Source organism: Urocitellus parryii, chromosome 10 (genome assembly GCF_045843805.1).
Source record: "Urocitellus parryii isolate mUroPar1 chromosome 10, mUroPar1.hap1, whole genome shotgun sequence".
NCBI classification, from domain to species: domain Eukaryota; kingdom Metazoa; phylum Chordata; class Mammalia; order Rodentia; family Sciuridae; genus Urocitellus; species Urocitellus parryii.
In genome coordinates, this window is record NC_135540.1 from 143,455,029 (window position 1) to 143,579,632 (window position 124,604).

General features: G+C 49.5%; 2 protein-coding genes across 4 annotated transcripts; one reads left to right on the forward strand and one right to left on the reverse strand.

Annotated features, from left to right (window-relative positions):
* The first annotated feature begins 11,121 nt into the window (after positions 1–11,121).
* Nelfa (negative elongation factor complex member A) lies at positions 11,122–29,225 on the forward strand. Its single transcript, XM_026380390.2, has 11 exons — positions 11,122–11,532; positions 21,544–21,715; positions 23,103–23,264; positions 24,411–24,500; positions 25,800–25,930; positions 26,013–26,082; positions 26,226–26,314; positions 26,982–27,093; positions 27,797–28,071; positions 28,194–28,293; positions 28,389–29,225. The coding sequence occupies exons 1-11, from the start codon at positions 11,323–11,325 to the stop codon at positions 28,571–28,573; spliced, it is 1,596 nt and encodes a 531-aa protein (XP_026236175.1). The 5' UTR covers positions 11,122–11,322; the 3' UTR covers positions 28,574–29,225.
* A 375-nt stretch (positions 29,226–29,600) lies between these two features.
* Positions 29,601–115,708, reverse strand: Nsd2 (nuclear receptor binding SET domain protein 2). Of its 3 annotated transcripts, XM_026380373.2 has the most exons (22): positions 115,621–115,662; positions 81,987–82,544; positions 79,477–79,639; positions 74,131–74,297; positions 73,205–73,687; positions 67,435–67,579; positions 63,656–63,774; positions 61,006–61,087; positions 59,617–59,741; positions 50,766–50,897; positions 50,087–50,210; positions 49,087–49,287; positions 48,300–48,479; positions 47,974–48,130; positions 47,633–47,838; positions 46,066–46,169; positions 44,667–44,936; positions 43,507–43,623; positions 35,512–35,653; positions 35,171–35,277; positions 33,949–34,153; positions 29,601–32,789 (listed from the first exon to the last, which is right to left on the reverse strand). In XM_026380373.2, the coding sequence occupies exons 1-22, from the start codon at positions 115,633–115,635 to the stop codon at positions 32,518–32,520; spliced, it is 4,074 nt and encodes a 1,357-aa protein (XP_026236158.1). In that variant the 5' UTR covers positions 115,636–115,662; the 3' UTR covers positions 29,601–32,517. The 3 variants fall into 3 exon arrangements, with proteins under 3 accessions (XP_026236158.1, XP_026236159.1, XP_077659721.1); XM_026380374.2 differs by lacking the exons at positions 29,601–32,789; positions 33,949–34,153; positions 35,171–35,277; ... (8 more) ...; positions 50,087–50,210; positions 50,766–50,897 and adding an exon at positions 52,632–57,546 and having other exon boundaries at positions 81,987–82,612; positions 115,621–115,708; XM_077803595.1 differs by lacking the exons at positions 29,601–32,789; positions 33,949–34,153; positions 35,171–35,277; ... (8 more) ...; positions 50,087–50,210; positions 50,766–50,897 and having other exon boundaries at positions 59,608–59,741; positions 81,987–82,612; positions 115,621–115,708.
* Positions 115,709–124,604: the final 8,896 nt, after the last annotated feature.

A 124,604-nucleotide genomic window follows, 5' to 3' on the forward strand; every position in this document is an offset into this window, starting at 1 on the left:
AAATAGATAAAGCAATCATGAAATTCATATGGAAAAATAAAAGACCCAGAATAGCAAAAGCAATTCTAAGCAGGAAGTGTGAATCAGGCGGTATAGCGATACCAGATTTCAAACTATATTACAGAGCAATAGTGACCAAAACAGCATGGTACTGGTACCAAAACAGGCGGGTGGACCAATGGTATAGAATAGAGGACACAGAGACTAATCCACAAAGTTACAACTATCTTATATTTGATAAAGTGGCTAAAAGCATGCAATGGAGGAAGGATAGCATCTTCAACAAATGGTGTTGGGAAAACTGGAAATCCATATGCAACAAAATGAAACTGAATCCCTATCTCTCGCCATGCACAAAAGTTAACTCAAAATGGATCAAGGAGCTTGATATCAAATCAGAGACTCTTTGCCTGATAGAAGAAAAAGTTGGCTCTGATCTACATATTGTGGGGTCAGGCTCCAAATTCCTTAATAGGACACCCATAGCACAAGAGTTAATAACTAGAATCAACAAATGGGACTTACTCAAACTAAAAAGTTTTTTCTCAGCAAGAGAAACAATAAGAGAGGTAAATAGGGAGCCTACATCCTGGGGAAAATTTTTTACTCCTCACACTTCAGATAGAGCCCTAATATCCAGAGTATACAAAGAACTCAAAAAATTAGACAATAAGATAGCAAATAACCCAATCAACAAATGGGCCAAGGACCTGAACAGACACTTCTCAGAGGAGGACATACAATCAATCAACAAGTACATGAAAAAATGCTCACCATCTCTAGCAGTCAGAGAAATGCAAATCAAAACCACCCTAAGATACCATCTCACTCCAGTAAGATTGGCAGCCACTATGAAGTCAAACAACAACAAGTGCTGGCGAGGATGTGGAGAAAAGGGTACTCTTGTACATTGCTGGTGGGACTGCAAATTGGTGCGGCCAATTTGGAAAGCAGTTTGGAGATTCCTGGGAAAGCTGGGAATGGAACCACCATTTGACCCTGCTATTGCCCTTCTCGGACTATTCCCTGAAGACCTTAAAAGAGCATGCTACAGGGATGCTGCCACATCGATGTTCATAGCAGCACAATTCACAATAGCTAGACTGTGGAACCAACCCAGATGCCCTTCAATAGATGAATGGATAAAAAAAATGTGGCATCTATACACAATGGAGTACTATGCAGCAATAAAAAATGACAAAATCATAGAATTTGCAGGGAAATGGATGGCACTAGAGCAGATTATGCTTAGTGAAGCTAGTCAATCCCTAAAAAACAAATACCAAATGTCTTCTTTGATATAATGAGAGCAACTATGAACAGAGCAGGGAGGAAGACCAGGAAGAAAAGATTAACATTAAACAGAGACATGAGATGGGAGGGAAAGGGAGAGAAAAGGGAAATTGCATGGAAATGAAGGAAGACCCTCATTGCTATACAATATTACATATAAGAGGTTGTGAGGGGAATGGGAAAATTAACAAGGAGAGAAATGAATTACAATAGATGGGGTAGAGAGAGAAGAAGGGAGGGGGGATAGTAGGGGATAGGAAAAGTAGCAGAATACAACAATTACTAATTGGGCATTATGTAAAAATGTGGATGTGTAACCGACGTGATTCTGCAATCTGCATTTGGGGTAAAATTGGGAGTTCATAACCCACTTCAATCTAATGTATGAAATATGATATGTCATGAGCTTTGTAATGTTGTGAACAACCAATAAAAAAAATAATAAAAAAAAAGAAAAAAAATTTCGATTAACTACAAAAAATGTAAACTTCCTTTAGATGATTCTTACTACTGGCACTTTTTGCTTTGAGTAGAATTAATTTTTATCTTCTATCATACCTTGATGGCATAACTGGGGGAGGCATCTTTAAATTGATCATAACATTATATAATTCTGACATTTTTTCCTGGCTTTCTAATGAGATCAATGTTCTGAATAATGCCAGTTTTCACCATTGTTTGTTTCTTATCCCACTTAATAGTTTTTTTTTTTTCATTTAAATTTTCATGATGTTAAGGAAATTTTTGGATAGAAAGGATTTTATATCTATCAAGCGCTGCTCCTGGTATCATCACAAACTATCATGTATCACTAAGATTTACAGTTTCATCTCCTAGTAATTTAAAGAGATTATATCGTCTCACAATAAATAAATTTTTTGCCTCTTTTTTTTTTTTCCTACGGGAACCAAGCTGAGGAAAACTGAGATCAAATCAAGTAAGAATACATTCAGGTGTTGGCTTCAATTTTATTTTATTAGAAAATATCAGTGATTATTTAATCATACTAGAAAATGTATCAAGACAAGTAATGTGATTTACCCTGTTTCTAGTCTTGTCCCTGAATTAACTTGAGAACAGGATTTCTTAAATCAGGACCATAGAGGGAAGAGATGGCCATGCCCATGTCACCCATAGATTTTGGTCAAGTTATAAACATCCTCTCTCTTTTCTTTCTCTCTCTCCCTCCCTCTCTCTCTCCTTCTCTCTTTTTCCCTCCCTCCCTCCCTGCTTTCCTTCCTCCCTCCTTTTCACTCGATATCAGCTTTTAATAAAAATAATTGAATCTTTTTCAGCATCACAATTAGGCAGATGGAAAAAGGAAAACCCCCTCTCACTACTTCCTACAGGTCCTTTTGAGACCTTTTTATAATATTCTGCCACTAAAGATGCAGCTGGAGGGAGATTGAAAGCTGGGAGGAGGGGAAATGTAACTTTCTTCCTATGTTCCAAGAAACAGCAACAGCTCTAGACTCCAATCACAAGCTTCTGCTCTCACTCTTTGCACCAGTTGCATGAAATTTCCTCTTGATTAAGAGTCCAGCAAGAGCCCTCTGACATTCAGAGTCTTGCAGCACTGTTTTCTTCTATTACCAGTCCTAGTGGTATTAGCTGTTTCTTGTAGCCATTCAACTCTGCATTAACTCTAGTTTTGCTCTTAGTCTTTCAACACTGCAGTAATTAATTTCTAGTATTAAATAATTTTTCTTGAAACAACAACTATAATTTTCAGTTTTCCCTACTGAAAAGCCTCTGGGGGATATTAAACAAGGTGCTGGCATTATTGTACCTGTGTTCCAGATTTATTATACTGGTTGCATTGTAGATAACAGATTGGAAGAAGGAGCAGCACAGATACTGTGCATTTAACAGTCATTAGCAGTTTGAAGGCTCTTTTAATAGATCAGAAGAGAGACTGTCTAAATGATCATGACAGTAATGAAAAGAGATAGATACAAGATACAGAATGATGAACCAATATGGATAATTAGAAAGAGGAATAAAAGATGTCACAGGATAAAAAAAAAATAACTGTGCTATTTTATCTCCTGGTGAAATTACTGATATACCCCTTGGAGAACTGGTTATAATTTTTTTTTCACCTTCATAATCGGGATCAATTACTCCAGGACTTATCGTAAGTCCTTTTAGAGTAGAAGAACTGAGTCCTAATAATAAGCCTACTGTTCCTTGGGGAAGAGGTCCTTTTACCTCTGTGGGAATGATTTGAACTCCATCTCTGGAGTTAGTACTGCTCTGGTGGAGGTGCAGATGTCCAACCCTGCGCTCCCTCTGGTTTGTCTAATGAGGGATCTAATGGATAATGTGTCCTGGGCACTACCCTGATGGTGTTGCTGGGTTCCTCCAATGCCCCGTATATTTGTGGTCGTGGGCCCCGGAGCATTGGCCCCCCTGTCCGTTTTTTGGCAATAGAGCCCAATGTTTTTCTCCATGATATTGTGGGTAAACACCTGGTCCTTGTCCGTTTTTTGATAACGGAGTACCCTCTATAGTGGTTTGAGAATGGCATTCTTTAGCCCAATGTTTCCCTCTATGGCATTGTGGGCAAATACCCGGTATTCTACCCCTTTGATACCTAGTTTTGTTAAACCCTCCTCCTATGGGGCAACTCTTTTTAAAATGTCCTGTTTGTTCACAATTGTAGCATGTTTTTGGCCTGGCACCTAAAGCCTGTTGTACTGCAGCTGCCAAGACTTGCCCTTGTTCATTAATGTCTCTGCATAATTTAATATATGTGTTTAAATATACATGTCTCCATGGTCTAATGGCCTCCCTGCACCATCTGTTTGCTTGTTCATAGGCTAGTTGTTTTATTAATGGCATCGCTTGTTCTACATCCCCAAAGATTCTGGTAGCTGTTTGTATAAGCCTATCTACAAATTCAGCGTAAGGTTTATTAGCTCCTTGTATTACCTTAGATAATTAACCTTGTAAATCTCCATGCCCCTGTAAAGTTTTCCATGCCCTAACCACAGCTGAAGCGATTTGTGAGTATATGGCAGGATCATATCTAATTTGTGCAGCTGACCCTCATAAGGTCCCTCTCCTAACAACATATCTAGATTTCTCTGAGGATAACCAGCTGCTGCATTTCGCCTAGCCGTCTCCGTGCAAAATTCCTGATTGGCAATCTTCCATAACAGATATTGTCCTCCATTTAGCACAGCTTTGCACATACTAGCCCAATCTGCTGGCGTCATGTTCAAGTTGGTATTGGATTCGACCATACTTAAAGGTATACTTATATTTGACCATACTTAAAGGGTGCTTGAGGACCATAGGTTGTTACAGCCTCTTTTAGCTGTTTCACTGTTTTGAAATCTAAAGCATGGTGAATTCGCTGCCCTCCTGCCTCCTCAAATACAGGGCATGCTAATCTTTGAGGTCCTGTCTCAGGATCCCATCTATCAACTACGGGGGTTGAGGGCCACTCAGCACATGTTGTCTCCGTATACATAGGTGGAGCTGTTGGTTGGACACCCACGCCCTCCAGTGATAGAAAGGTGTTAGTAGCAATCTTTCGTTGTAACCTCTTCCCTGATAGCCCTTCCTTCTCAAAACTTTCTCCCCTTGTCTGAGTAACTAGGGAGACTTCCTCTTTTAAGATGTCTTCTCCTAGACTAAGCAAACAAGATTGTACCAATATCCATAATGGTAATGTGCCAACTGGCAGAGTTCCTGGGCTTTCCTTTTCTATCTTTTTAAAATCTTCACCATGATGGTTCCATTGTGATATATTTAACAACCCTCCTTAAGAAACCATGGTCTAGGGGCTGGGGATGTGGCTCAAGTGGTAGCGCGCTCGCCTGGCATGCGTGCGGCCTGGGTTTGATTCTCAGCACCACATACAAACAAAGATGTAGTGTCCGCCAAGAACTGAAAAATAAATAAATTCTCTCTCTCTCTCTCTCTAAAAAAAAATTTGGTCTACATTTTTGTATCTTATCAACGAATGCCCTAACTGTTCTTGGTTTTACTGGGGTGCCTCCTTCCACTAGCAATTTACTTAAAACTCTTTCGGTTTGTTTTTTACTAATCTCTGATACCATATTTCTGCTACAAAGATAACGCAACCCATCAAGATAACACAAAACAAAACCAAAACAAAACGGAACAAAAATTCCTTGTAACAGTTTTTCTATTTTCTTGACATGTGCGTCTGTGGTCTATCTCTATCTCTTCCTCAGGGCCGAACAACTTTTCTAGCATCCTGTTTATTTCTAAGGGCAGGCAGCCTGAAACAGAAACGTAACAAATCAAAATAAGAATACACTGTCTCTTAAAATGGTCACCCACCCTCTCGCCCTGCCCCCAGGGGCGAGGAGTTCCCCATATGAGCCACCAAATGCCGCAGTCTGGCTGGGCACAAAACCAGGAGGTCATGAGCCACTTGTAGTTTCAAACAGGAACTACTTTATTGCCTGAACCCAATAGGAACTCTCCAGAACTCCACAGAAACTCCGTGAGAACTCAAAAGTAGTGGGCACCCGAGGTAGCAGGAGCCACCTTATTACCAGACAGCAGAGGTTTACATACACAACTGAATACACAGCTTGTTTCAATTTAGCATCATCCAGTTACAGCAATCAGTCATTATCTTAATAATTATACACAGCTTAACTTAATTACCATCATCCCATTGGCTCGCTGGCGTCACCTCCCAACCACTCCTTCTGGCAAAATGCCAGGCGCCATCCCGACTTGGCTGTGACTCTCAACACCTATTTCTCAGCTACATGGAAGGCTGGTGCAGGAGGAGCACAAGTTTGAGATCAGCCTGGACAATGTACTGAGTTGCTGTCTCCAAATAAAAATACAAAGACTAAGGATGTAGCTCAGCAGTAGAGCACTCATGGTTTTCAATCTCCAGTATAAAACCCAAAGAAATGGGGGTGGGGGAGGGTAGAGGTAGCCAGAGGCAGGCAGGCAGGCAGGGATTAGGGTGAGGTCAGGAGACACTTGCCTTGGGGCATAAAAGTAGAGAACATTTTTTAAAAACTCAAACATGAAGATTTACCTGGGCACAGTGGCCCATGCAGGTGAGTGGAGCGATTCAGGAGATTGAGGCAGCAGCACCACAGGTTTGAAGCCAGTCTTGGCAGCTTAAGCAAGACCCAGTTTTAAAGTTTTTTTTTTTTTTTTTGAGGGAGAATTTTTTTAATATTTATTTTTTAGTTTTTGGTGGACATAACATCTTTTATTTGTATGTGGTGCTGATGATCGAACCCAGCGCCACGCACATGCTAGGCAAACACGATACCGCTTGAGCCACATCACCAGCCCCAGTTTTAAAATTTTTTAAAAATGTTTTAAAGGATTGGGAATATAACTCAGTGAGGTACCCCTAAGTAGAATCCCCAGTACCAAGAAGAAAAAAAGGGTTAAAGTAATAAAAAGGGACAAAACTATATAAAAAAAATGATACTAATGATCACAGGGAAAGAGAGACTACACAATGTACCACTCACCAGGTGGAGGTGTCCACTACCTACCACTCACCGGATAGAGGTGTCCACCCTGCTACCACTCACCAGGTAGAGGTATCCACCCCCTACCACTCACCGGGTATAGGTATCCACCTTTTATACGAAGACGTGAGTACCCACCACCATTACTGACATGGCTCCCTGGCCACCAAGCCCTGCAGCCAGCCCACTGTCCCTGCTGAGAAGGGGTAGGGAAGCAGTGAAGTGGCAGAGTGGTAGCTATGTGGGCAGCAAGCACAGGCTGCCATGAGGAGTCCGTCATGCCAGGGCTGGGGATATAGCTTTTATCCCTAGTATCACTGGATGAACTTCAGGACAAGCCTCTAGGTCTCTCACTGATGTGAAGGTATAGAACTGACTTTTCAAGAGTGGACATGACCATATGCAGCCAGTGTCCACTCAAAGATGTGACAAACTCCAAATCCTGTGCATAGAACATAACTCCCCCAAAGAATCCAGCACTGCACCAACTTTCCCCACTTCCTGTCAATTTCTTCACTAAGCATCCAACAGGAAGGCCCCTGGCCTCCTTACCAGTCAATTAAGCCTTAAAGCTAAAACATTGAACAAAAAAGCTTTTTGGCTTTTCTTTGGTCCTTAGCTGTGGTACATGACCTGTGAAGCCACCTGAGTTTCTTTTACTCAGTACTGAGCCATGGAGAACTTGGGTCTCCCCTTGGGAATGATCCCGGAATTCCCGTGTGCAGACTGCCCAAGGCGTGAGATCTGTGCCCTGCTCTACCAATGGGACAGCTCTGTAGCTCTGGAATTGGGAGTAACCCACTGGGTTTGGACAGCCCACCTCCTGCCTTATTTGGTGAAGAACATTCTGTTCCCTAAAAGTGGCTCACTTGGTCTATATCCAGTGTAGAAGCTGGACCCCTAAGGTCATAGAGCCATCCTGCCCTCACTTTTCAAAATTACTCTTGTGCAGTGTGGTTTCTTCACCACCCTCTTTTTTTAGCTTTATTTCACAGCCAGTTCATTCCACGCAGAACTCCCACTCCCACTCTACCGCCCACATGGGACGTGGGCAAGACTTAGCTTAAAAAATAAAGCTGCCCAAAGGAGCTTTTCTTTTTGCAGAAGCCTGGTGCCACTCACTGTCCTGGCTTTTGCACACCTGAAGCCTCAAGAACACATTCACAGGTGATTTCGTTCTTCGCAGGAAACTACAGGATCTACCAAAAAAGAGCCTGTGACAGGGCTCTGATGATTCACCTGGGTCTGCAAATGTCTGATGGGTGGCTAAAGGCAGGCCTAAAGACCTTGTTCCAGGAGGGGTGGCTACACCTGTAAGCCCTGCTACTCAGGTAGCTGAGGTAGCAGGATAGCAGATTCAAGGCCAGCCTGGGCAACATAATGAGACCCTGCCTCAAAATAAAATCTTAAAAAGGCTGATGAGGATGTGGCTAGGTGATAGCATGCCCCTGGATTTGATCCCTTGCAGCGAATCATACACTCATACACACACACACACACACACGGCTTGGCCTCTCTACCTTCATTTTGCCTCCATCCCATTTCCTCTGAGCTACCTGGGATTCCAGGAACCAGGTATGACAAACATCTGATGAGTTAAGACTGCCTCCAGGCAAAAGCAACTTTCTAATCTTAGACAAGACCCCACCACCACCACCAATCCTGAGACACACTGAACTCACCTGATCAAGATGACCAGCAACTTGCAAGTCCCTGTCTCAAAAAATAAAAAGGGCTGGAAATGCAGCTCACAGGCAGAGCACCCTGGGTTTGGTCCTCAGTACTGCTAAACCCAACCCAACCCAACCAAACCATCAGGGCTAAGGACACAGGTCCCTGTCTCCTAAATGTAGCTGTTCTGATGAAAGCTCCTTTGTGTGCATCACCACTGCCTTTTCTGCTTGGTTTGGGGTGAGCACCCAGACCAGATCTGTGGGATCCTTGGTCAGGCCTCTGGCCCAAACTCTTTGTAAGACTACTAGAACATGTGAGGCTAGTAAGGGTGCAGGGTGCAAAATCCTACATACAAACATCCACCATGTTTCCGTAAACTAGCAACAGATACTCAGAAGCTAGAATTTTAAAACACCCTTTGCAATCTAAGTGAAATCCTTAGAAACAAAAGATGTGCAAGACTGATCCAATAGAAAATACAAAATGGTACTGATAGATTTTAAAGGAACCAAAATAAACATATATACCACATTCACAAGACTCACGTCAATTCTCCCTACATTCCCGCTGATCCACAGATTCAACACAATCCCAGCCAAAATGCCAGAAGAGCTTTTGTTGTGTTTGGTAGACAATTCTAAGTTTATATGGAAATGCAGAGGACCTAAAATACCAAAACAACAAATTTGGAGAACTACCACTGCCTGATTTCAAGACTTAGTCTGAAGTTTTCATAATCAAGACAGTGTGGGGGCATTGGGATTGTGGCTCAGGGGTAGAGCGCTTGCCTAGCCTGTGCAAGGCACTTGGTTAAATCCTCAGCACCACATAAAAATAAATAAAATAAAAGTATTTTTAAAAAAAGACAATGTGATATTGGCATAAAGCTAGATGAATATAACAAGAGAGAAACCTCCAGAAATGAACTCACACGTGCATGGACAATAGATGGCTAAGGTTCAAGAGCAGTTCAGTGGAGATAGTCTTCTCAACAAATGGTATTGGAACAATTGGACATTCACGTATTTTGTTTTTAAGATCGATGACTTTTTTTTTTTAAGAGAGAGAATTTTTTAATATTTATTTTTTAGTTCTCGGCAGACACAACATCTTTGTTGGTATGTGGTGCTGAGGATCGAACCCGGGCCGCACGCATGCCAGGCAAGCATGCTACGGCTTGAGCCACATCCCCAGCCCCAAGATGGATGACTTTTTAATTGTATAATCTGATGGGTATAATGGGCATCTTCTTTCTCTCTTTACAGTGCTGTGGACTGAACCCAGGGACTTGTGTATGTTAGGCAAGTGCTCCACCACTGAGCCACCTCCCAACCCAACATCTTGTTTTAATTCAGATTCTTCGGATTCCTGAATCCAGCATCTGGCATGCTTCTGTGCACTGCCTCATCTTTTCCCCTTTTCTCTGCTGGATCTCCTGCCTTTTTCTCGTTGGTTTACAGGCATTCCTTTTGTGCTGAGGATCGAACCCAGTGCCTCACACATTTTCTTTCTTTTATCTAACAATTAACAAAAATAGCACTCCAGCCTTGGCTTTGTAGCATTTGCACGATTTCCAAGGTGTAAGTTCTTCCACATTGCCAAGTTCCAACTTCCAATTGGACATCACCGACAATGGAGCAGCGTAGAGATGCGCAGTCGCATCTATCTGTATGTCCACCTCCACTTACCAAAGACAGAGAGGCCACAAAGATGGGGATAGAATCTGTCAGGTGGGCAGCGGGGACTCAGGAACAAAGGAAGAAACGTCAAGCAGGCGCCCACGGAAACGCCTGTCAATCAGCAGGATCTCCTGGCCAATCCTGGAGTTCAGCCAGTTCCCAGTGGGACAAGGGACCCTAAAAATCCCTTTTCCTGTCCCAAGCCCTCCCTTCCTGCCGAAGGCCCCATAAAATCCCAGCCCTGTGGAGGCCCTACGGTTTCTCTCAGACCCTTATCCTGTCAACTCTGACGGTCTGACCGCGGTCCGCCCGGAGTGGGTCTCCATAAAGCCTCCTTCAGCGGCCTTTTTAGAACCTGCCTCTTTTGGTCGCCGCCCGTTGCCTGACCTCACAAAATAAAGTAAATACTTAAAAGAAAGAAAGAAAAAAAAAAACCCCACGAGCCCGGGCCTCAGGTAGCTCGGGCAGGGCGTGGGGCGGGGACCAACACTTCCCAAGGCCCAGGGCGGCCCTGCCGGCCGCGGGCTGGGAGCCACGCCACTCCCCAGAGCCGACGGAGCGAGACAGTCCGGCCGTTTACAAGGCGCAGGGGCCCAGTCCAGGGGCGCCACTCCGGGCTGCACCCCAGCCCCTTCTATTTTCATTTCAAGACAGGGCCTCGCTAAGCTGCTGAGGCTGGCCTCCAACCTGCCATCCTCCGGCCTCGGCTTCCCAAATCGCTGGGCTGACAGGACCACGGCGGCCTGGGAAGTCTGCGCTCGGCGACAGGCTCGCAGGGTTCCTGAACACCCGACGCGAGCCCGCGGGGCGGCTGGGCGGACACTCCGAAAGACACCAGAAGCTGCTCAGCCGGCCAGCGCAACCTCCCCCGGCGGACGCCAGGCAGAACGCGAGACACCGGCCGGCGCCGTCAGTCACGCGGCGCGACGGCCTCTCAGCAGAACGTCATCTTCCGGGGCCGCCACGATGCGATACGGAAGCCGACGAGCCTCGCCGCGTCGTCCCATCACTCTGACTCTCGGGCTTCGCCCCGAAGCCGCCCGAAGGCGCGGCCACCACCAGCTGCGCTCGCTTGCCCGCCCGAGGCCCCGCCCCGCGCCCGTGGGCGCCGCCATGTTGGGGGTCCTCGCCGGGGGCGCGTAGGCGTCCTCATAAGATGCCGGCCCGGGCGCGCGGCGGCCCCCAAGATGGCGTCCATGCGGGAGAGCGACACGGGCCTGTGGCTGCACAACAAGCTGGGCGCTACGGACGAGCTGTGGGCGCCGCCCAGCATCGCGTCCCTGCTCACGGCCGCCGTCATCGACAACATCCGCCTCTGCTTCCACCGCCTCTCGTCGGCCGTGAAGCTCAAGTTGCTGCTCGGCACACTGCACCTCCCGCGCCGCACGGTGGACGAGGTGAGGCGGCCGGCCGCGCTCGCCCGGCCCGCGCCGCTCCTGCCCGCCCTCTCGCCCCCGGGGGCCGCCGCCTGCTCCCCGTCGTCTTCCTCGACCCTCCCTCCGCCAGCTCCCCCGTCCCCCCGCACCCCGTCCTCCCCCATACCCCGTCCAACAGATGGACCGCATCCTTCCCCGCACTCCGTCCTCCCGCTGGACCCCGTCCTCCCCCGCACGCCGTCCTCCCGCGCTGGACCCCGTCCTCCCCCCCCAGACCCTCCCGCCTGCGCCTCGGCCGCCAGCGTCTTCGTCGGTGGCGGTGGGCGTCGCCGCTGCGGTCGGGGTCGTGGAGGCGACCCCTGGCGGAGGTGCCGGGCCGCTGCGGGCTGCTGGGCGCCGCGCCGTCGCCGGCCGGGCGTGGGCGTGCGGGTTTGCCTGGCGGCTGTCCCCAGCGCTTCATTGCGTCGCAAAATACTGAAGCGCCAAGGTGGTCTGAACTCTCCAGGCCGCTGTGATGTCGCCTGTGCGCCGTCGTAGGTCCTAAGTGGCCCCTCGTGAGCTGTGGGCACGCGAGCCCGGCTGTGGCTGTGGGTTAGGGTCGGCCGCCGGGCCCCGCCCTCCTCAGAGCTCCTCCTCCCGCGGCCGGTGGCTGCCTACGCCCCTTTCCACACGGGAGGTTCCCTCGTGCCTAGTGGGAACCTAGTGTCGCGGTATCAGGGGGCTCACTTGGCGTGTGTCCTGGTGGCACGCTGGCGGATTCGTGCGTAGTGCACCTTCCCAAGACCCGGCATGCTCCCCCTGCCACCTCAGGGAGGCACTGAGGCCCTGCTATGCTCTCGTGCTCTTGTGAGTGGTGCAGTCGCCAACATCAACCCTGGTCGGGGGACTCCTCACAGTACAGTGCTCAGGAGCAGGCGTGGGGGTGTTAGGGTTATGCCAGGTTGTTTTTAGAGTGATCGTATCAAATAGTGCTCCTCTCCAAAGCCTGTCCCTTGTGTTGGCATGAGCATATTACTAGGTGGTTTAATTTGTATCTGCGTTATCACTGATTTGGTTAAACGTTTTTTCATGAGTTTATTTGCTGTTTGCTTTTCTTTTTGTGAATGTTCAAAACAATTTCCTGGTTGTCTTTCTTCATTGCTTTGTAGCAGGTGGAGGGTTTAAGAAATGCTGAGTGCCATCCTGACGCAGCGGCATAGGATCCAGCATCTCCCAGCTGCGGCTCCACTTGCTTGCATCTGTGGTTGGGCAGAAGCTCTTGCGTTCACCCACTCTGGGTGCTGGTCTGGCCCTTTTGGGAAGGGCCCCCCCACCGAGGCCAGGGCCCAGCCCTTTCCCTTGGCAGAGCTGTGTGGCTGTGCCCTTTTTCTGGAGCCTTCGTTTTGCCCAGAGTTGTCAGCTGGTGAAGCTGGGTGTGGTTTTTCCATTTCCACAAAGGTGTCCAGATGAGTGTCCAGTACTACTGATTGCAATGACTGTCCTTTTCTGTGCGCTCACAGTCACTCTGCTGTGGGTCTTTTCCCGCCTCTGCTCATGAGCATTTGTGTATTGCTGTGCTTGTTCTAAGTCAGTTCCTAGTCTGGGCAGCTAACCAACAGGGCCGACTCTCCTACTTTGTTCCTCAGGTATGTCTTTGACTTCTCCCAGGCTTTGCACTTCATTATGTGCTGCAGCTCATGGATCTACTAATAACAATTTCACTTTCTGTTACTGGTATATACAACTGTAGATATCAGCTTTTAGATAATGAGTTTGAATCACATACATGTTGGAAGTATCATTAATTACAATACTTTAGAATCTTAATTTTTCTGTGAGCTTAAAATGGATATCTTTTCTTCTCTGGTCACCAGAAATCTTTTGTACATTCTTATTTCCGATCACACAATAAGAACTTTGAATGTTTTGACAATAAGATTTTTGTTTCCCGTTTTCTCATGGACATGCCCTTTATCTGGTCAAGGAAATTCTTTTTTTGTTGTTCATCAATTTATTTTGCAGGGCTAGAGCCTGTAAAAACTCAGGGCCTCACACATGCTAGGTGAGTGCACTAAAAATGAGGCATATCCCCAGCCCAAGGAGATTTTTTATATTCCTAGGGAGTTTTTAAAAAATTCTTTTAATTATGAATGAGATGTTTGTTTTGTTTTTCCTTTTCCTGATAAGGAGTCTTGCTCCATTGCCCAATGGATTAGTAAACTTTTTTTTTTTTTTAATTTCTTTAGTTTTAGGTGGACACAGTATCTGTATTTGACGTTTATGTGGTGCTAAGAACCGAACCCAGGGCCTCACTTGAGCCACCTCCCAGCCCCACAGTAAACTTTTTCATTGTTGTGACTAAAGACCTGACAAGAACAACATAGAGGAGGAAACATCTGTTGGGGTTCATGGTTTCAGAGATTCAGTCCAGACTCCATTGTTCTGGACCTGAGGTGAGGCAGAACCTCATGGCTCAGAACTTCAAAGGATGTGGAGAGGAGAGCCACTCAGGACATGGCACCCTGAAGCAGCAAGAGAGCTCTGCTCACCAGAGACTAGATGTAAGCCCCAAGAGCACACTCCCAGGGACCTACCTCCTGCAGCCACACCCCACCTCCATGGCTTTCCCAGAGGGTGTGGGGATAGGTTCCCATGGGAGGGATGGGCTGGCTGCAAAATAAAAACCATGAAAGTAGAACCACCAAATAGACATGAAAGACCAGAAATGTATTTTTCAGAGCAAGGGCAGTAACGGGTTAGGCTGACTGGAGTGGTAGGCTTCTAGCAAAGATGGAGCCTGCTTGCTTTATTTATAGCGGACAGATCCCAGGGGATGGGTAGGTACTAGGTTTCAGTGTGGGCCCCCTCAGGATATGGGTGGGGTGAGCAGCCAGTTGGGCTCTTCCTAGGCCACGCCCATCTCCAGGGCTGTGCTAGACTGGAGCAGTGAGCTAGGTAGGATGCAGTGTGAACCAGGGGTTCTCAGCCCACCGAAGAGTTCCTGATGCCAGGCTTTCCTGCCTGATGGCACCAGCATCACTCAGTCCACGATTCACAATGGCTCCCCACACCCACCTGCCTGTAGTCACACCCAATCTATTCAAGTGGAGACACTGAGTGGGCTAAAGCTTTTGCATCTATTCATTTCACCTTTAAACTTCCTTGCGTTGTCTCACCCTTGAGCTTTGGAGGACACCTCAAATGTAAACCATGTCATCCAGGCTGGTCTTCAGTTCCTGCATCCAGGTGATCTTTCTGCCTCAGCCTCCTGACTCCTGGGACCCAGTCATGCACAACCACACCCAGCTTGAATGAGGTTTTTGGTTTTGTTTTTGTTTTGAGGAGGGCACTTAGCCCCCAGCACTTTATTTTGTATATTATTTAGAGACAGGGTCTCACTGAGTTGCTTAGTGCCTCGCTAAGTTGCTGAGGCTGGCTTTGAACTTGTTAGCCTCCTGCCTTGGCCTCCCAAGCCACTGGGATTAACAGGCATGTGCCACCACACCCCGCTTTGAGCTTTTTGTTGTTGTTGTTTTAACCACTTTATTGAGATACAGTTCACATCCCATGCAGTTCACCACTGAAGATGTTGAGGGAGTGATTTTTAGTGATTCGGAGAGATAGTCATCCTAACCAACATTTCCATTATCCCTCGTCCCAAATAATTCTGTCCTCGGTGCAGTTCCCCACAGTCTTTTTCCCCCCAGTCCTAAACTAGAGCTGCGTGTTCTGTACATTTCACATAAATGGAATCACACAGCACATAGCCCTACTTTTGGTTTTGTGGTACAGGGGATGGAACCCAGGTGCACTACCATGCTCCTGCCTCAGCCTCCCATCTTTCGGTTTTACTCGGGTTTCTGTCAGTTGCCCAGGCTGACCTGGAACGTGCATCCTCCTGGCTCGGCCTCCGGTTGCTGGGAAGGCAGCAGCTCGTGGTCTTTACTCGACTCCTTTCTGTGAACAGAGTGCCTTCTAGGTTGGTACCCATTATGGCAGGTGTTGGTGCTGTGCTCCTCTAATACTGAGTGGACCGCGCATCTGTCCACTGCGCAGCAGATGGGCTTGGGGGCTGTTCCCACTGGCAGCTATTGTGGGTGGTGCTGCTGTGAGCGCACCTGGTAGGGTTTTGTCTCCTTAGTCTGTGCCTGGGAGTGGGGCTGCACTTCTGTGGTGAGTCTCGGGTTTTAGGGAATCGCCACACTGCCCTTCATAGTAGCACCACCACATTAACAGATTTCATTGTAAACCAAAGCTGTATTCCTGACCCCTAAGCTGGTTACTTTCTGTTACTGGGTTACATTGTCCTGCTAACAGGTGTAGGAATTTTGTATCTACGCTCATGGGTAGAATCCACCTGTAGTGTAACTTGCCAGACGGTCTTTGTCAGATTTTTGTGTTGTAGGAATGAATGCTCCTGCCTGTATAAAATGATTTTAATGCATCCTCTATTTTCCTCTTTTTCAAAAGTATTTATTTATTTATTTATTTTAGTTGTAGTTGTCAGAACCTTTTTTTTTTTAATGTTTTGCTGAGGATTGAACCCAGGGCTTCTCATGTACTAGGCAAGCGTTGTACTACTGAGCCACAACCCCAGCCCCACCCCCCCCTTTTTTTTTTTTTTTGGATTGAGGATTGAACCCCACAGCCACATCCCCAGCTCTTTTATATACTTTATTTAGAGACAGGGCCTCACTAAGTTACTGAGGCTGGCTTTGAACTTGAAATCCTCCTGCTTCAGCCTCCTAAGCCACTGGGATCACAGGCGTGTGCCACTGCACCCAGCTGCATCTATGAAGTTTTGATACATGATAATTCCTTCACTGACCCCTGTGTAAATTAGAAATGTTTCTCAATTTCCGTACATTGAAGAGCAACAGATTTTTGTTATGTTTTTATTAGTGATTTCTAGCTATAGTGAACTCTTGTCAGAAAATAGTCCAAATTATTTCATTTGCCTGAAATGAGATTTGCTTAGTGACAGAATATATGGTTAGTTTTTGTAAATGTTTGTGGGTGAGCTTTAGAAGCATGTTTATTCTCTTAGTTTTAAAATCCTTCACTGGGGCTGGGGATGTGGCTCAAGCAGTGGCACGCTCGCCTGGCATGCGTGTGGCCCAGGTTCAATCCTCAGCACCACATACAAACAAAGATGTGTCCACCGAAAACTAAAAAATGAATATTGAAAAAAAAAATCCTTTGCTGAATATACATATGTTCATTAGATCAAACTTGCTTAATTGTGCTCTACTCTGTTCTGAATATTTTTTTTTTAAATTCAGAGACGATCTGTTCATCTCCCCATTATGATGATTATGAATTTGTTTGTTCCTCCTTATCAGCTACTGCTTTATGAATTTGGGGGCTATGTTATTAGGTGCATGCAAGTTTAGAGTTAAACGTTTGAGTTGCTTGGTGAAGTGAACCATGGTCTGTGTGCAGAGATCTGTTGTGTCTAGCATTAGGACAGGCATGTCAGCTTTCTTTGTATGTATGTATGTATGCACATAGACTTCTTTTTTGGATTTCGCCAATGTTTAAGAAATGGGGGGGCTGGGGATGTGGCTCAAGCTGTAGCGCTCTTGTCTGGCATGCGTGCGGCCCGGGTTCGATCCTCAGCACCACATGCAAACAACGATGTTGTGTTCGCCGATAACTAAAAAATAAATATTAAAAATTCTCTCTCTCTAAAAAACTCTCTCTTTAAAAAAAAATTTAAAAAAAAAAGAAATGGGGGACTGGGATTGTGGCTCAGTGAGAGCACTTGTCTACATGTATGAGGCACTAGGTTTGATCCTCAGCACCACATATAAATAAATAAAAAATAAAGGTACATCAACAACTAAAATATATTCCTTTTTTTTGAGTTTTAACATTTATTTATTTTTTTTTTTTTTAGTATTTGGCGGACACAACATCTTTGTTGGTATGTGGTGCTGAGGATCGAACCCGGGCCGCACGCATGCCAGGCGAGCGCGCTACCGCTTGAGCCACACATTCCCAGCCCCTAAAATATATTCTTAAAAAATGATAATGAAGACCTCATTTACTTTGATTGTGAGAGAACTAGCCATTCTGAACAATATATTTTTCTGAAAACCATTTTTTTTTTTTTGGTATTAAAAAAATCTTTCTGAATTATCCTCGTTCCATTGTCTAGCCTATCCTCCTTTTCTCGTCCTATAAGGGTTTGGTACCTTAGGAATATCACCCTGAAAATGAATCCTTTCTGCAAGGGACCATAGGTCTAGCTGATGAGTGACTTGGCTGGATGTGTTCCCCAGTGTGTCAGGGTTCTTCTGAGAAGCAGAGGCAGCAGGGTGTTGGTGCACACCAGGGACTTGAGCCAGGCAGAGCTCGTGTTCTGGCCCAGGTCTGAAGGCTGGGAAAGTCCACCTTGTACAGTCCAGTAGAAGGGCACATCCTCTTACGTAGCTTTTTTCTTATTCTGTTTTCCCCCCTGTTTTTGAGATGGAATTTCTCTTGGTCACCTAGTCTAGTTTTGAATTCCTGAAGTGAGGCAATCTTCCTGCCACAGCCTCCCAAGTAACTGGGACTGCAGGTGTCTACCACTTTACCTGGCACCCCCCCTCACTTTTTATTCAGGTCTTCGGCTGATTGGATGAGGTTTGTCCACATTCAGGATGGCAATCCACTTTGCTGTGTACTGTTCCAAATGTTAATCTCATCCAGAAACATTCTCACGTACACACCCAAGATAATGTTTGACCTGAATATCTGGCTGGCACATGAGTGTAATTCTAGTGATATGGGAGGCTAAGCCAGGAGTATCACACACTGGAGGCCAGCCTCAGCATCTTAGTGAATCCCTGACTCAAAATAAAAAGTATTGGGGGTGTAGCTCAGTGGTAAAGTGTCCCTATATTTGCTCCTCAGTACTACAGAAGAAAAAATATATACACAGGATCTACTATAACCTGTTTCTGAGTGAAATCTTGGAACCAGTTCACTTATTTTGTGATGTATCTGTGGGGTTTTTTGTTTCATTTTGTTCTGCTTTTTTTTTCTTTTTTAAAGAAATACTGTAATAGAACTTTTACTTTTTTTAACATCTATTTTTTAGTTAGAGGAGGACACAATATCTTTATTTTATTTTTTATGTGACGCTGGGGATCGAACCCGGTGCCTCACGCATGGTAGGCAAATACTGTGCCACTGAGCTGTTCCCCAACCCTAGTCTTAAAAGCTAGTGAGCAGCCACTTTCAGCCAGTAGAGGGAGCTCTTTCAGCAAGGGGCACAGCAGCAACATGGGGCCCCTTGTTGTGTGCTGGGGTGGAACTGCTCTTGCCAAGGGAGGTGGGGGGGTTCCTGCAGGTGACCAGGCACTGCCTGGATGAAGTTCAGGCTGTGTTTGAAAGGGCTTTGAGGAAATAGGTGCTGCTACCGGATGAGACCAGCAGTCCCTCCAACCCTCAGCGTGGCCCCAGAGCTGGTTTGGAAGGAGCACTGGTGACCGCAGGGGTGTTCAGTATGTAGAATGGCCTGCCCAGCTCACCAGAGTCTGTGGCAGGTGCAGCTGTTCCTGCAGTTGCACAGGAGCTAGTGTGTCTGCAGCGTGCACAGGCAGCAGCGTCCCTGGAAGCACACGCCGGTTGGCACTCATCCACTGAGAAGCTGGTCAGCAAGGCTGTGGTATTGCCTCTTCTTAGAGGGTCCAGTGAGGCCTCTCTGAACAGCACACTACCAAATGGGTCTCCCTTCCTGGAACCGTCTGTGGCCCACTTCAATTCTCATGTCACTGTGCTGAGTCGTGTGTGCCAAGTCCAGGAGGCTTCATTGCTGGGTGGCCCTCTGCTGGCTGCGCCTCTGCTCGTGTCTCCAGTGGACACTGGGGTGAGGGTGGTCTGCTCCTGTGGTGGGCAAGCACCTCTCTGGGAGGACTGCCAGGCGCTCTGCTGAGCAGGGTGCTCCCCTCCTTCCCTGCTGTGTCACTGAGCTGTGCCCTTGGCCCTGTGACTTGTCCTTCCCATGTGTTCTTTTCCTTCCATCCCCTGGAGCTCTGTTGGTAGGTGGTCTCTGGTGTGTCAGTCTACCCTTCCACCCTTTTCTGTGCTGTTAGTCTGGGTGTCTGTTTTTCTCTGTGTCCTGAATTCAGGGTCCCCAGCCACAAATTTGGTGTGAACTTTCCTTACGGTGTGTGTGCACATGCCTGCACATCACCCATGGAGCGTTCCAGCAGCACACCACAGTGCCTTCCTGGCAAGGGCCAGAAATCCTCCTATTCATGACGCGGTCCACCCCTCATCACTAGTCCTGAAGCCCCTGGTGTAGAGTGCACGTGCTTAGGAAGCGCACAGATGTGGTTAAGCACAGGGAGAGCGTGGCTGAGGCAGGGTGTGTTGATGGGGGTGTTCATTCTGAAGGTGGCTGTGTTAGTGTCACTGCCAGACAAGGCACTTGTCCCTTGGTAGCTGGGACAGGACACAAGCCCCTGCAGAGAGCATAGGCAGGGGCTCCAATCCCTTCTGTGAAGTGGAGCAGTACTTGCATCTAGGATTGCCCTCCTCCTGTGTGTGCCAAGTCTCTAGGAGACTTTGAGCACATCACAGGATGCGGTGGCTCCCTGACCTTGCTGATTAGGGAGTAACGGCAAGAAGAAAGTCCATATATGTGTAGTACAAACTTTTATTCTTAAGAATGTTTCCATCTGTGGTCGGCTGAATCCGTGGATGTGGAGCCTGAGGGGAAAGAGAGCCAACTCTGCTGCAGACTCACAGGCTATCAACAGACATAGATTTCTCTTACTTCCAGAGGCTGGGAGTCCAAGCTCCGGGTCCCTGCTTGCAGGTGGCTCGGTCTGATGGCACCCTCACCTTGTGGGAAGTGGGAGAGAGACCCCGGCAGATGAGCCAGAGCCCCCCTTCTGACCTGCCTCCCCACAGAGGCCCCATTTCCAGGTTCCCTCAGCAGTGGATTTGCAGTTGTCCATGGGTCGTGTCTTCCACATCCTACCCCAAGGCGGGGTGTTGGGGTGGAGCCCTCATTGATTTCCCTTTGGAAATAGACTAAGGGAATGTTCACCCCTCACCACATGAGGGCACAGTGGGAAGGGACCACCGAACCAGGAAGTGATCCTTGGCAGATCCTAAGTCATCTGGTGCCTGGGCGTGGGACTCTGGCTCCAGAATGGGGAGGACACTGCTGTTCTCAGGCCATCTTGTAAGGCAGACTTTACCAGGGGTGTGGAGGGTGTGGAATTCAGTCTGGAGTAGTGGCCTTTTGGTTTTAATCTCCTTTTTTCTGGACCCCTCCCCCATTTTAGAAAACATTGTCCAGTTTTCTCTCTTGGTAGATGTTGGCTTCCTGAGGCTGCTGTAAAAATGTGGCTCAGGACCACAGCAGTTCAGCAGTGGGTGGCCGGCCACATTGCCGCAGGCCACAGACCGTCCTCTCTCTCCTGGCAGCTGTGGAGGTTTTGGGCCTACATGTGCACCAGCCATTTGAGCCATGTGGCCATCTTTCCCTGTGTCTGCGTGTCCACTCCCTCCCTGTACATCTGTCTCTGTGTCCATGTTCTTGGACTGGGTGAGTTGGGTGGCACTGTGGTCGGGGATAGCAGGTGCAAGCCGGTTGTTCAGGCCAGGTCCTCCTTGTGCCTAAGGAGTGGTCTGGCTGTCTACCCACCTCAGCACCTGTTGCTGGCCTGGGTTCAGCTCTCGGTACCTGAGATGCTCTGTGCAGACTTCCTAAGTGGCAGTGGAGGTGGCCCTAAGAGGGGAGACAGGCCCAGGGAATTGGTGCTGCCAGGAGCTGTCAGGGAGGCTGTGGGGAGGCGCTGCAGGCTGGGCCACTGCCACCTATAAAAGCTGTGGCCGTGCAGGGAAGAGGGGTGGCCCTGGGTTGGGGTAGGGGACTAGAGCAAGGGAGCCCCAGGAGGACGTATGGGCCGTGAGGTGATTGCTATCTAGGTGGGCTACCCTGTGCTCACCCAGAGGCCACAGTGGAGTGTGGAGTGGGCGGGGTGCAGACACCTCCCTGTGCGCAGCGTGCTGGGCTCAGCCGGTTGGGCTTCTCTCTTCTCTCCTCTGCAGATGAAGGAAGCCTTGATGGAGATCATCCAGCTCGCCACCTTGGACTCCGACCCCTGGGTCCTCATGGTTGCTGACATTCTGAAGTCCTTTCCTGACACAGGATCCCTTAACCTTGACCTTGAGGAGCAGAACCCGAATGTTCAAGATATTTTAGGAGAACTTAGAGAAAAGGGTATGAAGTGTGGCCTTGTGTTCTGTTGGGAAGAGAGAAATGTTTTCTGGAAGAAACTGGATTGTTAGGCAGTTGTGTGCTACGTGTTTCCAGAATACTACCTGCATGTGCCTCATGCCCACGTGCTGCTGCCTGGCCTTGTGCCAGTTCCTCTGGCAGCTGACCACAGCCTGTAGGTCTCTGCACTGGGTTTTGGCTGTTTAAAAGTGTGCTTTTTTACAAATGTGCCAACCATTCTGTTGTTAGAATGTGAACTGAAAACTATTTGGAAAGTCTTTGCAGAAGCCAGATGCAGAGGTGCATGCCTGTGATCCCAGTGACTTGGGAGCTAAGGCTAAAGGGTTCCAAATTCCAGGCCAGCCTGGACAACGTAGAGAGACCCTGTCTCAGAATAAAACATAAGAAGGTTTGGGGAGTGTAGCTCAGTGATAGATTGTCCTTGGGTTCAATCCCCAGTACCAAAAGGAGAAAGGCAGAGTGTTTGCAGATGGTTATAAGTAACGTGGGTGAAGGGGGCATCTGTCCCTTCAGAATTCTTCCTCCTCTGAAAAATGGGAACTGGCAGCCCTGAGAAGCAGACTGTGCTGGCAGGCAGCACTGCGGCTGGGGACACAGGTGGCCTGTTATGCTGCCCAGGCCAGCTGTGCAGGGGCCACTTGTGCAGCCAGCTGTGCTGGTGCTTCTGGCACCTCAGGTGTCTACTGGACTTGTAATTGCACACACACCACACAGATCCTGTGAGCGCACGAGCCGCTCAGGTGCACATGCGTCCTGAGGGGGTGTGCTCAGCGGGTGGAGGGAGCTGTCCTCCTGTGAGCTGGAAGAGCCTAGGGCAGCCAATTCTAGGAGCTGACCATGTTTTTCTCAGGGTGGTTATGTAACCAATGGGGGCAGCAGGTACTCCTGTCCCCCTACCATGAAGAGTTTTTTCCTGGAGTTTGGACCCCTCAGTGACCACGTAGACTCGGGCAATGAGTGTGGGCAGTTTTGTAAGTCTGGGATTCAGCAGTGTCCAAGAGGCCACTGACCTGGGGCTCCTGGAGAGTCTGGAGAAGCTACACAGCTACTCCTCTTACTGCATAGCATGTGTGGCCAGAATCCAAGGTCAAGGGGTACAGCCCCTCTAGGTGTGGCTGTGTGACCAGGGGCCCCCAGGTTTGCAGCAGAGCAGCCAGCATTCCCTTTCCTCTCTCTCACGGGGTCTGTTTCTAAAGCGTTACCCTGAGGTTCTGCCTTGGGTGGGGGGCCTGGCCCACTTTGACGACCTTAGTTCACTACCCAGGAGTTGGATCCAGGGGAAGCCAGTCTCCTGGGGGGATTGAAAGCAGAGCAGAGGCTGCCATAGTGCCCTGGGAAAGGGCCTCTAACCGGGTGGGGCTCTCCACAGTGGGCGAGTGCGAGGCATCTGCCATGCTGCCGCTGGAGTGCCAGTACCTGAACAAGAACGCCCTGACCACGCTCGCCGGGCCCCTCACCCCACCTGTGAAGCATTTCCAGTTAAAGCGGAAGCCCAAGAGTGCCACGCTGCGGGCGGAGCTGCTGCAGAAGTGTGAGTGCTGCCATGGGCCCTGCCACCATATGCGGGCCCTGGCTTTCAGGCCCTGCTGCCTGCGAGGGCCCGGCTGTCTATTCAGAGACTTCTGAAAGCACCGGTCAGAAACTTGAGGATTTTCAGGTCATGGTGTCTGATCTGTGATGGGTGCCCAGGCCTCCCGCACGTAGCAGTGCAGGTGGGCTGCCTGTCCCTCAGCTTTCGGTGCTCCCGGTTTCCCTTGAAGATGCCTGCTGTCTCACCTTGTAGGAGTTGTGTGGAAGGTGCTTGCTGGGTCCAGTGAGGAGTGATTGCACCAGTTAAGTAGCAAAGCATGGGTTTCACGCCAGGCATGGGCCCCGTGTGGTAGTCCACACACCTGGGAGACTGAGGCAGAAGGCCCCCTGAACAACATAGCCTGATGCTGTCTCAGAAAAAGAGCAGAACAACCTGGAAAACCAAACCACAGCCAGTGTTGGGCACACACCTACATCAGCGCTCGGAAGCCTGGGGTAGGAGGAGCGCAGGTCCAAGGCCAGCCTCAGCAACTTAGGCCCTAAGCAACTTAGACCCTGTCTCAAAATACAGATTTAAGAAAGGACTGAGGATTAGGAGCACCCCTGCATTCAATTCCCAGTACAAAAAACAACCACGACCACAGATCCCAGTGAGGCCTCATGCTGAGGGGTCATTAGTGACAGACCTAAATGCTGTGTTCTCCCACTGCCTCCTGCTGTGACTCTTGCTTGGAGGAGGCAGCATCCCAGGGCCAGCCCAGTTCTGGGGGCTTGCAGAGTCTCTGGCCAGTGGGCAACTCTTAGAGGTCTGCTTGTCCCTCAGGTTTTACCTCCAGGAGTCAGTGGCAGAACTTGGCTCTGGCCAGGGGCAGCCGAGGCACTCTGCCTGTCACCCTGCAGCATTATTAGCTGAGCCAGGGAAGTCCCTGTTCTTTGTCCTGTTAGGCACTGAGGAGAGTCCAGGGGAGTGTGCTCTGGGGGCCCTCCTGGCCTGTGGGCACTCACCTGGGAGTTCTAGGCAGAAGGCCTGGCTGTGGTATTTGCACTGGGCTTCGGCCTTCTCACGGCTCGTGTTTTCTGAGGTGTGCTTTTGGTGGGCAAGAGGCCCTGTCGTTGTGAGGACTGATGGGTGACCTTCTCTGCATAGCCACCGAGACAGCACAGCAGCTGAAGAGGAGTGCGGGGGTGCCGTTCCATGCCAAGGGCCGGGGGCTCCTCCGCAAGATGGACACCACAAGTAAGCCAGACGCCCGCCCATCTGCTCTTGCCAGATGTGATGACCTTCCTTTTGGGGCAAGTCACTGAGACATTGGCCCTGCAGAAGCACATGACAGGACAGGAGAAGGCAGACTCCCTCGTTCCTGAGATGCTCTGGGGTGGTGTCCAGTGCAGTGTTGCTGCTGGCCAGCACTGTAGTGGCACGACAGGGCCGCAGACTGCGGGATGGGTGTGCTCAATAGCATGGGGCAGCCCTGCTGCGCTGGAGCCCTGCGTCTGTGCCCAGGCTGATCTGTGTGCCCACTCACACAGATTGGTGTGGATGTGACCAGAAGGAGTACTGGTGACAGGAACCCAGGGTTGCCCCTGGAGCTCCAGGGGCTGGCACACCTCCAGCGGAGACCGCGGGGCCGAAGGGCAGGAGGGCTGCTGTGCACTGGGGAGCTGCAGGGAGGGGCCTCGGCTGCCCTCGGGATCTTGTCCCACCACGTGTCCATGATCACAGGATCCTTGGTGACGGCTGGCCTCCCTCGCTGCAGGGGCGGCCCCTTCCTACAGAAGTGTGGCCCTGGCCTGGCCTGGCCCTCTCATGGCTGCGGCTCCACCCTGCTGAGCAGATCCCATCTTCTAGTCTCCTTAGCAAAGCCCCCCAGAGCAGGGCTGTACCTGTTTTGCCGGGGTGGGAGAGCGTGGTTGTCCATCAGTCATTTCCACCCTTGACCCAGTGTTCTGACCGCACAACTCAGTGGGCACTTCTCAGCCCCAAGCCCGGAATAAGCCCTGGTGGGCACCCTAAACAGGAAAGGTGGACAGCTGCCAGGGCTCAGCAGTGCAGAGCCTGGTCAGGTGTGGGAGGACTCGGTTCTCGTGGACTGTGGCCCTGTTCACTAAAGGGCACAAGAAGGAAGCGGAGGCCAGCATTCCACCTCGAAGACAGGAGGGTTGGTGACCTGGCAGAGGTCGAGGCGTTGCTGTTTTTCTGGGGTAGCTTAATGTCCCCAGGCAGCCCTTGCTTTGCAGACCTGGGGTCCCAACTGACCTGGCCAGCTGTCCTCTCCCCTCATTCCAGCCCTTCTGGGCTCACAGCAGGAGCACATGACAGGACACTGGGCCAGTGGGGTCTGAGCTAAACACCTGCTCCCCACAGCAATACTGGCAGGAACAGCCTCAGCAGAACACACGGAGAGTGGCAGGGACGAGGTCGTCCCCAGGTCCTCCCCGAGGTCCTCCCAAGGCAGCTCTTCTCTTGTGGGCAGAGGATGCCGGGGCTCCTGTGGACATCCCTGCTGGCCACTGACAGACACGGTCTTCTCCCCAGCCCCACTCAAAGGCATCCCGAAACAGGCACCCTTCAGAAGCCCCACCACGCCCAGTGTCTTCAGCCCTGCCGGAAACCGGACCCCCATCCCACCTTCCAGGACCCCACTACGGAAAGAGAGGGGTGTGAAGGTAGGCCTGCTCCCACTCCCCAGCGCCCCAGGCAGCCCCTCCCACAGGCTGTGGGCGAGCCTGGGGCTGTTTGTCTTGGCAGCTCCTTGACATTTCTGAGCTGGACATGGTCGGTGCTGGCCGAGAGGCGAAGAGGAGAAGGAAGACCCTGGGTGTGTATGGGCTTCCCCCGGGGCTGGGAGGGAGGCCCAGACCTGCCCTCAGCTCTCCCTGTCCCTTCCGGCACCAGTGCTCCTGCCCCTCTGAGCCAGCTGAGGCCTCAGAGCACCTCACAGCACCTCTGGCTTCTCCACAGACACAGAGGTGGTAGAAAAGCCGGCCAAGGAGGAGACAGTGGTGGAGAACGCCACCCCTGACTACGCAGCCGGCCTGGTGTCCACACAGGTAGGGCTCTGCTGCCCCACCCAGACACAGCCCGCAGGGCGCTCTCGTTCTGAAGGTTGGAAAAAGTGACCGAGCGTGTGTGTATATGTGTATGTGCGCGCACACACGAGGGGTGGCCTGGGCTAGGACCCTAATCTAGCCATCAGCTCAAGTTTGGAATGAGCACCTGCCACATACTCCTGGAGACACTGCTGCCTGGGGACGTCCTCACTGCTGTGCCTCAGTAAGGGTCCTGCCAGGGGTGAGTGGGGCATATCACCCTGAGTCTGGAGTAGTGTGGCCTAAGAGGTACAAGGTGGGGGAGGCTGGTGTGTGGTCATCCTTGGGAAGAGGGCCTTTTCCTGCTGTCCAGGCTGTCTGTGGGTCAGCTGAGCCTGGCACATTTCCCTACAGTGCCCACGCACTGCAGGCAGTTGTTGCTCCTCTCCAGAGATGGTGGTTCGTGGCCTCCCAAGTGGGAGCTGCTCGGCCCCTCCTCTGCCGAGGGGGTTCCAGGAACCAGGGAGGGTGGCGGGGCTGAGGTTTGGGCCAGCCTGGAGCAGCTCTGCCCTGAGGCTTGTGACACCTGTTAAGCGGGTCGGGTGATGTACAGTGCAGGTCCAGGCCAAGCCAGAGAGGGCTGCTCTGAAACCCAGGCCTGTGCTGAGGGACCCTCACTGTCTTCCAGAAACTTGGGTCTCTGAACAGCGAGCCTGCACTGCCCTCCACAAGTTACCTGCCCTCCACACCCAGTGTGGTCCCAGCCTCCTCCTACGTCCCCAGCTCCGAGGCTCCCCCAGGTGAGTGACTGCAGTGTGCTGCTCCTGGGGCTGTAAGGGCTCCTCCTGCCACCTGGAGCCAGCGTTCCACCTGGAAGGTGGCCTTGCCCACGTGGTGCTGCAGGGGCCCACAGTGCTGTTTCTTGATTATCAGGACATCCGTTCTGTCGTCCTTTAGCTTCTGCTGGCTGGGGGTGGGGGAGCCCTTCCTTGCCAAGAAATAAACCCCCTGCAGACAGGTAGCCACTGTCTGCTGTCCCCTGTCCCCTGGCTGTGCTCCAGGGGCAGGAGGGGCTGAGGGCCCGGGGACAGACCCTTAGCCCCCAAGTTTCTGGAGATCTGTGGGAAGCTGGAGATGGACCATTCACCTGATTCAGGCTTTGGTTGTGCTGCGATGCAGAAAGGCCTCAGGCCTGGCAGCCTGTGTCTTGTTGCCAGCACCTCATGACCCCAGGCCACTTGTGAGGATTTGAAAGTGCTTGGGACTGCAGGTTCTGCCCCTTTTGGTGGGGCATGCAGGGTTTATGCCAGGGAGGGCTGTTTGTCCTGCAGGAGAAGGACAGAGCAGGTGGGTTTGGGGTGCCAGCTGGTCAGGGCCTGAGAAATGGAGGGTGGGGTCTGGGGCAGGTGGCTTGGAGAATGGGGGCTGGGCACAGGTCCGGTGCGGAGGGGGAGGTGGGGGGCCTAGTCCCAGCCTCCCTCACCAGGTCCTACTTTACCCTAGCACCATCTTCCCGGGAAACCAGCCTGCAGGCCAGCCGGCCACCTGAGGAGCCCAGCACCCCGAACCCCACACTGCCGGCACAGTTTAAGCAGAGGGCACCCATGTACAACAGCAACCTGAGCCCTGCTGCACCTACACCTGCAGCACCCACATCACCCCTGACGCCCACCACACCCCCAGCTGTTGCCCCAGCCGCTCAGACGCCCCCAGTGGCAATGGTGGTCCCCCAGACCCAGCCCCCTGCCCAGCAACAGCCTAAGAAGTTGTCCCTCACGGTAGGTGGGTCCTGGCAGGACCTGTGGGCTGCCAGGTAGTTGGTATGGTCTTGCCCATCTGCACCTGGGGTGGGAGATGACCCAGGGAGGCCTGGGCACCCAAATCCTCCTCTTGCCCACAGAGAGAGCAGATGTTTGCTGCCCAGGAAATGTTCAAGACAGCCAACAAGGTCACACGGCCCGAGAAAGCCCTCATCCTGGGCTTCATGGCTGGTTCCAGAGGTGTGTATGGGGCTGGGCCTGGGTGGTGCCCTGACTGGGGTGGGGATGGGCTCCTTAGCCCCAGGCCCCTGCCCAGCAGCCCCTGCCCTCCACAGAGAACCCGTGCCAGGAGCAAGGGGACGTGATCCAGATCAAGCTGAGCGAGCACACAGAGGACCTGCCCAAGGCTGATGGCCAGGGCAGCACCACCATGCTGGTGGACACTGTGTTCGAGATGAACTACGCCACAGGCCAGTGGACACGCTTCAAGAAGTACAAGCCCATGACCAACGTATCCTGAGGATCACCTGCCTCTGCTGCTGGCCCTGGCTACGTAGGGCTCTGAGGGACAAGGGCTTGGCAGAGCAGCCAGGGGTTGATGCTGGCAGGCTGAGGCCCTGCCTGTGCCTGGCTGCCCACAGTGTTGTGGAGCCCCCAGCTTACTCAAGTTTTAGGTCTTTTCTCCGGTGTTTGGGGCTTATTTTTTATATTTTAATATGGGTTACTTTTTTTGTGTGATTTAAGATACTTTTCTGGATCCAATATTACAGTTTTGAATGTTCTAGTTAACCAAAAACGTTATAACATCCCAATTTTAGTGCCTGTTAGACTTTTACCTTTTTTATTTTTTCTTATATTCTAATAACTGAGTGTGAGAGCTTTTCCCTGCTAGTGCACCCTGTTCCGCAAGGTTGAGGGACCAAAGGTGGTACCTGGCAATGCTGCAGGGTGGCGGCACTGCCCGGGCAATGCCAGAGGAGGCAGTGGGCCTCGCCTCCTGTCAGCATCTGCCCGGGAGTTTTGTATGTCTTTTGTATAGCTGTGGATACTTAACAAGTCTTGGGGTCCCTATTTTCATTGTAAGACTTTGAGTGATTAAAGTCCAGCTTTTCTAAAGGAGGCCCACAGAGCTCTGTTTCAGGCCTGATCTCCCTGCTCCGGGGACCTGCTCCTCCAGGCAGGAAGGTGGGTGTCAGCATGAGGGTCACACCAATGGCAAGGGCTGTGGTCACAGGCCCTACTGGGAAAGCAGAGGGCCCTGGGACTGCCCAGCTGCAGGGCCGGCCGGGAGAGGAACAGACTGCCTCAGACCTTTTCACCTTGACTGGGACTTGGGACCAAATTATTTTTGAAAGAAGGAAACTTTTTTTTCCTCCCCCAAAATCATAATCCCCTCTCCAACGTCCGGTGTTCCCTATTTCCCAGGGTTCCACCGCCAGGCAGAGGGGGAGGTAGGAGCCTCCCTGGGCGGGACTGGGAACCCAGAGCAGCGGGAGATGGAAAGTCAACACAGTCCCACAGCAAATAAGTGAGGAGAGGGCCTTTGAAATTTTTTTAATACAAAAATACTCATACACAATTTTCCAAACACAACTTTCCACTTTAAATGCTATTTTTCCCCAACTGGCAATTCTCAAATCTATATTTCAGTATATTCCCCCCAAAATTTCAAGTTTTAAAGTCTAACTATCAAACCTGGTGATAGCACCCAGTGTTCCTAGAAGGAACCTGCACCTGCGTGAAGCTCAGACACCGACAGGCACACTTCACTGAGGGTTGGTTCATTCTGACGCGGCATCTCAGGGCTCGACAGGCCACAGTGGCACCATGACGCCAACAGACAGTGCTCTTACTCCACCAAGTCACCAGCTACACCTCTCACAGATGAAAATACTTGCAACTGACAACTGTTTGTGTACTTTAATTAAGACGACACGTTTCTTGAATCCTTGAAAATAAGGTGGTTCTAAAATACGGGCACTGTACACATCATGGCTCAGGTGTCATGATAAAACATCTCAGAGGCCTCAAGAGCACCAACCTGTGTGCGCCCCGGGACCCACGGAGGCCCGGGAGGCATCACGGGGAAAAGGAGGGCTGTCCCCAAGGATGGACAGCTGGATCCTCACTACTTTTTCATGCAAGACACACTTCCCCACAAGTGACCACACAATGGTGGGGCACCCTTGTCCTCACAGGCCAGTGCTGGCATGGGCAGGCACCAGGTTTGCACATGTGAGCTGCCTATGCATGGGGGTGTGCACAGGGCAGGTCGAGGCTGACTCCTGATGCCAAGAATACTGGGGCATCTGGCTGATTTCCATGTTGTACTTCACATTAACAAGAAAGAACTGAAGCTGATGTCTGGGAAGCCATCAAATCCTCAAAAGCAAATCCTCCCCCAGACTCAGAACGAACTCGGGCAGGTTGGAGCACCAGTCATGGCTACATGCCTGGCCACTATCCCAAGGCCCTGTTTTACTCAGATTTATGAACTGATCTAATAGAGATTCTCAAAGTTAGTGTTATTTGCTCATTGTTTTTGAAAAGGGGAATCATTTAACATTTTTGTAGCATTTCCTTTAGGAAGCTTGAGTTTAATTTGGAGATATCAAAGTGACTTAAAAATCATAAAACTTTACTGCCAATATAAAAATAAGTTAATCTGTTCCCCAAAGTGCATTGCAAAACCACTTCTCATGTTCGCTCAGCTGGTAGGAAGGTATCTTTTGGACAAGTGACAACACTGGTGGGCACCCATCTGAGGAGCCTCGGGCCTTGTGCTCCAAAGGCTGGGGCCATGTGCATATGGGGATGCTACCTGGCCTGTCACCGAATAGCCTTCCAAATTCAAGGCATAAGGAGCAGAAAATCTGTGAACCAAATCCAGCATTTTCTGAGGACAGTTTGAGTGGAGTTAGGCCCTAAGTGGAACCCCCAAGGCCTGTCTGGCGGACCTGCTCATGTGGGAGCCACGGCCCACTGTAGAGCTGCTTGTTCTTTTGGTCCTTCATAAGGTTACTTTTGGGGACCATGATTAGAGAAAAGCAAAGGGATGGCTGCCAGTCAGCAAACTTCCTCCCACTGGGTGGTGCTGGGCCAACAGGCCCATACACCTGGTGCCCGAGTGCAGCCATAGCCCTGGAGAGCAGCCAGTCCTGGGTCCAACAGGGCAGTAGGACAGCTGCAGGCAAGACCTCTACAGAAAGCAGTACCTGCCACCCGTGCACGCCCCCTCCTGCAGGATGCCTGCAGGTTCCCCCTTTCTCATGGTGCTCCATGCTCCCCAGGACAAACAAGAGGCACCCCCAGGAAGGAAGGACCAGGTCTTCCAGAGACAACTTAGTACTCCTCAGCTCTCTCTGTGGGTCTTTCAATAATTAAGAGCCAATTTTATCTCCAGGCTTGACCACCGGAGACCATGTGCTGCTGCTTGTGGTGCCCTTGGAGAGCGTGCGAGAGGAGTGTGGCTAGTGAGCCCACAGAGTAAAGGGAAGGCTCACTCCAGCCACGGAGTCCTGCTGCAGCCCCATGCCCTCAGCAGTCTGGCACACGCCCTGAATGCATTGTTTCTGAAAGAGAACTCAGGGTCGCATCAGTGAGCACACGTTTCATTTGGTGGTGGTTTGTGAAACAGGTTTAGCAAGAATATATTGAGAATAAAAGCCAGATTAAAAAGAAAAATCCAAATGAAAAAAAATATACAAAGTTTTCCCCTCAAATGTGGGTTAGAACCTAGTGTGTTCAGAAAGACCCAAAGGAGAAGTGGCCCACTATGAACACAGGCCACTCCTTGTGACCGGCACATCCACGGCAGGTGTGTTACCAGCACTGGGTTCAAACCCACAGAGAGACGATGGCAGGAGAGCTTGCAACACACCACCACTTCCACGCTCCAGGGGGCCAGCCTGTCACCAGGATGGGAAGGAAGGAAGCATTCCAAGGAAAAATTCACATTAGTACAAAAAAAAAAAAAAGCTGTTTCCAAAGAGCAAAATGATCAGAACCATGGTCTGTGGGAACCAGGGCCTGAGTCCCGTCTCCTGAGTGGTGGCAGCGCTGTGCAGAAGCCGAGCGGCGTGGGGCGGAGCAGGGACCCTGCAGAAAACACTACTCTACACGCTTCTGGTGAGATAAAGACATTTCACACACCCATTAATCTTCAATAGCAACTTCAGCCTAACAGAGCCTGGGAGGGAGCACGGATGTCCGCAGGGCCTCAGTGGCCTGGCGCTCTGGCCCAGGCTGGCTTGTCCGACTGTCCAGCTCACGGCTGGGAGGTTGTCAGTGCAGACAGCACAGCTGCGGGTGGCTCAGTGGGGAGGCACTCCCTCCCTAGGAGGCCTGGACGTCTGTTGTGGCGGCTGCCAGCTGGGTCCCAGGGCGCTGCCATGCTCGCCCTCCCTGCAGGCAGGGCTGGCCGCCCCACGCCACCCCTGGATTGGACCATGCCGCCACCTGGCGCTATTTGCCTTCCGTGACCCTCCGCCAACACCTCCTTTTCCTCCTCTTCCCCTTGGACTTGGTGGGCTCTGGAAAGTGTTTCTCAGTCTCGGCACTCCTGCCCGACTCTGCCCCCAAGTCATGCTCACAGCAGTAGGGCCGCCCATCCGGGGTGGAGCGGAAGGCTGTCCCGTCCTGGTGCTCCTTACAGAAAGAATTGGGGCAGAAGTGGCAGAACGAGGTAGAAGGCTTGCCACACACGTCACAGTGATGCCAGGGGCACTCCCACTTCCCTGCAACAAAGCACAGAGTCAGCAACAGGAGGGACAGCCGCACACCAGGTCTTCAGGGCTCACGTACGTGGGTCTGAGCCCAGAGGCTCATGCATGTGCTCCACCACTGAGCCCCCTTACTTTTCTTACAAGAGAAATAAGTTGCCCGTGATGGCCTCAAACTCGCGATGGATCGGGAGCTCCTGCCTCCGCCTCTCAAGTAGTGGGGATCACAGGTGTGTACCATCAAATCCAGGCTGAAAGGATTTCTAAAGCTGTTCAGTCAAGGGGCTGGGGCTGGGGCTCAGTGGGAGAGCACTTGTCTCACATGTGTGAGGCACTGGGTTGTATTCTCAGCACCACATATAAGTAAATGAATAAAACAAAGGTCTACCAACAACTTAAAATATTAAAAACAAAACTGTCCAGTCAAATGCATGCAAGTTAGCACAGGACACTGTTTTTGTCCAACTGCCAAAGAAAGGCTGCTACTACGCGTACCAGGGCCTGGAGCATGGGGGCCACCAGTGGACCAGGAGGCAGCTCCCTGCGGTGAGCCCTGCCTGGTCTCCCACCCTGCGCCCTCCCTGCTCTGCAGCTGCCTGTTCAAAGGGCATCTTCTGCCCGGACACTGGCCTTTCTGGTATTAAACTGAAAAGGACTTTAGATTAAGGGTAGCTATCACATCCACTGCAAATATTTCTCTCTCTCTTTGTCCCTCAGGTGCAAGAGGGTCTCTTAATCTCTTCTGAAACCACAGCAGTTTCACCCTGATGCTGGCACTCGCTTTGAAATAGCAGGGGTGGCAGGAGACAGGCCCACTTCATCTTCCTCCAAATGACCATGTGGTCCATGCACTCCCAGCAGCTCCTCCTGGTGCACCGGGTCACTGGGGAGTGTCCCCGCACATCCTGGTAGGGACTAAGGTGTGGTGCAGCCAGGGCAAGGATGCCGTACAACTCAGGAGGCCAGAGGAGCTGAGGCTGCTGCAGTGGACTCTTGGCACACACAAGGGAGGGCACCACTCCCAGGTGGGCTCCAGGACTTCCCTGTGGGGCTCTGGCAGGACCTCTGGACCGAGACAGTCACCACCCAAATGACCAACCTATTACTGGACAGACAAGGCCCATTCAGCAGAGAAGAGGTCCAGTGAGAGCAGCATCCCTGGATGGGCACCTACCGAAGGGCCGCTTGCCCAGGCCCAAGCAGCCCAGGTGATAAGCCTTGGTGCACAGCTTGCGGTCACACAGCACCAGTTGGCCACCGTCACCACAGCGGAAGCACTCGTCCTCAGACCGCCTCTTTCCTTCCCCCTTGGCTCTGCGCCGCCTTGTTTTCTTCTTGGTCTTCTTGCCCTTTTCCTCTGCAGAAAGGGATGCTGAGGTCTAGAGTCAGAAAGGAGTACAGTCCACTTAGAAGAGCCACATGCCTGGGGCAGAGCGCTTGCCCCAGGCCCATCCCCAGCACCCAGGAAGAGAGAAACCAGAGGACTACGCAGACTCCAAGAGGAAGTAGTGAATCAAAGAGCCCCCGAGGGGCGGGGCCGCGGGGCCATAGGGCCGTCCTGGAACTCTGAAGACACTCAGGTCGCCTGCAGAGGGGGTGGCCCACACCCAGACAGCTCCCCCACCCGCAGGCCCATCTGGCCCACCGCCAAGAGCTAGGCCAAGAATAAGCCCAGTGCTGTTGGCAGCCTCCAGGAATGACATGCAGCCCGGCTGGACTGGCTGATGGGGCGCAGGGCCCCAGGCTCGCCTGCCGGAGAAGAAGGAGAACCCAGAGCCCAGGCTGCCCCTGTGAAGGGAACGGGTGAGGGCAGCAGCAATCCAAAAGCTGGGCTCAGGCCAGGTTCTGCACAGTTGGGAAGAAGTGACTGCCCCGACCAGTGTCCTGCAGCCTCTTTCTGCAGCCTCAGAAAGTGGCCTTGCTGGAAGCAGGGTTGCTGCAAATGCAGCTGGGGTGAGGTCCCACTGGAGCGGGGCCCTGCGTGGAGCACGGCTGGTGACAAGGTGATGGGCCAGGCCAGGCCCTCGGTTCTGTGCCCAGCACCACAATAAAGGCCGGAGGTCTGGACACAGCCACACCTGGGGGAGGAGGCCGAGGCCGAGGCCGGCTGATGCCTGTGCAGACCAAGGAGGGCTGCGGCCACCACCAGGAGCTGGCAAGGCCCGAGACAGCCCTTCCCACAGAGCTCTGAGGTGCTGTGGCCCTGCCCATGCCCTGTACCCAGCCATCTGGCCGTCATCACCTGTGGGGTGTTTGGCTGCAACAGCCACAGCATAAGCCTCAGCCCACAGCACAAGCCCCTTCAAAGAGAATGCTGTCCCCTGAAGGCATACGGTAAGGCCACCAGCAGCTAAGAAGTACCTGGGCTTCATGGAAGGAAGTCACAAAGACCTTACCTTTGGTCTGTCCCCAAGGAATCCACTGCAATTGGAGGCTCCACACCGACAGACTGTTTTCTCATTGCCCAGACAGTCGAGGTTGTAATTAAAAGTCAGTTCTGTCCCTGTGAGGAGAGAAGACGCAGCACACTGCAGAGCCCCCCGCCCCGGCAGTGCAAGGGGCCACAGCCAGTCTGCAGGGTCCCCGGCCGTTCTCACATCTACACTGCACCACTGAGGTCTACGAAACACACGATCAAAACAAGCCTTCAGCTCACCACCTCCCACCCCCCCACAGCCTGTGCCCAGCCACCACTTCTGCCTACACAACCAGGAGTGCCCACGCCGTTCCCAAGTACCCGCAGGGATGTCGCACACAGCAAACAGGCCCACTCGCGTGTCACCATTCACGGTCCACTTGAGGGTCTCACAGTTGGGCTGGCAGCTGTGGTTCATAAATCGAGAATAGTTTCCTTTGGGGCCAGCATCAATTATACGATCCTACAGGGTAAAAAAAAAAAAAAAAAACAAGTTGAGCGGATGGCTCCACTGTGAGCAACTGCTACCTTCTTAACGGGAACTCTCCCGGTCCTAAGTGAGGCTGGACTAGTTCCAGTTGTGCTGGCAGCTGTGGTGTCCTGCGTCTGTGGGACACCCCAAACCAGTCCTGATTCTCTCGCTCACAGAGGGTGGGTTCCAACGACTCAGAGGAGTGTGCCCGGCAAGCACGGGGCAAAGGGAAGCCAGCCCACACCTGCACCACCTTGCACAAGGACATGCACAAGCTGCAGGGGCATGAGCGTCACTGCCAGGCAGCAGCCAGACTGCCCAACCAAGCACAGGCCAAGCACAAAGCCAGGCCGACTGCACAGATAAAGAGGCATTTGTTGAGGCAGCAGGCCAGGGACTGACGGCATCCACAAGAGCCGAACACTGGCTAGTGAGGGAGGGACAGCATGGATGGCTTTGAGAAAGCACTCTCACAGAAGCCCTGGAAATCAGAAATACAAGCTCACTGTGGCCCTGGGAATTATCTCACTGAAACCCAGGCTCCCGTGCCAAGAGGGTAATGGCATCTACCTATAGTGAGTGGCCCACTCTGGAGAGACACCTCTGCCCAAAAGCAGGGAGGACAGACAGACGCTCAGACTCCAGCTGCATACCATGGCAACAGCTAGACCAACTGCACAATTGGTGGGTCCCTGTTCTGTCAGAGGTACCTAAGAGGCACAATTCTGAGCTGGTGCAAATGGGGATGAGTAGATGTCCACAGATGCCCACTGACCCACGTCGAGGGCCCAAGAGCTCTGTGCAGAGGAGGCACAGCCCTGGGTGCCTCTCCAGGGGACCCTGTTGCTCTCTCACCCCTAACAATCTAGCCACACTGGTTGTTCCTTTAAAAACAGAAAGCTAGGCACAGAGGTGCACACCTGCAATCCCAGTGACTCAGGAGGCTGAGGCAAGAGGATTTCAAGTTCCAGGCCAGCCTCAGCAACTTAGTGAGACCCTAAGCAACTTAGCAAGACCTGTCTCAAAAACAAAAATAGAAATAAGATCAGAACATAGATGCTCACTATACAAGATGTAACAACCTTGTACAGCAAAACTCTAGCCTGAGTTTCTGGGTCCTTCCCATAGCTGCAAAGTGTTCAGGACGTTCCTTGACAGGCAGGCATGGAGCCATCCGCCCGCCCACGGTGAACTATTAGGCTCTCTACTGTGCTGATGCTGAGGTCCCCGGGGCTCACCTACCACCCAGGCTTGGGGCACTCATCACCACGCTCTGGATGGCGAAGGGCCTCAGGCAGGGGGCAGAACCTGGCCATGCACATCACAGCTCAGTGCAGGGCTCAGCACTGTCTCCTCCTTCGCACCTGTGCTTTACGTATCTGAAGATGCTGTCCATTCAAAACGTCAGACCTTTCGCACATGACCCTCATCACAGGGCACCTCTCCACAAAATTCTCAGATCTCAGCCAGGACCCCTGGCTGCACTCGTGCAGGCTTTGCCCAGCACCCTGAACCAGCTTTCCCTGCCCCTCAGTGCATCTGAAACATACAGGTGCAGTGTGAGGAGGCACCTGCACTTGCTAAGTGGACGGCCCTGGGCCAGGGCCGGGTCTCCCACAGCCACCTGCCATGCAGTGGAGAGCTCCAAGACCCCCCAGGACACGCCCAGCCTTTAGCTGCAAGGCAAGGGTCCAAGGCCGACTTCCATGTGGACTCAGAGTTACCTTCTTATAGGGAACTCTCGCGGTCCTAAGTGAGGCTGGACTAGCGTCAGTTGTGCTGGCAGCTGTGATGTCCTGCGTCTGTGGGACACCCCAAACCAATCCTGATTCTCTCGCTCACAGAAGGTGGGTTGGAACGACTTGGAGGAGTGAGCCCAGCAAGCACAGGGCAAAGGGAAGCCATCACCGAGGTCATGAAGTACCCACAGTGGAGACCCTGTGACCCTGCATGCTGACCATGCCGTCCTACTACCTGGCCCACAGTGAGACCCTGAGGATGTTTCCACACACACCACTCCCGTGGCTCTGCTTGGCTTCCCCACACTGCCTATGCTGCCCGCCCCCATCAACATCCTCAGTCCACCACGAGGTCAGGGACGGTGCCCACCCCACCCCCTCCCCGCTCTACACCACTCTCGTCAGCAGCACTCCCCCAAAGCCTCCCCTCCACTCTGAAGTATGCTTGGAGCTTCAGGACAGCAGGACCCCCAATGGAGATGCAGCCCAAGACCCCCCCCCACGACTCTGAAGCCCACATGAATGGGGGGGGGGTCTTCGTGCACAGCCTGCCTCTGGAGGAGGTGAGCACATGACCAGGGCAGTCATGGCCCCTCATGTAGACATTCTGGACAGAGGGATGGGTCAGAGTGGGAGAGCCTAAGAGTTTAGCACACTGCACAGAATGGCTGGCGACGACCCACGTGGGTCATTTCTGGAATTTTCTTGGACTGTTTTCAGTTACCTTACTGCAGGAAGCGAGATGACACTAGGGATCGGGGCACTGCTGTCCTTGACCGGGGAGCCCTGACCCAGTGAGGGCAGCACCTCAAGACCTGTGTGCCTGGTCTCTCCACGTCAGGACTCACTGGACAACAGTAAATCCACCAGCTACGTCAGCTCATCAGCTTCGATTCCCCAAGTGCCACCAACTCTGCTTGGAAGTTGTGACCGTGGCAACTGCAAGCTCTTTATTCCACTTCAGTCTCAATCACAAAACTCCATACTCCCAAACCACACAGCACATGCTGTACAATGACACACAGGCCACACGAAGGCCACGAGCCAGGGAGGCCACAGGATTTAAAGAGGCAGCACCAAGGGCAGAGGCCCAGAGTCTGGGGTGGGGTTTTGAGCAGTCGCAGCTCTTGAGAAAGGGTCTGGACAGCACTTTCCTAGGACCTGATGAGCGACTCCAGGGAGTCAGAACTTCTCCCCTGGGGTCCCTGGTGCTACAGGTGGGGGCTGCCAGTATAAGGAGCCCTGCCAGAGTTGCCCTCCTTTTATGGGTCCTGGAAGAGCTGGAGGCCCATCCACTGGTCTGGGGTCTCCCTCATGTTCAAAGACCTGACTTCTTTGGTGTTAAGGTATCTGCAGTCTGTGTCCTAAGACCGAGGAGCTCTGTGGCTGGTGCCATAGCTCTGCAGACAAGATGCCCCCAGCCGCTCTGGCAGAAAAGCCTGGACAGAGCCAGTCAGAGCAGGAGAGCCCACTCACACCAGTCCTGCTGCTGCAACTGCCCCTTGTCCTCCTGGGTACTGGGTACTCACCCTTCCGTGGCTGCTTCAGGAAGGGTTCAGCCTGCGCTGTTTCTGACATTCAACCTACTTCTCTGCAGATGTGACGCTAAAGTAGCACCAGGCTGAACTGCGTCCAGGCAGTGGATGTTGTGTCCCATCCCTGAACACCGAGGCGGTTTCGAGAAGCCTCTGCAAGGTCTCACTTTCTGAGTCTCATAAGCCGCTGAATTTCACATCTAACTACCAAAGGGGTCTCTGTTCAACCCTGCGATTAAGCTCTCCATGTTGACGGTGCTGGACTGACTTCCCTGGAACACCACAGACTCCACTTCTCAAGTCCAACTCTCCTCTCTTCCTTTATTACTTGGGCTAAGTCCTGTTTGTGGCCAGCTGTGTGTCTGAAATGAGGAGGTCAGCAGGCCACCAAATGCCAGACAAGAGCTATCCTCGAGTGCTCAGGGCCTCAGGCTGCCCACACCGAGCCCATCTGTGGTGCCTGCCACGTGCTCGGTTTCCGTCTCCAATTGGGGCATCCTGCAGGCTTTTCTGCTCCCCCACTTTCCTGTCGTTATACCTAACGGTGGACCTGTCACTACAGACTGGTACACACACAGAGTGCAACAGTACCATCTGCAGGGTTTTTTTTGTTTTGTTTTGTTTTGTTTTTTACCCTGCTCAAATCCTGGTAAGTTTCATCAGGAAAATGATGTATGTTCCAGACTCCTGAAACCCTCTCCTCATACCACCACTCCACTCCATCTATAGACTTCTCTACATTTGTGGGGGTTTTTTGTTGTTTTTTTGTTTTTGTTTTTTTGCAGTAGGGATTGAACTCAAGGGCACTAAACCACTGAGTCACATCCCCAGCCATGAGTGTGTGTGTGTGTGTGTGTGTGTGTGTGTGTGTGTGTGTGTATGTGTGAGAGAGAGACAGAGATAGAGTGAGTGAGAGAGAGAGACAGAGAGAGAGAGAGAGACAGAGAGAGAGACAGAGAGACAGAGTGAGAGGTGTGTCCATAAAAAGGGTCATGGGCACGCAGCCCCTTTTATTTTTTGAGACACAGTCACTAAGTTGCTTAGGCTGGTGTCAGACTTGCAACCCTCCTGCCGTGCCTCTGAGTTGCTGGGACTAAGGAGTGCACACCACACTTGGCTCTAGAGACAGTTTTAAGTAGTCATTCTAAAGGCCTTGTCTAGGGGCTAGACTTGTGACTCAGTGGCAGAGCGCTTGCCTCACACATGTGAGGCACTAGGTTCGATCCTCAGCACCACATAAAAACGAATAAACAAAATAGATACTGCATCTGTCTATAACTAAAAAATATTTTTTAAAAAAAGACCTTGTCTAGAGATCTGCCAATGGGTTTTTTTTTTTTAGAGAGTTCCCATTGGTTTATTTTTTTCCTTGAAACGGGCCATACTTCCCTGGTTCTCTGCAGGCCTCGTAATTTCCTAAAGTGGACATCCCAGTCTTCATTACACGGCAACTCTGAAAATCAGACTCTCCTTGTTCCCCCAAGTGGCTGTTTGTTGTCAGTGTGTTTTGTTTAGTCTGTTGTGCGCTGTGTCTGTGTCAAGGGTGGCCTGGGTCTCCCAGGTCATTGTTGAGCCTGCACCTATCCCTGGGAGGATGCGGGAACTCTCTGTGCTGCTAGTTCTGAATGTCCTGGTCTCTGATATCTGACTCCCTGAAGGGAAAAGAGAAGAGGAAGGCGGGGAGGGCAGCAGGCGGAGGGCTGAGCAGAAGAGCAAGGGTAGCAGGCGCCACCCTCTCCTCTTCGAGGTGTCCAGGACAAGACAGGCCTCCTGAATCAGTCAGATGCAGCCATGATGTGAGACACACTGTGAATGACCAGGCTGTTGCGTTTCCTCTGAAAACCAGGTGGAAGTGGACAAGAGCCCTGCCAACATGTATGCAGAGGGTGTGACCGTGAGCAGGACCTTAGGAGTTGCCTGGTGAGGTCCTTCAGGCTGAGAAGGGAGGTGGGCCAGGCAGTCCCTGGCATATACTAACAGCCCTCCCCTAGGCTGCGGGGACCACCCAAGAGCACTCCCATCTCCTCCCCCTGCTGGTGATGCCCCTGAAGAGCTGGCTGCAGGTCACCTCAGAAACTGCTCACTTAAGAGCAGCAACTGTACGAATTCTGTCGTCACCCTTTAAGGGAGTTTGAGTGTTAGTATTTGTGTGTTCTGTTTTGGTTTTGGGTAGTTGTGGATGGACAGTATGCCTTTGTTTATTTCGATGTGTTGCTGAGGATCTAACCCAGTGCCTCCCACATGCCAAGCAAGCCCTCTGCCACTGACCTACAGCCACAGCCCGAGCGTCAGTTTTAATAGACATCTCCCAAGCAACATGAGTCATTAAGGCTGCTCTAGGGATACATGCAGCTGCCGCCACAGGCTGGAGGTGGGCACTAGAAAGCTGGTATGCTGAGACCTGAAACTGAAACAGAATTCACACCATTTACCACCCAGGCCCTTCCCTGGAAGCTGCAGGCCCTCGAGAGTCCACAGTGGCCACACCAGGCAGCTCCTCGGTGAAGATCCTGCTCACAGTCACACCCTCTGCACACGTGTTGGCAGGGCTTGTGTCCACTTCCACCTGGTTTTCAGAGGAAACGCACCAGTCTGGTCATTCGGAGCATATCTCACATCATGGCTGCATCTTTGCTCCAGCCCCTTCTTCCAGGTCAAGTCCACCATGAATGATTTCAGTTCTTCTCCATGTGTGACTTGGCCTTTCCTACTACACTCCTGTCATTGAAATTCAGACTCTGAAATTTAGTAAGGCACAGGCCTACAGTTTTAATTTCTTAATTTCTTTTTTTAGCTGTAGGTGGACATAATATCTTTTTAATTTTTTTTGTGGTGCTGAGAATCAAACCCAGTGCCTCATGCGTGCTAGGCAAGCGCGCTACCACTTCAGCCACTTGTAGCCACATCCCCAGCCCTACAGTTTTAATTCCTAACAAAATAATCTTCCCCCAAAACACACCAAATAAAAGGCTATCTGCTGCCTTTTGGGCCAAATTTATTGAACCCTTTCTTAGCACTGTGGCCACCAGGCCTCTGAGCAAGCCCATGTCGCTGGTCCCAGGGGAGGTCTCAACAAGTGCTGAGAACCTGGAGGAGGAAGGGCTACCCGCCTCTCCAGTCCCAGGACCCACAGATTTTTCAACCAATTATTTTGTTTTAAAAATTTTAACCCTACATAAAAAAGAAATAGCACAGTGCCCCTGTGCACCTACTCTCACACGCAGTACGACATTTTACTCTGCTTGCTTTCTCTCAACTCTTGCACGTGAGCACGGACATAAACACGTGTGCATCTATGTACTGACACAATTTTCTTGCTTTTTTTTGGTTGGGGGAGGTAGGGGGCAGTACTGGGAATTGAACCCAGGGTGTTCTACCACTGAGCTATACCCCCAGATGTTTTTATTTTTTTCTTGGTACCAGAGATTGAACTGAGGGGCACTCAACCGGTGAGTCACACCCCCAGCCCTACTTTGTATTTTATTTAGAAACAGAGTCTGAGTTGCTTAGCACCTCACCATTGCTAAGGCTGGCTTTGAACTCACGATCCTCCTGCCTCAGCCTCCCGAGCTGCTGGGATTACAGGCCTGCGCCATTGTGCCTGGCAGCCCTTTTTATTTTTGAGTTCTGACTAGGTTGTCCAGGATGACCTTGAAGTGGGATCCTCCTGCCTCAGCCTCCTGAGCATCTGGGTAACAGGTGTGTGCACCACAACCAGCTACACACCCATTTTCTCCCTGGTTCCTTGAAGGTGTATGTGGCCACCACCCAGTGCATCTGACACACACATGCGCGCTCCAGGCACCATCGCAGGCTCGCTCCCTTGCTGGGCCTTGGCACCTCCTGCACCTGAGCTGTAACATTAAGAACAGTTTCCTGAGCTGGGGACATTGTTCAGTTGGTAGAGTGCTTGCCTTGCGGGCACAAGGCCCTGGGTTCAATCCCCAGAACCACCCCCCTACACACACACACACACACACACACACACACACACAAAGAAAACAATTTCCTGTCCAAACAGACTCCCTGACTGTTTTCAAAATGTCATTTATAGCTCCCAACACGCCCCTCCCCCAACCCCACCACTCAAACCCCTGCCTGCTTAAAGCTCTGATCACGAAGCACACACCTGCTCTGGGTATCCCTTTAGTCTCTTTTAACCCAGAGTCTTCTGTCCTTGGCGACACTGGCTGTGTTGAAGGCCTAGGGTCATGACCTGTGGCATATGACATGGAGCCTAGGACTCACCTACTACCTTTCCCAGGGCTGCCCAAAGGGCCCCATGAACCATCCTCATGTCCATAGTGTCCTCTTTTTTCCAGGTATCACCACATCTCTGACTTCTATGAATTCAGAAATTTTTGCCTCTGATCATTTTCTATCTGGTTTTTTAGGACTACTATTAACCTATTCTTTTAAAAACAGCCACACTTTTCTAAGTGTGGCTTACTGGCAACAGGAGGCACAAACTCTGTGAACCTTCCTCTCCCAGCACACAGGCAGTGAGGAGCAGAGCTGGGCAGGCCCAGCTCTGGGCAAGCCCTCCACCTTGCAGCGGGGGCCCAGTCACCTTGTCTATGGTGAGCATGTAGAAGTGGGTGATGTCGTTCTCCTGTGCCTGCTTGATCCTCGCCATGCACTCCTCCTCGTCAATCAGCTCGCCAACATACTCATTAACGAATTCTCCCTGGAAATCAGAAAGATGTGGTGAGGAAGAGCCTCTGGGCCCATCCCGTGTCAGGCTCAACACGCTATGTCACCATCAGTGGACATGAAACCATAGGCGTGGTGGCTCTTGGATGGCCCCACAGAGTGCTTATCAGTTCAGGTAAGCCCAAGTGACCTCGCACTTATCTTATGAATAAAGATTGTCAATGACCAACTTATTCAAGTGTTTCTGAGGCAGCAGCGTTCCGAGCCTCCTTCCTTGGTGTCTTTCTTCTGAGGAGCACGTCTGTTAGGCCAATGTCCATCTACGTCACTGTCACATGCAGATTCCCACAAAAGAAAAAATGGCTCAACTTGCCAGGCTCCTCAACAAGTGGAGGCAGGAGAAGGAGCGAAGTTGCAGGGGGTACTGGACGTGAACCTGGTGTCTGGAATCTCCTGCCTGGGCCATGCTAAAGCAGGCCAGGGCCAGGCAGCAGCAAGACAAGCAGCCCATCTGCCCTTCCACATCCTGGATGCACTTGGTCCTTCAGCCTGAGAAGGGAGGCGGGCCAGGCAGTCCCTGGCATATACTAACAGCCCTCCCCTAGGCTGTGGGGACCACCCAAGAGCACTCCCATCTCCTCCCCCTGCTGGTGATGCCCCTGAAGAGCTGGCTGCAGGTCACCTCAGAAACTGCTCACTTAGAGCAGCAACTGTATGAATTCTGTCGTCACCCTTTAAGGGAGTTTGAGTGTTAGTATTTGTGTGTTCTGTTTTGGTTTTGGGTAGTTGTAGATGGACAGTATGCCTTTGTTTATTTCGATGTGTTGCTGAGGATCTAACCCAGTGCCTCCCACATGCTAGGCAAGCCCTCTGCCACTGATCTACAGCCACAGCCCGAGCATTAGTTTCGACAGGTATCTTCCAAGCAACATTTTTCAAAATTCACTAATAACTTCAAAAAAAAGAATTTTTTTAAACATCATTCATTCTCACATGAGTGCCAACATACAATAAGCAAATCTACGTAATCAGTGAACCCTGATTCTTGGGAAGCAGGGAGAAGGGCCCAACACACACCTTCCTGATGTCCCTCTTGGCCACCAGGCCCCAGCCCTTGCCATCGGTCCTGATGATCTTGGTCTCGGGGTACTGGCGCTTGGTGAAGCACTGGTTCTGGCAGTGCTCGCCTGCAGGACACACCTGCGGGTGGCACTCGAACATCAGCATCCTGTTCAGACACTCAGAGTCAAAGCCACAGGGGTTCTCGTCTGTGGGCTTACAGTTGCACTTCGGGATTTCGGAAATATCGGCTGTATAAATCTGGACCTTCCCATAAGGCTTATTCACCTGCAGGATAAAGTGATGTGTCTTGGCCCCATGTACACAGAGCCTCAAGCCCTGCACCCAGGCCAGTGCCTCCGGACAGGACATGCTCCTTCAGTCCTCACCCAGACCCCTCCCATTTCCATCCTAGTGGCTGTGGTCTCTGGTTATGCAGTCAGCTGTGGTCTTAGGAAGACTGCTCAGCAGAGGTCCTCCCAGTGCTTGGCAAGAGCCCTTGGTGGCAGCCTCCCTCCTCTATGCCCATCTGATTCCAACTCGCCCTCAGCCAAGCACCACAGTGGCCAGGCAGAGGGCACCCAGCAAATGTCGGCAGGAGGGCACGGTCTCTGCCCCAGCCTGAGTCTACCCCTGATGAACATGGTGCCCTAACAGTAAAGGCTCAGAGAGATGACAAGAACTGGGGCAGGAACCAGTGGCTCCAGTTCAATGCAGTGCTTAAGAGGCACCCCTGCTGTTGCTGCAGGCGGCAAAGGACAACGATGCCATCAACCCGGAAACGTGCCCAGAAACTGGTTCTGTTTCTGGGATCATCCCAAACGCAGCACTGAGTACAGATGAGTACAGAGAATACTTCTTTACACAGAGATATGACTACACCCCAGATTTTAGAAGCAAAGACAGAACACTTGAGTCAGCTATGAGGTGGCATCACCCTTGTGTCCAGGCGGGCCTGGCACTGAGGAAAGGCAAGTCTCCACACCCACATGCAGCCTCTTGCAGGCATCTGCTCGGCACAGCCAGGCCCGTCCTCTATCTCTCTCTCTTTAAGCAGGGGCCCTGGCCAACAGGTGCTGAGCACCGGCCAGACAGGCACCTCTCACCTGTGCTGCATTGGTGGCAGCGTGGCCCAGCTGGAAGGGCCACCCACTGCGGCCCGCCTCAGGGCTGGCATTCCACCTCTCCTCTCTTTATGGGCTGAGCCCAAGCAGCCTCCTGGACCTGCCCACACACATCCTGGGCAAACAGGGCCTGTGCTCAGGAGCAACTAAGTCTCTCTGTCTACGGCTCTGGGGAGCCAGACACAGCTCACAGCAGCCCTCTCACCAGCTGCAGCCCGGGTGTGACCATGTGCAGCCTCAGAGCCTACCCTGAGCTGCTTGGAGAATGTGGTGCACGCAGCCCTGGCACGCACCTTGATGTGCTTATATGGTGGGGGCTTGCGCTCGCTTTCCTGCGTTTCTCGGGCTTCCCGCTGAAGTTTGATTTCACGAAACCGAGCTTCAGCTTCTTGCAATGCTAAAGAGTCAATAAAATATGAAAAAGATCTCTTAGTAGGTAAATACTTCTACCTTCAAGCTCTACATTTTAATGGCTTACTCTAAACTCTCACTGGTGAATTCAGTTTCTGATTTCCATGAATCTAAAGATTATAGAAAGCTCTAAAAGGGGAGGTTTATAAGACATGGCCAAAAATGCAAAAGAGCAGCGCACTCCTGTGATCCTAGCAGCTTAGGAGGTTGAGGCAGGAGGATCTCAAGTTCAAAGCCAGCCTCAGAAACCAAGCAATATCCTGTCTTAAAAAACTAAATAAATAAGGCTGGGGATGGGGCTCAGAAGTTAAGCACCCCTGGTCCAGTCAATCCACGGTACCAGAAACAAATAAGTGTAGAACACAGAGGAGCGCTGCAAGACCATCCGTGACCAGAGGGCAGGGCAGGGCAGGGCAGCCTCACACAGTGCCAGGAGGCCCAGCGGGAGGCTCTGCCAGCTCCCCACCCTGCACTAGGGTCTGAGGACAAAGCACGCCAGCCATGGGGCTTTGAGCCTACTGTCTTGAGACAGCAAACAAAAACACCTCTGGTCCTCTCAAATAAGAGGGCTCCGAGTGGAGTGCGGCCCCGGCTGGCGCACAGACGGCACGGCGCCGGTTCCCAAGGCTGCTTGGCACTGGCTCTGCAGGGTGCCGGACGCCAGCCAGGAGCCGCATCTTGCTCGCCAGCCAGGCCACACCATACCCAGGAGCTTCTCTCTCTCTCTCCCAGACCTTCAAGAGTCTTTGGATGCCTACCTGTTCTTATTCAGAACTCTGGGAGCCCCATGTGCTGAGGTCCTGAAGGAGAAGTTATTGGCTGCCGCTGGCCCGCGCACCCACAAACTCTCAACAGGCCCAGACACCCTCTTGCCACACACACAGGTCCTGCAGCTCCAGCTGACCCTGCATGAGCCGCAGCAAGACTTTCCCTGCACCTTAGCAGTCTCGACCTAGCCTAAGCGCCAGTCCCGCCCGTGGAACAGCCTTTCCACCCTGTCTCCCTCCTGCCTGGGTCATGGCAGCCTCACCAAATGCTGCTCCCACCTGCCTCCCAGCCTGACTGCACAACCAGTGCCCCACCCACCTGACTCTGCGTGGTCTGCTGAAGGGCAGGGTGGCTGCTAAGCTTCCGGGCCCCTGGTCCAGAAGGCAGAGACCCCTCCACAGCTGCCTCTGCAGAGGCCAGCTGGGGAAAGTGTCCACCAGGTCTGAGGACAAGTACAAGTAGTACTGCTCCACACAGTACTACTCACGGAGCACCCCCGCCTGCCCAGCAGTGTGACCCACTCCACGCTTCAGCAGACACGCCAGTCCGCAGACTGCCTGCCTTCTGAGAGAATGCTTAGTCCAGTGTTTTTTACAAACATCAAATTTCTAAAGAGCAGAAAGGATGATTAGCAAAAGGCACACAGAGAGCTGTCCTGCTCCCTACAGGAGACTTCCGTACCGTTTTTGAAGACTCTTCCGATCCCTCTGACCCCATGGTAGCGGCTGCCCCGGTCCCCCTCCATGTACGGGAACACTCGCGCCTGATGCGTCCAGTAATAATCTTTAGACCCAAAGAAAAACACAGGGAATTCTCCAATCTCGTGCTTCATTTTCTGAATATTTGGGGGAACATTTTTGGGATGGCAAACTTCTGCCGGCCACCATCTATTATAAATATTAAAAACAGGGTTCACAGACTCTTCAGAGAGAGCGGCAATCATTTCAATGCTTTTAAGTACTGTAAAGTCAAACAGACACACGTGAACAGAGAAAGACAAGAGCACAGGGCTGTCCTCACACCTGTAGTTCCCCAGTTTGACCCAGACGATGTCCTGGAAGTGCAGCCTCTTGCCTGCCCTACAGTCGTTGCAGAACCAGCTGCCGTCGGGCATCTCAATGCTGAGGCAGTCAGGGTGGAAGGCTGCTGGGCAGGCCTCGCAGCACAGCAGGCTGCCCCCTGCAAGAGTGGGCGCAGGGTGAGCCTGCTTCCCTGGGCCTCAGCTCCATCCTGCAGCTCCAGGCCAGGCAGCACCCTGCCAGCACAGACCCAGCCCTGAGGGCGGGCGGGCAGGCTGGCAGCGAGTCTAGGTACATTACAGCAGGCCCACAGGGCAGAGGCCCCTCACCTTTGGAGCACACGAAGCACCAGCTGACATTGACATGGGTGTGGTGCCGCTTTCCCTTCCGAGCGGTGAAGTGGCCCGTGCAGATGATGCTGTTGGACGCAATCACCGTGCACCCTGCTGCCAGACAGGCGTCCCCTCCATGGTAGGCAACAGGGCATCGCACACAGCGCATCATCTTCCCTGAGGGCGAGAACACCCTGAGGATCCCGGTGGCTGCTACCAACCCTGATGGCAATCAGGACACCGCAGAAACCCAGAGAGCCTGTGAAGGCACCACCTCCAGGTGACAGAAGGTACTCAGGACAGCCTGCAGGGTAGCTCCCAGATGCCACACCCTCAGTCTGGGCATGGCAGGCACCGGAAGGGCTGTCCCACACACTGTCCGACCCTCCCTGCCAGAAGCCAGGAGCTCGTCCCCAAAACATCTCCAGGCATTGCCACCCCCAGGGGAGAAGCCCTGGTGCCCTCAGCCCAGACAGCTGCCCTAAAATGCTAGCTCAGATGTAATCCCATCCAAGAATGTTTCCTGGGTGCATGAGGTGCCCTGACAGCCAGAACCCATCAGGGGCCCTATGGGTCCCCGTCTCTTAAAACCAAGAACCCTCAAGACAATTTTGGGATGAAAAGAGGAGGAGGGTACAAGTGGGGGCAGGTCTGGCAGTGAAGAAATCCCAGCAACCAGCTTTGTGTCCAGTACCAAGAGGAGGGGAAGCTGCTGGAGGCGGAGCCCCTGACCTCTGGCAACAAGCCCAGCATACCCCGCGGGAGGGAGCCAGGCATAGCCTACCTTTCGCCGGCCTTGGATGTGAGGGGTTGGAGGCATGGCAGCTCACGCAGCTGTGCAGGGGGCAGCGAAAGCCCCGGCTCTCAAACACCGTCAGAGGGAACTTCCTCACACAAGCCTCATGGTAGAACTTCCCACACTGAGTCACGACGCAGCGCCTCACCTCCATCTTGCTCTCTTTGCACACGAAGCATGAGTGGACCCCTAATAGCCAGTCAAGGAGGGAGAGAGGAGGGTGCCAAGAATTCAACTGTGATTCCAGGCCGCCAGAGCCCAGCTGCACTCTGCCCCACCTGCCCATGGGGGCACCTGGCTGTCTCCAGCCTTGCTGACTTTATCCTCATGGGGATAAAGCCAGCTGTGAAGGGTGACCCTGCAGCTACTGGGCTCCAGCTTCCCCTCAAACACAGGGAAGTCCTACCACGAAGCCAGGGGCCCCTCCCTAACCGTGGTGAAGGGCCGCTCACAGATGCAGGCCGCAGCACCCCATGCAAGGCATTCCTTGGGTTCCCACCTAGGCTGCTTTGATAACAGCCAAGGACGCCTCAGGCTTGCTGTGCAGTTGTCCTGCCATGGTGACCCCAAGCAGGCAGCAGGGCAAAGGCACTGACCAGTTGGCAAGCCTGGATCCACCTGCTGTTGAAAGGGAAGCTCAGACTAATGCTTTCCGTCCCTACCAATGACAGTGTTCTGTGACCAACCAGGTGACCTGGCTAAGAAGGCTGGCTGTCCACAGGTAGAGTGAGTTCAGGCCCACGGGGGGACATGCAGGGGCCCAGCCACCGTCAGACTCCATCAGTCACTGTGCCCTGAACTATATGCAGAGTGCTAGGGTGGCACTCACACCCTGAGCCTCCCACCTGCTGGAGGGCACCCAGGGAGCAGGCTGCAGGTGGGAGGGACATGCTCTCTGCTGATATCTGGGCTTGGCTGCTGCAGGGAGGTGGGAGCAGGAGGCGGTGCAGCAGCACTGCTCTGGGCAGGAGGGGAAGCCACAACTTGCCTGAGGCACACTCGCTGCAGGTGAACCTCCCTTCCGGTCTCCGGGAGAGGCCCAGGCAGGTGAGGTGGAAAGCCCCACAGCAGGGCCCTTCACACAGCAGGAGGCTGCCCGTCTTCTCGCACAGCTGTGGGACAGAACAGGCAGCATGAACCACACAGAGCAGGAGCTCCTTCTGTGTCCTGCTTACCCTGCGACTGAAAAGAAGCCATGAAGAGAAGCAGCCATGATGAGTTCAGGGTCACATCAGAGCCAGGTGATACAGTGGTCAGTCCCTCAGCAGAGGCTAATGAAACAACAGGCCCCAAACCCTGAAGGCACACTCACAGGTGCTTGAGCTGGGCAAGGAAATCAACAAACCCCAAGGCATGTTTTCATCCTGTCAGAGGGGACAGGCTCCAAGCAAGCAGCACGCCAGACACTGCCAGGCCCCATCACCAGGCATTACCACTAGAGGGACCCGGGCGTGCCTGGTGCACAGTGCCACGTCAGCCCAGAGCTGGCCTGGGCAACTCACACATCACACGCCCCACGTCCCTCCAGCACAGTACAGAGGCATGCCCTAGGGGAGTGGGAGCCAGTGATGCTCACCTAAGTGGGGACAGGCTGGGGGTCTGCAGGAAGGGGGCCTGCCCAGCCTGCGTCAGACACCCTGCAAGGGATCAGTGCTGCAGCCCCTCACCTGACACACGTACTCCTTTTTGGCCGTCATTCCTCGTTCTGACCTTTTAGATGAGATGGACACTTCGGTCTGTGTTTCGTCTGCACTCTCATAAGGAGACTCTGAGGGCTCGTCCACTAGGCTGTCCGAGACCTGAAGATTAAGGAGGCGGAGGACAGTTCACTAGTCACAGAAAATGGTGGCTGTTGTGCCCTTCAGGCTTGGCCTTCCCCCACCCATCTCGGAGTGACGCGCTCCAGCCTCTGGCCTCTGCAGTGGTGCAACCATCAACAGAGCTGCGCAGTGTCCAGAGGTGGACACACTCCACTCAGCATTGAGAATACTCATGTACACAAAAGCACGTTCCTTGAAATGAAGAAACGCACGAAAACCCAGTTTGCTCTTCTAGGCAAGCTAACACAGGCTTTGGGACCAGGAACCCTCCCTTCCTTACCCAGTCTGCTCAGGTCCAATCACCAAATGGGTCTTGAAAGGAAACTAAGGCTGCACGTGGCGGCAGTGCAGCCTGCTCACGTGGGGGTGCAGGCCCCACTCTTCCTACACTGACGTGCTGTCCCAAGGTCAGCGGTCATCCCAACTCCACCCACTGACTGCTGCTGTCTCTTACCCTCCCATCCAGGAGGAGGTGCAGTGGGGCCTTCTTGGGAACACAAAGTCTGAAAGCAGGGCCAGAAAGTCCTGGAAACCCAGAGCACCTGGAGCCCAGGGGGATGGTGTTCCTCCACCCAAATGCCCTCCACTCCACAGTGGGCATCAGGACCAGCAACAACCTCACTCTTCACAGAGCACCTTGCCCTCACTGGACCAGCCATAGCAATAAGCATTTGAGAAGACAGAAGACCTTCTTGTCTATCAAATTCAGGTGTGTTTAAAAATTGTATTTGATGATAGGTAAATAAATGTTGAAAACTGAATTTTGGAGCTGGAACAAAATAGAAACTGCATCCTTGCACGCCTCAATAATCACCATAAAGACATCACAGTCTTGCTGCTTGTCCTTCAGCACCAAGCTAGGTATTAAAATAGGGCCACATTAAAAATGAAACTGCAACTCCACCAGGGAATCTGACTGACTCAACACCCTTATTAAGAGCTTTTTCCAAATTTAGCTCACTGAAACTACAGGAGTGGTTAGAAGAAAAGAAAGAAAAGCTCCTGCGGGCTGGCTGGCTGGCAGGCAGGTGGTGGGCTGCTTCTGGGGGCCTCCGTGGCTCCGAATGGCTCATGGAGCAGTGACAGGGCCCTGAATGCCACTACTGGAGCCTCACTAAGATACATCTCGTGACAACAGTCCAACAAAAAACTCATTTTTCTCACCTTTTGCAGGAAGATGGGAATAGCATGAACCAACACTAGATTAGAGGGCGTCGAGTCTTAAGGTTGTCACCGGAAGGCTGACTAGCTGGAAGTGCAGGGCCCACTGCCCGTCCCTCGCCCATCAGCTCACCTCCCACTTCTTTAACGTCAACATCCAGAAACAGGCAACTTGAAATGCTGAGTTCAAACCCCAAATTCAACATGTCCGTCAGACAGAGGTCACAGGTGGGGGTCTGAGCACTTCAGAGGTGAGAATGGAGTGGGTGTTGGGGGAGCCCAGGACATCAGGAAGCAGCCCCACCGCTGCCAGATGCTGACCCATCTGGTGGGGGAACTGAAGCCCAAAAAAAAGGCCTTTAACGCAAGCCCTCGGGAAGAGAGCCCAACACTCTGCCCACCAACCCGGTTCCTCCCTGAGTGTGGCTGGAATGAATTTAAAAGCTAAAAAAGGAGAAAATACATGGAGAGAAAGACAGAAAACACAAACCAGTCCTGGGTCAGAGGAAGGAACAGCACCTTTTATTTAAGATTTACAGAAAGTTAGCACGTTTCCACTTGGAGATATCTCCTAAATTAACAAAGTCTGTTTTGAGGAAATAAACAGGAAATACATATTTGAATGGCATTATAAATGTTCATGACACACATGAGGCTCATTTCCTGACTGGGGCCCAATCCCACATACAGAATACAGACCTTACAATATCACAGTCCATGGCAGGTGGCAGGCCCGCCCTCACCCCACCTCCCCGCCAGCCAGTAGGCAGGGTCCCTGGCTCTCAGCGCCCCTCCCTGCAGCTGCAGGCTCCGCCTCCACACCAGGTGACAGCCAGCTGTGGAGGTGAATGTCACCTGCATGGGCTCCACAATCCCAGAGCTCTTCTACAACCCCCACCATCCCTCCCACGTTGACAGGAAGTGCTGGAAAGGAAAAGCCAGCGCCCCAAAGGACAGCCTTCCTGCCGCCTCCTCACCCAGCCAGGCCAGATGGGCAGCAACCATCTCCCAGCAGCTCAGTTCCTGCCTTCCCAAGTTTTCTTCAGTCTGAAAACCCTTTCTCCAATCTCTACTCAGTGATGACACCAAGCTGCCTGTTCTCCTTAGAAATACTCCTTCAGGGCAGGGAACACAGGCTCCTTCATCTAGCACGGGGCCTGCAATGTGGCACCGCCCAAGGGGACAGGACGGGAACAGGACCGTGACCGCCTTCCGCCAGCTGCCAGCAAGCACAGCCACAGAAGGCTCACTCACCACAGCCCCGCCCCTTCCGGGTGCTGTCACACAGTGAGTTTTTAATTTTTTGACAAAACAAATCCCTTCACAAATTGAAGACTACATCATTTTTGAAATACAATCACAGACCTTGAACAATAAATATTTCTATAAACCAACATTACTTTTGTGTTTAAGTTACGCTTTTGTAAAAGAAACTGATTACTAAGTACTTTCACAGAGTGTTTTGGATTTACAAATGATAGGAATCCTGTGCTCAGCAGATTTAATGAGTTTTAAATCAAAAGGACTAATCTCAAAACAGGTCTTCCAAGTTAACATCACAGTGAAATATTAGAGCAGAATTAAAATGATTTTAAAATAAGTCGTCATCTAAAATCTGGAATTCAAAATAATTTTTGTTAAAATGACCCTTCCAGGTTACACAGACTGGAACCTTCCCAGCTGTTCCTAAATGACAGGGTAAGGGCCAAGAGTGAGTCACTGAGGACATAAAGATCTCTAGTCCACAGGGCCATCACATGCTTCTCCGTTAGCTTCTAATCTACGCCAGCTTCTGTGAGAAAGGGCAGCAAGGACCCAGGGGAGTTGTGGCCATAGCTGGCCATGTGGCTGCTGCTCCTAGTTCAAGACCTGCCTTGTCCAAAGCACAGGGAGTCTCTAAAATGGTCCCAGCTGTGCCTCAGTAATGGCCGCACCCTGCTGGGAAGCAGGCTGGTGAGGGTGCTGGGCTGGCTGGCTGAGCCTTGTCTGGAGGGCTTGAGAACAGACAAGACCATCTCCAGTCTGCCTCCTGCCTTGGCTCATGCAGCCAAGCAACATCTCTGCAGTCAGGCCAGGACCCCAGTCCACCCCAATCATTTCTTGCAAACAATATCCCCGGATGGTTAGCATGCTTCAAACATTGCCAGAGCTACATGTAAAACTCAAGGACCACATATAACCCTGAAAAGTTACAAGTGTGGATCCAGCACGGGACTACATAGGTACATGGCACCTACCAGGACAGGGCTGCCAGGTAGCTAGAGGGACTCCCAGGCAGGAGAGACACTGGGAGTTCCAGCCCTCACCCTTCCAGGACAAGTGCACAGGCTCTCCCGCTGGCTAAGGGACGGTCCACCTCCATCCCTGGCAGGTCAATTAGCGGTCATTTCTGATAAAAATATTACCCAAGGAAATCAAAATAGATTTCATTTACCCAAAGTCCTAGAACACCCAGCAGTCAGCATCTGTGTGTGTGCAGTATTGGGGATGGAATCGAGGTCCAAGCATGCCACAGAGCACTCTGCCACTGAGCCACACCCCAATTCCAGGAATAGGCATATTTCTTTAAATCAAAAACACTTGAAATGCCATGAGGAGCAGAGCCTGGGCATGCTGGGAAGCCTGGGGTGCGCGGGACAGCCTGAGAGGCAACAGCAAGGTCCTCAGCAGCTGCTGTGTCTGCCTCTAGAGTTCCTAAACTAAGATAATAAAAATATTGAGTTTTAAAACATAAAATGTTCCACGTTCCACACTGAGTCCAAAGGGCTGGCCTGGCCCAGCACATGCGTCTGCTTGGACAGAAGGGTGTGCAGTGGCTCAGGTCAGCCAGTTCAGAAGGCTGCACTAGAATCAGAGACTCAGAAATGAAGCAAGCTCACTAAGCCTTCCACTGCTGACACTCCAGCACTGGGAGGTCCACAGGGCCCCGGCTCTGTCCTGCACTGCACCAGGTTGCCACCACACCCTTCTCAGGTCACACACTTTCAGTCCTCCTGACTGACACATGTGCATGGGCAACCTCTTCTGTTTGGGCAGCTAGATGCTAACCTACAATCTCAATTTTCTTCTCAGTGTGTTCCTGTGACAGGCCCTTAGAGGGTCCCAGCATCACGCACACTGCCTGGCCACACCCTTGGGCTGAGAGATGGGGGACTACAGACCATCACTGACAGCGCAGCTGCTTCCTTCTGCCTTTCCTCACTCGCTGGCTTCCAATCTCTAAGACCCTATTTGGGTCTTCCTGGGCCTGAAGGGCCACTCGAAGCAGGCTGTCCAGCTCCCTCCTGCATCACTGGCCCCTCTGCCAGGAGACACCTCCTCATGATAAAGCTGGGCCTAAGTCTCTCGATGCTTTCCAGGAACATTCTCTTAAAAACACAGGAAGTTACCACTTTCAGTGGGGAAACATGGATATGTCCCAGCACTCTGCAGAAAGGCCAGCCAGGCAGAACGGCAGAACCCTTGCACTCCACAGCACCATCCCTGACACTCCGCTGGCACACCACTTTCCAATGCTCGTCTTACGCAAGAGAGCCACCTCCCTGGCCAGGCAAACATGGACCTGTGGGTGTCTGAAGCAAGTCAGACGAGATCACGAGCAGAACTCGTCTCAAAAAAGGGCAGCTCAAACGTCCTTAGGCCAGACATGTACCACTGCTGTTCTGACAGTTGTAGTAAACGAAGGAATTCCATGTTCAATTCGCAGAATAATGAATTTTGTACTCTTGGCAGCTTGTCCAAGCCTGAGCTTTCAAACAACTCCACCTCTGACCCCAAGGAAACTGCTTCTCTGCCACAACACCAATACTAGTCTTCAAAGCTGGGTACTTCTGCCACATGCAAGACTGTTCCCTAGAGGGCAGATGCTGCTACCCTAACCCTAAACCTACACAGCAGACTCCTAATGTCCCTGGGGCACAAGGTCTTCCCAGCTGAGGAGCATATGGCCCTGTGAGCACTGTTCTATCCCTGGGACAGCCCCCTCCTCCCTTCCAGAGAACAGCACCCCTCCTTGGCTTCCCACACAAAACCCACCGTGCTCCAATTTCAAATGCAGTCCCTCACTGGGCCCATACTCTGAGGCCAGCATCCTTACTGCAGGACGCCACCTGAACCAGATCCATTTTATTCCATCGTGTTTCTCTTATTTTAAAAGTCAGTGGCTAATGTTTTGACACTCTTAAGTTTACCAGAGCTCCTTGGGTTCTCTAAGGGTAGCAAAACTCAGACTGCTCCTAGGCTATCTGAGGTCACATCTCCCACTACTCTGAGCAGATCCATGAAGCAGCCCCCAGCCCCCAGCCCGAGTCCAGCACCCAATGTGCCACACAGACCCAGCTTCTGTCAGACCACGGTATTGCCCCACATGCATAATGTAGTTGAGAGGATCACTGTTCATGCCAAGGCAAAAGTTATGCTTCTGGATAAAAATGGAATGATGGTGATTTCATCTTTTTATTATCATAACCATTACTGTCACAACAGCGAGCCGCTGAATCCTTGCAAGGTGCCAAGCACCCCGAGAGCTTACATGCGTTACAGTACTTAGTGTTCGGAACAAAAGCATTCCTCGGGAACTTTCATTACAGACCAGACACATCTGAGGAGTAGCCAGGAACAGCTGGGCCCCGTTCCTCTGGCTGTGAGCAGCGCAGCTGCTGCAGGAGCTGGGGCCCGTGCCGCTTCCCCATGCAAATGTGCGGACACTGGGCATGGCATGGCTGGCACCAGGACCATGACACATGTGCTGCTGACGCCCCACAGAAGTGACTGGCAAGGTGGCTGGCAGAAGTAGCCCTGGGTGACCATCACCGAGTCAAGAGGTGGATGGTTCACAATGGACTGTGAATGGTACTTGGCCCAAAACTGTGTCTAGTGTCATAGTAAAACTGTTCATAGAAAAGCACAGACTCAAAATGCCTCCTGCCTGTTGTGCTGGAAACTGGGTTCGTATCTACAGCACTAACTGCATTTCACTGGCAATTAAAACAGCTGACGAGGACCCCTCCGTGTGCTGTTTGCTCTTTGTCTCTGGAGCAATGGGTGCTGACATTTGTTCACAAAGATGCAGGGAGTTATGACCTGGGGGAAATGACCCTTGAGGCAGTGTCACTGCTGCAGCTCTGGGGCGGCCCTCCGAGGGCCTCCTCCCAACTGAACTCTACGTTGCTCTCGGAGTATGGGTGTCTCTACCATGAGATGGACGTGACTGAGTCAATGGCCTTGATCAGGTTCTTACCTTGGTCTTACAATGTGTTATCTGTTCTCTTCACTGTATGTGTTTATTAATGCCAATAAAAACAGAGTACCATATGTCTTCCACACAATGACTGTGAGAGCAAGCATGTCACTGAGTGTGCCGATGACGCACGCCCGCGGCAGACATCTCGGGCCATTACATCACTCTAAGTGCAGTACAGGGCATCTGGTTCAAGTCCAACTTGACTGATGTGGGCTCCCACAAAAGCTGTCACCAGTGAAGGCGAAAAAGTAAGAATTTGCTCTACTAAGGGAATAAGAAATGAAGTTACAAAACAAATCACATCAATTCCTTCACAGGCCGTTGTCATGCAAGTGTGCAATTTAATATATTCTCTTCGTTGGGGTGATGTAGAATCATGTAATAATTATTCCAATAAAAATTTATTTACCACATACACATTTGTCAAGAATTTAAACCACAACACGACCTACAATGTCTTGAGATACCAATCTTAGGAAAACACCTTGTTTTTTTCCAATCTAGTGTGACTGAAATATAAAGGAAGGAAATATAGACATGCAAGAGGGAGGCAGCCCTCACGAGGGCTGGTGGGGTGCCCGGCCATAGCCACCACACCAGAGCCAGCCCAGCAGGCTTCCGGGCAGCCCTGCAGCACCAGTAGTATGTAGCACTGCACACCTGCAGCTGCCGGCCACGGCTCGGCAGAGTGAGTGCACAGTGGACAAGCCTCTCGATCACCCAGGGCCAGCCAACCAACAGTGTGACTCTGTGAGCCACACAAAAGAGACCTCCTGGAGAAGGCCTCGCAGTCCAGGTGAACTCACATAAGGAGCACGATGCACACCATAGGTTTGGGTCACCTCAAGTGTGGGAAGGTTCCACATGCGATATAAATACGCTCTGTCATTGACCAACCTCTACAGCTTGACAGTCACACACAGATTCCGTCTCCTGAGCTCAGAGCAGAGGCCACATCGGCCAGCTGCTCTCCCGTCTCACCTCCACCCTTACCACCCCAGCCTGGCCTGCACGAGACTGGCATCCAAGAGCCGCAGAAAGGATTCCAGTGGCCTCGATGCTTTTCTCTCTCTCTCATATCTGACACCAGCATCAGCAAAAACTCAACCAGAAAAGTGAACCAGAATAAGAAAAATTCATCAAAAATGTTTTATAAACAAAACCACCAACTTAAGTAAAAGGGCCTACAGAACTAAAACTTTGTTTTTAATATTCTTATTTGGAATTCAGGCCACCTTTCATTTAATTTCTAGGATACTGACCTGAACTTGGGTAAGAAAGAAAAAAAAGGGGAAATGATTTGTATAAAATCTGCCTTTCCAGGTTCTAGCAAGCTCCTAATCAGAAGCTTTGAGAAGAACCATGTTTCCAGAAGGAAAGAATGTTTGTCTACACAGCAAGGAACAGGTGAGCACCTCGCCACAGCCTCTGCCTGGCCCCGCAGAGGGGCCCACAGTGCTGTCCCTGACTGACAGGAGAAAGAAGCCATCCTGTCCCGCCTCACTACCCTCTTCCCAATAATGGCCAAGGTCACCACCTCCTCACTAATACAAAAACAGGACTCATGTCCACAGGAGAAAAGCAGAACCACAGGGACCAAGGGAAGAAATCAAACTGGAAAGGAACCACTGTGAAGGGAGCCACCGGAGACTGGGCCACGCTCACCTTGCAGCACAAATGCTAGGCCTGCATTTGTGACTGCTGCTTTTTGCTAGCTTTTGGCAATGGCAAAGTCCCAGACTTGGTAGTGCCTTCTAGGTGTCATGCCACAATGACAGTAGCAACAGCCTTGAACAGCTACTGCTCTGCTGTCCTGCTCTGCCAGCCCAGGAAATAGGCAGTGGCACAGTGGCAGTTCTGACTCTCCTCTGGGTGCCAGATGTGGAACGCATGAAAACCAAGGGACTTGTGGCTTCCCCAGGCACCTGCAAGCCCCTCGCCCCTCCCACAGAGTGCACCATGGCCAAGAGCAGCTCAGCCAACAGTGGCCCTGTGAGAGCCAAGACGGACCCCCTATGTGAGGAGGGACAGCGTAAGGCCTACAGAACACGGCATGGTAAACACAGACTGCAAGGACAAGGAAACAGCCTCAAGAGCGGGGCGTCCACACATTCACACCTGCGCATGCGCTCAGCTGGTAGCACCACTGTCCCTCCTGTGCGTGTTCTGAGTTAGGCCCTCAATGCGCCCCCATGGAGAGCACTGCTATGTGCTCGCCGAGCCTGACCTTCACTCTCACTCAACCTGTAACCACAGCCTTCCCGGGAATACAGGGTCCCATCATCATCATTTTACCTCGTTCTCGGTCAAGGACGCAGAAGGAGACGAGCTTTTGCTAAACCCGAGAGCTGCAGATGCTGCTGCGGAAGCCCGGTTTCGCTTCTTCAGTGGTTTGCAAGCATCAGACAGATTTTTTGTTGCTGAAAAATAGTTTTGTTTATAAAGTAATGTTTGAAATCTTAAACCCTCAGCCTCTTGCTGCTATAAAATTACCCCTCAAATAAATGAAGTTCTACAGAGACTCTTCTGGGTCCCTTTGTCATATTAAGGGCTTAACTTTTTATCATGGAAAAATCCGAATGTAAATAAAAGCAGATAAACTGTACAGTGAACACCAGGTCCCCAAGACCAGGCCCCCGAACCATCAGGCCAAGGCCAGAGAACTCCATTCACACCTTGTGCCATGTCCCCTTGACAGAGTATTCTGGAGCAAATTCCAGACATGTCATCTCATCCATAAAAAGCTCAGTGCAAACCTCTAAAGCAGTTAACAGACAACAACACTGCCAGTATACTTGAAAGTAATGACCCCTTTCTATCACCAAGGGCCCCCCAGTCGCACTGAGAGTTCCCGCTGTTTGCACATGTTCTTTAAAGAGACAGGCTATTTAACTCATTTTCAAAAACCAGCAAAGCACCTCACACAATTTAGGGAAATCGGCTTTGCCAGTCTTCACTTCCTCAGGCTTATTCTCCCAGGAGCTGAAGATGGTTAGCCACCTCTGATAAACTGTCAGGCAGATTTCAATAATACAATTAATGAAAAAGGTAAAGGGGGTGTGATTACCCCTTTCAAAATTTGTTTTGATAAGCAGTTTTATTTTTTGGTACTGGGGATTGAACCCAGGGCACTCTCCAACTAAGCTGTATCCCAGCCCTTTTCAAATTTTGAGACAGGGTCTCATCAAGATGCCTGGGCTGGCCTGGCATTTTCGACCCTCTTTCCTCAGCCTCTGGAGGGACTGGGATCACAAAGTGTGTCCACCCCACCCAGCATTAAGCTGACTTCTTTAACATGTGACAAACAAGCAACTAGTAATGACTTTTACTCTTAGCTAAGGTCAACAGAGATTCAGGGTCCTCGAGGGATGGCTTTTGGCAACAACTGGTGCCACCAAGTAAGAAATCTGAAAAATTCTGGCTTAAATCACTCCTCCAGTAAAATTTCAAACAATAAAGTAAAAATCAGCAGAAAAGTGACTTTAGTTAACCGTGCGTTAAGCCTTAAAACTCACATGTCAAGGGGCTTGGGTCAGCAGCATGAGTACCTCTCCCTTCTCGCCCCATGGTCCCTCTGAGGTTGCCCGGGGTTCCTCATACCCAGCACTCCTCTCCTCTGGCCCCCTCACTGAGGACCCCTGCTCACCCACCTACCCAGGTATCAGAGAGACCTAAGCACATTACCTGCCTGGCTCCTAAGCGAGGAGGCTGCCTCCGTGGCCCTGTAGGAGCTGGCTCTGGCCATTTTGTCAGTGGTCGTCTCTCTCTGTCATTTAGAAAGAAAAAAAAAAGAAAGAAAGAAAAAGGGAGAACAAAGGAAAAGAAAGAAAAACGTCTCCTAATGTGAATGAACACAGGTTGCTGAAAACTTGTGCAATGGAAACTTCTTCCTTGGGAAGTATGTCCCACACCCCACTTCCTTGGGAATTGTGTCCCACCCAAGGCCACCCCATCTCTGGCTTCTCCTCTCTGGACTTCCTCTTTCTGCACCCCAACTCCGACAGCTGTCTGCTGGGCAGGTGCAGGGCCCTGCCCAGGTCTGCTGTGGCTGCTCCCTTCAGATGCCTCCCACGAGGTACCCTACCCTTGCTGTCTGCACTTCCCACTGAACCCAAGCAGGGTGTCCATTGAAGAAACCTAGCCTTCTACCCCAGAGGTCCAATCACCTCAAGTCAACCCCAACTGGCTCACTCAGTGCCGAGAGGACTAGTCTAACACACTACAATGAAGACCTCCAATTTTGAGATAAATTCCCAAGACCCAGTAAACTCCAGCAAAAAAAAAAACAAAAAAACAAAAAAACAAAAAAAAAAACACATCAACAAAACACATTTTCTTTTTTGGTCCTAGGGATTGAACCCCAAGGAAGGACTGCCTGCTGGGTCCACCTCTCAAGGAGGCTTGTTCCACACCTGTGCCCTGTGCCTGCCACACCAAACATAATCAATGCCTATTAGGAATGACATGAATGTGCTCAGGTTCATGAAAATCTGACAGAGGACACACCACTACTTTGTTTTATATGGTGTACAATTTCCTAAGCTATAGTTTTAGAGAAAACATCCCATCTGGCTACTTGATGTGAACCTTCATATTTCAAAAGTTCAGGGCCATAGGTGTTTTTAGGTATATTATTTACACAAATATTTCAAAGCAACCAATTTCAGTATGATCACCAGTAAAGACCTGCTTTAGGGGCTGGGGCTACAGCTCAGTGGTAGAGAGCTTGCCTAGCACATGTGAGGCCCTGGGTTTGATCCTCAGCACCACATACAAATGAGTAAATAGAATAAAGGTATTTTAAAAAAAAAAAAAAAAAAACTGCTTTAGAGCTGGCGTCCAGAGAAGATATTAAGTATGCACTTCCTGATAACCTCAGTGACGCCCGGAGAATGTGACCCAACTTAAGCTGGACACCGATCACTAACTGGTCCCAACTGTTGATAGGCACTGAGAACACTGTGTTGGCCAGGAAAGTAAGGCAGGCCCTGCTTGCTCCCTTGAACTGCACACACACCTTAAGAATTAAGACGCCGATGTGGCTCAGCAGTCTGACAGGAAAGATTATTTTCCATTCTTCCAAGTAACACAAAACAAAAAGGCAGCATAATACAGTATCAAGCTGTACTCCAAATCATAAATATACAACTTCTTCAGAACCATTATTGAGTAAATGTGAATTAAAGTATAAAGTACAAAGTCTGTCTAAACTCAGTTTAAAGAAATAGCCAACTGACATTGGAGATGGCCGAGGCAGGCACGTCTGCCCCCAGGCACAGCAAGCTGCTGTTCCTCAGTTCCCTGTGTGAGGCAAGCTCTGCCCCTGACAGATGTGGTACAGGGTACAGGGCCTGGGGCTGCCAGCGGGCCAACTGCCCCCTTTAGGTTGCATCAGTACTGCCCACACTGCCTAGGACCCCCACTGAGTAAACAGTATCATGAATTACTAACAGACTCAAGAGGTTCCTGAAATATGATTTCAATGCCTGAAACGGATTCTTTAACTGTTTTATTTATTTATTTATTTATTGGTACTGAGGTTGAACTGAGGAGTGCTCTACCACTGAGTAACACCCTCAGGCCTTTTTGAGTCAGGGTCTTGCTAAGTTGCTTAGGGCCTCAGTAAGTTGCTGAGCCTGGCCCTGAACCTGCAATCCTCCTGCCTTAGCCTCCTGCATTGCTGGGATAACAGGTGTGGCCATTGCACTGGGCCAGATTCTTTTAGTTTTTACTGAAGTTTAACATACATCTCTAATGGATTTTCATATCAGCTCACTGAACAACTGAACAGTAAGTCCAACAGACAAGAGTCTGCAGTTACATGATTCTGGGGATAGAACCCAGGCCCTCAACTGTGCCAGGCAAGTGCACCACCAGCGAGCTATAGCCCCAGCCCAAGAGTTTTTTTGTTTTTTTTTTTTTTAATGTTTTAGTTGTAAATGGACATAATACCTTTATTTATTTATCTTTATGTGGTGCTAAGGATCAAACCCAGGGCCTCACACATGGTAGATAAGCGCTCTACCGTTAAGCCACAACACCAGCCCTCCAAGAGTTATTTTTAACATGTCATTTTATCCAATTTAAGTTTATCCAATTTAAAAGCAATTTATAAACTCCCAGGGTTTGGGTGCTATTTCCCACAGCCAAGAGGCAGCATCTCTGTCACCCTGAGGGTAGGCACTGCTTTCTTCGGCAGCCTTCTCCCAGGGCTCTGGAAAAAGAGCAGGCTTCGATGCTGAGCAGCACAGGGAGCTCAGAGAGCCTCTGCCTGCCTCCCAAGCCCCAAGAACCACACTTTCCCAGGGGCCAGGCAAACCTGGAACATACTTACCTTCCGGAGACTGTGCTTGTCTGTCCTGAGTCTTTTCCTGGGAACATCCTCAACGTCAATATCTTCTGAAGGGTCCTCCGTCCTCTTTGTGTGGGTTCTTTTCTTCCCGTTAATGTTACCTTGAAATAGGAGATGGGGAAATGCACGTGAGAAACTCCATGTGCTGCTCTCCGAAGTACAGGACCCTGGCCAGGGCAGTGGACGTGCAAGCCACCCTAGGGGAAGTTTCCAGCAACTCTGAAATCCCCAGGTCCTATGTTTCACATTCAGAATCTCCTTATACCAAAACACTGGGGACTGAAAATATACCTTAGAGATTATCATATTTGTACTTATTATCATTTTATTTTAACCTACTGGAGTATTAAATTTATACATAACCTAGTATTTGCTTACTAACATTCAAAGACTGAGAGAATACCCAGTGAACTTTAGAACAATCTGCTACCACTTATGCATTCTCTTACAGAACATCTAAGTACACCACTACATTTTTATCTACAAAGGCTTTCTCTTCTTTTTAGTACCAGGGAATGAACCCACAGGCACTTAACCACTAAGCCATATTCCTAGCCCTTTTTATTTTTAATTCTTTTTTTTTAAATATTTTTCTAGATGTAGATAAACACAATATCTTTATTTATTTATTTATTTTTACTTGGTGCTTAGGATTGAACCCAGTCCCTCACATGTACTAAGCAAGTGCTCTACCACTGAGCCACAGACTCAGCCCTTTATTTTTTATTTAGAGACAGGGTCTTGCTAAATTGCTTAGGGCTTCGCTAAGTTGCTGAGGCTAGCTTTGAACTTGCCATCCTTCTGACTCAGCCTCCCAGGCCACTGAGATTAAAGGTGTGTGCCACGACCAGCACACCCAGCCCTTTTTAAATATTTTTTTACGTTGAGACAGCATCTCACAAGGTTGCTGAGTCTGGTCTTAAACTTGCTATCCTCCTGCCTCAGCCTCCTGAGCAGGTGGGATTACAGGGGTGCACTCTGTGCCTGCTTACACATTTTCTACGTGTGTGCTTGACTATCCACACAGTCATGTCTCAGGATATCACTAATCCCCAAGAAGATGTGCAAACAGGACTGGCCTAAAAACAAATCAGGTAGACAACACAAGCGCAGACCCTGGAGACAACCAGCTTGAATGTGCCAGTGTTTATTTTTAGAGGTTCAGGATTTCTTATTAACAGACTCTCATCAACTTCTTCAGGACACTGTCACCCTCAAACTCACTGTTAGGATGCAACACCAGCACCGGGTACTCAGCCCCCTATCAAACAGCAGGCCTCTGGAGGAGGCACCAGAGGCCCCATATGCCAAAACAGCAACAGAGTGGCAAGCCATGATGGGGTGCTGAGCAGCCAGTGCACAAGCTGTCCACCTCCAGCTGCAGGCTATGCAGTAGGGCCCAGTTCTGTCCCTCAGCAGACTTGGGCTGGCCATGAAGTCTGCATGGGAACAGGCCTACAGAGGACAGCAGGGTCTTAAAGTCACAGCCTGAGTACAAGCACAATGAAGCCCAGTCTGCCCCACTTGCCAGAACCTCCCTGGCAGGTCTGCCACTGAGCCTCGCTCAAATGCAAGCAGCAGCATCTTCCTATACCTATCTTCCCACAGGGAGGCAAGCTCCTGGGCCTGTCCACGAGTACCTCATGAGCACCGCCCCTCCACTGGGATGAGGCAGCAGCAGCTATTCATGGAAGCGAATAACATGGCATCCACGTGAAGTCTGCAGTGAGACAGTGGGACAGCTGGCACACAGCGATGGCACACCATGCTCTGGGCGGCACCAGGTTCCCCTGGAAGCCAGAGTTCAAGGGCACCCAAAGACAGCATGCTCCTGATGGACACTGTGATGGAAACCCACCATCACCCTTACTATCTACCCAGTGCTCAGGGAAAGCCCAAGTGGCAGATGATGACACACAGGCAAATTTACTCACTCTTTAAGGATGAGCATCTCTGGCTTTGGGAAAGCCCAGCTCCTTTTTAAATACGGCACCCCTGTGCAGAAGCAGAAGCACTCCTCTCAAGCACTCCTCTCAAGCAGAGGCAGCCAGCTTGCCTCTAGGGCCAACACGCAGACCCTGTGTGTCTTGGGCTCTAAGCTGCAGCCCTTGAAGCACACACCAAGCAGCGTGAAAAAAAGGCCAGACCAACACAGTCAGTTGATGTGGAGATCTAAAAAGCCCCAAATTGTTGGGAGCCATTCTCACACGTGATCGGGTGCCTCCCGTTGAGGGTCTGAGGCACTTTGGCATAAGTCGAAGTTTTTCCCGGCCCTCTACTGATGAGAGAGCCCATCCGTGTGGGGGTGTGCCTGACCACTGACCCCGGGGACCCAATCGCTGACCCTGACCTTGGAGTGCAGCCCCCCCCTCAACCTTCATTGGATGGAATTCTCCCCTGAATCTCTGGTTCCCTAATAAAAGGCTACTCCTCGGCGTGCTCGCTCTCTCTCTCCTGCTAGCCCTGAGTAATCCTTGCTGCCCTGCTGGGCGGCTAGAGGAGCGAACCAGAGAGGGGAGCCGTCTCGGACCTAGCAATAGAATTAAGGTAATTGAGTCTTGTGTTTTTATTTCGATCTCGTCTAACTAACTTTATGCCTAGAACCTCATTAATGAAACCACTGCGCAGGCCGCGTGGTAGACCAAATAACACCTGTGAGGGAAGGAGGTGCCACTGTGCCTGTGTGATCACTGCCAGCATAGAGGAGCCACTCCTGCACAGCCCAGCTCACAGGGCCTGCACCTCCTGTCAGCTGAGTCTTGCAGCACTATGTCTGGTTGCTCCAGAACTCCTCAATGATGAACCTTGACAGATGCACATTTTCTGTACCTTTTCTTGATACCCAAAGATGTCACGCCTATTTTTTACATTAAGATGGCAGTTTTCAGTCAAACATTGTGGTGCACACCTGTAATCCTAGCAGCTCAGGAGGCTGAGACAGGAGGATCCAAGTTTCTAGCCCAGCCTCAGCAACTTAGTGAGGCCCTAAGAACCTCAGCAAGACCCTGTCTCTAAATAAAATGGAAAGGTTTAGGAACATGACTCAGTGGTAGGGCACATACTTAGCATGTGGCAGGCCCCATCTTCCAGCCCCAGCCCCATAACAGGAAAAAAAATTTTTAAAAAGGCGGTTTTCCACAACTTGTGAGTCTGGGAACACACAGACCGCAAACCTGACACTACTGCATGTCTTCCAAGTCTTACATTGTTCTGTCCTTTACCTTGTCACTGCCCCAAGTAACACTTTCTATTTTTTAAACTGAAAGCCCAGAAGGAACCAAAGGACACACAATCCAAGGTCAATCCCGTCATCCCCTCACCTGCAAGCTCTCAAGCAAACAAGCCAAGAACTGCCCCTCTCTGGGCCTCACGAGGCCTAGCCTTTGAAAGCAGGCCCGAGAGGAGCCGAGCACAAGTCAAGACTGGACGCGCTGCTTGGGCAGCTCCAATGCCAGGCCACAGGCCTGAAGTCAGACCTGTCCCCCCAAGCCTGGGGTCCTAGAAATGGCCTGGCTCCCTTCCTTCTTCTGTCCTCTCCTAAAAAAACCTCTCTCGTGACTACAATGGCCAGAACACCTGCTCCCCAAGAACAATAGCAAGGGACCTGCAGGCCAGCAGAGGAGCAGAGGACCAGAAGACAGAGCTCCAGGACAAGAAAGAAAGCACAGACAGCAGAGGCTGCCGCCTCACGGCAGGAACATTCTGCCAGCACCCCAAGGGTGTGGTTCAGCGGCCGGCTGCACACACAGGCCGCACATTACCAGAGTCTTCCTCAGCCGGGGTGCAGGTCACGAGGGCAAACTTGGTGTTATAGCGTGCCTTCTGTTTTTCATTGAGCATGTTCCACTGGGAGCTCAGCAGTTCTTCAATCTCCTCGCCTGAGGCGTCAGGGTGCTCAGCAACAACCTGTGAGCAAGCAGAAGAAGCAGAGAAGGCCTGATCACCAACTCACTCCTGCTTTGCACAGATGAAATGTATAGCCCTTTCCAACTTAGCATGTGGCGTTTTTATTCCTGCATCATGGAGCTTTTTCTCAGAAAAAAATAAAAGAAAAATAACACTTAACTAATGTTGTGATTCATTGAGAACTCATTGAGAATACAGATAAATGGTTAAAAATAAATAAATAAAAACATTACTTTTCCAAAATCACTAAATGCATTTGTAAGTCAGTTTTCTATACCCCCAAGACATCAGTAGTGAAGCAAAGCCACAGAAGCCCTAGCCAGGCTTCCTCTCAGGCCCCAGCACCCAGGATCCATCTTCCAGTGCTCACCCCAGAGGAACAGTAAAAGCGGTCCAGCAAGGAGGGGTTCCTTGCTCCTGCCCCAGTGCTTTAAGACCATCACTGCACAGCCCAGAGACAGGGCCTCTCTGCCCCTCCAGCCACTCAGCACCAGCACCCCAGGACTGGCTAGCAACACAGACCCCCAGGCCCCTCCCAGACCTCCTGGCCAGGAGGCTTCCAGGTGGTTTGTGTCTGTGTCACAGTGATCTGGGGGCACACACAGCCACAGCCTCAGGAGCTTGACACCTATGGTATTCAGATCCCACCACATCCCAGTTCAGCCCAGTGGGCTGGCCTCTGTATTGTTTCCCATGTGCACCAAGATGGAGAGGCACCAACAAAGGGGAGGGCACAAGGGCCAGCACACTAAGGGGTGCAGCCCACTATGGCTCACTGCCCTTTTCAGAAAGACCCAGGAGCTAAGAATCATTTTTGTATTTTTTCAGAGGCTAAAAAAAAGAAGAGTATTTCACTTCATGCAAAAATTTCAGAAAACTCAAAGATTAGTGTCCACAAACAAAACTTAATGGGGGGGCTGGGGTTGTGGCTCAGTGGTGGTGCACTTGCCTAGCACATGTGAAGCACCCACCCCTGCCCCAGCGTCCTCAGCACCACATAAAAATAAATAAATTAAATTAAATTTAAAAGTCTTAAAAAAAAAAAAGCTTCATGGGAACTCAGTCACAAGCTGGTATTGCCGTTCTGCCTGGGGTTGTTTTCACACTGCAACACCATTGGGACAGAGACCTCATGGAATGGCAGGGTCCCAGGATGACACTTTTCTGACCAGCAGAGCCCTACCAGCACTTCTGGGACCAGATGGGATTCCAATCTGGGCGCTGGGCTTTTGTGAACGTAGGCAAGTGAAGGTGTAGAATGTGAGCAGCGTCCACATTCAGAGCATAAATGTTAGCTGGCTACCATCACCACCTGGATCTACCACTTGCCCAGTCAACACCTGTTCCTGCCTCCAAACACAAACTATGCCCTCCTCCATCCACTCTCCCACTTCCCCCCAACCTCTGCTCTGCTACAGCCTGTTAACTAGACAGGGACAGCCCCACCACCTCCCCATATCACCTTTCCAAATGAAGGTGAGCAGCAACTTGCAGACACACCTAGCCTGACAGCCTGCAACCTCCCACCTCAAGGACACCTTCTGCAGTTTCAAGTCTGGTTCTGGCTCCAAGGCACCACAAGGGTTCTCTCTTCCTACCCCTGCCTGGGCATTCCCTGCCCCACTCACACCAATCCTGTCACTTGACTTGGGTGTCTTCCCCTTGGCTAGGCATGGCTTTCTGTCCATCTGCCTGCAGCCTCACCTGCTGCATGAGCTCACCCCTCCCAGCTCAGCAGGCACCAAGATCTCAACCTTCCTCCAGCAAAGGCTTCTGTGCTGCGCATCAGTTCCACAGGCACAACCACGTGGCCAACAATGCCCTCCTTGGCCACCCATCCCTGCCCCAGCATCCTCAGCACAGATCGTGCTGTGCTCCCAGCTGCCTCACTAAACTCACCAGACTCCTGAGTCCCCCCAAGGCCACCTTCCTCCTGCTTGTCATCCTGCACCACTCAACATTCTTTATTTATCCACTTCCATCCAGAGCATCACAAGCACAGATCTGAATTTCAGCAATCAACCTCCCGGATCTTGATCCTGTACATCTATCTCCTTAACATTCCCAAGCCAAAGAGGCTAGGCCGCCACAATTCTGTGGGAGGCCTCCACGTCATGTGACCAGCATTTTCTTCTCCTGATTGGTTTGAGGCACTGTGGTCATTTCCAGTGATGTGGTCACTTCCAGTGATCTGGTCACTTTCTTTTTTTTTTTTTAAATTAGTTGCTCATGACAATACAGTGATCTTGACATATCATACATTTGAATCAAATGGGGTATGAATTCTCATTTTTCCAAGTGTACAGGTTGATCTGGCCACTTTCAAGTGGCTGTGGACGGCAGCCCCCATCTTGAGAGCAGTAAAAATGTAACAAATGTGTCTTCAAGCCAGGTGTGCCTTCCCGCAGCCCCATAGGTGGAGCTATGCTCACCTGTTCCTTTATAATATTACCCCTTGCCCTGTATGGAATAGAAAGTTCCATGGAAACACCCTTTGTGTGTCCCCTTCTCTTACTGTGCCCTTGGGTGTGGCCTACCTAGGTGTCAGTCAACCTGCTGACAGCAGACTCAGGAAGCTAGACTCAGCCCCCTGAAACCTGACCCCTGGCCTCATTTGAATGGCTTCTCCTCAATAAAAGGGGTCAGCATGCACTCTCTTTCTGTGGACCCTTTAAGGTCAGAGTAGCCGTCACAGGACCTCCAAAATAAAAAGGTGTCTCTGTCTCTTGTGTGGTTATTTTGCGCAGCCCAGTTCCCCTGGAGTGACCCTGAGTGTTTTTGTCACTGGGAACCCGACACAACACCACGAGGACTTCAAAGATCCCGCAAATCCCGCAAGACCCCCACGCTGCTTCTCTCGCACTTTCATCTCTCACCCAACCTCCTGCAAGCGACATAGTGGGCAGTCCCCAGAAGGCTCATGTTCCTTCCAGCACTTCCCACTGGCTCCGCAGCACCCACAGCAGGTTTCAGCCACCAGGTTACTGTGAGGGGTGTTCACAGAGCTCTGTGGCAGGAACCACAGGCAAATGGCAATAGAACCCTCCCTACATCAGGTGCTCATTGTCTTTGCTCTTCACCTCTCTCCAGCTTAGACGCTTCAGGGGAACACAGACAGCATCTTTGCCAGAAGCCTGGGCTGCTAAATCAAGGGCCACGCACTCAAATCCACCTAACAAGGCCGCATCCGGACAGACTGGGACCAAGATCTTTCCCATTTCCATGGTGTCAGTAGAAATCATGCTGTGAACTTTGAATTCTAACGAGTTCCAGGATGGCACCGTTCTTACAGCCCTTTCTCACCATGCAGGGCAGCAGCAGTGAGTGCCGCTCGGTTGGCTCTCATTGGTGAGAGAAACCAATGCCACCACCATGCACCACGAGGCAGAGCAGCCTGCTGGGCAGGTAAGACACACTCAGTGCATTTCCACGCATGGAATTTTCAACTGGGGTGGTTCATCAGGCCAAGATCCATGATAAAGCCAGGAGTTCCTGTGGCTCAACAGTTGTGGGCTCTGAGCTCACGCATGCATGTGCACAGTCAGGGCCATGCCCGATTCTGCTTCCTGCCTGCAATTCCACTAGTAAAGGAGAGGCTTTCACCTGTGGGCTCAGAGCAGTCAGCCACAAAACAGGATGAGGTAAACCGTGGAGCATCCTGAGCACCAGGTACGAGTCTGCACTGACGGGTGGCAAGCACACAGCACCTGCTTCTGCATCTTTACTAAACTGTTTCTGACATACCACAAGAGCATGGAAACCACCAAGTGCCTCCTAAGCCACAGGTAACTGAGATCACACTTGTGCCACTGAGGACAGCGGTTCCTCCCAGAGCACACACCTCCCATAGCCGCCCCCATCCCCTGTCCCCCATCCCCAGTCATGTTGACTCAGGGGCTTCCTTTTGCTTCTGGATTCCAAAGGCAAATGCTGCAGCACCTGCACCCTCAGGCTACCCTTGAGGCCACCCTCTGATGTTCACACCCCAACTTGTCAGCACTGGCCGGTCTGCTCAAGAGCTCTCTTCTCCCCAGGTCTGCTGAGTTTTTTAAGTTGCCCAGGGTCCCAGAATGGTGTCCAGAGCAGCCATCTCACCCTGTTGGCCTGTAGCTCTTTCCCACGCACTTCTACCACTTGGAAGTCTACTCCTAGGCCCTGTTCTGGGCGGTGTCCCCGCCCTATGTGTCCCCAGCATTAGTGTCAACATCTTCACAACAGAACTCCCTGTCTAGTCAGGGGCCCTCTGGCCACATTAGCATCGTTCACACTGGTAGGTCCGCTGTGTCAGCACTGAATCTGTAGATTATAAGAGGGAGCCAACAGCTGCAGAATCCTGACCTGCCCAGCAGTGAGTACATCTAGGTTTCTCCAAAGCCACACACCATTCCACACATCTGTTCCTTGGAAACGCAAATCTTGTCTCCTCTTTTTAAACACTATATTTCCTCTTTGTTGCTGCCCTCAGGCAGTGATCACATGTCCACAGCCTTGGTGAATTCCTACTAACCTTAAAGACTTCCTGCATCTCCCACAGGGAGCTCAGCAAGCCAGCCCCGCTCCCCTTCCTTCACCACCTGCCTCTCGGCTCCCTCTTGCCTTGTGCACTGCAGCATGCAGCTCCTAGTACATGGGGAAGGAAGCAAGCAGTCCCACTGGTGCTGTTAGTGGGGCTTCGGTACTGCCATCGGAGGACCCCTGCGAGGACATCTGACACTTCAATGGACTCAGAGAGTTCCCTTCCACTCCTTTTTTCATCACAAAGCTGACTTGCACCAAACGTCTTTGCTCCATCAGTGCAGACAGTCGATTAATCGGCTACACAGAGAATCACAGTGACGGATTTTCTGTCCTGAACTTTGGCTTTCACTCCTGAGAAGAGCCCTACCAGACCTTCTGGAGAGGCACTGCTCAGATGCTTTCTCTGGAAGATCCTAACTCCTGGGCAGGGACACAAATGACATTTACATATCCCTAGAGCTCCTCATGGCCCCACTCTGTGCTGAGCCGCCTGCCAAGGAGCAGGCACTGACCACACACCCAGGGACAGTGCCTGGGGAGGACTCTGCTTCCCACTGGAACCTCAGGTACCATGTAGGTGTGGACTCCTGAACAGAAAGTTCCTGAGAAAGTGAAGTCACAAAGAACACTACAATAAGAAGGCTTCAGGTTCTAGACTAGAACCCACTCACTTCACGTGACCACACCACCAAACCAGGAGTCTCAATTCCTTATGGTGGAGCCAAAGATCCTGTGCCTTATCAGAACCACCAACCACTATCTACTACTGCCCGTGCCGACACAGTAGGATACATCCTCAACATCCCGGATGTGGAGACGTCAGCTTCACAGGTGAGCAGGGCCGCGCCAGAAGCCTCAGGACAGCCATCTACAGCAAAGGCTCACCTGGAGCTAGATGCTGAGGCCGAGAGTGCCCCAGGGAAGCCCACCCCCTGAAAGGAACATGGGCAGCAACCCAGGGGCAAAGGCAGGCAGTCTTGGTCCCAAGGGGTCAAAACGGCTGCTGCTGCCCAACAGTCAAGCAGCAGCCAGCCATGCACAGGAATGCTCCCCAACTTGGAAACTCGGGCATATGAAGCACACCTCAGAACCCATCTGAATACTGACCTCATCCCTGTGCTTTTGACAGAAGACCAAAAACTGGGCAGCTGCATCTCCCTTCCTGCTCCTTGGAGTAGAGGGCGTGGCCTTTTTCCTCCCAGGAGGAGAACCCACTCCTCTTTTGGGGTCAGCCTCTGCCATCTTTTGAGGAGAACTCTTTTCTGTGCCAGGGTCGCTCTCCTGGTGCTCCGCAGAGCTGGACCGTTTGACTCTCCGCCTTCTCTTCATAGGAACACCTTCCTCTCTCATGGGCCCAGGATCTGCGGCAGCTTCCTCACTGGGCCCTGTGGACGCTGCCATTTCTCCAGAGGTCTGCACAGCAAGGCCAGCCTCCTTAGCCACCTGTGGGTTGAGGTGCAGCTGGCCCCCCACATAGAGGAAGGTGAACTTGGCTTTCCGCTCTTCCACAGACATGCCTGCGGCTTCCTCTGCCTGAACAATGCCCATTTCCCACTGGGCCCTCAGTTTCCCTGAAATAGGCTTCAACAGCTGAAAAGAAGCAAAAGACATTAAAAGAGTTTTGCAGAGACATAAAAGGTAGCTGACTTTAAAAGAGACTTACAGTTCAGATACATTTAGAAATCAGAAATGATAACTTAGTAACAATTAACTTAGGAGGATTTTTAAACAGAACTGAGCCAGTAACTATTGTTTCTTTAAACTAGAAATCAATTCCAATTGCATTAACTTATGTAATCTATACATACATAAAGCATAATAAAAAATATAAAACAAGTTATTTCTGGGAGTTAACAAATGAGTAAAGGAGAAATAAGTTGTCTGCAAGTTTGTCACAAGTTTGCCAAATGTCACAGTATATTTGGTCAGAGTGAACAACAACAATTTAAGAAGCAATTTCAAGCAATTATTAAGTTCAAAACAAACAAATGATAAAGCGTGGACTGAAAGTACATGAAAAATATGTCTATCACCTTGGTTTTCTCAGCTTTCGTGGGTGCCAGCTTGGCACTTTCCTGGCATAATTTTTCAAACTGTCCTTCTCCTTCAAAAGCTACGAGGCTCTTCTCAAATATCCAAGCTCTCTCTGGGGCATCACCAAAGAACTGTACGTGATACTGGCGTGCACTTTTTTTCTGACCTGATTTTAAGACAAAACGTTAGAACATTAATGTTAAAACTCGGGATGAAACTAGGCAAAGCATACTGTCACTTTGAAGCTGTTCACACGAGCCCACTGGCCACAGAGGGAGCCCTGGCTTCCTGTGCCCACCATGCTCTGACAAAAACAGAGGGAGCACAGGCTGCTGGGAAGGAAGGGGAGGACGTGTGCTCCTTCACCTGCTGCCTCTCAAGGCCTCGAGGTGCCAGACAACTAGAGAGGGCAGAGCAGCAACAAGGGGCTTGGCCAGGGGCAGGGTCCACGACCCACCCGTCCTGACAGCTGGCCATTCCTTGCTCACCGCACCTGGAGAGAGGGCACGCAGCCTCTGAGAAACTGCAACCACAGCAAAGCTTCGCCCTCAGACACCCACTGCTGTCACTCTCAGGTACAGGAAGAAGCCACAACACAGCCAGGAGCCAGGTGAACAAAGAGACCACTGGCCCCCAAACCCAAGGCGGGGCAGATGCTGCTGAGGTGGAGTGAGAGCTGGAACGGGTATGCCAGCAGGAGGGCAGGTCTCTGGGCTGAGGGAGGGAGGGAGGGAGGGAAGACGGTCCCCTTATGCACTGGGTTGGCCACAGGAAACCAAAGCAGAGTTCCTGGGGAATGAAACACCAAGGAAAGTCTCTGCATGATGTCTTAGAAATGTCCCACTGTGTGGCTGTTGCCAGGCCAGAAACCAGAGTCTCCCACTCACGGTTGCAGGCAGTGCTCAACACACTGTGCTCTGACACAGGCCCCAGACAGAGCACTCGGGATTAGGGACACCTCCACTTCAAGGAGGTCAAACACACAGGAAGTCCTGGGCAGCCTCAGCAGGGCCACAGACATGGGGCAAGACAGAAAAGACACCCAGAGAAACACCTAAAAAATGCTACAAAATGAGACACAGAAAAGGAAACAGCCAACTATAAAAATACAATTCATCAATAAGGCTGGGTAGACAAAGATCTCCCACAAAAGCCAGTCATCCCAGTGACTCAGGAGGTTGAGGTGGGAGGATCAAAGTTTGAGGCCAGCCTCAGCAAGTTAGCAAGACCTTTTCTCCAAATAAAAAGGGCCAGGGTATAGCTCGGTGGTACAGCACCCTAGATTCAATCCCCAGTATCTGGGGATGGGGAGGATGGTGACCCAAAACTCTATATTCTAGGAAAAAAATGGAGTAAAACCTTCAACTCTCTGATGGGAATCATTCTTAATGCAAAACTCCATACCTAGCTAAACCATAATGAAGCATGAGGACAGAAAACCAGCTTGATCTGAACGGCAGGGACTCAAATGTACCTCCTATACACACTCTCGGAGGATACCCAAAATGTACCTGGAGGCTGGGGCGTAGCTCAGTGGGTGGGAACGCTTGCCTGGCTGGACCCCAGCACCACAGGACAGATGAGCAAAGAGGCCAACCGCCAAAGAGCACAGAGGAGCACAGCACCACATGCCACTCAGCAAAGGGTGCCCATGCCAAAGGGCAACAGCGCAGCAGGCAAGGGAAGAAGGGCGCTCCGAGGCCCACAGGGGAAAGACAGGGACACCTCCACACTGAGTCCTGGTCACAGCCCAGGGTTCGGAGACAAGCCAAAGGGCAGAAAAGAGGGGCTCAGACACCAGTTCTTGCTGCTCTTATTTTTTTGTTTTGTTTGTTTTGTTTTGTCTTGTTTTCTATTTGTAGATGGACACAATGTCTTTATTTTTATTTATTTATTTTTATGTGGTGCTGAGGATCAAACCCAGGGCTTTATGTGTGAGAGGCAAATGCTCTACCACTGAGCTACAATCCCAGCCCGAGTACATAGTTTTTTAAGAAAGCAATAACTCCAGGAAAAACAAAAGGTTGTCCAAGAAAGAAAATGTAACTATAGAACACAACTTTTCATCAAATAATATTTATATAATCCAAGTTATGTAAGTAGTTCTTTAATGAAAATTTTAAAAGTACCTTAATCATATGTAGAAAACAGGAGAAAGAAATAGAAAAAGGGTGACGAATTAATCTTCATTTCCATAATAAAAAGTCAGCAGAAAATATCTAAGATGATAAAAACTAGCAGTTGAAATCAGAAGAGAAGGGGCTGGAGTTGTGGCTCGGCAGTAGAGCGCTCGCCTAGCACGTCCAGGGAGCTGGGTTTGATCCTCAGCACCACATAAAAATAAAATAAAGGTATTGTGTCCAACTATAATTAAAACAAAATATTTTTTAAAAATCAGAAGAAAAGAGAGTTTAATGAGTTAAAAAAATTTACCTTTGGGGAAAGGGGGAAAAGTAGGGGATGAATTTTCACAATTAATCTGAGCATAATTTTTTAGGTAACTTTTAGGTTTTTGTTTGTTGTGTTTTTTGGTATGAGGGATTGAACCCAGGGGAGCTTAACCACTAAGCCACATCGCCAGCCCTTTTTATGTTTTTATTTTGAGGCAGGTTCTTGCTAAATTGCTGAGGCTGGCTTTGAACTTGCAATCCTCCTGCCTTAGCCTCCCAAGCCACTAAGGATTATGGGTGTGAGCCACCACACCCAGCTTTTAGTTTTTATTTATGTTATTTTTAAAAATTAGGGTGTGTGTATGTGTATGTGTGTGTTTATTTGTGTGGGTGTATTTATTTGTGTGGGTGTATTTATTTGTGTGTGTGCTAAGGATCAAACCCAGGGCCTTAAACATGCTACGCAAGCATTCTGCCACTTTCAGTACAATCTGATTTGTACAAAGTATGCAAATTAATCTGAAAATGCCTAAAATTCAAGAATATTAAGCAAATTGTGACTTCTCCCATTATCTTAATAGTTGAAAAAAACTTCTTATTAATGAAAATGAATATAGACAGATATGAAATACATGTTGTGGCTGTTATATAATGATAATTTTTAAGTTCTTCCCTAACTAGAAATTTGATAATATTACCCAGTTTTCTCCTCTTTCATGAGTATCTTTAATCTAGCTGAATTTCATTTTTTAAATTTTTTAAAAATATATATATTTTTTTTTCGGGGCTGGGGATGTGGTTCAAGCGGTAGCACGCTCGCCTGGCATGCGTGCGGCCCGGGTTCGATCCTCAGCACCACATACAAACAAAGATGTTATATCTGCCGAAAACTAGAAAATAAATATTAAAAAATTCTCTCTCTCTCTTAAAAAAAAAATACATACATATATATATATATATATTTAGTTGTAGTTGGACACAATACCTTTATTTATTTTATGTGGTGCTGAGGCAAACCCAGGGCCTCGCATGTGCTAGGCATGTGCTCTACCGCTGAGCCGCAGCCGAGTTCCTAGCTGAATTTCATTTCTGGTTCCAGTTGAGAGGTGAGTATCTCATTGTCCTATTTTATTCCAAAATTAACCAGCTGTCCCAGCAATACAGGTTAATAACCCTTCCTTGCTTGCTTGCCAATCTCTGATAACCACGAATCACAGTCTTAAGACGATGGCTGCCACTGATTCCCTCTCTGGTCTCCTTGAACCGTCCTGATGCCAGGCTGTGCACTGTGCTTCCTTGCTCCCCGTCACGCCTCATTAAACTGCAGGTGGCCCTGTGGCTGAACCAGTCTCTCTCTCCAGATTCTGTGGAGCCTATGGAATTGACAGCAGTCATTCCTGCACTCAGGACTCCACAAAGGGACAAAACTGCCTCAGAGGTGAAGCTCTAGGAAGCAAGAGAAGCCTTGAAGATGCCAACAGGGTCTGGTGTCTATAACAATAACAAGAACAGCACACAAAAGCCACAAGGACAAGAGACCAGGGCTTCATGCCTCAGTTTCCCAGTTCAGCCCCAACGCAGATAATGCAGACACTGACAGATCTAGCCACAGAAAATGTATATCCACTGTCCTAGTGAAAAACTGTATTTAAACAGCTTTGTATAAGCAAGGAAAAATCCCCAGACACTGGTGCCAAGCAGACAAATGATATGGAAGTCAGAAGATCTGTTGTGCAGGGCCCAGGTTCAGTTTTGGGGAGTGCAGAAGTGAAACCCCTCACACACATGCACATGTGCCTGTACCAGGACTGCACAAAGGTTCAGATCCCACTTGACCAACACGTCCTCTCTCACCTTAGGTCCAGGTGCCCTAAGGTATACCCTGGAATTCCTGCAGCCTCTTGGGAAGGACTCCTTCAATTCTGGCAAAGCCAGGATACCAAAGATCCCCCAGGGAGATGGAATGGAAGCCAGTTAGAGGCCCATGTCCTGTGGAGCATACCTGCACTGGGGCCCCAGGACAGGAGGCAGAGCAGGGCATAGGTGGTACACTCAGGTCCTCTTCATCCTGAACCCAACCCCTTCCTGGTACGGCAGAAACCATACCCTTGCCAGAAAGCACCGTCATCCCCCACCCACAAAGAGCCACCTGTTCCCACAGCCAGCTGACAAGCCAGAAATGCCACCAGCATGAAGACCCAGACCCAAGTAGGAGCAACGTCACCATTCCTGGAGAGCTCAGGCCTCTGGCAGAGACCGGGGAACACATGTGCCACTGAGGTTCCACACAAGGCTGACCAGTGAGCCTAGCCCAGCCATAGTCTGGCTGCCCACATCTTGAAGGATGCAGAGGTCAGAGGACACCAGCGAGCTCAACCCAGCTCTGTACTGAACACATCTCACCTCCTTCAAACCAAACTAAAACTTCCCTGTAGAACTTTCCAGAAGACTCTAACCACCACCTGACCTTTTGTTTACATTTCCTTCAATACATATGTATGGGCAATCCAATTATTTAGGTACTTGCTGTGAACTGGTAACATATTACACTCTAAAATGTTCCTCAGCTGTTCCTGGCACCAATTTATCCACTCAAGTTTCATCAAGATAAAGTGATCATTTCTACTGGTCTTTCCCTCTTCACACAGGCCTGATAATCCGGATGCTTTTAAAACTCAAATTTAGTATAAAATACCATTTTGAAAATCATGCTGAAAAAAACAATCACTACATGTAGTACATTTTTAGTTATAAAGTCTGAAAGTCATTCAAGGCAAAGACCTTATTCCTTTGACACTAACTGGCAGGTGCACACTGAAGAGTTGCCACATGTCACACCTGCATCATTTCTAACCTCAGAAAACGCTGAGAAAGCCAACTCTGGTAGTTCTGTTGAAGGAAGTGCAAGCAAGAGGCCTGGGGGCGCAGGAAAAAGGTGTAGGAGGGGTGCCATACCTTTGAGCTTGGTGTAGTGGTGCAAGAGTGGGTCAGCAGAAACCATGCAGGGCCACCAGGGGTAGCCCGACACTTTGGACCACACTAAGTCACCAACGTTGTACTTCAACAGCTGATCTTTGTCTCTGCCTGTGCTTGGACAGGATTCCTTCTTAACTGGAATCTGAAGATGAATAACAAAAGACAAACATTAACACAACCAATTACTACCCTCAATCCAGCCTTCCACCTGTGGAAGACCAAGATTAATCCAGCTATAGGTTCAAAACACATGTGGAGGGCCAGGGACATAGCTCAGCCTACTATGTGGCAGGCTGGGTTCTATCCTGACACTGCAAAAAATAAAGATCATACACACACGGCCCCCAAAGGAGCATGTTCCCCTTGCTGTTTCAGGCCATGGAAACTATATGCCTCTCCCCTTCCTCTAAAAAGCAGTATAGTGTCTAGCACACAGTAGGTACTCAACAGCACAAACATCTATTTCCCTAGCCAGGGGGTGGTCCTCAGTAGAGCTTTAGCCACATAATTCCAAAACCATGTGCCTGAAGGTGGTCAGTCCTCAAAAGCACCAAGCATGGAGACCCAAGCCCCAGCACACCACTCTCGCTTCAGTACTCAGAGCTTCCCCGAGTCTCAGTTTCCCCATCTCTTGGACACAGGCAAGGTTTTTATGGTTTTTTGTTTTCTGGGTTTTGGGCAGTACTGGGAATTGAGCCCAGGGATGCTTTACCACTGAGATACAGCTGATTTACACGGCCGATCCTCAGTGAAGTGTCCAGGCCACCCTGTATGTCATTTTTAGATATGGTGACAAACCACCTGGCAGAATACAACAGAATACTTAAGGCAGTGTCTCACTAAGTTGCAGAGACTGGCCTCTAACTTGCAATCTCCTGCCTGAGTCGCTGGGATCATAGGCATGCACCACTGCATCTGGCATGTGGTTGAGTTCTGAGGTTCAACAGGATGTCCTCCTCAAGGCAACTCTGCCCCAGCCACCATGGGCTCTGCTCTCCAGTGGGATCAAGCACAGCCAAGGTGGCCCAGCCTCCCACAGCTAGCCCAATTCCTTCTCAAGATCACTACATGCTCAGGCAAAGGGCTGACTGGTTTGGAGCTTCAGTTTCCATCTGTGAATGAAAGACAACAGCTCTGAAATCTTGTGAGCCTAGCAGTGAGGTATGGCATAGAGTTGCCACAACAATACACTCCCAAAAGATGAGACTGCTCAGAGGTTCCAGCTACCAGATTCACCCCATCCTACAGACAGAGTCAAACATCAAGGCATTCCCTTGAGCTTCAACAGAACCAAGTGGCAAAGCCGGACAGGAAGCACAGGCTTCCTGCCCTGGGAAAGCCTAAGGTTCACCACAACCCTGAGCACTTCCAAAACTCATCAGTTACAAAAGGAGCTCTCTAAAAGTTGTCTTTGGGGTTAGGGATGTGGCTCAGTGACAGAACGCTTCACTAGCATGTGTGAAATTCAAAGTCAAATCCCCAGTGCTGCTGGGGGGCGGGGAGCGGATAAAAACCTGCCTTTGAAATTACATTAGCCAAAGCCAAATCTGTTCCTGAGCACTCAAAAACCACTGTCTTTACACCCTAAAAGGTCTTCATGAGTTTAATAATTCCAAGGAAACTTCAACCATTCCTCCTCCTAGCTGTGGAAATTCTAAACAAAATCCCACAACTGTACTTTTAAACAAAACACCCCAGGCTTGTTGATGACACCAGGTCCCACCAGTCCCTGGTGGACCTGGAGCTGCACCTGAAGGCCCACAGGCTCCTGGGTCCTCTAGGCCACCAGCCCTGGACAGAGAGCAGGCTGCCTGGCATCTAATCCCTTCTGCCAAGGCCACAGCCCTTAGCTGATTTACATGGCCCATCCTCACTGAAGTGTCCAGGCTACCCTGTATATCACTTTTAGATATGGTGACAAACCACCTGGCAGAATACAACAGAGCCACGTGTCCTCCCACCTAAAGTCAGGCTCTCCTCCCAACCTCTGGTGAGTGGCACAACCCCTGCTCACTTGTGTCCACAGTGCTGGGGGGGGGAGGGCACCAATAACAGAGAACAGCCCCCTCCACCTGCTGGGCCCTGGCTGAGACCCACACATGGAGGGCAGGGCATGTGGGAAGGCTAATAGGAGCGGCCTGGCCTGGTCCAGTGCTGCTTCCACTCATCAGGTGGTGCAGACTAGGGTCCACCCCTCCACTGAGCAGCTGGACTAGAGCGCCTAGCACTAGCAGATGTGGCTCAGAACTGGCCGCCTCAGCCACGCTGCCCCTGAGCTGAGCACCTAAGTTCTTCAGGCCTCTCCAATGGCACAGCAGGTGGCGACACACCTCCAGTGGCAATGCGGTGCCATCAGCTGTGTGTGGCCAGGGTGAGAAGACAGACAGCAACTGCCACAACAGGACATTCCCCATCGCCTCCACCTGCCACCACACACATCCTGTGCTCAACACTCAGTCACATGCCCCAATGGAATCCCTCTCAAATACCTTTTTATCTGTAGGACTTGAGATCTTGGACACCAGAGCTGCTTCCACAAGGCCCTGCTCCAGCAAGGAGTCATATTTTATGCTCCTTTTCCTGTTCCTCCTTGCCTTGTTCTCAGATTTTTGTCCATTTTCTTCTGACTGGGTCACCTCAGCAGTGCTGTCACCACAAATGGAAGATTCAAAGAGAGGCTTCCCATTCATGTATGTCTTAGTGATTTTCAGCTTAATTTCAGGAGAACCATTTTTGACAGGGGTAGTGTTGGGCGGCGTCCCCATTCCTTTTACTTCCTGGGACTCAAAACATAATTTGGCATCATGTGCACCAGGTTCTCCATTAAACACACGGGAAGTAAGATCTTTCAACTTCTCAGTAGGAATGAAGGGAAGAGCATCATGGCCATTAAATTTCGGCATGACTCCCTCCTGTAGGCTGTTAGAAAGCTGAGCTTTGCTGAGGAACACAGAACAGTCGCGGTTCACATCACAGTTCTGGGTCTTCCCATTTGTGCTGCCAAGGATTTCTGGTGCCTGCTTCATCTTTATGCACTTTACGGCTTTCTGGACAGACAGAGGACTTTTTTTGATACTAAATTCCATCCAGCCTGGATGCTTCAGTTCTTAGACTACTATAATATTTAAAAAAAAAAAAAAAAAAGAAGAGAAAAAGCAACATTACATTCAAAACCTAGGACAAGCATGCTAACAGTTCTATAGCTTTGTGGGAGCTGGGGGTTTTGAGGTACTTTATATCATATAATAATTTAAGTTGTAGGAGGCAATTTTTTTTTTAAAGAGAGAGAGGAGAGAGAGAGAGAGAGAGAGAGAGAGAGAGAGAGAGAGAGAGAGAATTTTTAATATTTATTTTTTTAGTTCTCGGCGGACACAACATCTTTGTTGGTATGTGGTGCTGAGGATCGAACCCGGGCCGCACGCATGCCAGGCGAGTGCACTACCGCTTGAGCCACATCCCCAGCCCCAGGAGGCAATTTTTTTAATATTTTTTTTTTTTTAGTTTTAGGTGGACACAATATCTTTATTTTATTTTTATGTGGTGCTGAGAATCGAACCCAGTGCCTCACGCATGCTAGGCAAGCACGCTACCACTTGAGCCACATCCCCAGCCCCAGGAGGCAATTTTTTAATATCACAAAAATTACACAAAATCACAAAGAGTGAATCCTGAAAGGAAGTCCAGCACAGGCTGCCTGGACCACCAACCAGCATGGGAGGACACAGGTGCAGCTTACACATGCCCCAGCACACACCCTCAACACAGCCCTGTGTGCAGGTGGTTAGACGACTCTGGGCCTAAGCAGGACACCAGAGAAGCACTGGAGAACAAAACAACTGACAGGCGGAGCTCGTCCCAGTTCCTCCTGCCATAGTTAAGGACCTGGAGGCACCCCCCAGTGACCTGAACAACAGAGCTTAATGTCGAGTATTAGCTCCAGATTGATGAAAGAAAAAATGGGGGAAAAGAGCTAAAGAGATCACACATACTCCAAGTCAGCACTGGCTTGGGCTAAGCCAGGACTCTGGGCCACCCCTCCGGGCCCCACTGAACGCCAACAGCACGAACACTACAGCATACACATTCCACTCTATCACCTGGGATCCACCCGGCAACCCACGTTTGGAGGAGGCCAGCCACTGGAGACCAACAGGCAGAGGGAGGCAGTTTTAGGAAAACGCACTGGCTTCCTGGACACATCAACTTGGGGTCTTCACTAGAAAGCTACAGTCCGAGAAACAGCCAATAAAAGTGCTAGGAATAAGAAACAAGCAGGTCCCCACCCCAGCTGGGAAGGCAGCGATCAGGACCACACCATCACACTCCAAGGAGACCCCTCAGGAAGACCAGCAGGATTAGGCACTGGAGAAAGCTGGAAGACACAAGAGCCAAAGACGCCCATTGCGGGGGGGGGGGGGGCTGCCCTGCGCACGTGCTAAGCACCCCCTCAGCCCTGAGTAAGGGGGGTATTGGACTGGCATGCACACCACACACTGTGTGAAGCAAGTGGCCCTTACCTTTGCTCGGCAAGGAAGTGCTTCAGCTCTGGGTTGAACGTTACCCAAGGGGACTGGACAACCTCCCTTCTGAAACATTATCCCCTGCCTTATTGGGTGGAATATTCTATCAAATGTCTTTTCCCTAATAAATAGAGGGGTTCCAGGAGCACTCGATCTCTTGATCTCTTGCTTTCCAGTGTGCAAGGGCCCCCAAGGTCGAAGAGCAGTCCCAGACCCCCATTTTGTGAAAAAAAGTACTTCTATGTCCATGTGGTCTTTTCATCACCAGAACAAACCACGCAGAGTGATCCGGATTCCATTACCCATGTGAGATGTGGGCAATAGCCCATGTATGAAGAGCAAGGTTTATCAGTAGAGATGGCTGCACTCCCCAGGGACATTTAGTCCTGCGGGGAAACATTCTGGATTATCACCACTGAGGCCTGCTACTGACCATCACTGGGCAGAGGTCAAGGATGCTGCTAGACATCCTATAAGGCAAAGGATAGAACCCAAAACAAAATCAACTGGCCCAAAATGTCAGTGGTTCCAAGGTAGAGAAAGCCTGATGTGCAGCAATCACTGCTGCTGTCTCCACAGAATGAGGCAAAGGACAAGAGAAGGAAAGTACCAAGTCGTAACACCCAGGCTCTGGGTCAACTGCACGAGCCTCAGGCCAACTTTCCTGCAGGCACAAGCCTTGGGCAGAAAATAAAAGCCACTCTGCATCCCTAAAAACCACCAGAGCTGGAAGAAAAAGGATGCAGGTCAAATCTTGAAAGAAAGTGAACAGGACGGGGAGAACTTCCCAACTTTTACTTTTGTGCCTGAGAAGAGCTTGAAGCAGTTCTGACTACTATAATTAAAAGAGGGAAACCTCAAGTTCTGCCCAAGCTCCAGGCCAACACCAGTGTGGGGCAGGTTCCAAGCAGTCAGGTCCCTGAAATAACTGAAACGGGATTCTAGCTGCTAGGAAAAAAAAAAAAAAAAAGCAAAAAGCACTTTTAAGAGAAATATGGCAGAATCCAAAATTTCCACAAAATATCATTCATAATATCCAGGATACACTCCAAAATTACCAAACATATGAATAAACAGGGAAACAACAAAAACTAACATAAAATGATCCTATTTGGAGTATTCGGTATTTTTGAAATGTGATAAGGATTTCAAAGCATTATAACTCAGAGACATAATGAAAAAATACAGTAATGAAAAAATTAAAATTGCAGCAGAGAAACTATGAAAAAATACCAAATGGAAATTCTATAAATGAGAAATACTGTGTCTAAAATCAAAATACTCATGGGGCTGGGTTGTGGCGCAGTGGTAGAGTGCTTGCCTTGCACGTGGAGGTACTGGGTTCGCTCCTCAACACCACATAAAAAGATAAACAGAATAAAGTTATTGTGTTCATCTACAAAAATTTTTTTTAAAAAAGTCAATGGATGGACTTAACAGCACACTGGAGATGACAAGTCAGGAAATTTGAAAACAGAACAATAAAAACTATCTAGACTAAAAAACAAAAAATCACTACGAATTAAAAAGGAACAGAATATCTCACCATTCTGTGCAACAAAATCAAAGGTCTGGAGTCTACCAAGAAGGAGAGACAAAGAACAAAGCAGAAAAAAATATTTTGAGGAAAAAAGACCCAAAAAATTTCCTCAATTTGGTAACATGAATTTATAGATTCTAGAAATTCAGCTGGTACATGCCTTGTAATCCTAGCAACTCAGGAGGAACTTAGACCCTGTCTCAAAAGAAAATAAATGAATAAAAAATAAAAAAGCTGCCCCCTGGTTTCAATTCCAATACATACACACACACACACACACACACACACACACACAGAGAAAAATTTCAAAAGTCCAAAAATAAAAAGACCCATTAAATACAAATACAGAACGATAATATGCATGATCATTTAACTATCAGAAACAGAGGCCAGAAAACAATGGAATAGTATTTAAATTCTGAAAGAGAAAAGTATCAGTATTTTTGTATCCAGAAAAAAAGATCCTCCCAGAATGAAAACTAATGTATTCTGAGATAAGTACAAACCAAGAAATTGTCACCAGCACCTGCATTACAAAGCAAGGCTAAAGGAAGTTCTTGGAGTTGAAGGGAAAAGAGACCAGGCTGAAACTCAGGCAATTAGAAAGGAATCATGGGAACTAGACTGGCAAAATGTGAGCTGACATAAGAGACTTTCCTGTCACTGTCTCTGGATGCTCACACCTCCAGTCAAGTGAGTGCACTGAGGGCACCACCAGGTGTGGTGCCCGCGACAATGCATCAAGGGGCACTGCCACGTGAGCACTAAGGGGCCAGCAGTGAGCTAAGGAGCTGCTAGGAGCCACAGCAAAAGTATTGATACATGGTACCTTTGGTTTAGGTGACTGCCAGCTAGCCATTGAGATGATTATGTTAAGCTTTACATTCATATGGTAATTGGACTCCTGCTGTTCACCTCGGCCTGTTACGGGACTCAGGTTACTCATGTCACTCATGTAATGGGAGAGTTCCCATTGGTTGGGGAAGCATAGTAGGAGGGAACTTCCGGGGGAGGTCCGGGCGCCCGGTTCAGGTGATACACGTGGGTCCACCGGCTTGCTTAGCAGGACGCACACAGGACGCTGGCGGCTTTTTTAAATAGAGCTTTGTTCCTCGCTTGAACGGTTCGTGTTTTTGTGCCCAGCCGGGTTGCGGTGGCTCGTGCTTCTGTGCACAGCCGGGTTGCGGCATTTGGCGGCCCAGACGGGGAACGCCCGAAAATTAGAGGTGAGTATTCGCTCGCCGCGGAGGAAAGGCGACAGAATGGGTATTCTTATTTTGATTTATTTTGCTTTTATTTCAAGCTCCCTAGCCTTAGATTTTTTTCAGGCGAACTGGGAAAAATGGTTGGCTCAAGGTTTGCAGTTATTCGGCCCTAAGAGAGAGAAAATTGATATAACCATTCTCCTCTCCGTTTTTGTCTCATTCTGTATTGGCTTTCTTCTATCCTACCTTATTGGGTTACGTTACCCTTATTGGAAATTAGAATCTAATAAAAAACAAACCGAAAAACTGTTAAGTAAATTGTTAGAGGTCCAGGCTATGGTAGAAAACATATTAGGTCAAGCAAAAGAAAAGGTCCCTCAAGCTAGTCAGACATAGAGAAATCTGAAAAAAGCAAGCTCAGGGGAAAAACGGCCATCAGGTAGGGAGGCTGCTACTAACTCCGTTCTATCACCAGAGGGCGTAATTCAACCAACAACTCTACCTGCAGCTGAGCGGCCCTCAGTTTTCATAGTTGATGGACAGAATCCTGAGGCAGGACCCCAAGAGTTAGAATGCCCTGTACTTGAGCGAGCGGAAGGACAACGAGTTTACCGTCCTTTAGATTTCAAAATAATAAAGCAATTAAAGGAAGCTGTAGCAACCTATGGCCCTCAAGCCCCCTTTATAATCAGCATGGTCGAATCTATTACCAACTGGGACTTAACACCAGCAGATTGGGCTAACGTGTGTCCCTCTGTGCTAAATGGAGGACAATATTTATTATGGAAAATTGCCAATGAGGAATTCTGCATGGAGACAGCTAGGCGAAATGCAGTAGCCGGTTACCCTGAAAGAAATATGCAAATGCTTTTAGGAAAAGGACCTTATGAGGGTCAAGGGCAATAGATTGGATATGACCCTGGTGTATACGCACAGATTGCTATAGATGCAATTAGAGCATGGAAAACTTTGCAAAGACAAGGAGATTTACAAGGTCAACTATCTAAGGTAATACAAGGAACTAATGAACCCTACGCTGATTTTGTAGCTAGACTTATTCAGACAGCTTCTAAGATATTTGAAAATACAGAACAAGCAATGCCATTTATAAAACAACTGGCTTATGACCAAGCAAATCGTTACTGTAAAGAGGTCATTAGACCATGGAAACATGAAGATTTAAACACATATATTAAATTATGTAGAGACATTAATGAACAAGGGCAAGTCTTAGCAGCAGTAAAACAGGATTTAGATGTCAAGCCAAAAACATGCTATAATTGCAATCAAACAGGACATTTTAAAAGGAATTGCCCCATGGGAGGAGGGTTTAACAAAGCTAGGTATCACAGGAATAGAATACCAGGTATTTGCCCACGATGCCATAGAGGGAGACATTGGGCTAATGAATGCTGTTCTCAGACCACCACAGAGGGTATTCCATTATCAAAAAATGGACAAGGACCAGGTGCTTACCCACGATATCGTGGAGAAAGGTATCAGGCTCCATTGCCAAAAAACGGATTGGAGGGCCCAATGCCCCGGGGCCCAAAACCACAAATATACGGGGCAATGGAGGAACCCAACAGCACCATCAAGGTAGTGCCCAGGACGCATTATCCATTAGATCCCTCATCAGACAAACTAGAGGGAGCGCAGGGTTGGACATCTGTGCCTCTGCCAGAGCAGTATTAACTCCAGAGATGGGAGTTCAAATCATTCCCACAGGAGTAAAAGGACCTCTTCCCCAGGGAACAGTAGGCTTATTATTGGGACGCAGTTCTTCTACACTAAAAGGACTTATGATAAGTCCTGGGGTAATTGATCCCGATTATGAGGGTGAAATAAAAATTATAGCTAGTTCTCCAAGAGGTATATCAGTAATTTCATCAGGAGATAGAATAGCACAGTTATTAATAATACCCAGCCTACATGATAAATTTTCCAGTTGTAATGTAGAAAGAGGTTCCAAGGGATTAGGCTCCACAGGTGTAGATTGGGCTATGCTATCTTTAAATTTAGATTCTCGCCCTATGCTAAAATTAAATATTCAAGGACATGACTTTAATGGGCTGCTGGACATAGGTGCTGACCTCAGCATCATATCTCATCAGGAATGGCCAAAGCACTGGCCATTACAACAAGCCACTCAAACGCTTAGAGGCCTAGGAGTGGCAACAAATCCCCATAGAAGTGCTATGGTATTAGATTGGAGGGATCCTGAAGGATATGAAGGGACTATACAGCCCTATGTATTGGACCATCTCCCCATAAATTTATGGGGACGAGATGTCCTAGATCAATTAGGATTGACATTAACAAATAACGTCAGGGGGCTGGGGATGTGGCTCAAGCGGTAGCGCGCTCGCCTGGCATGTGTGCAGCCTGGGTTCGATCCTCAGCACCACATACAAATAAAGATGTTGTGTCCGCTAAAAACTAACTAACTAAATAAGTAAATAAATATTTAAAAAAAAAATAACGTCAATCCTAACGCGCCCATTACTAGGGCAAAACAAGGCTTTAGGAAAGAAAAGAGATTAAGAGAACAAGAACAAGGTATAACAGCGCCAATTCAAATAGATCAAGAAATAAATAAACATGGATTGGGTTTTCAAAAAGGGCCACTGAGACAATCAAAATTACTTGGAAATCAGAAAGACCAGTGTGGGTTCCTCAGTGGCCCCTGACTAAAGAGAAGATACAAGTAGCCCATGACCTGGTCAAACAGCAATTAGCGGAAGGACATATACAACCTTCCGTATCTCCCCATAATACTCCCATTTTTGTCATTAAAAAGAAATCTGGTAAATGGAGATTATTACAAGATTTAAGAGCCATTAATAATGAGATGGTTATTATGGGACCTGCTCAATCAGGGATTCCCCAATTGTCTGCTCTACCAAAAACCTGGCATGTTTTAGCTATAGATATTAAAGATTGTTTCTTTTCAATTCCAATTCATCCCGAGGATAGTCCACATTTTGCATTTACTATCCCTGCACTGAATCATGAAGGTCCTGATCAGAGATATGAATGGAAAGTACTCCCTCAAGGGATGGCTAACAGCCCAACTATGTGCCAAATTTATGTTAATAAAGCAATCCAGCCACTTAAAAATCAAAATCCTGAACTACAGATATTTCACTATATGGATGATGTGTTATTGGCACATAAAGATAAAAACACATTGCTAGAATGTTATGCCACGCTTACAAACTTATTAAAAAATTATAATCTAGAGATAGCAATAGATAAAGTACAATTAAATCTTCCAATTAATTATTTAGGAGTTCTATTATCCTCAACCATGGTCCGTCCACCAAAAATTCAAATACGAGTAGATCAACTCAAATCACTTAATGACTTTCAAAAGTTATTGGGAGACATAAATCGGATAAGGCCTTATCTAGGCATACCAACAGGAGAGTTAGGACCTTTATTTGATATTCTAAAAGGTCCATCAGATCCAAATTCACCCTGCATGTTAACGCCTGAAGCAAGAAAGGCATTAAAAATCATTGAGACATATATGGAAAATATGCATTTAGATAGAATTGATATAAGTTTGCCTTTATTATTTATTGTACTACCAACAAAAAATATTCCTACAGGAGTATTTTGGCAAGAAGGTCCATTATTATGGATACATTTATCTTATTCTCCTAATACTATTCTTACTAGATATCCTGAAGCTGTAGGGCAATTAATACTCAAAGGAATAAAAGCAGCAAAGGGAGTGTTTGGGATTTCTCCCAATAAAATTATTACTCCATATACTATGGATCAAATTGATGAGTTAGCTAATGAGTTAAGTACTTGGGCAATAATCATGTGTAAATCTAGTGTTTCATTTGATAATCACTTGCCATCTAATCCTTTGTTGTCTTTTTGGTCTAAGCATCCTGTAGTTTTTCCAAAAATGACAAAAAAAAACCCTATCATGAATGCTCCAAATATATTCACTGATGGGTCAAACAATGGTACAGCAGCAGTAGTTACTCCTGATCAAACTTTTACATTTTTAGTACCCAAACAATCAGCTCAAAAGGTAGAGCTCAATGCAGTATTACAAGCTTTTATGATGTTCAAAGATTCTACATTTAATTTATTTTCTGATAGTCAGTATGTAGTTAATGCTATTGTATCTCTTGAAGATGCTGGTAGGATTTCTCCTTCCTCTACTGTTTTCTCTTTGTTTTCTGCTATACAAAGTCTAATCTGGGACAGAAAGGATCCATTCTTTATAGGACATATCAGGGCACATACAGGATTGCCTGGAGCCCTTAGTTTGGGTAATGAACTAGCAGATAAATCTACACATGACATACATATTTTCTCCACAATAGAAGAAGCTATAAATATTCATAAAAGGTTCCATGTCAATGCTAATACTTTACAAAAACGTTTTAAAATAACTAAAGAACAAGCCAGACATATAATAAAACAATGCCAAAATTGTGTGACATTTTTACCACAAGTTAATCTTGGAGTCAATCCTAGAGGACTGATACCTAACCATATTTGGCAGATGGACGTCACACACTTGCCAGAATTTGGAAGATTAAAATATTTACATGTTACAGTTGATACTTCTTCTGGATTTTTGATGGGCTCCCTTCATCCCGGAGAAAAAACTAAAGATGTTATAGCTCATTGCTTACAAAATTTTGCCACTGTGGGTGTTCCTAAACAGTTAAAAACTGATAACGGTCCTGGTTACACCTCCAAGTCTTTTTTTTTTTTTTTAAAGAAAGAGTGAGAGGAGAGAGAGAGAGAGAGAATTTTTAATATTTATTTTTTAGTTCTCGGCGGACACAACATCTTTGTTGGTATGTGGTGCTGAGGATCGAACCCGGGCCGCACGCATGCCAGGCAAGCGCGCTACCGCTTGAGCCACATCCCCAGCCCCACCTCCAAGTCTTTTAAACAATTTTGCTCATCATTTGGCATTACTCATATAACAGGAATCCCATACAATCCACAGGGACAAGGCATAGTTGAAAGAGCTCATCAAACTATTAAAATGTACTTATTAAAACAAAAGGAGGGAATTGGAAAGGGGTATATATCCCCCAAAGATAAACTTAAAATAACCCTTTTTACTCTAAACTTTCTAAATTTGGATTCATCAGGACTTAGTGCTGCGGAAAGACATATGTATCCAAAAAATGTACATAAGCCTAAGGTACTTTGGAAAGATATTCTAACAGGACAATGGAAAGGCCCGGATCCAGTAATAGTCTAGAGTCGGGGCTCTGTCTGTGTCTTTCCACAGGAAGAACAGCAACCAATTTGGATTCCAGAGAGATTAACTAAAACAATTTCTACAGAAAAAGAAGATGATTTGACTCAAATCCATAACAGCTGATATCCAGAGTTCCAGCCTGGCTATTCTTATATCTGCGACAGTGATTTACCATGGTGCCTTTTTCGATATCTATTTTATTATTTACATTTTTCCCACATCATAAATTTCTATTTTATTTTATTTTATTTTACTTTATTTTTCTTTTTTTTTTTTTGAGCTCATACAAACCTAAGTTAATGTTTTTCTGATCAGTTTTATTTTTTGACTGTGTTTTATTTTTTGACTGTGGAGTTTTTAAACATTGCAATGGAGATTTCACCTAGGTATAGCTACAAGGCCTGTATTTACTATTGTCTTATGTGTTGTATGTTATGTATGCACTGTTTTGTGTTGTATGTCTGTATGTGTGTATGTCCATATTTCATTTATGAGGAGCGCTCATGTATAAATGGATCCAAAATTTTTTTTTATTCACGTGATTTAAATGGTTTAATTTAAATTAGGTAAACAGCTGTTAAAAATTTATTTTAAAGGTGGTTAACAGATCTATTTGTTTACTTTCACCTTTCCTTTTCATTATATTTAATAATTCTGTTCAGGATAATGTCTCTTTAGCATCATGGCCAGAATTCCCATCTCCATCCCAGTGCCGGTGAAGACTAAGATAAAATCAGACTACAGCTTCTATAACTCAACAAGTAATGCTCAATCAAGGACTTGATTTACTTTGGGAGGAAATGGACATATTGATAGACTCCTCCACTTTGATTCTGCTTACACAACTAGCCTGGACTATGTATCACTTGAATGCATTGTGCTCTATTTGTTGATACAGCGAACTGGTAGTACTAAAATATCTTAGCCAATGTGTCACCAGTGTTTCCAAAGGAGCCTTCAATTGGCTTGGTGTCGTGGCATTTCTGTGTCTTCCTCCCTTCTACTAGTGATGGTCTAAAATTTGGGGGCCAACAGAGGTGAGGCAAGAACCTCACCCCCCCACTGGCACCAAGGTTAAATTTGGGGGCCAACAGAGGTGAGGCAAGAACCTCACCCCCCCACTGGTGCATAGGCCTATTCCACAGGTATGGCTATATACTGGACCGGTAGTCAGTGACAGGTGATTCGATTGCAGTGGTATCAACCTAAGCCAGGAGGCTGACGCATAGAGGTCAGTTTTCCGATGACGGGTAAGAACCATATGTTGAATTGGACATACCTAACAGGCACGGTCCCTAGCCACATTGCCTGTTGTTTAATTAAAGAGAAGGGGGGCAGATGCTAGGAGCCACAGCAAAAGTATTGATACATGGTACCTTTGGTTTAGGTGACTGCCAGCTAGCCATTGAGATGATTATGTTAAGCTTTACATTCATATGGTAATTGGACTCCTGCTGTTCACCTCGGCCTGTTACGGGACTCAGGTTACTCATGTCACTCATGTAATGGGAGAGTTCCCATTGGTTGGGGAAGGATAGTAGGAGGGAACTTCCGGGGGAGGTCCGGGCGCCCGGTTCCGGTGACACACGTGGGTCGACCGGCTTGCTAACAGGACGCACACAGGACGCTGGCGGCTTTTTTAAATAAAGCTTTGTTCCCCGCTTGAACGGTTCGTGTTTTTGTGCCCAGCCGGGTTGCGGTGGCTCGTGCTTCTGTGCACAGCCGGGTTGCGGCAAGGAGCAGACTACACATCCAGCTACAGCCAAAAGTGACCATCATTAGTCAACAAAAGTTCACATTCGGAGATGTTCTATACAAAAACTAATTTCTGACTTCTTGCAGAATGTGCATAGGTCACACCACCAAGAAGTCATGGGGCCAGGACTCAGGCCCATCAGGCACAGCCCGGGTGCGAGCTGCTTTTCAAGGCTGACCACTAAACACGACCGCCGTGAAGACCGGGCCCTCTGTAGGTCTACTTCTACTCGCTACTCGTCCTCTGGCTTGTGCTGCCCTTCTTTGTGCTCTGTCCTTCTTCCTCCAAACCCACTGTGGGCTGCTCACTTCCCATTCTGCCTGTGGCCACCAGAAGATCCACCTTTGCTTCCTTCACAGCACTGCTTGTCACTGACCACTGAAAGTACTTTTCTGAAAGTTTTTTTAATTTTATACTCAAAGTATGCCAGTAAGTTAAATGACAGTCTACTCTTTCTAGCATGTCAAGAAAAATACAAAACCTGATCAAAACTGACACAGGATGGGCCTGGTACAGCACTTGCCTAGCATGAGTGAGCCACTGGGTTGGATCCTTGGCATCCCATAAAAAAGATAGAAAGATAGATAGGTAGGTAGGTAGACAGGTAGATAGATAAATGTATTGTGTCCATCTACAACTAAAATAGATATTGTTAAAAAAACTAACACAGGAGGTCAAAAGCTGAATACCCACTAACTAAAGAAGAAGAGCAAACAAAGGGCCAAGTCCAGGGACTCTCACTGGCCAGTCTCAGCAGCCCCAGAAGCAGTCTTTTTCACACGAAGGAAGACCAGGTGAGGGTAAGCTTTTAAACTCAGGAAAGAGCCAAGAATGACAAGACAAACAACATCCTGACCATCCTGAAAGACCATTTTTGACATTTTGCCACATGTGCTTCAGGTCATTTTTATAGGAAAGAAAAACTAGAGAATAACAACTACATACACATGCTCCAGGTCTAGTATGCAGAGTTCTTATATCAAGGCCCTGTCAGACCTGAGACTGAGGACAGAAGAGAGCAGCAGCCAGCACCCTCAGACTCCAAGCAGACTCTGGCCCCAGGGGATGCAGCTGGGAAGCTAAGGCCCCGCTCCAGGTCAGTGGTGAGGAGAGAAAGAATGATGCGGACAGGGATGAAGTCCAACCTGCTCCCCAAGGACAAGATCCACCTAATTACCCCGGGCCCATCTCCAGCATGAACTTACACATTCCTTCCCAATCCACAGTGTGCCCGCAGTGTGCATCCACTAACACAAGTGTCACATGCAGTCTCCATGTCTAAAACTGCCACCACATAACACATCTGCTCTGCAATGTGCAAGTGTACAAAGACAGCCCAGTCTTTTGAACTGCTGTGCTCTTTGTCACATAAATATTTCATTCCTATTAAGTTTTTTCATAGATGACAAAAACAGAACATAAGAAATGATGGAAAGATTCCCCAAACATTAGGCAAGGCTGGCATAATTCTCACACCAAAAGCAGGAAAAAAAGATACACCTCAAGATTAGTCAGGTCACTGTACACACAATGCAAAAGCAAAGTAAATCAAACCCAGCCCTCTGTGACTGAAGGAATAAGGTGTCACGGCCTGGGGTTGTGGCACAGTGGGGCAATATCACCTAACATGCGCAAGACCCTGGGTTCAATTCCCACAACCATGGGGAAAAAAATAGACATCACAGCCTAAGAGGGTTTATCCAGAAGCAAGCAAACAATCCAATGCCAGGAATGTTCAACAATGTTCTCACTGTGCTGAAAGACCACTGAGGGATTTCTGGTAAGGTAATAAAATGCTGTTTTGAAGAAAAACGTTATTACTGACCAAATCAAAACAAAAGAGGGAAATCCCAAGTCTAGAAGGAGCCTCGTAGGACATAGGCTACCCATGATGGGACCCCAGGCTTTAAGGGATGGGGCTTAGGGAGAGGGCAGGGCCTACTGGGCACCTGCACAAAATACACAGGTCAGTAGCACCTCAGAGGCATAGTTGGGGTGCAGAATATAGAGGCCACAGCCTGGGCCTCCAGGCACTGACACTCACTAAGCTGAGGCACCCTGAGCAAGTGACCACCTCTCACCTTCATTTCACGTCCTGGGAATAGAGGGCCAACCTCACAGAATTCTTAGAAACAAGAGAAGTGACATGAGGCAGAGGTCCCACTGATCCCTGGGCAGTGTCCTGTCAGTGCCACATCACCTGAGCCCAGGGCTGGCCCTCAGCAAATACTCACCAAAAGCAACTGGGAAGTGGGACCACCCTGGTGCATCTGAACCCAAACCTTCTTTCTCAGAAGACTGTGATGTCCTAAAGCCCAAGACAAGACACTTATTACCAAACAGGCCTAGAACATCAACAGGGCACCCTAGAAGGCATCCAAGAGACTCGCAGAAGACGGAAGGAATCAGGCCACAGTGTACCAACCTTGCCAGCAGGGAGTTCCCAGGAAAAAAATTCAGGAAAACCTACAACTGCAGGGAAGGGGCCCTGAAGTATAACTTAAGATAAATATAAATAAATCACCCAGGAAGAAAGCTGAAAAATAGATGAAAAATATTGAAAGGAATTTTGAGAAATAGTGTCCATGGTTCACTCTTCCAAACATCTGGAGTTCCCACAGTGTACCAGGCACTACACTGGGTTACAGCACTGAACAAAATAGCAAACACATTATGCCACCCAGAAAACGGAAGGCTCAAAGTGGATCTGTGCATCCACGCTCCCAGCAGCAGCATCCCTGCAGCCTGAGGAGTGGCACAGCAGGACGTGGGCTACTCTAGGATTTGCTTGCACTTGTCCTAAAGAGCAGGTGGCACTGAGGGAAGCCAGCTCCTAAGGGCAGACGCTGCAGATCCCTCACAGGAGGGCCTGGAGCAGCCTGCCCCCACACAGGGTGCAGGTCAGGCTGCCAGGAAGAGGGGCGTAATGTCGCCGCGGTCACTGCTCTTCCTTGCCTCTGTGTTTGGATGTTTTTGTTTGTTTGCTGCGGTAGTGGAGATGAACCCTGGGTTTCACACACGCAGAAATGTCCCAAGACAGAACCCTGGGTCTCACACCCCTGGGCCACACCCCCAGACCCACACATACATTTTAAAATAGGCCAAATATAACTTTCATAATCATGTATATGTTACTATACCCACAACCAACGAAAAAACCCCAACTCCACCTTCAAGAAGCTTACTCACAGGGGCTGCGGCGTGGCTCAGATCTCTGTCCAGCTTCAAAAGGTAGGAGAAGTAGATGAAGAGATGAGGAAGAGAAAGTAACTGGCCACCTAGAGCTGTACACCAGCTGACATGTCTCAACCAGGAAGCCAAGGAAGTAAAGACACAGCCCTCCTGCCAAGAAATGCTGGGAGGCACCTGGGCAGGCTACAAAAAGTAAGGAGGCTGGATATTCTAAAATAACCTTTATACTTAAAAAGAACGAGAGGATTCCTCTCCACATTCCTTCTACAAATCCCAACTTTAATGATAATAAAGGAATAAAGGAATTTGAAAGAGAAAAGAATTAGAGGTATCCAAGGGAGGAGACACTGATTTCAATTCACTTAAGTTAGGTTAAAGATATGCTTTTACAGGGCAAGGGGAATAATTAAGATTTCTCTTGTTCATAAATATTTTATTCTCTTAAATAATTAAAAGTATAAATATGAAAAATGATCACAGCAAAAAGAGAAGGGAATATTGATGAAGAAAATGTGGAGTTGCAACAAATGAGCAGTCACAGGTACAGGGAAGATAGTGGGAAGAGCCGCACATAGCTGTTGCTCTTCACATAAGTGCTCAGGAATCACACAACCAATCACTTAGATTCACAGAATTCATACAGTGTGGCTCAGCTTACTAAGGAACAGGCAGCTGGGCATCCCACAGGGCCACGTGGACTAGAGAGGGTCTACAACACTGGAGGCATTGCCTCAAGGAAAGGAGCCCAGGCAACAGCAGTTGGTTGCCATTAAAACCAGCCCCAACAATAAACAAGATACATTCCTTGTTTTGTGGAGTTAGTGTCCTAGACAGAAAAGACAGAAATGAAGACATATAAGAAAGGCAATGTGTGTGTAGCTCAGTGGTAGAGCGCCTGCTCAGCATGTATGAGGCCCTGGGCACTATAAAAAAAGAAAAAGAAATACAGGAGATATGACACATCAAGTAAAGAGCATGATGGGGTGGAGGGTAGGAAGGTGGCAAGAAAACCATCCTTTCCTCGGGACTTCAGTGCCCCACCTTCCCCCGGCCAGGGTGTCAGCCACAGCCCACTCTGATGGTTTCGTGAACCTAACTAAGCAGAGTCCAATTGGGGAGGTCTCAACACAGAGAGCAGTTGAGGCCTGAGACACTCTCAGAGCCAGGCCATGAGCAGGACCTGGACTGCTCATTCACTGCCACTTCACTTTGGTCCACCTGGAGTGTATTCAGGTCCCTCTGTGACTGAGGGCAGAGCCTCGTTCTTCAGACACGTCTTCATCGGGGTATATGGTTCTGCACAGGCCTGCCACAGAACCAGGTCCCTGCGCCACACTGCTGCTCGGAAGCTCCCTCCTGCGATCATCTCTATTGGTCAGGATTTAATCACAGCTACCTCTGCTTCTCCTGCAGAAATGTCCCAGGACAGTAAGGACTCTGACCTGGTTCCCACTCTGATTCAGCAGCAGAGAAGCCTGGAGCCACAGGGAGGCTCACACAAGCCCTTCTTCCCTGCTTCGGACCCAACCTTGACTTGGGGCACAAGGCTAGAGCGCTCCCTAGTCCCAACCAGTGCTTCTCCTCTGTTTCACACATTGTTAATGTGACAGGTCAAGTCCTCCTACTCTTTGTTCACTGCTGACAGGAATGTAAAATGAAATAGCTGCTATGGAAAATGGTCTAATGGTTCCTCAAAGAGCTAAACCCACCTGTGTTGCAGTGGTGCATACCTGTGATCCCAAAGACTCAGGAGGCTGAAGCAAGAAGATAAAAGTTCAAGGTCAGCCTCAGCAAATTAGCAAGACCCTTAGAGTGTTTCCAAATAAAATTTTTAAAAAGGACTGAGGTTGTAGCTCAGTAATAGGGCACTTGTCTAGCACGTATCAGGTTATGGATTCAAACTTCAGTAGTATAATAAAAATTTTATTTTTAATTTAAAATTTGAAAAGTTAAATAGAATTTCCATGTTACCCAGAAATTTTACTCCTAAGTATCTATTTGAGATGCCAAAAACACTTTCATACACAAAGTTGCACAGGAAGGTTCACAGCAGCATTATTCCTAACAGCAAAAAACAACCCCAAAGTCCTCACCTAATAAATGGATAAATAAAGTGGGATCTACCCATCCATACAATGGACAGTATTCAGCATAAAGAGAATAAATTACTTGAAAGCATTCAACTAAGTGAAAAAGGCCAGATACAAAAGGCACAAGGGGATTCCATGCATCTAAAATGCCCGAGAGGGGCAAATCCACAGAAGTAGAATGGTAGCCAAGAGCTGAGGGTCCAGGAGGAGGGGCTGAGGCTGCTCAAAGGCATAAGTCTTTTTCTGGGATGATGAAAACATTTAAGATTAGGCAGTGGTAACAGATGCACACTGAATATACTGAAAACCATTAAACTGCACACCATAAAATAGTTTGTGAATATGTTTTGTGAATTTTATCTCAATCAAAAAAGTTAAACCTGTAGTTGAACAAGAATGGTAATTAAACATATTAAATTTCATCACTCGTGTTTCTGTAAAAACTGGTATTTTCTCTCTAATGCATACTGAACACAGCAGGATACCTGCTGCACAAACAGAATTCTAGGAACTGGTCAACCACATAGTTCCCTGCTGCTCACTGCCTGGCAGCCCATCCTGTCCCAAGACAAGACCAGTTCAGTACAGGGACAGAGGACACAGGGAAGAGCCTACAACTCATGAGGGAGGAGCCCTGGAAGTAGCAAGAACACCAAAAAGTACAGAGCCTCGCTTCAGCTCCTTCCAGGCAGCAGCCAAAACACACTGTTAGGACCAGGCAAAAAGTCTCTTGGTGCTGACAGAGGAGTCCTGCCCAGCAGAGATCCCCCATGAGCTCCTGACCTCCATCTCATTTTGTTTGCAATGCTGGGGACTGAACCCAGAGGCACTCTTCGACCAAGCTACAACCCCAGACCTTGTTTGCTTATTTTTTTAATACCTTTATTTCATTTATTTTTAGTGGTGTGGAGGATAGAACTCAGTGCCCCACGTGTGCTAGGCAAGTGCTCTACCACCGAGCTACAACCCCAGCCCTTGCTTGCCTTTTTTTTTTTTTTTTTTTTTTTTTTTTTAAGACAGGGTTTAAGTTGCCCAGGCTGGCCTCAAACTGCCAAAGCCTTAGCTGGGAATACAGGTGCGCAGACTACACCTGGCTCAGCCTCCACTTCACAAGGGCCCTCAGCAGAGGGCTGCCAGGCATCTAAGGGGAACTTACCATGAGATACAAGAGCTTTAAAGCAAAAGCAAACCAGGATCTTAGGGAAACAGCCCAATACAGGGAAAGGGAGAGAGCTGGCATTAAGACAACCTTTCTTTCAGTTCTTCTCTGGATCACCAGTGCCTCCCAGGAGGTGAAATGGGTGCTGAGAAACAGTACAGTGGGGAGTTGTGTTTTCGTTTTTGTTTTGCAGTACTGGGGAACCAGTACTAGCACATGCAAAGCCCACACTCTAGCACTGAGCTATACCCTGCCCAGCAGAGGGAATTTTACATCACACTTTACACCAACACATGAACATATTAAAGTTTTTATTTCTATTTTTTAAAAAATATGGTGAAAATATAAACATATTTCCAAAATAATTAAAAATAACAACACTCTCTATACAGTAACATTCATAAATGCTAAGGGGACAAAAGACAGCCAGATATATGCTTCCTATAATCCTGGCCAAAGAGGAGGAGAAAGGCAGGAAGAAGGGAGATAGGAAAAGAGCAGGCAAAGAAAGCGGAAAGGGAGGAGAGAGAGGAGGGAGTGGAGAAAGGAAAGGAGGAGTGAGTATCTGGAGGAACCAGGAGAAAAGAGGTAGGAAGGAAAGATAGGAGGAAAAGAAAATGTTAAAGATCATCCCAGTGGACCAGCCACGTCATAGTAGTTCCAGGAAAAAAAGACAGAAAATTTAAAACAGCAATAAATTCAAAGGTCCTATAATCAAAAGGTCAGAAAGAGTCAGTGAGTGGCAACAGATGGATGTAAAAGAGGCCACAAGCCTTCCAGGGGGCTTCAAACAGGCTACAAGCAAAACCAGACCGGAAGAGCAGACAATTCAAAGAGGAAATGCACATGGGGAGTTAAAAGATGATGAAAAAATGCCTTCAAGTTTTTGAGAAAAAAAATTACTTCCAACAGGAATCACATACCCAGCCAAGCTATCCATCAAGCATAAGCACAGAACAGCTAATTTGGGGGCACATAAGGTCTTTTTTTTTAATTTTTTAATATTTATTTTTTAGTTTTCGGCAGACACAACATCTTTGTTTGTATGTGGTGCTGAGGATAGAACCCAGGCCACACGCATGCCAGGCAAGCACACTACCGCTTGAGCCACATCCCCAGCCCCCACATATGGTCTTAATAATGTCACCTGCTACACACTTGAAGATAACTACCAGATAGTATGTCACCAAGATGTAAAGGTGAACCACACCAGGCACAAGACACCAGAACAGAGGCTCTGCCCCAGAAGGTAACCCAGACAGCTGTGCACAGGCCAGTTCAGGCCTGGAGAAAGGTCGCCAAGAAAGGATGGAACTGACAGACCTAGTGTAGCTGACCATACCATTAGAGTTGGAAAATTGGGGGCTGAATTAGTAATAGATGCATGGAAACTATGCAAACAGCAAAATTATTGCCACCAGGAAAACAAAAAGTCATATAACTAAATATTACACAACACAACATATGGTTTGGCTGTACAACAATTTATAAACATTCACTTAAACCAAAAATCCCAATAAAGTGCAGTGAATTATAGGTCACTAGAAGTCTTTGCCACTCTACCCAGTACAAGAGGAAACCCATTTCTTACCATTTCAGTTTGGATATGATGTGCCCCCAAAAGCCCAAGTGTGAGACAAATGCAGGACATTCAGAGGCAAAATTATTAGATCATGAGAGTTATGACCTAACAGGCAGATTGACCCACTGATATGGATTAACTGGGTGGTAACTGTAGGCAGGTAGGGTTGGCTGGAGGAGGCAGATCACCAGGGTGTACCCTTGAGGTTTCTATTTTGTCCCTCTGCTTCCTGGTTGCCATGTTCTGAGCTGCCTTCACTATGCCCTTCCATGATGCTTTTTCTGCCTCAACTCTGGCCCAGAGCAATGGAATTGGCCAACCATTGGCTGAACCTCTGAAACTGTGAGACAAATAAATCTTTCCTCCTCCCATTGTTCTTGTTAGGTCATTTGGTCACAGTGACACAAAGATGACTAAAATAGAAGTTGGTACACAAGAGTGGGGTCAGTGCTGTGACTGACCAAACCATGTGGTTCAGAAACCTTTAGAGCTGGTTGCTGGGGGAGGAATTCTGAAACGTTTAGTGATGCAAACTGGAAAAACTTTTATAGAGTGTTTTAAGTGGAGCTTCATGGGTGATTCTGGTGGAAGCGCAGAACATCAGAATGACAATAGGACTATGGACAGTGAAGACTGGGTTCGGGAGGACTGTACTGGAAATTGACTAGAGGTCACTCATGTTATGTTTGGCAAAGAAGTTATCTACATTTTTCCCATGTCCTGATACTTTCTGTGAGGCTGAATGTAAAGGCAATGGACTAATTAATCTAGCAGAGAAAATTTCAAGGCAGCACAGCATACAGGTGGTGGCATGAACAATGCTGGCAACTTTTAGCCAAGTTTGCTGTGATAACTAGGAACAGAAAGTACGGCTGAAAGAGTTGAAAAACTTGACATCTGCCCAGAAAAGGGCAAGTAAAACTGAGGCTAAGGAATGTGTGGTAGTTAGGGAGGACTAGTGTGATAGCCACTAATGAGATGCCAAAGACTTTACCCAGAAACAAAAGGAAAGACGGCTTGAGGGCACCTCAGGTATGGCAAGACCTCACTCATCCAAGGTTCAAAGGTATAAAAGTAAAAATTCCTTTGAGAAGAGACCATGGGGGCACTCTGCTTGCATAGGGTGGCCTAGGAAGTTGTTTTACCCTGCTATACTCAGCTGCCCTAGCACTCAGAGGCTGTGGTCCCAAGAAGCTTGGCTACTGCTTGAGATGGTGGCAGACTTTGGTATCAACCACATGGTGCTGGTTCTGCAAGAATGTAGAATCCTGGAGTTAGGAATCATGGAGGCTTCCATCAAGATTTCAAAAGAAGGACTGAGGGGCCAGGCAAAATGTAGTAGGTTCAAAGAGTCCCTGCAGGCTGCTCTGAGAGGGTGATGCATGAAGATATGAGAAGGGAGCTAAAGCTGCAACAGAGAACCCCAAGATTAAGAAATGCCAGTGGGCTAGGATATAGCTCAGTTGATAAGAGTACTTGCCCCACATGAACAGGCTCTGGGTTCAATCCCGAGCACCACAAAAAAAAAAAAAAAAAAAAAAAAAAGCCAATACTGTGGGACATCTGCTGAGGAAAGCTTCAGGAATCAGGCAGAGAAAAAACCAAGAGGCCAGGTGGGCTGCAACCACTAAGACCACAGGGGCGGGGCCACCATGTGCTAGATGCCATGTGCCCTGGAAGCTGAACACAGAGCTACAGGACTTATTTACCTATCTGAATTTCAGTCTTGCTTTGATCCCATCCCTTCTTTCTATGCCCCCGTTTCTCCCCTCTGGGACAGAAATATTTACTCTGTGCCTTTCTATATTGGATATATATAACTTGCTTTTGATTTTTACTCTCACAGTTAAAAGACTTTGCCTTGAGTCTCAGATGAGCTTTTGGACTTAAGATCTGGGGCAATGCCAGAACTGTTAAGATTACTGGAGACAGACTAAATGTATTTCACAGTATGAGATGGGGGTGAGCTTTAAGGGTCAGGGGTAAAATGTAATGGTTTAGATATGAGGTATCCCCCCAAAAGCTCATGCATGAGGCAATTCAAGAATTTTCAGAACAGAATGATTAGATTATGAGAGGTGTGAACTAATCTGTGGATAAATCCACTGATGGACTAACTGGGTGGTAGCTATAGGCAAACGGTGTGGATGGAGAAAGTAAGCCATTAGAGCTATGCCTTTGAGATTTATAGTTTGTCCTTGGTGAACTGAGCTCTTTCTGCTTCCCAATTGCCATGTCCTGAGCTGTTTTCCCTCTGTTACACCCTTGCACCATGAGGTTCTACCACATCTTGGGCCCAGAGGTATGGAGTAGACTGACCATGGACTGAACCTCTAAAACTGTGAGCAAAACTAAACTTTTCCTCCTCTACATTGTTCTTGTCAGGTCTTTTGGACATAACAAAAAAAAGCTGAATTACACATACATCCTGAGTATGGCAAGGCCCCCTTGAGTCTCTGCCTTCACCAATAAAACATGTATGGCAAGAGTAAAGCCATGACAGTTCTCATCCTTGCCTTTAAAGGACTGCAGGCCTGGTATTTAGTACCCTGGAAGAGTGCTTATTTAGCATGCTTAAGGCCCTGGGTTCCATTCTTAGCACTGCAAAATACAAAATAAATTGAAATTTCACTTCCTCCTTCCTAGAGCCAGTAACCATGCTATGAGAAGCCCAAGCAGGTTCACAGAATGGCCCATACTGGAGAGCACAAAGTCAGGGCCAAGAGACAATCCTAACTAACCACCAGCATCAAGAAGCCAGATACACAAAGGAAGCGAGCTGATACCCAGACAGAACAGAGGACATATTAATCCTGGCAAACCATGTCCAAACTACAAAACTGAAAAGAAAAAAAAATTCATTGTATTTTTAGCACTAAGTTCATAACACAATATTGGGAATAATGGAATGAAGTGGAAGGCAAGGGGTGGGGAGTAAGAAAGCTAAAGCCTCATTTCTACAGAAAGAATTTAATATATAAATTTGAAAGTTCCAAAATTAGCAAATTCATGTGTGTGTGTGTTTGGGTTTTCTGGTAAATAAATACCAGAAGCAGCAGTTAAAAGAGTAGTGTAAATCAAGGTGGCAGAGAACATACCTTCAACCATACACCTCCCAGAGCAGCTTCTCTTCAGTATGTGTCTTGGTTTAATAAAGAAAAAGATAGGGGCTGGGATTGTGGTTCAGCGGTAGAGCGCTCGCCTAGCATGTTCAAGGACCTGGGTTTGATCCTCAGCACTACATAAAAATAAATAAAATAAAAGTATTGTGTCCAACTGCAACTAAAAACTAAATATTAAAAAAAAAGAAAAAGATAAGTTAGAAGCCAGGCACAATGGCACACATCTGTAAACCCAGTGGCTCAGGAGGCTGAGACAGGAAGATTGTGAGTTCAAAGCCAGACTCAGCAACTTAGTGAGACCTCTAAGCAACTCAGCAAGACCCCATCTCTAAATAAAATACAAAATAGGGCTGGGGATGTTGCTCAGTACTTAAGTGCCCCCAAGTTCAATCCCTGGTTTAAAAAAAAAAAAAAGATGGGGCTGGGGATGTGGCTCAAGCGGTAGCGCGCTCGCCTGGCATGCATGCAGCCCAGGTTCGATCCCCAGCACCATATACAAACAAAGATGTTGTGTCTGCCGAGAACTAAAAAATAAATATTTAAAAAAAAATTTCTCTCTCTCCTTCTCTCTCACTCTCTCTTAAAAAAAAAAAGAAAGAAAGAAAGAAAAAGATAAATTAGAAACATGAGTAAAGATCTTTGGTTGGTTAGTTCCAAGTTCCCCTCTAATTTTCTACATAAAAAAAAAAATTTCCTAAAACTTATTTTCTGATTATATATATTAAAAATAATAATTATACTTTCTATTTTGCCATATTGGTATGTCTAGAAATTGCACATTCTTGAAAATAAGACTTCTATGGGCTCTAAGTGAGAACTCACAATTTAGATCCTATGCTGAGGGCTCACAGGTGAGGAGGCACCTCCGGGATCTCTGGGCAATAGGAGGGAAGAGAAGCACACAAGACAAGGCTGCTTTCCCAAGATACCAGAGGAAATATCAATGGCCACTACTGCGAGACAAGGACAACCCAAGAGGAAGGAATCGCAAGAACAGGGCCAGCCTCAAGAAGCCAGCAGCTCACTTGAACTGCAGGGCAGGCCTCCACGCTCCAGCATCCTTCTCTGCCTTCAGAGCCACCTGGGACTCCTCCTGAAGCAAAATGTAGAGCAAGGACAAAACCCTGTTAAAATATATTTTCACTTGTAATGGGCCATCAAGACACAGATTTCCCTACCTCAGAAGTTCTGAACAGGCCCCTAAAGGAAGTGAAGAAGATAATGACCCATAATTTGTTTGTTGCTATGTCTTCTGAACCAGCAGACAGCCCGCCTCCACGGACCCACAGCAGAGGCCTGAGAGAAGGGCACTGGATACCTGGCTACTGCCCTTCACTGATTCAATCCACTAATTTTTAGCCCGTGGCCAGCACAGGCTTCATAAATGAAGGTTCAGCTCCGTGAGAAATCCTCAGGGAGTTTGAATTAAAGAGACAGGCTCTAATTACCTTTAAACCAGCTCCAGGATGGCTTCTCCTAGCTCTAGCCTCCAGCCACCTATTAATGGTAGCGAGGTTTACTGAAGAGGCTAGCGAGAGAGAGAGAGAGAACACGCCAGGGAGTGGACTTTTATTGGGGAACAAAAAATTCTGGGGAAAATCCCATCCAGTGAAGATTAAGGGGGGCAGTGTCCCAAGGTCAGGTGCGATGATTGGGTCTTCGGAGTAGTGGCCAGACACACCTCCACATGGACAAGCCCTCGGACCTGAGAAGGGTGGGGAAAGCTCTGGACACAAAGATGTGTCTAAGCGCCTCTCACCCAGCCAGGGAGGTAACTCAAATCACATGCGAGGATGGCCTCCCACATTAATTAACTGAGGTTCTCACAACAACCAAGAACATCCTGATATCTTGAGAAATACATTCAAGTTTAGCTTCATTGTCTTCCCAGGTAGACAATGAACGAACAGGAATCACTCCTGTTTCAAAGAAATTGTAAGAAGCTACATCTTGAATTTTTTTTTTTCAGATTTCAGAACTCAACCAAAAAGAACCCAATAAACTATGAATGTGACACAGAATCCCAGCTCATCTTCTACAAATAAAGTTTACAATTTATTTCAGACAAAACAAAAGGGAGGCAAACCAAATTTACCCAAATGTACCGTTCTCAGAAGCCTCATCTTTTGAGTGTTCACTTTGGGTGGTGCTGCTACCACTCTGAAATGCCCCTCGCTCCCCCACATGAGGAAGACTGAGCTGCCTGGAGCTGAACAGGCTTCCCCACACCACCAGGCCAGCTCATCCTCCATGCCAGGATACCATGTGTGTAAACTTGAACACACAAAGCAAGGACTAAGCGGGGAAGGAATGCCACCCAGGCACCAGCCAGCACTCAGCCTCGTCCACCGCATACCTGACCAGAACCTGAGGGTTCTCCCAGCCACCATCCATCCGTCACAAGATTCCTGAGCTCACATGCATCTTGGGGTGGGGTGGGGGGATGGGGCTGCAGGTAGGGCACAGTCCTGGGGATGCAAACATGAATTGAAGAGACAAGTGCCCCACCTGCAAGTTTCCCTCAAGGGCCGGTGGGGGAAAACAAATGGGGTAATCACCACACCAATAAAGTCTAATTAGCCAAAGAAGACTGGGCAATCAGAGGGGTACAATTTTAAAGGGGTCAGTGTGGGCTTTACTGAGAAACTTATATTTGAGTAAATCAAGTTAACAAATTTTTTTCATTTCATAATGGCTCTTTCTTGTTTCTGAGCTCAGAAACTGAAATAGATGTAAATGTTTACAAAAAAAAAAAAACTTTATCTGGACAGGGAACGACATCTCCATCTCTCTGGTTCTGTCAGACAGAAGCTCAGAAGTCACCACTGACAACTTCCCCTATATCTCTCAGGCCCCCAAAACAACACACTATTAATTTCACTGCAGAATCCACTTCAGTTAAGCCTGTCCACTTCTCGCCATACCACAGTCCCAATGCTAGCCGACCACTGAGGTCCTCCACCAGTGCTCTCAACTTGAGGGTGTCAGAACCACAAGGGCTTTTGCTAGAACCCAGATTGCTGGACCCACTCCAGAGTGTGCGACTCAGTGAGTCTAGGGCAGGACCAGAGAATCTGCATTTCTAACAAGTTCCAGGTGATCCACACTGCCAGACTGAAGACCAGACCTTGAGAAAACCAGGACGAGGCTATGACATAGTACCAAGCCCAGAACTATGTGCTGCCTGGCTCATCTCCGAGAACTCGATTCTTACTCATGGCACCCATCCACGTTCCAATAGTTAGAAACAGGAAAACAGGGAATGGAGAGGCACATCTCTTGGACTTTCCCCTCTGACATGATATCACTTTCCACCAACCAAAGCTACACCATATGGCTACACCAGATTTCAAAGGGACAAGGGCTATTCAGCCCTATCAGGTATACCCAAAGCAAGAACAATGGAAAGACCTTAACCTGATAGAACTCACTGCTGTCTGTCTAAATCCTACACCTAGAGAAAGTAAGGAATATGCTCTCCAAAGCACATGGATTTGTGTCACCCTTTCAAAGGCCTCACATTGCTCTTTGAATGAAAAACAGAGTCTAAAAGAACTTACCTCACCCTCCCCTCACAACATCTGGCACCTCTGCAGCCTCACCCTCTGCTCCAGCTACACCCACTTGGTTCTTCTCCTATCACAGAGCTTTTGCACAGGCTCTTCCCTCCACCTGAACACCCACCCCTACCTCTACTGAGCCAACACCCAAGTCCCCTCTCTGCCCCAGCACCAATATTACAGGAAGTCTTTCCTGATACCCCATCAGACATAACCTCCCTACCACATGCACCTAGATCTTTCATGACATGTTAAGGGGAATTCTGAATGCACATGGAGGTGAACAGAATAGGTAGAACCCACATACCCTCAGCACCCTCCGCATCATCAGCATGTCTCTAACTAACTGGCCAGACGTGGATGCACATAATCCAGACATGCTGAATCAGCTGGTGCCCTCATAAAGCCCGGCCTCCTTGTGTAAGGGAACAGGTTGCTGGTCACAGTTCTGCTGATCGCAGCCCAGTGGTGTAGGTTAGCATGCTCCTCTGCCCCACTAGTTACATGCGGAAACGTGGTCAGATGCAGGCTTGATTTGTTTTTGTTATTTCATTTTGGCAAGACTATTTTATAGGTTTTTAAAAGATTTTTGTCCACTCTCCCGTTTCCCCCTTCACAGGTCTCTAAACTCTGGGGGACCAAGAACACAGGTCCTGTATCACTGCACAGTTGATGTTCACCCATCTGTTCAGTGAGTAAAACAATGTCAGGGAAGTACAAAACCTTAAGTGTTGAGGAGTGCTATTGGCTAAATTATATTGTACACTGTATGCATGTGTGAATGAGTAACAACTAATCCTGTCAGGATTAACAACTGTAATGAACCCATAAAAAAATGTGGGAAGAAAAAAAGCACCTACAAATTATAAATAAATAAAAGAAGTACAAAACTATAATGACCCACCCTTCCACCTGTGGACAGACTACAATGTTGAAATGATAAGTCCCAGAGTACAGAACCAGCAGTCAGCTCTGCAGAAATCCTCTCTCCATCACATGGTGCCTGGTGACTTTGGGTCAGTTTCTTAACACCTCTGAGATTTAGTTTCTTGCTGTGAGGATCCAGGGACAGGAAGTAAAGAATATTCACTGCTCAAAGCTGCATACAGCAAAGTTCTACACAGATGGCACCAACTTCTAATCTTTGGGGGATAGCCAGGTGCCACGGCGCACTCCTATAATCCTAGCAACTGGGCAGGCTGAGACAGGAGGGTCACAAGTTCAAAGCCAGCCTCAGCAACTTAGTGAGACCCTGTCTCAAAATAAAAAAGGCTGGGGATATAGCTCAGTGGTAAAGCACCCCTGGGTTCAATCACCAAATCATCACCATCATCATCATCTTTGGGGGAAAGTAATACAGAAAAGCAATACAATATTACTAACATCTTGATTTTTTTTTAAATCTAAGAATTCCCATTCTTTTTTTAAATTTTTTTAGTTGTTGATAGGCCTTTATTTTATTTATATATTTATATGTGGTGCTGAGAATTGAACCTAGTGCTTCACACATGCCCGGCAAGTACGCTACCACTGAGCCAGCCACAGCCACAGCCCCAAGAATTCCCAATCTTATGAAATAAAAATCCTTAGAAAAACAAATAATGCCCAAAAGCTGTCTTCACTTGTCCACTGTGTGCCTTCTACATCCAAGCACTGAAGGTAACTCAGAAAGTCCTCCCCTGAAAAACTCATGACCTAGAGAAGAAGGTAGGGTAGGACCCTGGGTAGCATGCTGCCTATATAAGAGGGCATTCAAAAAGGCATGACAAGGGACTGGGGTTGTGGCTCAGTGTTCACTTTGCACGTGCAAGGCCCTGGGTTCGATCCTCAGCACCAAATAAATATATAAATAAAATAAATTTATAAAAAAAAAAAATGACATGACAAACTGGGCACAAGACAAATGCATACAGCGCCAAGGGCCCAGGTCTGCAACGCTAGCAGAAAGGCTTCCCAGAGACAAGGGATGAGCCATCAGAAAAACACACAGCACAAAACAAGACCACTCAGGAAGAAGTACCAACACCTGCAAAGATTCACAGGCAGAGCATAGCTCGTCCAAGAGCACCTGGCAGCCTGACAGTGAGATCTTGGGGCAACCACAGGGGCTAGCCAGAGAAGACCCCAGAAAGACAGGCAGAGACCACACAGCATGTTCCAGATCCAGGGCTTCCTCTTCTAGACACAGTGGAGCACCAGGATGCATCTTAGGCAGACAGGTGAGATCAGAGCCTCCTTTTGGAAAGAACAGAAGTAGATCAGAAACTAAGGCCACCTTCCCTTTCACTGGTTTACTCTGAGGCAAAAATCAGGCCAACACTACCCAATTTTCAAACTGTAAATATTGGATTTCCCAGGCCACCTCTCTTCCTCTTCATCCCTCCATACTGCCAAGACCCAGTCCCGTTAAAGCTGCATCAGCTCCCTCTTCCCATTCCTGCCTCTTGTACCTTGGTAAACCATGGTCCTCTATTCTAGTACTGGTCCACAGGCCTCCTCACTGAACTTTATCACTAGCACATGGCCCTCCCATTTCTAGTCTTACTACAGGAAAAAACATGCTCACACCAACCGCTTCATTCCTATCACATCTAAGACATCTCACATCCCCAGTATCACACAGAAGACAGAGATCCTTCATTCAAAGAGTTGCTGAATGCTTGCCAGTCATTCAGGCACCACTCTAGGCACTGGGGTACAAAACAGCCAAAGCCAAAGGAGAACATCCCCACCTTCACAGACATCTCTGTGTAGACAGGAAAGACAGGCAATTTGTGAAATGTCAGAAGAGAAGTGCTCTGCAGATGACACTCCAGCAGAGCAAAGTGTCAGGCAGCAGCAGAGTATTCACACTACTGGTCAAGGATGGTGCCTGAAGAGGATTTGGGGCAAAGACCTCAAGAGGAAGAAAAGCAAGTCACAAAAGCATCTGGGGAGCATCAGGCAGAAAGACCAGCATATTGTAGTAGTCTGAGACAGAACAGGACGGGGCTTGGGGCCAGTACGTCTGCCTGGGACAGACAAGAATAGAGTCTGGGCAAAGATGGGGGCAGCCCCAAATGCTATAGCATACAAAGGCCTGCCAAAGAGGCAGGAAAGCAGGGGCAGCCTTCTAGTGTATGTCCCAAGCTGAAACCTGGCTGAAGAGATTAATAGGAAAAGCAAGCCCAGCCCATGTATACACTGTGGGGAGGGGTACGCATATGGGATAAAAACACTAAAACTAATCATGCAAGGCCTGGGAAAAGCATTGCAAAAGGTCAGGCAGGCAAAGGTGGAATAAATGCAGCAGAAGCCAAAAAGCCCAGCAAGAGACAGGTCTTGACCTCAAAGAGCAAAGAGATCCTTGAAAGTGGGACTCACAGGACCACATCTATGTCTTAGGAAGACAAGGAAGGATGTCGGGAACTGACTGAGACAGTAAAAAGGGGTCAGGACCATGCTTCCTGGTGTAAAACACGAAATCCTTACTGAAGTATACAGACCTCCTAACAGCATGACAGACTTTATTTGTATCAACTCTTTCAACTTAAGTCAACTTAAAAAGGTCCCAGCTCTCTCCAGAAAGGAGGGGGAAATCACTTGTTTTTTTTTTTTTTGTTGTTGTTGTTGTTTTTTTAAATATTTATTTATTTATTTTTATTTTTTGGCGGACACAACATCTTTGTATGTGGTGCTGAGGATCGAACCTGGGTTGCACACATGCTAGGCGAACGCGCTACCGCTTGAGCCACATCCCCAGCCCGGAAATCACTTGTTTTTAAAACATATCCACTAGTATAATTTCTATCCTTACATGTTTTGATGAAACCATTGCAGCAATTAAGATACTTTGAAAACTCATCAGTGGTGGCTGGGGTTGTGGCTCAGTGGTAGAGTGTGAGCCTTGCATGTAATCCCAGTGGCCCAGGAGACTGAGGCAGGAAAGCAAGGCTCTAAGCAATCTGCAAGACCGTGTCTCAAAGTAAAAAGGGCTGGGGATGTGGCTCAAGGGTTGAGTGCCCCTGGGTTCAATCTTTGGTACCAAAATAAAATAAATAAATTGGCCTCAAAAGCTATACTGAGGGCTGGGGATGTGGCTCAAGCGGTAGCGCGCTCGCCTGGCATGCGTGCGGCCCGGGTTCGATCCTCAGCATCACATACCAACAAAGATGTTGTGTCCGCTGAGAACTAAAAAATAATAAAAACTCTCTCTCTCTCTCTCTCTCTCTCTCTCTCTCTCTCTCTCTCTCTCTTTAAAAAAAAAAAAAAAGCTATACTGAAACCAACAGATATAAAGTGCTTGAGTGTCTCTGGGTGGCCAATGAGAAGTCTCCCCCAATTATACGCAATGTAAAAAATATTCCCCAAGAGAAAAACTAACAAGTCAGTTTGTAAGTTCAGAGCCTCCTCCTCCAGGGCTTCCATGTCACCTCTTGATTTTTTACTTTGTATACTTTCTTTTTTACCTTGTCCAGTGCTACAGAGAACACAGCATGAGGTTCAGCAGCAAAGCTTGCTCCAAGTTGGTGCAGGTACTGCTTGCAACATTTCATAGCTAATTTCCATTTACATCTGAGTAAGCCACAAAGAGCAAAGGAAGCCACCCTGCCTGGCAAATGCATCTTGCTCCCCAGTTAAAGCAAAGTGATCTTAGCCCAGCCCTGTCCTCTCCACATTCAGCTTCTTCCTTTTCTGCTCCAACATGAGTTACAAAAGACAGCAAGAAACAGGTCTAATGCTGGTACTGTGTTGTTGTTGTTGTTTTTTACCCTAAGTCATATGCCCATTTAAATACTCAGCTTTTATGGACTGCATGCCATGGGAAGGTATCAGCCAAGGCAGGCTGCCCAAGATGATGACAGTGTCCTATCTCCAAAAGCTCATCCAAAAGGGGAGAAAGGTCACACGTGGCTCTTAATAGGCTGTGTACTGTGCTCAGAAAGGAAGATAAGCAGTGGTCCATGCCCAGCAGGAGCCCACACAAAAGCCTAGAGTCAGGACACCACACATCTGGGGCAAAAGAGGAAAGTGAGGTGAGGACACCAAAATGATTATCCAAAGTTATACACCTTCTATAGACTGACCAGTTCTCAAAAAAAAAAAAAAAAAAAAAAACACCAGACCAGAATAAATGGACATACACATCTATCTCCAGGGCTAGGGATGCTCCAGGCCCCCATCTCCTTCACCAGCACCACAGAGAAAGGGAGAAGGGAAGACTTACATCTTCAATTCTCAGTATTTTTAAAGCATTTACTACTTAGGTAATTTTACTGGATTGGAAAGGCCAGGGCAAAATAAGCTTGAATTATGAACTTGAACCCCATCTTAGCACATCAGTCTATATGCACTCTTACTTGGTAAAAAGAACCACACAGCTCACACGGCACACATTTATTACTGTTTTCTGTCCTCTCACCAGCACTTCTTACTAAGTCAGTTTAATTCCACCTACTTTCACATGTTTTACACTGAATCGCCAAAACTGCTTAAAAAAAAAAAAAAAGGGAAGTAACTAATTAGTTCACATTCTGCCATGTAAGTACATCTTTTCAAGTCTGACTACTGCTTAGAAAGAGAGGACATCAAATGATGGAGGGCTGAGCTCACTCCTAACTAACCCACAGGGTCTCCAATTCCTGACTCATTCTGCAATTCTGACTTAAAATTCATCTGGTTCCTCACATTTCAGCTGGCATTGGTTTAAAAGCCCTACATATATTGGTTGCATAAAAATAAATCCAGTGGTCACATTTACCTTATTTTTTGCTGTTAGTTTGCATGTTACATAGAAATACACCAGATATTCATATTCACACACAAGAATTGTCATGATCCTTTGAAATTCACCAAGTTTTATCTGGCGCTGTTAAAATGGAACGTTTACCACTGCAATCAGAGACCAGCCTATTCGGAAGTCAAGAGGGGAGGATTTTCACACTGAACAGACAGATGGGAGCTCTTCACAGAAACTCCCAAGCAAGCATTAGGTCCTCACTCCACCAACCATCATACCAAACTGAAGGCTGTTGGGCAGCGAGAAAATGGAAGGAGAGAAAAGGAAATGACTCAAAGTCACCATCAGGCATAAGTCCTCCGCATCGCCAGTCGGCGGTTTAGATTTGAACTCTCAGGTCCTGGGGAATGGGGGCTCCTGCGCCCACAGGACTGGCTTCTTTCGCCTGAAGGCTGCGTTTTGAGTACCGGTGCCCTCCTCGCGTTACCTATGGAACCAGAACACTTGAAGCCCCCGGGGGGGGGGGGGAGAGCAGGAGGCTCCAGTCCCAGCGCCACACCGGGATGGCTCCTCGCTCTCCGCGCTGACAACCTTCGGAGAAGCTTAGAGCTGCTAACGCGATGCAGCGCGATCCTGGGATTTAACTCCTTTAAAAGCCAAGGCCTCGGAGCGCCGGAGCGGCTGGCCGACTGCGGCACTCGGGCCGCGCTGCGCCCGGGCTGACCACCCCGGCTGACCGCGCCGGCCGCCGCCTCCGGGCCGCGGCGACGCACGTTCCGAGCGGCCAGGGCGTCGCGGCAGACGCACTTTCGGGGCTGTTTCTGGCGGGATGTCAGAAGGCTCGACGCCGTGGCCGGTCCGCGCAGCGCCTCGCCCAGTCCCCAGCAGCCCAACCTGAGTGGCGTTCGCCACGAACCGGATTCTGAACCGCCGGCCGCGCGGGGCCCGGCCCGTCGCCTGCGCCGGCGGGGCTGCCGCTCTCCGGGGCCAGGGCCGGGGCGCGGTCGCCGGCCGAACGGGCGGGTCCGGGCACCGCGCCTCCACCTGCCGGGCCGGCGGCCGCGGCCCGGGCGCGCCGCGCTGACCAACGGCCGCCGCCGGACCTCCCGCGCACAAAGCGCCCGGCGCGACCCCGCCGCCGCGCCCCTCCCACCGCGGTCGCCGGGCCGGCGCCCCGCGCCGCACAAAGGCCGGCGGGCCCGCAGCGCCGCGGAACAAAGGCGGCCGCCGGCCGGCACAGGTGCACGGCCGCCGGGCCCAACATGGCCGCGCGCCCGCCGCCCCGTTAGCCGCCGCGCCCGCGGCCTGCGCCCGCCCGGGCCTCGGCCTGTGCCCGGGCGGGCCCCGGCCGCCCGCCCGCCGCCCAGGCCTCCGGCCTCGCTCCCCGCCCGCCGCCCGGCCCGCCTGGCGGTTGGCGGCCGCCCAGTGACCTGGCTGCGTCGCATCCTCGGCGGCGTCCGGCGGCGCGGTCCGGCGGGCAAGGGCCGCTGAGGGCAGCGGCGGCCGAGGGGGCGGCGGCGGGCGCAGCGCGGCCAGGCCGAGGCTCTCGCGCGCGGCGCCGACCCCGCCCCCGCGCCTCCCGCCCGCCGCCGCCGCCGCCGGGCCGCCGCCGCCCCCAGAAGCCGCGGGAAAAGTGCGCGCCGCTGATTGGCTGCCGCCTCGCGGCGCCCGCGGACCGGGCTTTTCAAATCCGCGCCGGGGCCGCGCGCGGCGGGAGGCGGCGGGCGGGGCGCGCGGTGGGGCCGACGACGGGCCGCGAGCGGGTGGGGCGCCGGGCGCGCGCCCGCCCCAGCCCCGCTCCCGCTGCCGCTCCTGCTCCTCCGGCGCACGGGCGGCGCCTGTTCCGCGGCCACGGCGAGTCCAGCGCGCTGACGTCACGCCGCCCCTCGCGCGCGCGGCCACGGCGCCCTGCGTGGGCGCGGACGGTGGGCGCGCGGCGCCAGCCCGCGGGCGTGGGGAGAACGTCCGGGCGTGCGGGGACTTGGCCCAGCGGTCTCCGAGCGAGTCACGGACCTGGGCAGAGTCCTGGTAGTCCGTCCTGCGCGGGGGCCCCTTGAGCGACAACATGGAGCGGGTCACGGGGCGACCCTGAGCGTCCGCGGGGTGCGGGCGGGTTTCAGGCCAGGAGCCGAGGAAGGGTGCTGGCGAGGGCTCCCGCGCTTCTGGGTGTGGCGAGCAAGGAGAGTGGAGAGACGACGAAGCCAGAAGCTCGGGCAGCGACAGGAGCGTCCAGTGGGCATTGGATGCAACCCCAGCGGTGTGGAGCGACTCCGACTTGCGTGCTTTCATGGGCGAGAGCCGGGCGAAGTTAAAAAAGTTACAGACACTGGAAGGGCGGCAGGCCCAAGAGAGACCCGTGGCTCTTTGGAAGTTAGGTCCCTACACTCCTGCAAAAAGATGGGGCCCTATCTCCAGGAGCTGCTGGAGCAAGTCCTGCGCTCTTGCAAGGCTCCAGAGGGTCGCCCTCGCCTCCAGAGGAACTAGGGCGCATCTTCTGGCACTGAAGAGCAAAGGAACCGAGAAAGTCCCCCTTACCAGGTCCTGCTGCCTGTCCGAGGGAGCCTGTGGCAGCTAGCCTTCAGCCTGAGTTCTCTTCCTGGCAGGCCCACTAGTGCCCAGGTCCTGACTCCTGGTGCTGCTGTGGGTAGCTGTAGGGTCTGAGAACAGACGTGGGCTCTTTGGTCTGCCATTTGCAGGGCCTGTGGACAAGGTTGTGCAGCCCCAACCCATACACACAAGTCCAAAGTGCAGGCTGCAGTACTCAACTCCCATGAAGCCTTAGACATGAGCCACCGCATCACACAGATACAAACGGGCACTCAGCCATGCCCTGGTGTTGAGATAAGGTGTTGTGGCACAGGACTCACCTGCAGGCTGACCCCCTTGCTCCAGCTCTGGTCCTGTTTCCACAGCCTCCAGGTCTTCACAGAACATAGGGGATACTCATAGTCAATTGCACCTGGTCTGAATCCGGTGAGAAGAAGGCTCCCAAGTTCAGGCATCCTCAATAAAAAGCATGAAGGATGGGCAAGAGGTTAAAGCCCTAGGTCCAGGAAGGACCGCTCTGGCAAGACAGCAAGGTCTGCAGGTACAGACTCCCCACTGTGCTCAGCCACAAGCATCATGCTTCCCACAGCAGCAGTGACGGATCCAGGGCTTCCAAATAGATTACCTTTCATCCAAACACCACATGTGAGGCCTACTGGGTCCTGTGCAAGGAAGGTGTAGAGTCCCGCAGGGCCCAGAAGAGATGCCCTGCCCCATGATGTTCACTGCCAGACCACCAGGAACCCTTGGGAAGCACCCAGTTAGGCAGTGGCCAAACCCCTCTGGCTGTGGGGAGGAGAATGGTGACTTCTCTAGCCCTGGATCCACCTGTCTCACTGGGACACAAGCCCCAAAACTGCCCACCTCTCCAGCATCTCTTACATTCCTATAGCACATGCCACCAGAGCTCTTTGGATTTAAAAAAAAAAAAAAAAAAGTCTGCATTTATTATATTGCAATCAATATGCAAATTTATTCAAAACATGCAAGTATATGTTTTGAATTTCTTAAAGAAAGTTATTTGGGGTAGACTGGTCTTTTCCCGCCAAACATTAGCCTCCCTGAGCCCCCTTCCGTGAATCTGACAGGCCGAATCCACCCACCTCTGGTCTGGGTATTGTAGCACTGGAGGGCAGGAAGAAAAATGCCTACACAGGACTCCATGGGTGAGGTCCTAGGAAAAGGAGGCCCTCATCTGCAGGGCTTGCAGAGCCCACACTCTAGGCTCTTAGGTGGGTCCCTCCATTTTGGGACAATCATTCTGTCCCACAGGTCACCTATTTGGGCACTCCTGTAGGCTGGAAGTTCTGAGAGTGTAGGCAGCAGGCTGGGCACCAGGACCGGGGAGCCCTGCAGGCTGACTGGAAAACTGTTCTTGGAGGGCAAGGCCCAGGCAGGCTACCAGGGCTCTTTTTTTTTTTTTTAATTTTTTGATATTTATTTTTTAGTTTTCGGCAGACAACATCTTTGTTTGTATGTGGTGCTGAGGATCGAACCCGGGCCACACGCATGCCAGGCAAGCGCGATACCACTTGAGCCACATCCCCAGCCCCTGCCAGGGCTCTTAATGAGAAGCTAAAGTCCTGGGCAGGCCCTACGTGGGGCAAGGCACTCAGGGACAGCAGCAGCTGGGCTGACCCTGGTTTTGGTCTTTTTTTTTTTTTTTTTTTTTTTTTTTTTTTTTTTTTTTAAGAGAGAGTGAGAGAGGAGAGAGAGAGAAGAGAGAATTTTTAATATTTATTTTTTAGTTCTCGGCGGACACAACATCTTTGTTGGTATGTGGTGCTGAGGATCGAACCCGGGCCGCACGCATGCCAGGCGAGCCACATCCCCAGCCCCCTGGTTTTGGTCTCTTCAAGACTGTTACTTCTTTGAAGACTAAACTCCAGCTGCTTGCTCTCAGCACCCTTCTACCCATCGCCTATAATCCAGGAGGGACAGTCTGCTTTCCTACTGCTCCATGTGGCCCAGTCTGAAAGCCACCTCGACCTCCAGGCTCCTCAAAGTCTCATGGCTAGCATCTCTCTGCACCTCCCTGTGAGAGCTGCTGCCAAAGGCAAGGCTCAGGCCCCTTAACTAAAAGAGTCCCTGAGCCCCCACTTGGCCTCTCCATCCTCCAGGGCTGGGGTGCCCCAGGGGCCAGGCTCATTGCTGTTTCCATGGGGATGTGTGCACTCTGACCCCAGCCTTTCTCCATCCCAGGCCAAATAAAGAGGGCTTCCAAGTGGAAACCAGCAGCTCAGGCTGCCCCTCCTCCAGTGCCCCAGGTGGCCCTTCCTCCAAAGAGGGGAGGGGAAGCCCAGAACCCAGGAAAGCTGCAGGAGAAAGGGCTGGAGGGGCCTCCCAGCCCCACCTTCTTACCAGCCCCTTCCCAACCCTGACCACTCCACTCTGCAGGTTGTAAGCATGCCTCTCCCCAGGGCTGAGACCACTGGGTCTCCTGGAACCACCCTCAGGTGCAGCAGCTGCAGCAGCCAGTGAGTAGCTCTGCAAGGCCCCCCTGGACCAGGGATCCCACTGGGCAAAAGAGAGGTAACTTGAGACTGAAATTGGCTGAGAAGTCCTCTCTCCACCCTACCCAAGTCCCAGCTGAGAGACCTGAGGTACCTGTCACCAAGGTTTAGTACTAGGGTGGGGCTGCACCCATCTCTCCTACAAAGCTGCTGCTTAAAAAAAAAAAAAAAAAAAAAAAAAAAAAAAAAAAAAACTTTAGTTGTTAATGGGCCTTTATTTATTTTTCATTTATATGCAGTACTGAGAATCAAACCCAGTACCTCACACATGCTAGGCAAACACTCTACCACTGAGCCATAACCCCAACCCCCAGGGCTGATTCTATTTATTTATTTGGTACTGGAGATTGAACTCAGGGGCACTCAACCCCTGAGCCACATCCCCAACCCTATCTTGTATTTTTTATTTAGGGACAGGGTCTCACTAAGCTGCTTAGCACCTTGCTTTTTGCTGAGACTGGCTTTGAACTTGGGATCCTCCTGCCTCAGCCTCCTGAGCTGCTGGGATTACAGGCGGGTGCCACGACAACCTCCCCCCAAGACTGCTGCTTGAAGAAGCTGCCCAAGCTAGCAGAACCCCAGATTTGGGAAGCCAACTCTCCACAGGGTGTTTTCCCTTGGATCAAGCTGAGTTTCTCTCTCCTCCGTGTGGTAGGATCTCTTATCTGAGATGTTACTTTCTCCAGATCTTTCCTGACGCCTTCCCAGGCTTCCAGAGGTGGTTCCCCCTGGTACTGGTGTCTCAGGGCCACCAAATAAAGTTACTCTTTGAGAGTTCTAGGCTAAATGCCCCAAATCAAGGTGTTGTCGAGGCTCTGGCAGAGGATCCTTGCCTCTTCCCAGGTTCTGGCGGTCGCCTGCTTTCCTTTTTCCTTGGCTTGTGTCATTATCCCTCATCCCCTTCACCCCCACCCCCACATTGTCCTGTGTGTCTCTGCCTGTTTCTGTTTTTTCTTCTTAGGAGGACTGCTGTCCCATTGGCATAGAGCCCACTCTAATGACCTCATCTCAACTCCATGACATCTGGTAAGACCCTATTTCCAAATAAGGTCAGATTCACAGGTACCACAGATAGGACCTGAACATATCTTTTTGGAGGAAGACACCGTTCAGCTCCTTGGTTGGTTGTTTGTAAAACGCTACCAGTAACAGCGCAGCGTCGGGCTTCCCGGATTGGTGGGAGGAAGCCTGTTGTCCGGTAGGAGCGGTTCCCCAAGGGCGCAGGCTTTCGCCCGCCAGTCGTCCCCACTGGAGGGCAGGCCGCACACGGCAGCGTGCGCTCGTCCTTCCAGAAGGAGCCCAGCCGGCCCGCGGGCCTGGGGCCGGGTAAAGCCAGGCAGGCCTGCACCGCCGCCGGCGTCCGCCTATCAGCTGACGCCAGCAGGGTTAGGGACCCGCGGGGCGAGCAAAGGCGCCTGCAGCCTGCCCCGCCCCTGGGAGTTCGTCTCCCGCTCGGCCCCGCCCGCGCCGTAGCCACGCCCATGGTTCTGGGCCCCACGGGGCAGCCGGGTCCCTCCGGCTTGTAGTTAGGCCGGGCTGGGCGCGGTCCACGAGTCTATCTGTGCTGCTGGTGCTGGCCCGCCTCCCCGGGGTCCTATTCTCCGCTCCCCCACGGTCCCGGGCCCACCGGCTGTTTGATTTTGCAGCTCCAGGTCCCTCGGAAGGAAGGAAGCAGCAACGAGAGCCACGACCCACAGGGCAATGGCCGGGATTGGGAGGCCCCACCCGCCCACCTCCAGCGCTCTGCTGGGACACTGGCTCCGGCTTTGGTCTAAAGTAGCATTTCTTTTTTTAATTATGAAAATGACAGGATATTCACATCCAGACCAGCAGAAAGAAAAAAATAAAGTTCTCCCTAAGCTTTGTGCCTGCAGTGAAATATTTGTGGAGCGCTTTGGGCCACTCTTTACTGAACTGGTGGCCGGCTTTTGCAGCCTGAGCTGGGAACAGCAAGAGCTGCCAACCTGAGGGCATCCACCTAGGACACCCACTTCCAGCCAAGTGGGTCTTTTAGATTATTTTTTACTGAAAAGTTGCAAAGCTAACATATAATCCCCCATCCATTTTCCCCTAATGATAACACCCTGCACTTCCAGTTTGGCTTTATTAAAACTAAGACCTGGGGGCTGGGGTTGTGGCTCAGCGGTAGCGCGTTTGCCTAGCACGTGTGAGGCCCTGGGTTCAATTCTCAGTACCACATAAAAATAAGAAAATAAAATAAAGGTATTATGTCCAACTACAACTAGAATGTGTGTGTGTGTGTGTGTGTGTGTGTGTGTGTGTAAACTAAAACCTGTAAGAGTCCATTATTGTTAACTGAATGAGACTTGTTTCTGAGCTTTCAGTTTTCCCACAAAGGTAGAAGGATCTAGCAATTTGTGGAGTGGGTGGTGCTGGAGACGGAACCCAGGACCTATGTGCATGCTAGGCAAGTGTCCTACCATGAAGGCACATCAGCTCTGTAAGGTAAATCTGACTGAGGCTCCCACTGCCTGCTGTCATAGAAGCCAGCCCCAGACCAGCTGTCACCAAGTAACACAAGGTAGACAAAAGGAATGAGGTGCCTCTTCTCAGGTGGCAAATGCAAGGCTGCCCTGGCTAAAGCAGGGGAATTCATGAGGTAAGCTTTGCCCTCCCAAGCTCTGTATTTCTGGGCAGTAGCACAGGAGACCAAGTCCAGCTAGGGTTGGGTGCTTCCAATGAGCTGAGGACAGGGGACCAAGTCCAGCCAGAATAGAGTGCTCCTGTTGAACTGAGGGCAGCAAGGCAACCAGATTGGTAAAGAGGGCATGGAGCAGAGGGACAGTATGAAGGGGAGCCTAGGCTGTCCCATGGCCCTTGGCTAAGGAATGGGTGACTCATGCTCAGTGGGAGAACACCTGGACTTAACAAAGAGAACTGCCCTGACAGCTCTGGCCTGGCCAGGGTGGAGCATCTTCTTTCAAACATCATGTCCCTGGCATGCAGCTAGGATAGCAGAACCTATTTCCTGGGAACTAGGACAGCATCCGAGAGTAAAACCTTCTCTAGACAAATCCTGTTGTAGTTACCCACTGGTACATATCAGATTACCTCAAAAGTTAATGTTTCAACACTGTATAAACATTGATTATCTCATACAGTTTCTTTGAATTTGGGAGTGGCTGAGCCAGATAGTTCTGCCTCAAGGTGTCCTAGGAAGTCACTGACAAAACATTGTCCACAGCTGCAGTCTTCTGAAGGAAGGTTCAGCTACAGGCTGCAGGACAGCTTCCTTAGTGGTGCTGCTGTTGGCAAGAGCTTCGGTTCCTCCCCACATGGGTCTCTCCACAGGTTTTGAGTATCCTCATGACGTGCTACTTGGCTTCATTCAGGGTAATAATCCAAAAGCGAAGGAGACAGAAGCTGCAAGGTCTTAGTGGTCTAGCCTCGGAAACCCCATCGTCATTTCCACAAAATCCTATTGGTTACTTACGGCAGTACTTCTCAGTGTGGGCACTAACACCTAGAGACAAGAATCCTGGTCCGCCATCCACATGCTGGTGACCACACACCTGAACAAAGCCTGAAGTCAAGTCCTGACAAGATCCACAGAGGAGACATCTGAAGTTGACTCCCAAAGTTAAAGAAAGAGCTTGGAAAATATCTTGGACTTTCTGCAGCTATAAAGAGCATAAAACCAGCCAGTCCCAGTTCAAGGTAACCCACTGCAGTCACTGAACTGGCTGCTAGGGGGAAAATTAGCTCTCTTCAGAGGAAGAAAACAGAATCTAAAGCCTCCATACCATTACCTCCACAACAATCAATACACAATAAAAAGTCACTAGGCAGGGCTGGGGTTGTGGCTCAGTGGTAGAGCACTTGCCTTGCATGCGTGAGGCCCTGGGTTCCATCCTCAGCACCAGAAAAAATTAAATAAAAATATATTGTGTCCATTCACAAAATATTGTGTACATCTAAAAAATAATATTTAAGGAAAAAAAGGTCACTAGGCAGCCAGGCATGGTGTCACATGCTTGTAAACCCAGCAATTTGGGAGGCTGAGGCAGGAGGATTACAAGTTCTAGCCAGCCTGGGCAACTTAGCCAGAATCTGTCTAAACAACCACCACCACCACTAGGTGGCATGCAAAGGACAGAGAAAATGGGACCATAATCAGAAAAAAGCAAATAATAGAATCCAGTTCTGAGCCTACTTGTTAGATTTGACAGATACAGACTTTAAAGCTGCTATTTTAAAACATTCAACAATCAAAGGAAAACATTGTCTAAAAAAGAAGAAAAAAGAATCTAAACAGAAAAATGGAATGAAATGAAAATTCTAGAAATGAAAAAAACATATAACTAAAAAAGACAAAATCACTCATGGTCTTGACAGAGAATGGAAAATGACAGAAAAGTCAGTGACCCTAAAGACAGATCAGTAGTAAGTATCCAATTTGAAGAACAGAGAGCAAAATGTTGAAGAAAACAAACAGTTTCAAGGACTTGAGCATATGTGCATTGGAGCCACAGAAAGAGGAAAAGGTTACAAATTAAGTTAAAAATATTTTTAATAAAATATATTTTTATTGTAGTTTGACACAATACCTTTATTTTATTCATTCACTTTTTTTATGTGGTGCTGAGGATCGAATCCAAGGTCTCCCACATGGGGGGCAAGCACTCTACCGCTGAGCTACAACCCCAGCTCAATAAAATATTTTTTAAACTTAATTTGGCCAAAATCTTCCCAAAATTGTCAAAAACTTTTTATTTACTTATTTATTACTTGGGATTGAACCCGGAGGCACTTAACCACTGAGCCACATCCCCAGCCCCTTTTTTATTTGGAGATAGGGTCTTACAGAGTTGCTGAGGCTGGCTTTGAACTCGTGATTCTCCTGCCTCAGCCTCCCAAGCCACTGGAATTACAGTCGTGTGCCACCGCCCTGGTAAAAACATTCTTAAGAATGTTTACAGGGCTAGGGATGTGGCTCAAGCGGTAGCGCGCTTGTCTGGCATGCTTGCGGCCCGGGTTCGATCCTCAACACCACATATAAATAAAGATGTTGTGTCCGCCGAAAACTAAAAAATATTAAAATTCTCTCTCTGTGTCTCTCTCTCTCTCTTAAAAAACAAATGTTTACAATCTACAAAGCTTAAGGATCCCCAACAAACCTCAAGCGCGATGTATAACTACTGGAATGCAAATCACACCTAGGCTCCTCACCATTAAACCAGAGAAGGCAGTGGAAAGATGGCAGCCCCTCCACAATTGGCAGTCTTAACCAATTGCAATTAAAATATTTTACTTTTAGAAATTTTATCAAAAAGTAAATAGTCCAAAAACAATAAATCATGTGTGAATATTTCAAGAAAGAAAAGTAAATAGTC

What these genes read in the sequence shown, in the direction of transcription:
- Nelfa (XM_026380390.2), top strand. Translation starts at nt 11,323, where the DNA reads ATGGCGTCCATGCGGGAGAGCGACACGGGCCTGTGGCTGCACAACAAG. An exon ending in GAGGAGAAGGAAGACCCTGG is followed by an intron (nt 26,083 to 26,225) that starts GTGTGTATGGGC and finishes GCTTCTCCACAG; the next exon opens with ACACAGAGGTGGTAGAAAAG. An exon ending in CTTCATGGCTGGTTCCAGAG is followed by an intron (nt 28,294 to 28,388) that starts GTGTGTATGGGG and finishes TGCCCTCCACAG; the next exon opens with AGAACCCGTGCCAGGAGCAA.
- Nsd2 (XM_026380373.2), bottom strand. An exon ending in ACATCCAAGGCCGGCGAAAG is followed by an intron (nt 48,480 to 49,086) that starts GTAGGCTATGCC and finishes TCTCGCCCTCAG; the next exon opens with GGAAGATGATGCGCTGTGTG. An exon ending in TCCTTGGGGACAGACCAAAG is followed by an intron (nt 34,154 to 35,170) that starts GTAAGGTCTTTG and finishes TTCTGACTCTAG; the next exon opens with ACCTCAGCATCCCTTTCTGC.